At 40.9% G+C, this 143808-nt stretch overlaps 11 protein-coding genes across 14 annotated transcripts; 8 read left to right on the forward strand and 3 right to left on the reverse strand.

The window, feature by feature from the left end:
* The first annotated feature begins 844 nt into the window (after positions 1–844).
* On the forward strand, positions 845–4253 carry LOC310994697 (uncharacterized protein). The gene is made up of 3 exons (XM_083983481.1): positions 845–966; positions 1398–1832; positions 3783–4253. Exons 2-3 carry the CDS (start codon positions 1531–1533, stop codon positions 4219–4221), a joined length of 741 nt encoding a protein of 246 aa, XP_083839607.1. The 5' UTR covers positions 845–966; positions 1398–1530; the 3' UTR covers positions 4222–4253.
* A 16850-nt stretch (positions 4254–21103) lies between these two features.
* Positions 21104–22354, reverse strand: htr1ab (5-hydroxytryptamine (serotonin) receptor 1A b; the record flags this gene model as incomplete). The annotated part of the gene is made up of 1 exon (XM_083983146.1): positions 21104–22354. The coding sequence occupies one exon, from the start codon at positions 22352–22354 to the stop codon at positions 21104–21106; it is 1251 nt and encodes a 416-aa protein (XP_083839272.1).
* A 2323-nt stretch (positions 22355–24677) lies between these two features.
* rnf180b (ring finger protein 180b) lies at positions 24678–33620 on the forward strand. Of its 4 annotated transcripts, none has more exons than XM_083984097.1 (8): positions 24678–24781; positions 25568–25687; positions 26189–26287; positions 26687–27430; positions 29472–29600; positions 30569–30782; positions 30878–31003; positions 32158–33620. In XM_083984097.1, the coding sequence occupies exons 2-8, from the start codon at positions 25631–25633 to the stop codon at positions 32343–32345; spliced, it is 1557 nt and encodes a 518-aa protein (XP_083840223.1). In that variant the 5' UTR covers positions 24678–24781; positions 25568–25630; the 3' UTR covers positions 32346–33620. The 4 variants fall into 4 exon arrangements, with proteins under 4 accessions (XP_083840223.1, XP_083840225.1, XP_083840222.1 ...); XM_083984099.1 differs by having other exon boundaries at positions 26192–26287; XM_083984096.1 differs by having other exon boundaries at positions 24680–24781; positions 25601–25687.
* Positions 33621–35710: 2090 nt separating this feature from the next.
* Positions 35711–39312, forward strand: LOC310994558 (regulator of G-protein signaling 7-binding protein B-like; the record flags this gene model as incomplete). The annotated part of the gene is made up of 6 exons (XM_083983291.1): positions 35711–35845; positions 36141–36313; positions 36924–37054; positions 37990–38149; positions 38261–38331; positions 39184–39312. The coding sequence occupies 6 exons, from the start codon at positions 35711–35713 to the stop codon at positions 39273–39275; spliced, it is 762 nt and encodes a 253-aa protein (XP_083839417.1). The 3' UTR covers positions 39276–39312.
* A 3305-nt stretch (positions 39313–42617) lies between these two features.
* c6.2 (complement component 6, duplicate 2) lies at positions 42618–54102 on the forward strand. Its single transcript, XM_083984089.1, has 18 exons — positions 42618–42806; positions 43331–43500; positions 43694–43850; positions 44221–44365; positions 44469–44616; positions 45112–45250; positions 46401–46625; positions 46763–47006; positions 47387–47509; positions 47640–47806; positions 47901–48126; positions 48467–48635; positions 49287–49398; positions 49992–50124; positions 50250–50444; positions 50784–50868; positions 51048–51292; positions 52795–54102. The coding sequence occupies exons 1-18, from the start codon at positions 42633–42635 to the stop codon at positions 52974–52976; spliced, it is 3039 nt and encodes a 1012-aa protein (XP_083840215.1). The 5' UTR covers positions 42618–42632; the 3' UTR covers positions 52977–54102.
* An 893-nt stretch (positions 54103–54995) lies between these two features.
* LOC310995134 (complement component C7-like) lies at positions 54996–65085 on the reverse strand. The gene is made up of 18 exons (XM_083984061.1): positions 64837–65085; positions 64688–64749; positions 64503–64578; positions 63790–63931; positions 63491–63635; positions 63216–63354; positions 62100–62228; positions 61734–61977; positions 61451–61567; positions 61143–61309; positions 60215–60443; positions 58365–58536; positions 58076–58163; positions 57825–57957; positions 57356–57615; positions 56101–56261; positions 55809–55990; positions 54996–55692 (listed from the first exon to the last, which is right to left on the reverse strand). Exons 1-18 carry the CDS (start codon positions 64978–64980, stop codon positions 55514–55516), a joined length of 2769 nt encoding a protein of 922 aa, XP_083840187.1. The 5' UTR covers positions 64981–65085; the 3' UTR covers positions 54996–55513.
* Positions 65086–76363: 11278 nt separating this feature from the next.
* Positions 76364–100033, forward strand: LOC310994643 (growth hormone receptor-like). Its single transcript, XM_083983409.1, has 9 exons — positions 76364–77516; positions 81673–81766; positions 87724–87859; positions 88870–89048; positions 89986–90161; positions 90306–90450; positions 90979–91069; positions 91213–91282; positions 97823–100033. Exons 2-9 carry the CDS (start codon positions 81682–81684, stop codon positions 98669–98671), a joined length of 1731 nt encoding a protein of 576 aa, XP_083839535.1. The 5' UTR covers positions 76364–77516; positions 81673–81681; the 3' UTR covers positions 98672–100033.
* A 497-nt stretch (positions 100034–100530) lies between these two features.
* ccdc152 (coiled-coil domain containing 152) lies at positions 100531–105403 on the forward strand (the record flags this gene model as incomplete). The annotated part of the gene is made up of 8 exons (XM_083982929.1): positions 100531–100593; positions 100927–101032; positions 101521–101589; positions 101935–101999; positions 103487–103622; positions 103816–103943; positions 104464–104571; positions 105275–105403. The coding sequence occupies 8 exons, from the start codon at positions 100531–100533 to the stop codon at positions 105401–105403; spliced, it is 804 nt and encodes a 267-aa protein (XP_083839055.1).
* Positions 105404–108867: 3464 nt separating this feature from the next.
* nim1kb (NIM1 serine/threonine protein kinase) lies at positions 108868–112124 on the forward strand (the record flags this gene model as incomplete). Its single annotated transcript, XM_083982849.1, has 3 exons — positions 108868–109141; positions 109666–109934; positions 111225–112124. 3 exons carry the CDS (start codon positions 108868–108870, stop codon positions 111984–111986), a joined length of 1305 nt encoding a protein of 434 aa, XP_083838975.1. The 3' UTR covers positions 111987–112124.
* Positions 112125–114168: 2044 nt separating this feature from the next.
* Positions 114169–114857, reverse strand: LOC310994551 (growth arrest and DNA damage-inducible protein GADD45 gamma-like; the record flags this gene model as incomplete). Its single annotated transcript, XM_083983284.1, has 3 exons — positions 114169–114282; positions 114399–114606; positions 114715–114857. The coding sequence occupies 3 exons, from the start codon at positions 114855–114857 to the stop codon at positions 114169–114171; spliced, it is 465 nt and encodes a 154-aa protein (XP_083839410.1).
* A 4360-nt stretch (positions 114858–119217) lies between these two features.
* Positions 119218–119873, forward strand: LOC310994578 (growth arrest and DNA damage-inducible protein GADD45 gamma-like; the record flags this gene model as incomplete). Its single annotated transcript, XM_083983312.1, has 3 exons — positions 119218–119318; positions 119436–119643; positions 119760–119873. 3 exons carry the CDS (start codon positions 119218–119220, stop codon positions 119871–119873), a joined length of 423 nt encoding a protein of 140 aa, XP_083839438.1.
* Positions 119874–143808: the final 23935 nt, after the last annotated feature.

Consider the following 143808-nt stretch of genomic DNA (forward strand, 5'->3'; position numbering starts at 1 on the left):
ATGATGTCTATCCAGGTAAACAGGTAACAACAGAATATGGGGAATAGACTATAGGACGAGGATTTATCATACTGTAACCAGTTGCTTTTCAAAATTTGAGTTAATCCCAATTAATCGAACATAAAACAACATTAAGAGTGAGTAAACTAATTGACAACATCACAATGAAGATGCTTATTTCTATGATCGTCTTTTTCTTAGAAACGGTGCTGCTCCTGAATCCTGTGCTGAGAAGATGTCTGAGCTGATCACCTCCTCTCAACTACAATTGGGTCTCAGATAACAGATCTTTTAATATTACGCTGTTCTTCAATATCAGAGGATTGTGAGGTTGCCAGGCAGGGATATTGAGTGCGGGCTAAGAGTTTCTCCCTTTCAGCTCGGCCTCGGCATCAAAAACTTATTAGACAGATAAATGAGAACTTGCGTGGAAGCGGGCCACTTTCTGTGACCGCGTGTCATTCATCCATCTCCTGAATACCGGCTCAATCAGATAGTAGCCCACCTTTCACAGCAGCCAGCGTCTCTCTGCATCTTTAGATCCAAACCCCACAGCAGCCGCAGACCAACGTGCTGCTTTGCTGCTGCTTTCAATGTGAAACTGTGCAAAAATATTCATAACCAGCTGTAGACCTTAGTTTGTTTGTGCTCATGTGAGTGATTTGTTCCGACCCACACTGACTCAAACTGAAATCCTAAAAAAAAAAGACGTCCTTGACCAGTTTCCTGTAACCATGGCGATAGGAAGTGCTCTCCAATCATGTCTGTGTATTGTGTGTCAGGGAAATGCTCTGTTTCCTGCTGTTTTCACTGGCTTCCTCCCATTTGGTGTGTGCTCAGGATTCAGTGCCTGGTCCTGGGAAGCTACACAGTTCTTAGCATGAGCTCTTGATTTTTATTTCATTTTTATTTTATTTCATGCTTTTGGATTTACTACCCACAACAACACGTTCAAAGTTAAATGACGTAAGTTCAACATTTGTTTTGTTAAAATATCCAGACAGTTAAGTCTTCTGTAAGAATGCCTTTTCCTTGTCCACATACCGAGTACATTTTGTGTAATGTTCAAGGTGATGCAGTGATCTCACTCTAACACTGTGATCGAGTTGTTTAAAGAAACTGTCTGAAAACTATAATCAAGAATATACTATAAGAATATATAATAGATTATATATGCAATTCAATGCACAGTGGATGTGAAAATTTAGATATTAACATAAAATCGGTGTGGTCTGAAATGTTAAGCACATTTCACTTGCAACCATGTAGTAAACCCTGAAGCAAGGTGAGATGTTAAAAAAGATTAACAGACATTCTGCTAGATTTAAAAGACAGAGAATAAATGATGGAAGTTAACACACAGGCCTTTATTTCGAAAAATGTGGTTTATGTTGCAGAACATCAGACACTTAAAGCCATTTGAAGCCGCCTCATTGAAGACTCCACATCACGCTTCTCAGGATCTGTCCAACATGGGGAAATAATTACATCAAGCAACACTCCTCTACCATTGGACCAAACTTGGCAGCGATGCAGATTGGCCATCACGTCACTGCTAGCACCCCTCTTCAGATCCCTTCACAGCCAAGCTTACACCCAATCCTAGTGGACACCATCCAACCAGTCCTGATCCAGGCCCTTATCAATCCTCAGCGGGTCATGGAGGGGCCCCTCCAGCCTCAGACACCACAGCCACCCAGGACCTGCAGTTCCCCTGGACCTGCTGGGAAATCATGCTGGAGCTTTGACATAAGAGTGGCCGTGCTGCTGTTGACTCTGGCAGGAGTTGTGATCTTAGTGCTGCTGTATAAACTCTTACAGCTGAGACACAGGTGTGTACATATCACAGTGGAATACTTTACGTAGTGTGTAGTGACTTCCAGTCGAGGTGCAAGGTGCATACAGAGATTAAAGGGATAGTTCAACATTTTGCCAAATTGGCCCATTGCCATAATCCCTGTAGTGAGTAGGTCCGTTACCTTTAATTGTTGATGGAAGCTATTTTTAGAACGGCAGAGCAGAGCTGCGAGCTGCTCAGAGCTATACAGTACGCTACGGAGGCTAATGGGATTTCTTGGTTTCCGTCATCAAACTCATCAAATACACAACCGAGCAACTCCAAAACACTCTGGTGGACAAGTTGTGACCTGCACATTCACCACACTATGAGATAATAACAGAACGTTACGAGACGGAGTTGTTTTCGAGTAATAGACTGCTTGCCGAAAAACCGGCCCCGACGGAAACGCGCATCAGCAGTTTTGCATGAATTTACCTCAAAAACAACTCTGCTTGGTAACGTTCTGTTATTATTTCATAGCGTGGTGAATGTGCAGGTCAATTAAAGGTAACGAACCTACTCCTAAAACTATGGGATTATGGCAATTTAATCACAGAGAAATGGTTGTGAACTGCTAGACCAAGATCCATAAAGTTTTACCCTACATGTCTGTCTGGAAGCAGTCCCATGAGATCCAGACAGTCCACAACAGAGGAAGTCAGCCGTAGCTCATTAGCTGTTGAGCCATCCGCCTTTAGGTCATCTCCTCTGGTGTAATATGAGCTGCTTCTTTGGAAGAGGAACTGTTAAATGACAGCTCTGAGGCAGGAGTTTAATGTTTGTTTGCAAATGTTAGCTAAACGTTTTGTATTAATCTTTATGAAATGAATTAATGTATAATTCCAATGAAAATGACCACAAGGGAGCTGAGGGCAGAAGACAAGAAGAACGTTGTCTGAAGAGCACCAGCATGTTCCTAGCTGGCTACTGTAGCATGTTTGGTGTTAGCTTTATACCTGTCAGTAGTTACTGTGTCACTGCTTCAAAACAGATTTATAGTGAAGATGTTTATGAATTCACTGCACCAACATATAATGGGATCAACTGCTCTGCATCTGCCTCTTGCAGGGCTCCAGACTAACTTTTTTTTTTTACTAAGAGCACAGTGGCCCCTGACTAAAAATTAAAAGCAGAACATTTGGGGGCGCACAGTAAATCGACTTGCAAAGCAAATATTCACATTTCCTTTTCACTGTGATCCTCACACACATTGACCTGCCACCTGTATGCTAATGACAGATACCATATTCTTTGAGTCACCCCTTCCATGTTGAACCAGTGTTAAAAAGACCCAGCAAATTTACTGGTTGCACATGCGCAAGAAGATGAAAAATTGACTTGCACTGCCTCATATTTTAGGGGCATAATGCCCCCCTTTAGGGTCAGTCTGGAGCCCTCTGATCTGTGTGCTGACATAGGCTAACATGGCTAACCCTGACTTGAATTGAGCGGGAGTGTACCTGTTCCCCGGGTCCCAAAAAAGATCCTATGTTCCCTGGTCGCAATACTTTTGCAGTTGCAATATATACTTTTTTTGAAAAAGGGTCCTATGTTCCCCACTATTGCCGGTCGATGGACTCTCTCTGTCTATCTGGACTTTCTCCATCTATCTGGCCTGTCAAGCCTCTACCTGGTCTTTTTACTAAAATTAACCAACTCCTTTCTTCATTGCCTAAATCCAACCAATGGGGAAATTCCACTTCTCACTCAAAGTCACAACTCAACTTCTAGGTATGGGTACAAAAATTGCATGTTCCCCGCGTCCTTTTGGGGAAAAGCGGGGAACATAGGGATGACCCCGAATTGAGCTCCTTACAGTATGATGCACAACACAAGATTAATGTAACAAAATTACTTTAACTATGTTGAATTATTTGTTCTTTGACTTTGTAAATTTGAGAAAAAGAAGGGCACACGTTTATTTTGTGTTGTGTTCCTGCAGGCTGAGGCTGGCCGGGGCGAGACACGCTCTGGAGTACTATAGCTTCTACCACACAGGCACCTACACACTCAAACACACTGCACCGTGTCAGGACCTGCCAACCAAGAACGGGACCGTCCCTGAAGCTTCTCTGCCCGTCCAGACCGTGACCGCGGTCACACCTGTTGCCATTGCCCCACTGCCTCCCCCGCCGGTATCCAGCCCACCTCCGCTGCCTCTCCCTCCACCTCCGGTCCTGCCACCGCCCGCTACACCTCCTGTGCTGGCCCTGCCCCTCCCACTGCCCGTGATCCAAACCACCCCACCCAGCCCTCACCTGTCGTGGGGAGCCTGCTCAGACGCAGATGTCTACTCTCGGATCGGAGCCTTCAGGAGCTCCAGACTCTCCAGCCTCTCCACTCACTCAAAGGTTATCTTGTTTGAACACTCATCTCTCTGACCTCTGACCTACTGTAGAACATGACTGGATATAACCACCATACTGTTCTCCTGCTGGACTGTGCTACAACAAACCGCAGATGAGGAGGTGTCCATTCTTTAAAGGGGCACTACATGTATATGTAGGTTATACCTGCAGGACACGGACACATTTGAAGTTTCAGTTCTTTCAGGGATGTTCAAAATTTCAAAAAGAGAAGTTTGGAGCTTTTTGCAGACACTGGATTGATTTATTTACCCATGATTCTTTTGTACTAGACCTGTGCAGGAAAAGTACAGTTAGTGATCAGTGCCTTTTTTGTTTCACTGGAGAGTTGGAGTTGATTTGGATTGACGGACGAGGCCCAAGGATTGTTGTTTTTGTTTTTTTCACAAACTCTCAACTATATTGAAAACTGTTTTGAAGATGGGAGAGATAAGAACGTTTGACTTGAACAAAGACATTCACACAGTGATAAGTACTCATTGTTCATTCAGAGCCTTAGCAGCGTCATTAAAATGTAAACGTGTAAATAGAAACTAAATCTGTCATCTGTCAGTTTTTCTTCTAAATTCATACATATATTGAAAAAGTAAAGATAAAACTCAAAATTTTAAGCCATCAATTTGAGAAAAAGATGGAAGCTGTCGACTGGCCTAAAACGTCAGATCTATTTGAATACTTTTTCATTTATTTCCTGTCCATTTGACATTTTGAAGTTGCTCCATTATCCCAAACCCCTTTCTTCATTTTCTAGATAAGAACAAACAGTACAGAGAGGGGAAGTGCATTTGTTAAGTGATGTGTTCTGAATGGCTCTTTTTGGGACATTTTTAAGTGGTAAAGAGAACTCACATCAGGTGTTCTTGGCTCTGTGATTTTGTTGCAGCACACATTTATGTGGCCATGATGGCGAGGAAGGGATTGATAGGTAGGAAATTGCTCTATTGAAAAGGAAAAGGTGTGAGCAGCAAAACCTGTTCATTTTTAACTTCACATTCAATTATAATCAGGAACTACTTCATTTGTGTAACTAAACTTTAAACTAACTCTTTGCCAAATATAAACTTGCAGAACAGCTTTTATACTGTTCAAACAAAGACAACTGTAGCATCTGTATCTCAAACACACACATTACATCTCCACCTCCATGTAACTGTCTTCAAATAAAAAAGGCAAAGCTCTACATGCAACACACTGCATGTTAGGAAGTTTAAGATACTTACAAAGTTTTATCACCTTTGGTATAAAGAGTTCAATCAAATGTCAGTATAGCTCATCATTTTAAAGAAATAGTTTGTCATTTTGTGAAATGTGTATTTGGTCAAATGTGTCAAAAACTAAATGATAAAAGACATGTTATTATTTATATTATTTAAATGTATAATGGACTTTTACAGTGCCACTCGAGTAAAGTCAGAATGTTTGTTTTATAGTAATGAAAAGGATGAGTTATGTGAACTCTGTCATTTGTAATGAACTATTTGTAAAATCATCAGGTCTAACCTCTTTGTAATCCTTTTCCATACCACAAAATATAGACTGCCATTTTTACAGTGAGTTAGTTTAGTAGCTGAGTTCATTGTTTCTTCAGACGGAGGCATTTCCTGAGCGGGGTTTCCATGTCAGGGTCCCTCCCTGTTTCACACCATTCTCTTGTGTTTCCTCTGGCTCCCAGTCTTACCTTGCATTTTGTTCACTTGCAGTCTTAAATTATCATTGTGAGGATTTCTTCGATCCAAAGGCTATACATTTCAGGCAAGAATCTGTAAATATTATTTTGTCTCTTAATACAGTCAACAAACAAACAAAGGTGCAGGTGCAGCTTTTAAATATTTAGTGTGGTTAACAGCTAAACTGGCATTTACACGTGAGCATGACTAATCATCTAATCATTGTCTAAAGTTGTAGCGTTAACAAACTGAACTGTCTCCTCCACATATACTTCAATGTCCATCTGGGTACTAACAAATTTCATTTTGTTGAATAGGACTTAATACATTTGGGAAGCCATGAGTTAAATGATGGCAGTTTGATGCCTTCTGTTCTGCTTTCTGAAGTTGAAAACTGAAACCCTGTGTGACATGTCTCTTTAGTTTTCTCTGTGCCTGAGTCTGCTGTGGTGAGGCAACTGTCCCCATACTAAAAGCTTTCTAATTTAATCTATGCATGTACTGAGAGTTATCTCTTAATTGGTAAGATGAGCAGGAAAGAGTTCTGTAACTCTATACTGAAGGAGAGATTAAATGAAGTGAGAGGTTAGGGTTAGGGCTAGGATGAATATATTTATGTGCTGGATTTTATTCATATTAGTTATAGGTTTTTATTTCAAAAGTGTATTATCCATTTTGAACTGTAATTGAAAATTCATATGGAAAATCATTCACATATTTTTTTCATACAGAAAGACAGTATTAGTAAAATGTTTTATCTTTGATCTATCAACCAGAGTCAGTTTGTTTCCGTTCTTCTAAGAGCAACTAATTCATGCAAACATGCTGCCTATTATCTTTTTTATGTAAAGGTCCTCATAGAGCTGCTGTGTAACTCTGACAAAATCACTCATTCACAATACGCAGGCAGCTGAATGTCCACCACAAGAGGCACCAAACACAAGCAACGTCTGAAAAATTAACTCTTTTGCTGAATGGACTCATTGCGTACGTTCCGCCCGACTATGTGGGGGCCTAAAGTGGGGTTGCGCCGTCTGCAACTGCACTGTAAACTTTCCCGTTCGGCTAGGAACACAGCGCCCCCGCGGTCCTGGTACACTGCAGTTCTGCTAAGCTCCAGATTCTGCGCATCCCCGCTCAGGCTGCAGCAGTGGTACGATTCATTCAATTAACTGTTTCTCTATCACTTAAATGAGTTTAGAAACATTGTTTTAGGGCTGAGAAACTTTATAGTGTTGCTTTAAATCAAAACAGTATGTCTTTGTGTTTGTATCACTCATTGTCAGCAAGTAGCACAAGTGCAAACCCTGCAGAAGCCGTTGCAGTCTCCACCTGTAGGTGGTTATATCACTGCGTACATCTTGCGTAAAGCTAAATGTGCAAATGTTAGCCACGTCTGGATTCAGGTGTTCTTACAGTGTCCTTGTTGCTGAGATGAGGATACAGTAAAGAGAGATCATGTGGAACAGACTTGATAGATAGTTGACCACCTGCTGGATCATAAATCTGATCAATCAGCACCTGATCGCGTGTTGACCGTCTAAATTACTGTTTGTCCCAGAAGCCCTTCACTCAAAGTGCAGATTCTCAGTAATTGCATCAGCACCTCTTCTCGTATTCTAATCTCTGCTGTCAAAGTGAAAGAAAATGACCACTCTTTGCAATGTCCTTGGTATTGTCACCTCTGTACAATACTAAAACACCTCGTTTACATGGAAAATTGAGGGACTAAATTGTGCATTTGCCATTTTGATTTGGAGTTTTACAAAAGATTAAAAATTAAAGAAAAAAAGATGAAAAGAAAATGTCAGGTTATTCTCTGTAAGGACATAACGCCTTAGCTGCAGGATGGAGGCCAAGTATCTCCAGTTTACTTATATGAAGGTTCCTTTAAAGCAGATATCAGTGGAATGTTTTTGTTAATATAAGTCCTAAATAGTCCTATTTTCCGTCAGCAATCACTTACATGAAGTATTTCAGCCTAAACACGAGTCTCTCCGTCACTCTGCTCTGCTGTAACCCGAGGAGAAAATTTTCCTTGTGGGATACAAGTGTTATCCAATGAGGAGAGAGAACGGCATGAAGGGCTGTGTGTGCAGCCAAGGGATGCGCGTGAATGTGGTGACGTAGCACGAGGACCAATTGATGCCTGACAAGGGCGGGGGCTGCTAACTCATGGTGCGTTCAAAGAAACTCGTACTTTGTGTTTTTCCTTCCTGTGAAGTCATACCAGTTCGATCTGGTACGAGTTCACGGGTCGGAAGTTACGAGTGGCCGTTATAGGGAACTTTCACAGACAACAGGATGGTAAAAACACAAGCTACGGGTTACCTGGAACGCTACCAAGTCGTAGTTGTGACTTGAAGCTGTAACTTACGGTTTCAAAAGCCTGCCTTGAACGCAGCATTAGCCGAAACTGCCGTGAAGCTGATATCTGCTTTAACTGTGCTCGAAGCAAAACATACAGTAACCTTTCTGACATATCTGCCTATATTGGAGGTTAATGCAATTTTAATGTACATTTTAAAGTTATTTTCATGTTTCTGTTTAAGTACTGAATTGATGGATTTTTCCATGTCAGTGAATCCACTTGTTTCAAATACAAAAGCTCAGACAAAATATTTTGTAATTATGACCTTTCTTAAGCAGGAATGGTGCAACCCAATTTAGAAACAAATGATGAGTGACAAACAAAGAAACTGGTACAACCCAGTCCAGGATTACTTGAGGCCACAAAGCCACACGGTCAGTCACCAGTCTGGCCTCAAACAGCAGTAATGTCTGGCATAGCTTTAATAGCAGAGCACCTGAGCACAAGTTCACAGGTGTTGTGTTGTGTAGACCTTTCTAGACTTTGTGGAGGAACACCACTGTCATCCAGAAAAAGAAGCAACATTGTTCCTCCTCTCCTCGTCCTCCTGCTCCTCGCTGTCATCTGAGATTCAAAAGGACATGGAACACATCAGCCGTGTGCACAATACGACAAGAACGTGGGTCGTCTCAATAATTCTGAATGAACAAAAGCGAAGATGAACTTCTCACAAGAGGTGGTGGAAGAGCGCGGGGCGCCGCAGCAGCGCCACCACCAGCAGCACTGTTGGCACTAACCATAAACATGCAGACTGAGTTAGCATATTTTAATCCTATAGAGCGCAATGCCTTGGTCATGGCACAAATGTCAGGATCAGAGAATTTTAATACCCTGTAACCGCAGTTTCTTTCTTCATTAACGGTCTCCTCCAGGTCGAATCTGTTCATACAGGGTGCAGGCTGAACCACAGTGGCACCTGCTTCACTTAAATGAAAACAGACAGACACAGTATACTGTTAAGCTAGGTTAACATTGACAGTTGTGTCATTGACAACGTTAACACTGAGGCTAATGTTAATTCTGCCAATGCTAACACTAATGCTAATGCTATCTACGGGTGTGTTCACACCTTTGTTAGTTGTTCCGAAACAGGAAGCGTTTTGCCCCTCAGATCAGTTCATTTGGTCATATGTGAACACAGCAATCGCGTTTGGATGCGTAATAAAACAAGCGGGCTGAGATCGCTTAGAAGAGGTTCGTTCGTATTCAGGTTGGATCCGGGCTTCAACCACAGTTCGTACCTGGTCGGATTTAAATTTTCAGGCCCATTAAGACCTCTATTCCATGTTTTTTTCAGCTAACTTCCTTCTCCTGCAGGTAAGATTTCTGACCGATGAGAGAACAGTTGGTTTGTGCATGGCATTTTCTTTTTTTTTTTTTTTTTTTACAACTTTGGACCACTTTGGACTGTTACCATGTGAACAAAAACAACCCAAAAGAAAAATGCAACAATTGTATTGGTTTAGCCGCTGAATTGGAACAAAGCAAACGACCTACAGGTCTGAAAACACAGTCAACTCAACACAACACAACACAGTCCTATCAGCCTCTTCAAGAGAATTGCATGACCACTTGGCTATGTACAACCTAGAACCTAGAGATGGGTGGGTATGCCCAAACATTTTTCTTTAAAAAGGTAAAAAATATATATATATTTTCTCGTTAATAAAACCAGACATAAACACACACTCACGAGGAGCTCAGATGGGGGCTCGTGTTGAGGTTACCCCTGGTAATGAATGGGTGGTTGAGAATACCAGAAGCAGTAATCCTCTCTTTGTTATCCCAACTGAGCATCTCCTTCAACAGCTCAATACTCTCACTCCACTCTTCATTGTCTTCCATGTCGCTCAGCCTCAGCTGGTTTTGAGACAATTGAAAAGCAACATTACACAGTGTCTAATCTCATAATCATGAAAAGATAATGACTGGACGTCACTCTACCCAACCACCTACCGCTTTGGCTTCATCAAATGAGCAGAACTTGTAGGTCCTGCTGTCCCTTCTGGGATGGGATGAATGGTAAAACTCATCAGATGTCTTAAAGAAGGGAGTATTTAAATTACATTTCACAAACTGTATTTACTAAAAGTGAAGTAGTGATTGATGAAGTTCAAAAGGGTGAATTGTACCTTGAGTATCCACTGGCCAGAGCCATTTTTTTTATAGAACAAACGGGATTTCCGCCCATTCTTGATGAGATGGTCCGGTGGTGGACCAATGAGGCTGATCATGTATTGGAGCTGAAGACAAAGCAGCACAGCACCACAATCACAATCATCATAAAGCTTTGATCTGGTCAAGATCATTATCACAGCTGCTAACTCCAGCAAGTGTTATACTGCCAACAATTAAGAAACTAAAATTAAAATCTGATCTCCTTAGAGATAACAAAAAAGATTTCAAATGTGACACTAATGTGACACCAGACTGTCATTCAACCACTGACAGTTTGGCAGGAGATTTAGATGTGTTGCTCTAACAACTGGAAGATGAGTTCTGGCAAGATCACTTCTGTTCAACTCCACACACAGTAGCCAACTTTTTTTTCAGACTCACCACACAACAGGCTTTTTTTCAATTTTCTATATGCAACATCACTCCCCATGACCCATAAATGGGGTCAAATGTGTAATATCAGTGGTATTGTGGTGAATTGGTGTTTTTTTTTTTTTGCTATTTCAAGGGTATGTCAAGGAAGAAACTGAACTTTTAGAACTTACTGTAAAAACTTTTCAGGATAAAAGCTGACAATAGCTTGGGAATAAAGCATAACAGAAAAACGTTTCAAAATTCTCTTTATTTTGAAGGATAAGTTGCTGAAGCAGATGTGACTGTGCTTTTTGCCATGGCCTGATGCATGACTATGTGTCTCTCATTTAAAGGAGAAGTGCCGTCTTTTACAACCTGGACCTTATTTCCATTCGAGAACCGTGTATATCCATATAATGGGAGTGATCGGGGCACCAAAATGCAGCCACTAAATAACGCATAATTTGCCGTGAAACTCGCTCATTTCACCAATATTTTGTTACGATTCGCTAGTGCTGTTCCACAAGAACACCACCAGTTACCATCTATTCGTGGACATGCAGTGATTTGTTGTTCTCTAGCCAGCTGTTTCTCTCTCTGCCTCTGTATCCTCCTTTCAAAGAGCTCCTCATCCGTATAGGCTACTCTGGCTCAAAACGGTAAGGACATCCAACATATTCAAAGATGTCGTCCACAACCTGAAAATCTGACAGATATTCAGCCATGTTGCACAAAACTCGAATTCCAGGTAAACAAGCTGACCGTCGCAAGAAAAAAAAGAAAAAGCCAACCGTTGCAGAGTGAATAAGCCTTTTTTTTTTTAATTGCTTTATTAACAGTTATATACAGGACAACACTGTTTAGCCAGGGGTATAAAAAATGATACAAAGAGACAGAATGAATGAGCCGTGCTCATGGATCGATACATCCATGGCCGTGCTGTGGCTACGCGCGGCACTCAGAGATGACATCATCCAGTTCAGAGGTTAGTAGGTCAACCTACAGACCTCGGATGAAGATGACAGGCAAATCCAGACTCAAAGGGGAATAGGATATATGGATATGCGTCTCTCGAATAGATCTAAATATTGTCCGAAGGAATAATGATAAACGACCGTATTTGTAAAAAACAGCACTTCTCCTTTCATATTCAGTATTGAAGAAGAAAAAAAACACACAAATATAATCAGGCCAAATATTATTCCCAGATTTGGCTCACAACATACAAGTTCCCAATCACTGAATCTAAAATCTGTCCAGATGTTAGTGTCTGTTTGTGTATTATAGTGGAATCCTCCTGATCACCAATCTTTTAAAAAGGGAATAAGACCCAGCTGAGTCTGACCAATCACTGAGTTCACTGATGTAGAAGCTCTTCAAGAAAAGATGAGCAAACAGAGTCTTTCTATATAAACTGACTTACTGCCTCATACTCGACTCTTGCTGGGAAGAGCATAACACCAAACATCATGACAGCCATCACGCAGCCCAGTGACCAGATATCTATGGCTCCTGAAAACGGTAGGCCCAGCAGGATTTCTGGTGCTCTGAATGGAGATAGCAAACTATGCAGCACCAATTTTAAGATTTCTTGGTTTCATTATTGATCACTATTTACCTTACCTATACTCTGGTGTTTGGTGTGTGCTGCCTTGCTTGGCTTGAAATTGGAAAATAGCCAAGCCAAAGTCAATCAGTTTGACTCTGATGGGCTTTCTGAGGCGATCCACCAACAGGATGTTGTCTATTTTTATATCAGCGTGGATCACACCGACTCTTTCCAGGGCTTCGAAAGCTGTTGATATCTGCAAGAGATAAAAACTGCAATAATAAGGATGATAACATAAAAACAGAAGTAAAAGTTACAAAAGGTTCTTCAGTCTGTATATGTTGCTATTTTAAATTTAAGTTGTCTTGCTTCCCAGCTGATATCAGCCCACCTGCTGAATAACAGACTTGATTTCCCCCATAGTTATGAAGTCATCCAAAGTCAGCAGGTAATCCTGCAGCGTGATGTCCAGTAATTCAAACACCAGTCCTGTCTGACCGCTCACTGTGACCTTGCAATCATACTTGATGATGTTAAACTTGTCCAGGTTGTGGTCCATGAGGAATCTCAGCATTAATGCCTGAGGAGACACAACCTGCTGATTCAGCTAGAGCTAGACATGACACACAGACCACAGTGGGCTTCCACAGTCCGTGCTGCCAGTTCATTATAGAAACACACTTTCTTGCTATTTGCAACATATTTAAGTTTGATTATGCAACTTATATATAGTCAATTAAATTATGACATTGGTTAGCAGGGTATGTCATTCTACCTCATTTTGGAAATTTCTACATAATAACTCAAAATCAACAGTATGGTTCACCTCCCTGCGGAGGTCCTGGTCAGGGACAGGGACCTTCATGGCCACCATCTCTCCAGTGTCCTTTTTTAAACATTTGACCACTATTCCAAATCCACCTTCTCCCAGATACTGCAGGACCTTGTAGTTGCTGGAGATGTGGATATGGTGAGAGTTCTCAGGAAGTGAAGATGAACTTGAATTTCCCATCACTGAACAACTCTATTTCACAGACAGGTAGAAGAGGAGAGGAACAGGTTAGTTTGGTGTATACATTAATATTAATATTAATGTACAAAGTAATTTAAAGTCAAGTTATAAACATATATATTTAAAATATGTTGTTTCAATAAAGTTGCCTCTTCACAACATATGGCTACCGTAAAAAAAGATGTTCTTTAAGTAAGGATCTACACATTCACACATTATAAGACAGCTTTGACATTGAATATAGGTACTTACCTCACCCAGTTGTTTCAGATTATAAAAGTGGATGTATTGATGGTGATTCAGCAGAAGTTGAATATTTGAACATTCTCTGTGAATTCAAGAACACACTTATGATGTCATCAACTGTTCTAACACTGTTTTTTTCCAGGACTTCACTGTGTGCAGCAACTTAACAAGCTTTTATTAAAACATATTCATCAGTATATCAAAGTGTAAACCAAGCAGAGTGGGTGTGTTGTGGCTGTAGTTGCAGAAATTGTTTGGCCATTGTAAACTGGATGTGACAAACAGGCTTAAAAGTTGATAACTGGTAGCCTAATTTGCTAACTGGACTATCTGTTCACAAGTTTTTGATATTGAACTACTTATACTGAGTTGCTAAGGCCACTCTGAAAAATATGTCCAAAGATGGAAAAAAAAGAAGAAAGAATTAAAGGACTTCTTACATGTTTCATTGTCCTTCAAGGTCCATTCTTCTCATGTAGTCATACAAGTCAGTCTTCCAAAGTTTATAATTATGTTAAAAAGTTGTCGGCACTTATGAAGAAATCAGTTTAATCAAATGAATACGACACAAAATCAGAAGTAAGTGGAATGTTTGTGTTAATATAAGTCTTAAATAGCTATATCTTCCGACAGCAATCACTTATATAGAGTGTTTGGTCTGAAACACGGGTCTGTCAGTCACTCTGCTCTGCTGTAAGCAGAGGAGAACACTTTCCTTGTATTCCTTGTATCCTACAACCTTTATCCAATGAGGAGAGAGAACAGCATAAAGGGGCGGTCCTCTCTGTGTGTGCAGCCAAGGGATGCGCGTGAATGTGGTGACGTAGGGACGAGGGCGGGGACTGCTAACTCCATCAGCTGACAGAAAGTTAGCCAAAACGACCGGATCGCTTACTTCTGCTTTAAACAGGGAAGACCTAATGAAAAGTATTTGCTGTGAGCTCCCTGTGCGTTTAAAAATGACCAATTCCACACTTTTACACACTTTCAAGGTCAGATGGTCTTTGAGAACTCGCCAAAGGTCTTCTGTGGATTTTAGTTGTGTCTCCATGTGATCCCAGACAGACTGTATGCTGTTAACATCAGGTCTCTGTAGGGGCCCGACTCCCTGTTGACTCCTTATCCTTCTTGTCTGTAGTTATTTGTGATATTCTGGCTGGTGCTGTGTATGTGATGTATGTGTATGTATGCATACTAAATGTATAAAGAATTTAGAAATAAAATTACCATTCTTATTGACCCCAGATATTTAGAGATACAGTATATGAAACACAACAGTAGTCTGAACATATTCAGAAGACGTCTATGAATAAATCCATGGTGTGACACAGCAAAGAAAAAGGCAAACAGAGAAAGCGTGTGTGTGTTTGTGCATGTGTGACATGTTTCAGGATACAACTGGTGCACCCTGCAGCATCTTTGAAATGCAACCCCATCTCTGTCATCTGTAGCACTGCTGGATTCATTCCTTTGTTAACGGTGCTCTGGTATTCAAACACTGTACTCTCTGACATAAATGCTCTGTAAAGGCACTTTCACTGCTATATCCAACAGTGTTAGTGGCATGTTCATCTGTGATTCGTTTTTCAAGAAAGCTTTGGAGAGGCATATTCCAAGTCAGCCAACAACAGTGGGTTTGTATAAAGATGTAGGATTTTTGAGAAACAATCATGATCCAACAGATTTGCACCAAGGAAAATCCAAGTCATCACTTGAAAAAAAAGGGGAAATCTCTCAGATAATTGTGGTATCATGAAGTTAAAATATTCAGTCAGTGCTGAACAATAACATCAGACATTTCCAATAGATTTCAAGTCATGTGCAGAAATAACGACAGACAGGATTTAAGAAGCAAGAATACAACATGGAGCCTGGAGACACTTCATTTACTATGTTGAAAATGACCTCTCTGAATGAATGAATTTTTAACATTAGTCCTTTGTATGCATACCTCTACACAAGCACAATACATTAGATTAACAGAATAATAACTAGAATAACTTTATTAATAAATGAAATTTGAACAAGGCCAACACTTTAAAGCCCTGCTAGCACCCCTTGGAGGCTGAAATATTCATTACACTCAGCAAAGTGACATGCAGGTGATTTTGTTTAATTATTCTGTTTATAAAGTCACTTCAGATCACTCAGTCTGCCTCTAAGATTTGAATTAAGACTTTATGACTCGGTGGAAGAAAAAAAAGAAAACTCACTCAGCATGGTGAATTATTGAAGGGAGAACAAATCCATGAACACTGAAGATGTTTCATCTTCATGAAAAAAAGGTAAAGAAAAAGAAAAGAAAAGCTTCCCATGTATACATTGCTATAGCATAGTGAGTTTGACTGTTTTGGGAGAAGGAAACACACTGTACAAACAGTCCAAATGGTCAAGTTTATGCAAATAACATTAGGTGAAATTTTTGATTGTATTTTAATGCAGAACCTTAAAAATGTAAAATTTGGATGCGGATGTTTCTCTAGGTGCAAAATGTTTTTAGATCATTAGACTGGATTAATACATTTTATGACATCATCTTTCTCACAAAAAAAAATATGATTTAAAGTCCTTTACAGATGGATTTTTCATTCAAGAAATACAAAATGCAACGTCACGTAGCATAACGTAACGTAATGTAACGTAACGTAACGTAACAAAAATAAATAATATTTAGAAAGCTGATACAACTTTACCAAGTTTGCATTTGTCTTTTCGTATGTATTTCTCTAAGTTAGGCTACAGTTAATGTAGCCTAATAGCTGATGCATTCAGACGCGATGAGGAATATGTTCAGTTATCCACTTGAGAAAGACATGAACACCTGCAGAAAGTATCAAAAAGCAACACAACAAACAAAAAGTCTGTGTTTGATGTGTGAGTGTGAAATCAAACATTGACAGTGGTGACACCTGCTCGGTTCAGGAGGTGGGAGGGGTCAGGGTCGGGGAGCCAGAACACATCCAGACTTTAAGGGGCCTTTTGCTTCAGGCCTGGATCCAAGTACACTTGACCCCAAAGTTCATTTTCTTTGATTAGCGTGGACACTGTACCGTACCCAGGCACAGATCAACAGTCCACTCGTGTTCTGGAGCATGATTCCCATCAGGTGTAGAAACTACTTAAGATCTGAGAAAGAAGTGGACAGAGGAGGAGGAGGGGGAGGGGGAGGAGGAGGAGGGGACATCACTGAACAGTTGTTCACCAGAAAGTGAAATGTCTTTGTGAGACTTCAGCTCTTCACATGCTGGACCGGCCTGGGAAACGTTGGCCTAAGTTTTTTCAGGCTAAGTTAATTAATAAAGATGTAGCTCGTAATCAGTCGTGACTTCACTATATTTGGAGGAGTCCTGTGAAGCATTTCCACCTCACACTGGAGGCTTCATTTGTTTGCTCATAGCTCCAGGAGAGACACTCATACGTGACCTGAAAGTCACGTTGTCTATGATCCCATCAGCAAAAGTCTCAGCACCACAGACACTCACACAGAATACGTCAGTAAGATTCCCTGTAGATCTTAAACATATAGAATAAAGGGAAAAAAAGATTTAGCAGTGTTAATTCTATGACTGAGATTTTAGCTAAAAGGGGAAATGCAAGTCCGGTTGCTTTCGTTGTTTTGCTAACCCTCCTCCCGGCCATGTGCATTTGTTTTTAACGAAGCCCGTGAGAAAGCAATCCATGGAGCAGTGGATAGCTTTATTCATCATGTTACAACGTGTATATTTGTGTAGTCTTTGCGTGTTGCGGTGCCGCTGAGACGAGAGCTGGAACACCGGGCCAGAGGCTCTGATCTTACAAGGTTGGTTTTCAGCCAAGAGACGCTAATTGGAAGGCAGAGAACCCTCCAACAAGTTACAAGTCATTTATTCAACCATCACAATTACTCCAAAGCTGTTGAATTAAGGTAAAAATGTGGCATAGTTCAGGTAAAAATCCTGCATCCTCTTTAAACATCAACGTTCAAAACGTTTCATAAAACATTACGCACAAGTTCAGTATCTTGGACTAGGATAATCATTTTGCTTTATTTTATTTGACAGTAAGCTATATGGAAATATAGAAAACTAAATCAAATTAAGCTTTTGAGATAAAGAACATGTCAAAGCCCCTATATGAAGGGGCTTTGACATATAAAAGCTTTGAATTTTCCAGTGTGGAAAAGAAAGAACCGTAGACTGCAGCTAATTTCATTTGTTGAGTCATTTCCCTACAAACAAAAACTGGAGCCTCTGAATGATCTGAAAGACTGTGTGATCACACAGGAATTCAAATGTAGCCTATTCAATTTTTTTTAAACCGTGAATCAGAACCGCTGCTTTTAATGACAACATACAGCAAATTTCTGTTTTCCCCTTCCAAACGAGAACCAGATACAGCTCCGGTTCTGCCGTTTCCCTTGAAGCTTGTTGACAACAGCTCAAAGAGAATATCCCAAAAAAAGACAAATACAGGGTTTATTGTGTCTTTGGGTCCGTGACCGTGCGTAACGTAATTCCTTTGACAGCACGGTGCCGTTGGTGCTCCTGCAGGGGAATCATGACTGAACAGTTCAAGAGCGTATGGACAAAATTTAATCCACACTCTTCACCTCCTCCAATACACAGGCTGATTTACAGCCAAGTGCACTTGGTGGCAGGCTCTGAGGACGCTCACACAACAGAGCCTCAGAATACACAAGTATCCACAGTGACGCATTCAAGCAGCGTTTCAACTGCTTCGGCCTCGTCCTGCACATTTCCAAGTGACTGCTTGGAGTTTGACTCTTCTCGGTTTAACACTTTAGTCAGATAGTTGAAGCCTTTTTTTCTTTAAGTTGTAGAAGAGATCTTTTGAAATGTCTATTGTCAAAAACACAATGGCAGAGATGACTGACAAACGCTGTTGTTTGAAGGTAGTGACACTTCAGGCACTTGCCACAGAACAGACAGCATAACAATTGTGTTGTGGAAGGAATTGTATCAATACAGATTTTGGTGTTGTTATTTTTCTTCTTTCTGGTTTGACAGCTTGCAACAAGTTGGTGACACGTTGCAAAATAAAGTTTAGATTACAGATTTGTCTGCAATGTGTGGATTTACATATGGTTAGAGGTGTGAGCTGGCAGTGGTTATTTCAAGGTAAACTAGTACTTTATTACACAACTGTAGGCTAACCATAGCAAAGTGTGAGAGTGATATAAAAAGAATTAAAATCAGTAGTTCTAGAGACAGATGCTTCTCGCATGTGTCCTGTATACTTCCTATTATGCAACTGAACCCTGACTGACTCCTTTGGTTTATTTTTATTTATTTATGTAAGTCTACTATGTAGCTTGATGAACACATGGAACAAACAAAAAACATTATGTGACAATAGACAGTGTGGACAATATTTCTCTTTAACCTTTGGGTGAAGGGGAAATAAAAGATTTAAAAAAGGGAAATACAATGAGGGAAATCATTGAAACTGATGTTAGAATGTAAATGTTCTGGTGTTATTGTTGAGAGAGGAATCAGTGAAATCGTGTTGACTATGTAGAAAACTGTAAGAAGAAAAACCTGTGAAATGAAATGAATAATAAAAAGTAAATAAATGACAAAAAAATGAAGGAAAGTAAAATAAAAACACCACCTGTTTATTGTCTGAGATGGCTGACAGCTGTTGGCCCCTCATACACACCTCTGTATTCCTGTGTCGCAGCAGGCCTTTGATCAGGTAATTGCCCCTCGGCCCCCGGAGTTTGGATCCCCCATATGTCGCTATGGCGACCACCTCTCCAACCTCCATCTGTGTGCCCCCTTCACAGGCTTTTTAAGATGGACTTATACGTTATGAGGCTGTGAGTGACGGAGGAAAAGGGCAGCGAGGCGCTGTAAGAGGCACCCAAACCACTTTAACAGCAACCTTTACACTGCTGCTCATGTATGGTGATGAATGTGTGTGTGTTTCCTTTTTGGCTCCCTCTCTGCAAGTCTGTCCATCTGTCCATCTTCTGTCTACCCGCCTACCACATCTGAGACACACTCCATGTCAGTGTCACCAGACTTGAGTAAATCCACATGTTGTCAGAGGATCAGAGTGAAGCTGCAGCTCAGGGACACGGCTTGGAGACACACCGTGCTGTTAAAGACACTCTGACACATTTTCTGTGTCAAATCTCACTGTTACAAAGTTTAACTCACAAATGTTCAGTCTAACAACCCACTGACTGCCTTTCTTTCTTTCAAATGAACCCAATCCCTTACAGGACGACATCCTGTCCTGTACATGTTCAGTTTCAGCAGAAATATGTATCAGAAATATTCAAATAACTCTCCATCATTTTTATTTTTGTACATTTTCATGAAATAATAATATTCCCAGTTCTCTGAGCAGTTTCAGACACATCTCCCTACAAGTTTGATGTGTTTGGTTGATTTGGGATACAAATTTAAAACATATTGAGCTGTGGATTAAAATAATGTTTCCCTCCCTGTCAGAGCGCTCTAATGACTGATCATGTGGTTGACAAGTTTATTTAGCCAATAAGATTTTTATATTTCACATTAACACAGGAAGAAAACGTCTTGGAAGCTACTCAATGTCAGATCAGTTTCCTCAGGGGGAGAAAGTGTCTCATTATGTGCCTTGCTTGAGGGCACTGCAGCAGTGTGGAGGACAGATGTTTAATGACGTAATTTCCATGCACGTGAAGAGTTTGCAGGTGCTGGGTGGCAATGATGTACATTCACTCTGAGACACTAAACAATGGCGCAAAGATCTAAGCGAGCGTCTTCAGGCACTGACTGTAAAATAAAAATGAAAGCAGTGTCAGTGCAGACATTAAATGAGAATATTTAGAGTTTATTTTCTTTACATGCAATTAAGTCGTTGAATGTCTATGGAAGTAAAATACCTGTGACTCACTGCAACCTACCCTTAAGCACTAAATACATATTTCAAGATGACTGACTAATGGTTCATTCTTTTAAATATCAGAATAAAAAATAGCCTAAATAAAAACCATCATAATTTCCAACAGTTCAAGGTGACACCTGTTGATGTTTAAAGCAGAGAGAAGCAGCAGGCTCACAGAACTGAGAAGATGAAATCTGAGAATTTTTTTCATAAATGAATAATTGATTCATTAAACACCAGAAACCTCATGAGGTGCAGATTTGCCTCTTTCAGAATTGCTTCTTAAATTATTTAGTTTGTGGATATTGAATTAAAAAAAAAAAAAAGCCTGGGTCTCTACACAAACTGTGAATCACGACTTCAGAGCAGTTATTAAAAATGATATCTTTATTGAACATTACAGAACATGATGAGCAACATGGAGCTTCAATGGAACAATCACAGCTTCATCTATGCATAGGCTACAGACATCTCTGGGAATATTTAAGGATGATTATCAACAGTTATCAAGAAGAGCTCTTTTTTTTTTTAAACCATCAGTCTTTGTTCAGAACAATCTGCTCCTCTCTTCACCTGGATGTCTTTAACAACTCAAACCTCAATGATCCTTTGAGTTTTATCCACACTAAATAAAACTCAACCCGTCACGGTCTGCAGAAGTGACACTTGATGATTTTCTTGAAAGCGCTCTGGAAGTCTTTGTTGAAGTACGCGTAAATGATGGGGTTGAGTAAAGAGTTGGAGTATCCCAGCCAGTTTATGACATCCTCCAGCCAGCGGGGAATGTTGCACGACTCCTGGCAGAAAGGCTTGACCAGGGCGGCGATGAAGAAGGGCAGCCAGCACAGGATGAAGGTGCCCATGATGATGCCCAGAGTCTTCACCGTTTTGCGCTCCCGTGCCATCGCGATCTTCCGCTTCGCCTCGGTCGCCTTCTCGTGCCTGCTCTCGAACAGCGGCACGGAGCTCGGGGTGTTGGGCAGCGGCAGGTTACCTTTGGAGTTGCTGTGAACCTCGATGATCTCCAGGGACTCGCCGTCCTCCGCGTGTTTCACCGCGCCGTTGACGCTGGGCAGCGGCCGGGGCTCCACGCTCCTCTTCCAGCTCTTCCCCTGCGCGTCTGCCGGAGTCTTTTTGTGGAAGAGCGCCGGGGACAGCGCCAAGCACGAGTCGGACACTTTCTTTTTCTCCGTTTTACGCACCGTCCTTCTGATCCGAAACCTGGCAGCTTTGAATATCCGCCCGTACAGAACCAGCATCAGCGTCAGTGGGATGTAAAAAGCCCCAAACGTGGAGTATATTGTGTACCAGGGGTCTTGCCTGATCTGGCACTGCGACAGGTTCTCCTTGTCCTCCTCCATGCTGTTGGGCTGGGAGCGCATGATCAGCATGGGTGGCACCGAGATGGAGAACCCGACGAGCCAGGTGACGCTGATGAGGACCGCGGCTCTCCTCGGTGTCCTCTTCTTCATGTACTCTATGGGCTCGGTGATGGCCCAGTATCTGTCCAGAGCGATGGCGCACAGGTGCAGGATGGACGAGGTGCAGCACAGCATGTCCAGAGAGATGAAGATGTCGCACGGAACCGGCCCGAGAGTCCACCGGTTTAACACCTGGTAAAGCGCCGCCATGGGCAGCACGAGCACCGACACCATCAGGTCGGTGACAGCCAGAGAGCCGATCAGGTAGTTGCCCACATTCTGGAGGGAGCGCTCCAAGGCGATGGCCGCGACGACGCACGCGTTTCCAAATATTGCGCACAGGATGAGCGCGGCGAGCAGGAAGGATGTGACCACCTGATAGCTCAGCTTCACCTCTTCGTCCTCAGGTGTGGGGGTTTTGTTGGAAAGGCTGTCAAACTGTGTCCAGGTTGTCGTGTTGTTTGTGACCTCCATTGTTGGTGAGCTCGGTGTGTTTTTTGGAGAGCTGCGGTTACTTGCTGGACAGCCCGGTGCGCGCGACACCGTCGCTCTTTGCAGAGCGCATAGTGTGGTGGTGTGGTGTGTTGGATGCAGAGAGGGTCTGAACTGTGAGCCTCGGCTGCTGCCAGAGAATGATGCTGAGTATTTATACCGATGATGGAAAATGCGTCACTTAACCGTGAGGATGTAACACAGTCTGAGTTAGTGTCTGTTTAGTCGGCAGCTCAGACACTGAAGATTACGGAAGCGTATTGCATTCACTTCACAAACTTGTTTTTTCTGAGTAATTTATTTCCTTTTTTATTTTTCGGGGTATATTTTTTCTGTTTTTTTTTTTTTTTTAGAAACTAATTCGGTAACAGTTTTCTGTTTTGGGAAGTAGCCCAGCTTTTTCCCCTCCTGTTTTTGAAGTTTTTGGGGGGTTTTTTGCCTTCGGAGATTTTTTTTCTGACAAGATAGGCCTTCTTCAAAATCCTGTGAGAACCTGCACCTGCGAGTAATGTCAAGCCAGCCTCCACTTTGTTTTGCGTTGTCACTAAAAAATAGATCAGAGCATCTAGTAGCATATCAGAATAAAAGCCCTACAAATATGTAGAAGCCTTAAATGGCATTCCCTGTAAATTCTGATTGATTAAACTCTGTGTTATTACTGCACAACTCCACTTCAGACTGATAGTAGCTACTCCACCTCGGTGTGTCGCTCAGAGAGAAGGCCAGGGCAATCTGATGTGATGATAGACCAACAAGGTCAGATAGTTTCCTTTTAATATGAATCTGAATCAACATTTTATTCTGAAATGCTGCTGAGTGACACTGAGGTGGCCTGAGGCTGTAGCCTAATAGCCTGTTCGTCTCTTTTCAAATCAATCTGAATTTACAGGGAACACATTAAAAATAAAGAACAATTAGTGGGTTTTTACTTTATCTACCTACCTTGTAAATTATGCAATTGAATCGTTTTGGAAGATCACCTTTATTTAACCAGCCCTTAGCATGTAGCAGAAAACAATGCCAGGGATAGTTTGACTGTAGGCTATTTTTACTGGAGAATAACTTGCAGGGATCTAGTGGAGGCTGGCTTGACCGCAGCGGTTAAACGTTACTTGCAGGTTGGAGCTTCTCGCGGGATTTTGAAATCTCGTCAGATCAAGTTAGAAAAAAAAGCTACTGCAAAAAAATGAAAAAAAAAAAAAAAAAAATCGGCTACTCAGAAAGAAAGAAAAAAAAATAGGCCTAACAGAGCTTTTTCCTTTTTCAAGTGAATGCAATAAGCCTCCGTAGAAGACATCCAACCTTGCCTATAGGCCTGTTGCTTCATGCTTTTCAAACTGGCTTCCAAAATAATTTGAAAGCCTTTTGTTTTCCTTTTCAAATACTAATTGAAGTGGATTTTAGCCTACCATTCCGGTGAGAAAAAAAGTGAATTGTTTCCAATGCAGCCATCAAAAGTTTCCTGCTACACTAATAAAGAATGAATGAAACTTCATAATAAAAAGGAGAGGGAACTTTACACAACAGCTTCAGAGTTCAGAAATGTAGGCCTATTATGAAGTTATTTTTAAATAGCCTATTTTTTTATGATCAGCGTGAGGTAGTTTATCAGGGAATTTAAAACGCACCACAGTTAAAGAAGCAACTGTTTTATATGTATTGCATTTGCATTTCTACTTGTAGGTTTATTAGGTTATTGGGATGGCTGTAGGCTATTATATTCAGGTCTGCAATTCTCTAGATAGAGCTGTTATCTTTATTTATTGATGCAACATGTTAATGCTGCTGCTGTAACTACCATAATTTCCTGTGAAGGATTATTAAAGTATCTATGTTCCACATTAGGCCTATTGTAACTTTTATTGAGGCTCCTCTCCTTTCACATGACCCGGTCGGCACTGGGGCATCAGGTGGGATACTGCCACCTGGTGTTAGTCCGTTTGCATAGCCTACCAGTTAAATTCTGATCTTTATTAGCCTATTTAGTAAGTAATTAAACAACGTAAACAAGCACACAAAGTTGGGACACTATGATGAGGTTATGCAAAAAAAAAAAAAAAAAAAAAAAGGCTATAAAAAGAAGCTTAGGCTATACTCTTTAACATGTCATCCAAACATCACCAGTGTTCATTTTGTATTAATGACGTGATTTAATATTTTCACCGGCGTAGGCCTGTATCAATTATATATTTCATTTGCTGTCAATGCTCACAGAAAAGATGGAAGATATTATGGACGGACCTCGCGCGTAGGATTTTTGGTCCCTACCGCTGTCCGTAATCCCCCCCACATTCCATGACGTCACAGCCCCGTTTAAAGCGGAAAGCTAATGTAACTTTTTGTTGTTTTGCACCGTGTTTCCATGGTTTTCATCTTTCCCGCAGCTCCATAACAATGCAGAACTGTCAGGTAAGCACACTGTCACTATAAAATATATTCACATTAATAAGAGGATCTTTGTCGCGGTGTGCAGTGTGTTATTTTCCAGCGAAAACGTCGCGAGAGAGGCTGTCTGTAAGGTAACAGCTAACAGTAAATAGTTTCACACTGTTTAACTTATATCGATAACACAGTGCTTTAACGCGACTTTATAAAATGTCGCTGCTGGAGTTTGACGAGTGTGAACGAGGAGGGAAATCCTGTCAACCTGCTGGAGTCGACACCTGAGTGACACATCTATTTTCTCCTCAGCCTCAGCCTTCACATTTGAAATTCCTGTACCTAAATACAGACTATAGCTTAAGTTACATTTTTTATAGTCGTGTATTTCCAACTTTGTAGCAGTGGTTTCAGCATGAACGTAACGTTACCCAGGACCTCAGGCCTTCTCCCAGGATCAGAGCTGGACCATGCTAATACTGTCATGGTTAGATGAGAGCAAACCCCAGGTTGTGTAGCAAACGGATCTGCTACAGAGATTCAGGGCTCCACAGCCTTTCTAAAACATGACCAGTGCATTGTATTGTCTTTATGAACTTGTTTGGTTATGTGTCTGGTGTATAAGTGGCCTTTCTTGTTTGAACTATTTGGTTATGTTCCACATGCAGACAGATTGGGCAACACAATTGCAACAGATTACAGTATGGGGTGTACCAGTTTTTTTTCCTTCTTTTTAATATAAAGTTCTTTTTGTGAGGTCTGTAACACAGACAAGGTCACTCAACACTGTGTGTGCATGTGCACATGGGTTTACAGTTTACAGTTGCTGACTGTTATCACCATCACCAGAGCTGGACCACAGCCTGAGGACAGGGAGCCATGCTGCGCTGCAGGAGGTGTCGGAAAGGCGTCATAGACTCAACATGTTTGTCCAGGGTGGGTCAACATTTTAGTGTTTAGCAAGTTTGGTTTAAAGTTGCTAATCTGTAAACTCAATGTTGCATATTTTCCTGGGCCATTCTTTGGTCAGTAAGGTGTCACTGTGCTTCTTGTTTCCTGTTGCTGAGACATAAAATCAGTTTTCTTAAATGCTCAAAACTAATTTTTAAAAATGATTATTGTAAACTATTGAACGTCAATACAACATTCAGTCTCTCCAGTATCTGTTTTTCTTCATGTAGGCCTACAGTTAAGTTTTGCGGTGTTGTTAAAACAAAACGAGAGATTTGAAGGCATAATCTATCTGGGCTCTCAGGAAAATCGGCACGTTTTATATTTTGACATCTCTACGTTAAGTGTATGAGGTTGTCATGGTGTTGGTAAAAGTTAGAGATAACAGCTTATGCTTCAGTCATAAACACAGTTCAGTATCTGCCTCAGAGAAACTGGGTCTTATGGGAAATGTCCTTATCACCTTTCTTTTTTCTTACGCTGAAGCAGGTTGAGGCCACAGGTGAAAGCTCGTGTGCTGTCTGCAGCATTTGGCACGTGAATGTTGACACGCTGCCAGAGTGGATACTGACCTCAGTTCACCAGGTAAGTATGTCAGCTTAGGAGTGAAGTGCGTGTCGTGTTACATGGTTGAGTTTGCGGCTATCAGGGGAAGTTTGGCAAACGTGAAGGAATCTGAATACTTTCTGAAACCACTGTGTTAACTGTAAACATTTTAATGTTTGTCTCATGTTGTAGATGCTTTTTCATAAATCTTAATTGAAAACTTAAAGTAAAAACCTATACAAAAAAGTCATTTATGAAGCAGAAATTTGAGTTATTTTTTTTTTTATGGCATTTTTCAATATTTCATTATATTTTTAAGAAACAATAAAATTAAGGAAATACATTTTCAACCCTATATTTTATGACACAAAACTTTGAATGGATGTTACCTTTTATTTTGAAAATGTTGTGATTTACATATCTGTGGTTCCTGTCTAGGCTCAGTGGACTGTAGGAAAACTCAACTGCCAGAACTGTGGTGCTCGTTTGGGCGGCTTCAATTTCATCGACCGCAGTAAGTGTCCCTGCGGCCAGGACATCACTGTTCACCTCAACAAAAGCCGCGTGGACCGGGACCATAGGCACAATGTTCTCATCGTCCAGCCGAAGAGGACGAGGTCTGAGAAGGGACCAGCTGGTCTGTCAGCAGACAGCAATCAGAACGGTGAAGACAGACACGAGTCAAACAGAACTGCGCTTAATCGTGCTTCTGTCATGTCCCACATCAGCCCCGCAGAGGTGTCCAGTCCACTGACTGACAGCGGCAGCACCCAGTCGTTCCCCTTCAGTCCTCTCTACTGCATCTCTCATAGGAGAAGGTGCAGTTTGGAAGACGACGCCACCTTCAGGCCTTCCTGTTTTTGCCCTTCAGGTCTTATGGACAAATCTGCTCTTAATTTGAGGAGTACAGGGACAGATGAGTCCACACGCTCATCCGCCTCACATCCCACAAGTCAGCAGCCCGACACGGATGGCGAAGCCTCGGTCGAGGCCGTTGCCTTCCGTTCATTCGCTCCTGTGGGGAGAAGACTGCCTCTGGACCAACAGCTGTTGCAGACGGTGGAAAGTGTGGAGTCTTCTGCGGAGACCACAGCTGTCCATGAGGAGGTCTCCGATTCAACCCTGTTCCTGAGAGGAAGGACCGTCTCAGACAGTGTAGCTGAGCAGGAAGAGGAAATGGTGGTATGTTACCGCACTTTTAACCTCTGTTGTCATCTGTTGTTGTCATTCAGTCAGTGGTGGCAATCACAATTTCCACACCGTCACGTCACAGCCAGCGTTAACATTAGGAGCTGTTCACTTACCAGCCTGAATAAATATTGTGAATTCAGCATCAGATTTTATTCCTTTACTCACCAAGAGCTTGTCTCTTGTGGTGGAAACAAATACCAATGTCAACTCTTACATTAGCATGCTAACAAAGTAGTTCCAGCCCAGCTGACTGTCGCTGTATAGGCTCCAACCTGCCCTGATGAAGCAGCACTGTTATATGTAACCTCTTGTCTCATAAATACAACGATGGCCGACACTCACTAAACGCTGTGTTTGGTGTTGGAGCATCTGTACAAATTGCTCCTTTAATTTCAAGATATTAAAGGGATAGTTCAACATTTTAGCAAATTGGCACATTTGCCATAATTTTAGGAGAAGGTTTGTTACCTTTAATTGTCGGTGCAAGCTGTTTTTAGAACGGCGGAGCAGAGCCGCAAGCTGCTCAGAGCTATGCTACAGAGGCTAATGGGATTTACATTACGATCTTATCTCATAGCGTGGTGAATGTGCAGGTCACAACTTGTCCACGAGAGCGTTTTGGAGTTGTTGGATTGTGTATTTGATGAGTTTGATGAGGGAAACCAGGAAATCCCATTAGCCTCCGTAGCATAGCTCAGAGCAGCTCTGTTCTAAAAACAGCTTGCACCGACAATTAAAGGTAACAAACCTTCTCCTAAAACTATAGGGTTTAGGGCAAATGTGCCAATTTGCCAAAATGTTGAACTATCCCTTTAACATAATTCTACAGTTTCTTTTATAACTAATTCTACCAGTATATTGAATTATTTTAATGGATTAATTTCCCCTGTGGGAGATAAAGGAAGAGTATACAAGGGTAGGTTTCCTGCATTGTTTGATAGCAAATGAGGGTCATTTTGCTTGCAACAATGACCACTTTCAAAATCAGAATACAAAAATATAGAATAGGTATAGAAATAGATATAGACATAGATTTAAGTACAATTTAATTGTAATTAGTGTGACTTTTGCAAGTGATTGTATTTCACACAGTCTCTTAAAGCAGAAGTAAGCGGAATATTTGTGTTAATATAAGTCTTAAATAGTTCTATCTTCCGACAGCAATCACTTATATAGAGTGTTTGGTCTGAAACACGGGTCTGTCAGTCACTCTGCTCTGCTGTAAGCCGAGGAGAAAACTTTCCTTGTATCCTACAACCTTTATCCAATGAGGAGAGAGAACGGCATAAAGGGGCGGTCCTCTCTGTGTGTGCAGCCAGGGATGCGCGTGAATGTGGTGACGTAGGGACGAGGACGGGGGCTGCTAACTCCATCGGCTGACAGGAAGTTAGCCAAAATGACCAGATCGCTTACTTCTGCTTTAAGGAAACTCCTGACATCTGAAAATAGATGGAACAATGGCAGCATGTTACAGAACCCCTAGAAAGATCACTTTCTTTCCCAGGCTGCAGAAGTAGTGATGCTACAGAAGATCAGTAAAAATAAATATACACACATATTATAGTCTGAAGAAAGAGAACAAAATGTGTTTCTTTCATGATGGAGTAAATCGAGTCATGGAAATCGAGACCTGATTTCCATGACGTTCATGATCCCCAGAGGATGGATGTTGTTGTCTACAATGACCTCCTGACCTTTTTTAGTGAGACATTAGGTCAACTTGTCTTTATGTCAAAAATAAGTGGGCACATTCCCATCACATTTACTGATGACTCTGTTCCCCAGAGGCTAAACCTTTAGATGTCAATTACCCCGTGACCTTTCCTCTCCCTCTCCTCCATCCTCGGGTCAAACTCAATCGTTTTAGCTTCACTAACAATGGAGCTCCGACCGTCAGTGTCCGGTCCAATTTGTTTATTCAGTGTTGTGAGAAGAAAATGCATGTTTTGCAATAAAGCTGCTGTGGTTAAATCATTGCTGTTTTATGCTGATGACGATTCCTCGTGTGTGTATGTGTGTGCTACCTTCACAGCCTCAGGCCTCTGCGACCCCCCCGGCCTCAAACAGCCTGAGCAAAAGGGAGAAGAACCGTCTGAAGAGTCTGAGGAGGAAACAGCGGAGGAGAGAGCGGTGGCTGCACAGTCAGCTGAAGCAGGAGCAGGTCAGAGTTCACCCTTCACCCTGATGTTGTGGATACATGCAGATGTGTCAAACTCAAAACTGCTGCATACTACTTATCCCGCTAGTTTATACACTCACACATACAAGTTTTGAAAATAATAGAACAATATTTCTGTTCTTAAGAGTCAGTACATTGCGTTGAGAGAAACAAGCTATTTTATTTAAGAAACTGAAAGATGATGTAATTATGATATTTGAGTTTTATTTATTTTCACATGCAAATGCAGGAATATATCTCTGTGTAAACATAATGGTATATTATGATTTAAAAACATTTAGTGACATTCATTTTTTAATATAATTAGTAGAGTAGGATCATGACACAGTTCATGAACATGAAAGAATGAAATAATTTACAATACAATTTTTAAATAACAAAAAACTGAAACTAAAAAATATATATAAACAATAACACACAAGAAAAACACATAGTTCCATAATTAAAACAGCCATTTTTCCAGATAGGAAAAACTCTATAAGGGAATGTTTAAAGCCTTGTTTTAAAAGGTGGATCACATAAGACTAAACATTTCTAAAGTGCTCTGTAGCTTCTTCCACTGATGCACCACCTGTATACTAACTGATCTGTGTCATTTACCCAGAGGAGCTTTCTAAATAAATGGGTACGAGTAGATGTCAGAGAGATGATGAGTTCAAAGATTTAAAGGGATAGTTCAACATTTTGGCAAATTGGCCCATTGCCATAATCGCTATAATCATAGCAGTAGGTTTGTTACCTTTATTTGTCGGTGTAAGCTATTTTTTGAACGGCGGAGCAGAGCCGCGAGCTGCTCAGAGCTACGCTACGGATGCTATAATGGGATTTCTTGGTTTCCCTCATCAAACTCATCAAATAATCCAACGACTCCAAAACGCTCTTTTTAATTTAACTCCATTGTGGAAAATATTCAAAGTTTTATCTTTCTGCTGTGTGTCATTTGTTTGCAGGCTGAGAGTGTGACCCTGTTGGACAGTGAGGAGGAGGACAGAGAGGGTCTGACCTGCGCCGTGTGCCTCGATGTTTACTTCAGCCCGTACAGCTGTAAGCCCTGCGGACACGTCTTCTGCGAGCCGTGTCTCCGCACGCTTGCCAAGAACCGACCCACCAACACGCCCTGCCCCCTCTGCCGCACCCTCATCTCGCACACCAACATCCACAAAGGTCCAGCGTCCTCTCTCTGTAATAACAGATGCCATGTCAAACGTTTTGCTAGTGTCGGTTTCTCACCGCGCTGTACGGTTCTCGTTCCTCCTCAGACCTCAACCAGACCGCCAAGACCTTCTTCCCAAAAATCTACAACAACCGCAAGCAGCAATTCCAGAACGCCCCCTGTGCGAAATGGCCTCTGCCGAGCTGCCGCAAACATTTCAGAAGCTTTTGGGGTGAGAAACGGTGAAAATGTTGTGTGCAGGATGTGAGCGTGTTTGTGTCTTGTGTGTACATTGATGGTAGTTCCATTGTCAGTGAAGTCTGTGGACATGTGTAAGGGAAGAAGTGTTTTTTCCATGCTAAGTGTGTTTCCTTGTCCTGACTAGGGCATTGTTTGCAGGGAACGAAAGATAGGTTATTGGTTTTTACCTCAATACTACATTTACAAGTGATTTACAATGACAACCCTCAGGCTTTAGTTGGTGCAATGATTTACTCAAAGCTGTTAAAAGACAAACAAGTGATGAACAAGACCTGAGGCAGAGCTGTGTCCTGTTAATTCTGTTACTCCCTACATAAGGAAGACCTCATCAAACGTTAGGCAGTAGAACTGATTGATAACAGTGGTGTGGCTAAGTATTCAAGTTAGCGTTATCACTAACAGCTATTTACTGACCAGTTTGGATAAACATTGCAAGTTCAATGTTGAACTTCACTCCTTAACTCTGCTGTAGCTGTTTCCAGAGGTGGAGAGACAACACCATTATTGTCTATATCACTCACAATAACCTCCAGTCTGTCCTGGGGGTGTGTAATAATAATAATAATAATAATAATAATAATAATAATAATAATAATAATAATAATAAAAGTAATAATAATAATAACTTGAATTTGTAAAGCTCCTTTCAAGAAGTCCAAGGCTGCTTAACAAACAATACCAACGTAGACACAATTAGTGGGCGAAGGCCTGCAGGAACAAGTGCCTCTTCAGCATAGATTTAAAAGAGTGGGTGGGTGCTCAGCGAATTGTCAGAGGGAGCGAGTTCCACAGAGTGGGAGCTGCCACACTGAAGGCCCTGCTCCCAAAGGTGCTCGTGCGGGGGGGATGGAGAGGAGACGCCGGTCTGCAGACCACAGGTTCCGTAAGGGACGGTGAGCATGAACGAGGTCCTTTTAAATACTGAGGGGCGAGCGCGTGAAGAGGTCTGTAGGTAATAACCTCTCGTTAACACAACAATGGATCAAGCCCCTTTTCAGTCGACAGTCAAAGCCACCTCCCGAACCGAGCACATGTTCAGCAGCTATAGGGAAATTCACAAAAAGTCCCTTTAATGGTACAAGTAGCTAAATCATACTGAGTAATACGTACTGTGTTTCTCTTCAGGGTATCAGAGACAGGCAGCAACAGCAAGGAGACGCTGGCACTTTCCTCACGGAGGCGACGCTGTAGACATCACCGACATCCGCGGCTGGCTCTTCTACATCGGCCTGGTCATCGTCTACATCCACTCAGTCAACTGGATCCTGGTTTTCTTGATTCTTTGTTTCCTCATGTACTACTTTTTCTTTTGAAAACACTTCTGAATTTGCTCCGGCAGATTTAGGCGTCTTTTCTGTCACTTTAAAGCAGTTTTCATGTGTTAACATATCTCACAAATAGCAGTGTTTGAGAAACACATAGAGGAGCCTGTTTATTTGTTTTTTTTTCCCTGTGTTAAGTGCAATGATTTACTTAAAGCTGTTAAAAGACACACAAGTCATGAACAAGACCTGAGGCAGAGCTGTGTCCTGTTAACTCTGTTACTCCCTACATAAGGAAGACCTCATCAAACGTTAGGCAGTAGAACAGTTTGATAATAACTGTGTTTATTAGACAAAAAAATGATACCGTTATTCATATTTTCAGAAATAGCTCAACATTTCTTTCTTCTCCGAGTTACATGAGCAGGTCAATATGATCTCAAGCCTGTGTTAAGATGGGAGCTGGAGCTGAGACATATGAATCTCAGTTGAGACTGAGTTTAGACTGGAATCAAAGAGAAACAGAAAAACACACCAACCAACACCTCCACAGATTAAACAAGTGTAAGTGAGCTGTTTAAAGGTGTTGGTTAATGTATGTGGGTTTAGTTTAAAGCAGACCTGTTTCCTCCTGCTTTCAATCTGACTCATAAAGCACAGATATGATTAATCATGATCAGCTTCTCATCTAACTTTGTTAAATAAAGCAGATGTGTTTACTTTCCAGTGATGAGCTATCCCTTTAATGTAGCTGCAACAGGAAGCACTTTACTAAAAAAAAAAAAAAAAAAAAAGGCGATCCAGCAATAAAAACACAAATCTGTGAAAACTCAATGTGATACTAATTAACCTCTTATAGCATCAGTGTGAAAGAAGTTCAGTGTGTGCTGTACAATGGACTGATGTAAAATTCAGATATTTTGAAGTGAGAGAATCTGATGAGAAAGTTGTTTATTTTATGTGCATGTTTACAACGTGAAGGATTACTCAGGAACTGGCTGAGTGGTGGATAGAACAGGGAGCAGGAAGAGCGGACACATATGTAAATGTGTAGAATACTCACTTCAGTATGGTGGCCCTCCTCAGTCTGTGTCCTCTGTCTACAACAGGTGTGTCATTTGAGTATGCACCTGTGCATTCTTTATCTCAACATACTGTCAGATGTAGTATTTTAGCTCAATGAGAAAAAAATCAACAGTAATAATAATTAAAAAAAGTTTATTTTGTTGAAAAAAGAGTAACTAATGTTAATGTGGCTTCTTTTTCAAACTTTTCATCCAATCCAATAATGATATGAAGTAAGAGGAGACGGGACCAGAGTATTGAATCATTGCAAATAAAGATCTGTCTGAATAGACTATTTAAAAGTGATAAAACCCTATTTTTTTTTCACTTTACATTTCTGACACAACTCATGACTGTGGTCCAGTGTTATGAAATGACAGGAGGTGTGTGTCCCCTGTGTGCTGGATGTCAGAAAAACGAAACAACAACAAAAAAAAAGCAGAATTTGTTCCAACAGGTAAAGTGTGTGATGTGTGGTAGTCGGTGATGTTCTCATAATCATGGAGAGGTCGTCCCATCTGCCTCTTAACTTAAGATTTCTGTTGTGATGAAATGACTCTACGCACTCTCACACTCTGGTCACGCTGTTGTTTTCGAGGTAAATTTGTGCAAAACCGCTGATGCGAGTTCTCGTCAGGGGCAGTTTACAAGCAGTCTCTGCATTTGCCTCAAAAACAACTCTGTCTCATAACGTTCCGTTATTATCTCATAGCGTGGTGAATGTGCAGGTCACAACTTGTCCACCAGAGCGTTTTGGAGTTGTTGGATTGTGTATTTTTTTTTTTGGGGGGGGGGCTTTTTTTGCCTTTAATGAACAGGAGAGTTGAGAGAGAGACAGGAAATGGGAGGCAGGGAGAGGGGTAATGACCCGCAGGAAAGGGCCGCTCGACGCAGGATTCGAACCGGGGCCGCCTGCAGTGAGGACTATAGCCTCAACACATGGGGCAGGTGCTCTACCGAGCTAAACACCGCCCGTTGGATTGTGTATTTGATGAGGTTGATGAGGGAGACAAAGAAATTCCATGAGCCTCCGTAGTGTAGCTCTGAACAACTCACGGCTCTGCTCCACCGTTCTAAAAATATCTTGCACTGACAATTAAAGGTAACAAACCTACTCCTAAAACTATAGGGATTATGGCAATGGGCCAATTTGCCAACATTTTGAGCTATCCCTTTAAAGTGGCAAAACATACTTTTTGGGGGGGATGGTGGAGACCAAACCACAGCTAATAGATTTACAGGTATATCTCATATCCACACCAAATGGCCCCATAGAACACTTTCAGGTGAACTGTAACCTTTATCTTTAGTGCCAGCCTACTGTTGTCTCAACCTCTGAGACAACAGTAGGTTTTTCCTACAAGCAAGTCTGCATTGTATTTGGCCAGCTGAGTGAATCAGATAGAGCTGAAATCTGCATTTAGACACATAATACACACTGTTTTCTGCTGGTCCAGACACAGCAGCACTCAGCTCTGTCTCTGTACCAGTGTATGCTGCTAACTGGGCAAAAAGTTAATCTGGACCCACTGCAGGTCAGACCCTGACTAAACCTGACACCACGTCAAATAACACAAACATGTAGCCTAGTAAAATAATATCTGGGCTGCTGCCTGTCTGCTTGTCTTGGAGTTTCTCTGCCCCCTAGTGACCAAACGAGTAACTGCAGCTTGAATCAAAGGTTTCCACACAGCAGCAGCAGCAGCATCCAAACTCCGGCCCCACACTGATGCTCAATGTGTTCACATCTGCAGCACAGCACGGAGAGCCTTTATGCAGCTCTCTACCCTACTATCATAAGGTCTTAGCAGCAAATGCACCGACGTGTCTTCTATATTTGTCCTGCCCCACAGAGGAGGAGAGAGGACAGCCTTGCATGTCTGTTGTTGTCTCTGGACCTCCGGTTGCTCTTAAACAGTTAATCGCCAGTCGGGAGGGTGACGACTTGTTTTGCTGTTGGCTCTCTCTGAATCCTCCTCACACGTGAGCGCGCGGCGGAAGACGGAGGAGCCTCCCTCTCGGCCTTCAGGAGGGGCTGAAGGTGACTCTCCTCTCGGCTGGGATGCAGAGGGAGCTGCTGGGGGTCCGTCCGGCCCACTACACGGTCCTGCTCCGGGGAATAACCACACACTGTCACCGCGGTGCGCTTTAGATATATATATTAAGAAGAAAAAAAAAGAGCGTGCAGCGTCCGAGAGGCTCTTTTATTTTCCTCCTCACCTCGGCGATCAGAAAAGAGGGGGGGTCGAATCTCCTTCTCTTTTCTTTCTCTCTCTCTCTCTTTCTTTCTCTCCCCTGTCTCCTCCTCTCTGTCTGCGTCGGACTGGGCTCCGGTGGTTGGGTGTGCATGAATGTGTTCTGCACCGTACGGGCGGAAAAAGCGCCCAAGATCTGCAGGGAGCAGCATCTTCCCCGTCAGTAGAGGCGCGCAGACGGAGCCCGAGCGCAGGGAGAGCACGGAGGAAGCTGTGGACGGCAGCAGGATGGTGAGTAGCAGCCTATACTGAAAACACCGAGAGTGGATATATAATGTCGCTGTGCACCAGAGGACAGGCTTATGCACCCACCAGATTCTTATCATGATGCAGCAGTGGCGCAAAAGGGACAGTAAACAGGTGCAGAGTATCCTATCCGGCTTGGTAATGTTTTTTTTCTTCTTTTTAATTTTTTTTTTATTATGGCAATCTGTCCTTCGATTGAGGCTGCATTGTTGGGCTGTGATGGTGTGTTCAGGCTCATGCCAGGAGAGTCGGTGTTGACGGGGTTTTTTCTTCTCCCTAGACTGTCCAGGAATTTAACACCCTGGTGGCACTGTACCGGGAGCAAGTCATATCCATCGGGGAGATCTCGGCCGACTGTCCGTCTCTGCGCGCTCAGATGCACCACACGCGCTCCAAAGGCTGCTCCATGGCCCGGGCGGCGCACCAGGACCTCGCCGTCATCGCGGTTTCAGGGTAAGAAAAGGACCCCAAGTGTGCAGTCCGAGCTCCATCAGTTTTGATGAGAACATGGCAGCTGTCCATCACTGATATTATTAGGAGCCATGATTTTCCCACTTCAGTAGAGAAACGTCCCTGCAGGCTGATTGACAGCAGTGAGCTACATCTCCATCTCTGTGTGGCACTTTGCTATACAAAGTTACACAGAGACTGACACGAAAACAACAAATCAGATTGCAGAAGAGAAATTACACATTGGTATTCTATGTCAATGAGATAAGAAGAGAGAAGACTGCATTCCCACACAAGCTCTGAAAGGAGACACTGTCTGAGAAATAATTTGTCTTTATGGGAAATAGTTTAATCAGCAGTGTTTTAGAATGACATTGGTGCAAGTGAATGTCAAATTATTGAAATCCCAGGGCAAGGGTAGGTAGCAGCTCCACTCTGGGTTCGTGAAGTTGCAAGTGTTTTTGAGTTGATTTTTCTGATCAGTATAATGAAAACTATTGGAAAAATATCTGCAGCGTATTTCAGAACTTCACCTCCCTGATGTTTTTTTTTTCTTTCTCTGTTTTCCTTCCTCGCCTCCTTCCTCTCACCCCTCCTCTCTGTGCTGCTGCAGACCGGAGGACGGAGAAATCCACCCTGAGATCTGTCGGCTCTTCATCCAGCTGCAGTGCTGCCTGGAGATGTTCATAACAGAGATGCTCAAATCCATGTGCCTGCTGGGGGTGCTGCAGCTACACAGAAAAAGTACCATCACAATATCATTGTGCCGCCATATTTAGAGAGAAGAGTGAATGAAAAGCAATTTCAAAGTATTAACCCAGATAAACTAATTTTCAGTCAAGTGTAATATTGTTAACTGGTTCATTCTGTCGTCACATGTGTAATCATTGTGTAATTTGTAAAGTAAGTGTTACTGGAAATATCCGTCCATTAGTCCATCAGTAAGATAAGAAAAAAAAGAGCAATTTAAAAGCCTGATTTAAGAAAAAGGGTTTTACGACTTGACATTTTTGTGCAAGACAAGAGGTTGGCCAGGGTTCTCTGATGTGAGAAATCTGATTAATGCTGTGACATTGAATTAGCAGACTGTCTCAAATGCATTAATAGATTCAAAGTGCAGTTACAAATGCATTTTAGATCTATTTCCCTGACTATTTTCCTGCTTGAAGTCCAATCAATACAACTTTTGTTAATGAAGTGTCATAGGCCTACGTACATTGCATAAAGCATTTGTTTAACCTAATTTTAGACACAGGCTCTAATTTAAAATGTATAAAAGAAATGGAGAAGAATATATATAGAGAGATAAATTAATGAGTAAAATAAAATATTATCATTATAAATGACATTGGATCAAGCCAAAATTCAAAGACAACTGTATTTAACCACACAGTGGAGGGCAGCAGAGAGCTGTCACCAGAGCCAACATTTACAGAGTTGCTACAATTCATTTTCTTTCTTTCTTTTGAATAATATAAGATTAAGAAAAACATCATAAGATTGTTACTTGTAAATTAAATTAATCATCATCAAAAAAAATAATCTCCTTTTTAAAGTTCAATTCTCAAACTCAGCCAATGTAGGCCTATGATAACATTTTGACGCGCCCCACCGTTCCCATTTTCATAAGGCTTTATAGATGTGGTTCGTTGTATTGATCGAGTTGTTGGTATTGACAGCAAATCTGTTCGGCCCTGAAGGAACAGATTCAGAGCCGAGGGTGGACTTCAGGATGGATGAGAGCTCTGACGTTCCCATCTTGGAGGACCGATCCTCTTCTCCCATAGACTTCCCTCAGGAGCAGTGGTTGGTGGGAAATGATATTGAAAACATAGAGAGGTACAGTGACTTGCTTTTTGTCAGCTTACACTGTTTCGGATGGAACTTAAACTGTGTTGTCAACTCATGAGTGAACCAGACTGCTGAATCATTGTTTCTCCGTCTTCACAGAGATATGCGAGAGATGAGAAACTTACTCAGCAAACTCAGGGACACAATGCCATTACCACTGAAAAACCAAGGTATGATATGTTAGTGGCAGATGATATTCATAATATCATTAATGTGAAATAAATATTGTTCAAGACAATAAAATCAGAAAATCATTCAGTTGAATAGTAGCTGATACCATTCAAGTTAGGTGTGGGTGTTGAGTAAATTGAAAATAAATGTTACTGTGTAGCCAAATAATATTTTTTTTGTTATTGATATAGTATCAGAAGTTAATCTTAGCTTTTTTTGTTCAATCTATGGTAGGCCTACCTCTAAAATGATTAAAGTAGCAGTTTTGGGGAGATTAGCTTATTCATTGTTTATATTATTTTTAATTGAGCTGCTTCCAGGGTTTGTTGTTGCTACATAGCCACTATGTCATAGCTTTGTGCCGTTCACAATACACAAGGTTTTAATACATTCTCTGCGCAGCACTGCTTCCTCAGAGCAGCCTGGACGCTAATGTGACTCGGTATCGGAAAGTGCTAAGTCTAGCCAAACTGGGGCTAGCTGGTTAGCATGCTAACTTGAGTAGCCTAGAGGAAATGGTAAAAAAAAAAAGAAGTAAAAACTAGAGTCTAAATTAGCATTGCTACCCACATTACGTTACGTCAGTTACGTTACATTCGATGCGTTGCTTCCGTTACGTTACCACCTTCTTTATCTCACTACCAAATAAAAATAATTGGGGTAGGCCTATGTGTTGGCACGCACAGAGGGTGTCTTTTACGTTTGCACAGAGCCAAGACTATGTCCCTATTTACAATCCTTAGACTAAGATGCTAAATGAAGTAGCCTTTTCCAGACAAAACAAAATCAGTATTTGTGTTGTGATGGAAAGACATACCAGGATGACATGACCATATTGTTGTTTGTTTCAGATGACAGCAGCTTGTTGAATCTAACTCCACATCCATTGGTCAGTCAGAGGAAGAGACGTTTCCCTGGACTCTGCTGCATGGTGTCAGGCTGAAACAGCAGCACTGCAGTGAACACACATGCAACTGGACATTAATTTTAATTCAGTAATTCATTTTTTTGTTTAATATATACAGTATATATATTTATTAAGACATTATTTAATCTTATCTAATTTTATTCTCCATGTATTTACTTTTTTTCCTCATCTGACCTGAAATTGTAATTCTGTAGTATCTATCTATCTATCGCTTATTCTTTCCCATGCCTTTCTCTTGAGTTTGGCATATTCACTTGTTTGGAACGTTTTGTTGTTTAAAGTCCCAGCTCTGGTTCAAAATAACATGCACAGTGCCCCGAAGAAGGACATAGTGGCAGCATTGTGTTGTGTTAGCCTGGTGTGTTACTGGTCAGTAGGCTAATTGATGAGATAAAGCAAAATTGTTGACCATGGCTAAAGATATATCGCTATGTGCACCAGGGTTGGGCTTCATTTCCGGGGTGCTTTTTAACCACAGACACTCTTGCATTATTCTCTTTTTTTTCTTGCACATTCTCTCTCTTCACTCTAAAACATTCAGTTTAATGTTATTTTATATATTTAAAGATAATAAATGTATATATCCAGGCTATGCACAGGCATTCTTAGTCTCCAGGTGTACCACTGTACTTGTGTCACACCTCCATGTCTGAATACTTTACAGTGTGAAATGTTTTAGTCTGAACAACTCTCTGATGTGTTTCCTTTGAGCATCATTCAGTAGAAGCTCCCACCAGGTAATCTCAAACTTACCTGTGTGGTTTGACACTGTGTAGACAAAGCAATTCATCCACAGTATTATGGAGCACACACATAACTGGCTCCTACATTTCTCTACAGAAAAAGTGTGTAAAATAAAGTGTATGCCAGATGAGAAAAAGTTTCAAAGTGTTGGCAAAACTTAAACTTAGATGTCATCAGTCTCTTGGTTTGGTCAGTGACACATGATGATCTTGGTCAGTTAGTCTGTTGAGTGATTTACCTCTAAGTAAAGTACCAGACAAAGAAAAGTAAGAAAGTACTGACCATAAACCTTTTTTGGTCCAGAGGATGAATACTCACGACTACATTGACCTCAGCATCACCAGTAGTATACATATCCCCCCCCAAAAAAGGAAAGAAATAGATTCATTCATTAATCCCAAGCCTGCTCCCCAGATGATGAACCCTTCTTATCTGAATGACCTCTTGACCTTCCCTCTTAACACTATCATCAGGGTTAGGTTTACTTTTTTTTTTAGCTCGCTCTAACTCCCCATGCAGCTAAATCATCAGTATGTTGATTGTTGAGTATTTTTGAGGGTGTAACCGGCCTTGCGGGCTCTAGGGGAAACTGGGTGTTCACTGTTCTGCCCATCAGTAGCAGTCTTCCCGGAAAAAAGCTTAGTTCAACTTAGTTTCTTTTGTTTTTCCATCACAAGGGCTTTGCAGATGTTCCACATACAGAAACAGCACAAGTGAAAAAGCCACACACTCAAAAAAAAAAAACGAGCAGAGATCCACTCACAGGGGTTCGTCATTCGAATCACTCTACTAGAGCCATTTTCACATTGAATGTAAATTGTGCAATGTAGATTAATTCGTGTTGGTGAAGATTTTTTTTTTTTTTTGAATTACTGTAATCTAATGTTGTGATGTCTAAATTGCTAAATTCTTTCTTCAGGCATGGATATGACTCAGACTAGACCATGTGTAGTTAGTGTGTCATGAAATGTAGAAAATCCACAGCTATAACTAGAATGTACAGCTTAGGACATTTTATAATGTGAATAAAGTTTTATATGCAAATAAGATGATGTCTCATTGTTTGTTATCTTGAACTTGTCTTTCATGGAACAGGTCAACTCTGAAAAAAATGAACTTCTTTCTTTATTTTTTATTGTGTTGGATAGGTGATTAACAGACAACACATAACACAGGACAGTAGAGACAAGAGGAGCGACATAACCAGACAATATAAAACAACATGGACAAAACGTTCATGAATTTATGCATTTTACATTCAGTATTTATTATATATAGGTTATTCAGACATTCTGTAAATAAATGCACCACTTTACCCTATTACACTAGCCAGTCCTCATAGAAAACAACATAATATTAATCATTTATTGATTATCATAATTGATAAATAAATGGATGCATTAACTAAACTACAACCACAGAGAATTATGTCTTTTGAGTTGGTGATGGTAGGAGAGAATTATGGATATTTATATAATAGGCTGGACAAATAATTATTATACTAGGAGATTTGCTTAGTATATAATGCTCTATTTCAACATCATACCCAATCATGAGCATTGTTGAGACCGGCCCACTGTGAGCTGCTGGAGCTGGAGACCATTTCAGGGGTGTTACCCATCTTCACTCTTGTATCCCCTTGGAGGAAAGAGGAGTTTTCCATGGAGCTCACTCTGAAGTCAACCTATTAACTCACACATCTGTCTTCCACTATGACCGCAAAATATCAACGACATATAGAAGTCTAATAGCATTAATTATCACATTAAGGGATAGTACAAATACAAATGTCGGTTTTAAAATACATCTTTTAAGACCTCACTTTGAGCACTGAAGTAATTAATTGATGAAAAAACATGATAAGCATCATGAATTCCTTGTTTCTAACATGTGGTCAATGGTCAATTTTCTCTGCCTGGTTTTTCCATGTGTTGACCCTCTGAGACCATTTGACCCGATCTGGAAGGACACTTCAACATGTCTGTGAGAGAATGTTCGTTTGGTCCCTGTTTCCCATCATTTTGACAGACTGATGACAGGATGAGTAACAAAGTGTCCATTACTCTGCATGCCTGTGCTACAAACTTCTTTAGTGGTTGGTGGATGAAGCTGGACCTGGCAGGCCTTGTCTGCTATGTGGGGATGGTTGGTAACCACTCATCTAGACTTGAATATTAGATATTTGTTGTATTTACATATTTATTTGAATCACAAATTTGTACTAGTTTTTAAATATATCCTCAGTCTTGCCCAGTTTTGAAACAAAGAGATTTATGAGGCATCAAACCGATGAATAGAACTTTAGACACCCGGAAACTTAGCAAATGTTGACAGCTTTTAAACATTTAAACAGTTAGGCTGGATTCACTCCTGCTGTTTCACCATGGACCTGGAAGTGTGCAGACCGTGTTTATTGCCAGATTGCACAAATACTTGGACAGCTGGAGAAGCTGTCAAGTCTCAAACACACCACATCTGGTTTATGTTTCTGTACCCAGGAAAGTCCAGAGCGCTTTTACTTCCCGTAACAATGGGCGATAAGAGGGTTATGTAAGAATATGATTTATTACTATGTGCTGTTATTATTGTTATTAATGACTTAAAGCCTTTTTTAATACAGATTGGGAAATGCAAGTCCAAACTAGAAACTATGGGGGAGGTTTTATACTCCTGCACAAACACAGACACAAACCTCAGGGTCGGATTCAACTCTTCCTCACTGTGCAGGCTCAGCAGCCCAAAGACACCAACACAGCAGAGGGGCTGCTAAGTTATCTGCTGAAGAAGACCTCGGTACCTGTGGTGAGTCAGATCGAGCTATTTATTTTTTATATCAAAGCAAATGTGGAAAATTTGATTTTAAACCACAAATGATGCATGCTTAGTTTCATGCTATTTTATTATTTTTCTTCGTTCTTCTTCGTTTGCCTTTTTCTTATTAATTTATGCCCTTTTGTGCCTCATGTAAACAAATCAGTCCTCACTCTGTTTATGAAATGTGTGACATAAAGAGGAACTCCTACAAAATCAATTTAACATCTTTAAGGACTGTTTTAATAGGAGGATATCTGAACGCTGCACTGCAATGAATAGAACAGTGCAGTAATGGTAGTTATAGGTTTGGGTTAATATCATGTTGACATGATGGGGTTTTTAAGGATGTTCCTATATGTGAGAATTAGTGTTGTTGCTATTTTGTGTGTGTTTTTTAATGTTGTTTCATAATCTAATTCTTGTGAAATGATCAGTATGGAAATATCCAAAACAGATTTAAAAATCTAAAAACAAAACTGATATAAAAGAACAGCTGCTGTCTCTCAGAGTAGGTCAGTCCAGTCTGGGCTCTCCTGATGGCTCCTTCCAGCCAGCTGCTCCTGCTGCTGCAGCTCCTCAGCTGCATATCAGCTGGTCTGGCCTGTTTTTGTCAGCGCTACTCCTGGGGTCCCTGGTCTGCCTGCAGCAGGACCTGTAACGGTGGTCAACAAAAGAGAGAGAGGTGAGCCATAGCACACATACCGCAGACGCAGGTGAGAGACACAGCACAGACACAGCACTGACAAACTCCAATTTGGTGTAAACCGCAATTAAACCTTAAAATCAACAGCTAGCAACTGTTGTGAAATACAAGCCTCATACAGATGTTGCCAGCTGCTCTATTTGTAAGGGATTTTCTCTTTTTTTTTTGACAGGAACTTTATAAAGGATAATTATTTCTGGATAAGCAGCTGCTACCAGCTGTGCAGTGACTCCGAATGGAGAGCCTGTAATCAGCAAGTCTGTCCAATCAACTGCTTGCTGACAGAGTTTGGGCCGTGGTCTGACTGCTCACCCTGTGCCAAGAAACAGGCAAGAAGCAAAAGATACTAACAGATTCCTTCTCTCTGTCGTTCTGTCTGAGTCTCAGGTCTGTGCTACAAACTCATTTTCTGAAGTCTCATTGATAGAGCTGGTGCTGAGGCAGCTCCAGGGGAAATCCCAGCAAATACAAACTGTGTTTAACCTGTCGAGAAAATATCTTTCCTCGGGATGAAATAATCTGAGCATAAAGGTCCACTTTCTTCATTTCGTAGCTTTCGATCCTACGTAATGTCATTGTCCTCACTGAGTGTGAATGAAGCGTTATTCATAGTTTGGTGGTTTCATTTGTCAGCAATGGAGGATGGACATCCGTTTTATTGACTGATAACATTGTCTCCCTATCATGCTGTTGCTATAGTATCGAACCAGGGGAGTCCAGAGGCCGAACCAGTTTGGTGGGTCGCCCTGCAGCCCAGAACTGACAGATGAGAGGCCCTGTATCCCTGCCAAAGAATGCATAATGCCACCCGTCAAGTGCAAAGACAAATTCAAGTGTGATAATGGTAAGCAGTTTTCTTTTCTTTTCTCCTTTTTTTTTTAACACATATACAGTCGCATACATACACACACACACACACACATCTGAAACCACTGTCTCTGCTGCAGGACGCTGCCTTGACTCGGCGCTAAGATGCAACGGACAAAATGACTGTCTGGATAACTCTGATGAGAGGGGCTGCCCCGACATTCAAAGTGTGTGTCCGACAGTCACAGACAGGAACCCGGCGCCTGGGTCTGACCTGCCGGGCAATGGGTGAGCTACCAGGTGTACAACTTTAGTTTGACTGCGCACTGGCTCACATTTCTTAATGGTGTGGTCATAAATTATATTCTCCTCTGGCAAGTGATCTAATATCATGTTTCTCCTCTTAGAAATAAAGTTCATTATCAGAATGATTCACACTGATGTTCTTCTAGCTCTGAATGCTTGTGTACTACTGCTACAAACATTAAAAGCAGCCTGCCTGGTATACTTTTGATCCCAAAATTGATCATTGAAAACAATAATAATCAGATGACAAATATCCACCATTGAAGATCCACATGCTTAAGATCTCACACTTGACCAGTAAACAGTTTTAAAGTTAACAGTTAAAGTAACAGCAAATCAATTGCTGCTACCAATATGTCCGTTGCTGCAGTTAACCGTTGTGCAACTTGATTTTGCACATCAGTGATCATATTACATTCGATCAGTGTGGCTGTGATGTGCAACGGATTTTCTTTTTTTTTTTAATTCTCTCTGAAGGTTTGATGCCCTGTCAGGGGAGCAGAGGGCAGCTGTGCTGGACAACACATTCATGGGAGGAGACTGCACTATCATAAGACCTCGGGACCTTCTAATATACTTTAGAGTCCCTTACAACTTTCACAGCTTTTCCATTAAGGTGGTGTTACTATTTTGAATATTTGATTACACACTACCTTCACCAACAGAACAAAATAACCCAACTATCTCTAACCGGAGATGGGCACTCTGACTCTGGTGACCTAAGTCGCAAATGCAGAAACTTCAGACTTAACTTGAGACTCGAGGCGAAAGACTTGAGACACTTAACTTGAGACTTGAGACACTTAACTTGAGACTCGAGGTCAAAGACTTAAGACTTGAGGTCAAAGACTTGAGACTTAAAGCAGAAGTAAGTGATACATTTGTGTTAATATAAGTCTTAAATAGTTATATCTTCCGACAGCAATCACTTACATAGAGTGTTTGGACCGAAACACGGGTCTGTCAGTCCCTCTGCTCTGCTCTGAGCCGAAGAGAAAACATTTATCGTATCCTACAGTTTTTATCCAATGAGGAGAGAGAACGGCATGCAGGGCTGTGTGTGCAGCCAAGGGACGCCGTGAATGTGGTGACGTAGGGGCGAGGACTGTTATGGTGCGTTCAAGGAAACTCGTAACTCGTGTTTTTCCGACCTGTGAAGTCGTACCAGTTTGATCTGGTACGAGTTCACGGGTCGGAAGTTACGAGTGGCCGTTATAGTGACTTTCACAGGTAAAACAGGTCGGAAAAACACGAGTGGGTTGCCTGGAACGCTACAAAGTCGTAAGTTGTGACTTGAAGCTGTAATTTACGGTTTCAAAAGCCTACCTGGAACGCAGCATTAGCCAAAACGACCGGACCACTTACTTCTGCTTTAACTTGAGACTTGAGGTCAAAGACTTGAGACACTTTACTTGGGACTCAAGTCAAAGACTTGAGACACTTTACTTGAGACTCAAGGTCAAAGACTTGAGACACTTGACTTGAGCCCAAAGACTAGAGACTTGACTTGAGACTCAAGGTCAAAGACTTGAGGTCACAATCTTGTGCCCATCGCTGTCTCTAACCCAACAGAAATCAGCTGTCAGGACTAACATGTCAGGATGAAAGAAAGTAGTGAATTGTAAATTGTTAAAAAAAGAATCATTGTTTGCTGTTGGACATTACTATGGTCATCTATGGTTAGAGATTTCATCCTATACTCTTAAATCTATAATAATTCAAAAATACGTGTAAATCTTGGTTGACACATGTATTTGTGGTTGTAGGTTGGAGCAGTAGATGACTTCAACATTCAGCCCCGTGTTGTACAGACACACTCTGTCACCCTGAAGCCGAGCAGGTCGAAACATGGCGGACCATCTGAGAAACTGCCATATGACACTCCTACTCTGGGAGACATCCTTGCCAGGATGTTCACCATTTACTTAGGTAGTGTTTCTAGCAGTGGGTCTCAGTCTTACAAGGATATGTTTGAAGCTTCAAAGTCATTGGTGAGTCACTCAGTAAGCACATTCATACTGGTGGGGATACAGTGTAGCGTTGTGAGGATATTCATACACATAATGAATTCTCCAGTTGTTCACGTCTTAGTACTGTTCTGTTTTTGTTTTGTTTTTCACCTCTGCAGGACTCCAAGTTTTTCCGGGTACACCAGGTTCTGCCTGTGTCCACTTTCAGGATCAAGGAACCGGGGGATCTTGTCCTGTCTCTGCCTTTCCTCCAGTTTCTTCACGCTCTTCCTCTTGATTACAACTACGCTCTCTACAGGGAAATCTTCCAGCGCTTTGGGACACATTACTACAGCTCAGGGACACTGGGGGGCCACTATGACATGTTGTACCAGTATGACCGACAGGAGCTCACCAGTTCAGGTACAATAGCACCACCAAGTGGGCAAAGTTCAAAATGACATCAACTGCAGTGATACTTTTGGTGGCAACCTCAGACTGTTTATGGTTTCATAACACTGCCTCAGTGTTAAAGTAGTAATTCCTTCTTACATACTCTAGTGCCCAGAATGAAAACATTCTCACTGGTGTTTAAACCACGATTGTGATGAAAGTCACAGTTGAATATCAGTAGCATGTTATGAGAACATTTTTGGAGGGTCAGTTGAACATCTCGGCCCTTGTTCTGATTGTCATGTCAAATGAAACTGAAGGGACCTCAACACGCTGAAAGAGGAAAATGTACTGTAGTTTAACTGTAATATTTAAATCATTTGTTTAACTTCAGTGTTTCTCTCTGACAGGTGAAACAGATGAGCACACCAGCGGCTGCCTAAACAAAGACAGTACCTTTACCGTCATCCTCTACACTCAACAAAAAAGTGTAAACCGATGCACGGACACCAAGATCACCCAGAAGTATCGAGGTTACTAAAAAAAAAAAAATCTCCCAACTTAATTCCTGTTCATAATTTACTGATGGTGTAAAAAATGATAAGACTATCTTTTTTTTTTTTTTAAATCACCATGGTCTCTTCCACCTCTTGCCTTTTAAAGGCTCGTACATTCAGGCATCAAAAAAGACTTTCTCTAAGGTGAGAGGAGGAGGAGCCATGCAGGCGGAAGCTCTGGCCATCGAGAGGCACGAAACTGCTCCAAACAAAGAAGCCTACAAGAACTGGGCCAAGACTGTCATTGAAAACCCAGTTGTGGTTGAAAACAAGGTGTGATTTTAAGTCACCCTGAAGGAAATAATAAAAAAAAAAAAAGATACATGCTGAGCTAACATTGTGTCTATGTGTGTGCGTCTTTTTCCAGGTGCTGCCTCTCATAGACCTGGTTCGGGGAATCCCCTGTGCTGCCACAAAGAGGAGAAACCTGATGAAGGCCCTCAGGCAATACCTGGAGGAATTCGATCCCTGCAAGTGTAACCCATGTCCCAACAACGGCAGGCCTATTCTCTCTGGCACAGAGTGCAAGTGTGTTTGCCCTACTGGCACATTTGGCACCAACTGTGAGATACGAGCTTCTGACTACACTTCAGGTACATTGAATCTAGATCTTTATCAACCAATGGCCACACCTGTGACATTCCCACATGTGTGAATCTGCTGTTAATTTTTCTAGTCTCCATCAGATGAAGCTTTATAATGAAGAATTGAATGAGCATAATTAAATTCATTGATCTCGTTGATGGTCTCCAGTTGGTGAACCTTTTGATTTCAATGACCCAATAACTCATCATATTATAGGACATTCAATCAACTCAACTGCAGCCATGAGGGCTGCTTTACAGGTCTTCAGACTTTGACCTTTGATCATAAAACTCACTAGGTTTGGTTATGTTCACACTGGAAATGTGGTCCTGTGTCTAATTTCCACAGAGGCGGTGGATGGTTACTGGAGCTGCTGGGGGTCATGGAGCAGCTGTGGGGCCTCCATGAAGAGACGGCGGACACGACAGTGTAATAACCCTAACCCCATCAGTGGAGGCCAACCATGCGATGGTCCTTCCACGGAGGAGGAGCCATGTCACATCTCCATTTTTGAGGAGTAGGCTGCACTCTTTTATTTAAAAAAAAAAAGAATCAACTTTTAACCCCTGATTAGTTCCTGGACTTTACCAAACCAGCAGCCTAACTTACCCTGTATGTGGAGAAAAGAAGGATGCATGTTTTGCTGTTGCAGAGCTAGCAATAGCATTAACAGCTGATTATTATTATTATTAAGTCTATGAGAGATGTGGTGAGTCCAGCATCAAACTTCATTTCTTTACTCACCAAGAGCTGTCTCCAGTGAAGGAAAACAAATTCTTGACACTAGCCACCTAGTATAGCTCCAACTGAAGTCTTATCACTTCCCCATAGTGTCTGCCTGGGCCTGAGGACGTAGTGCTACAACAACAGCTTGTCCCGTAAATGTTTGATGACCAAAGTTACACCGTTCCTGAGAGCTGGGGATGCATTTGAATGGTTGTATTATACGTGAATGCGTTTAAAATACATTCATGTGCACTTCTTGCTCAGTGCTTTAAACTTTAGAATTTGCAAAGCACTGAAGTGCAAGTTCTGAAGGTTGAAGAAGCAGTTGCTCTTGCAAGTGGGAAGAAACCATGTTTTGCCTGTGTCCTTACAAATTTAAATATTCAGTATTCTAGCTCTTATTTAGTGTGTTTGATATTGCGGTTCATGTTTTCTTGTATAGACAGGATACGTGTGAGAATGATGATGACATCACCATAGGCTGGATCGACGAGCTGCCTCCTGGTGTGCAGGGTTGTCTGAGGCCAAAGAGGCCGGTCAACAGCTTCCTCAGGGTAAACACACAATGACCTGCAATTAGTGGTTGAAATGTGGAAGTTATAAGTGTAACTTATAAGTTACATATTAGTCAATTAAAATAGTTAAAAATATTTATTATAAAATGCTAAATTAAATTCAGCATTAATATCATACAGTATCGGAATACAAAAAATGAGAAAAAAAACAGCTTTGAACTTCAAAAACTGTAAGCAATAACTATGTACAAAATAAAAGTAATAAATTATAAATAAAAATAAATGTAAATGCATTTTTTTAAACATGTAATTGACAAATTCATGTTTAATACATTTTATGTTATTCATTTACTTATATGACGGCCTGTCATATTCCATCTAACGTTTTATTTATCAAATTATGTTGTTAGGTTTATTTCTGATTGGAACTGAGACAATTACCAAGCAGATAGGACCTAAGAAAAGACACTTCAAGTACAATATGGGAAATGAAGCATTCAAAGTTTTCTGGATCTTGGCTAAAACTAGAGAGTGAATGAGATGATATCTTACAAAAAGGATCATGCCCAGGCGGGTTTATATGTAGAGAATGTCTAACTTGTCTTCTTCATATGAATCCCCTCCTCTGACAGAAATCAAAGCAGTATTATAACTTAGGTGAGGATGAGGAGTTCCAGTGCTTCACTGGATTTCACATGGAGGGATTTCAGTACATCAACTGTCTTCCTGATGGATCCTGGAGTCTGCCAGCTGGAAAATGCACCAGTAAGCTTTGTTTTCTCATTAGACCACTGAACAATGATGAATGATGAAACTGTTAAGATTAAGTTGCATATCTCTGTACCTTATATACTTATATGTTCACTTAAGGCTTAAATCTGTACCTTTAGGAAACATCTGTCTTCCCCCTGAGCTCCCTGCTGGGGTTTCCATGTTGCCTGCCAAAGAAGAGTACAGTGTGGGGGAAACAGTGCGTTTGAACTGTAACAGCGTGGGCCAATGGGTGACACCACACAGCACCTTCACGTGCAGTGAGAGCCTGGCCTGGGAGCCTGCACTACTCACTGGCCTGCGCTGCACTAGAGGTACACTGGAAAGACAGTACTAAAATAGTATTAGGAAATAAACAGTTGATGAAGCTCATTCAATTTAACGCCATTTATTGCAAGCATTAAAGAAGATGTCACTCACTCAAAAGAATGAAAAACAGGATGTGATGATGTTTCCGTTTGTTTCATGTATTCATCTGAGGCAGATTGTAGTCTAGTCATCAGTTTACATGGATCTGATGTTTCTGACTTTCTCCATGTCCTTCTTCATATAGCTACCCTTAAACAGGAGCAACATTTATATTCTATATGAAAAACACTCAATATATAGGAGCCTCAGAATTGATTTGTTTGCTTACATCTTTTTGTACGTAGGAGAAACTGTTGTTCCAAGTCAGTGTGGTCCAGGACAGAGACTGGAGGGCACTCAGTGTGTCTGCGTCCCGAGGGAGAGCTGCTTGTAAGTCTTTGCGGATTTCTTTATCTTATTTTATTGTAGTTTTTCATGTTTGTCTCATCTTATGATCATGTGGACAATCCTTCCACATATATTCTAATATGAAGCACTTTTAGATCAACTAGAATAAGAATAAAATATAAAATTTGTGTGTGTGTGTGTGTGTGTTTGTGCGTATGCAGGTCAGAACCAGCAGACGCCTGCGTCCTGAATGTAAACGTCGGTGCCATGGTGTCGATGTCCCTCTGCTCCTACCACACTGGTCGTTGCCATAACGATCCGCTCTTCTTCGTCAGCGAGGGCGTGTGCGATCCGGACGACGAAAAGAAACTGGAGTGGGCAAAGTTCAGAGCCAAGATGTCCACCAAGAGCTCTGTTCAGGTGCCCTGTGGTCCGGACACCTGTTATGACTGGGAGACCTGCAGTGGTGAGTTGAAATGAAACCATTCTTACCTTAATCTTTGTCTTTTGGTGGTTTATTACAAAGTATAACACACGCTCAAACTAAACAGCTAATAATGCTATGCAGTGTAATATAAAAAGCATAGTTATGAATTGTATTCAACTATCATCATTTCAGTGATACATCATATGTGGGTGAGGGTTAAGAACAGGATAAGAGTCCACAGACAAGTGGATTCATCAAATTTGAGTTTATGGGAGTTTATTTGCTGAGACTAGAGAGATTCCAAATAGTAAAATAAAAAAAAATGTCCTCACTCATGTGAAAACTCTTTTATTTTTACAAAAACTTTGATTTTCCCGGAAATTATTATTAGCCTATCCTAAACCTTGGAGGGGTTCTGATGACAGGATCAATATCCTTCCACTTGAATCCATCCCAAGTGGAACTTGAATCCATCACAAGCAGCTTATTGGCTAATTGGCTGGAAACAAGCCAATAAACAATGGAAATGTGAAAAACAAGCAAGAAGAGACTGGTGTTGTACAGTGTCCAAGTAGAGGAGTGGAACTAAAATTTGATAAAATAATTTGGTAACACTTTATTTGATGCCTATCTCTATAATGTATAACCATACTTATAATGAGTTATAATGCAGTTATATAGCACTGTAGTTATAAACACCTATAAATGATCATAATGCTTTATAACAATAATCATAACACACTATAAAACATTTTATCATGACTTATAAGGTCAGGTATTATAATACGTTATAATTGTTAGTAACTCGCTGACAATGCCCACATCAATAATGCATTATAAATATAGTTATAATGTGTTATAATTGGCTTATACATGTGTATAACTATCATTATAAACACTCATAAATTATCATAAGGCTCTATAACAATAAGCACAACACATTATAGAGCATCATAATTCTATTATAATACTTGACCTTATAAGTCATTATAAAATGTTCTATAATGTGTTGTGCTTATTGTTATAAAGCCTTATGATAATTTATGAGTGTTTATAATGATAGTTACACAAATTTATAAGCCAATTATAACACATAACTATATAATGCATTATCTATGTGGGTATTGTCAGTGAGTTACTAACAATTATAACGTATTATAACACCTGACCTTATAAGTCATGATAAAATGCTTTATAGTGTGTTATGATTATTGTTATAAAGCATTATGATCATCATTATGAATGTCTATAACTATAGTTATAAAGTGCTATAACTGCATTAGAAGTCATTATAAGTATGGTTATAATGTGTTATAGAGATAGGCGTCAAAGTGTTACCTAGGTGGTTTTATTTTGAATCACTCAAAACTTGTCGATCCAAATTCCTCATTCCTCCACCAGATTCACCCTGTATAAGTGTTGACACTTCATCCGGCATACAGTATTTATGAATGAAATCAAGTGTGAATGTTTGAAGACCTCACAGTTACACAAACTGATTTCCAAACATGAACTCATCTCATGAACACATCTCTCCTCAGTACTGAAGACGTGTGTGTGCAAAGCTGCTCGTGCCTGCCCCAGAGACGGACAGAGCATATCCTGTGTGAGGATGACCAGGACGCAGAGTACTCGCAGTCTGACCGTTTGTTCCATGGCTGCTCTCAAATGTTCCAGCTATGACTTTGAGATCCTCTACGACGAGCCGTGTCTGTCCAGATGATCTGTGCCGTTACACTCAGCCTCTGAATTCATTTAACAGTGGTGTGCCACTACTGGAAAAACACATACAGTATGATTTCACTGAAGCTCAACTGCTCTGCAATGCGCTGTGTGCTTGAACCGCTAGTACACCTTGCACCATGTTACTCTCTTAAGAATTACGTTATGAAAGCTAACTGTAATGGCCAGCAGGTATACCAAAGTCCAAGCACCTGACACTACTCAGACCCAAAAGCAGACATGATGTCGGGACATGAGACACATGATAGGAGATGAGAAAGCTGAGGCATACAGTAGGTGGTTTAGGATGCACTCACACTATGGGCTGTGCAACTGGTCTACATTCATGAAAAGGCATTGGATGACATCAAATCACATGACATATTCACTTCTTTTCAAAACATTGCATCATTGGAATGGATATTCATCAGATTTTATATGACTGGATTATTACCAGATCTGACCTGAAATGTGAATATAGTGGGTAAATTGTCTAACTGGTCTGTTGACCTGAACCGAGCCGTCTAATTACAGGCACATTTACTCTGCTCAATAATAATAATAAAAAATAACATTGAATTTCTTTTATTTTCTTCCAGCACTGTATGTAGGCTATCTCACAGCTTTTGCTCTCAAAATCTGAGCATGTAATTAGGCTACTGTTTGATTTCACCTCTGGATATTTTTTAAACCACACATTTGATACGACCAAGCTATGCTCAGTTACTCAAAATATAATCTGAGTAACAGTGCTTGAATTGAGACAGGAGAGATTGCATGAAACTAACATTCACTACAGGTAGGTCTGTACAAGTAATTGAAATGTGATTAAAAACTTCAATATTGACAATTATCCAAATCACAGGGAGTGCAATTTCCTGATATAAGAAACATTTGTCACAACTTAATTTTAGGTTGTTAACATTGCTGCGTATGGCCTTCAAGACCATAATTGTCCATGTAGAGAAAATGCTTGTTTGGTACAAAACAAAAAACTCAGCATTGTAATTCTGTATAAATTGTTTAATAAATAATGTATTAAGACACTGATCTTGGATTATTGTGAAATTGTCAAGTGTAGTTTTGGCAAAATTTCCAATGTACATAATAAAATCTAAACACACAATAAACACAACAGAACGTGTTATGTGACTGTATAAAAAATTTGAATGGTTTCAAAACAAATGTCCTTGGTAACTTGAATTCAAGATGTATAAGCTCAGATCTATGAGGCGTAAAGGTCATAAATAACAAATAAAAATGTAAAAGTTGTGATGCTCATAAGAAGTTGATCAAAACATGTAATAGGCTACAACAAGTAGTGATAATACACATATTATTACAAGTTGGGTTTTCTTTTATGACTCTTAAAGCAGAAGTAAGCGGAATGTTTGTGTTAATATAAATCTTAAATAGTTATATCTTCTGACAGCAATCACTTATATAGAGTGTTTGGTCTGAAACACGGGTCTGTCAGTCACTCTGCTCTGCTGTAAGCCGAGGAGAAAACGTTCCTTGTATCCTACAATCTTTATCCAATGAGGAGAGAGCACAGCATGAAGGGCTGTGTGTGCAGCCAAGAGATGCGCGTGAATGTGGTGACGTAGGGACGAGGACCAATCGATCCATGACGAGGGCTGACAAGAAGTTAGCTAAAACGACCGGATCGCTTACTTCTGCTTTAATGGAACGGCCATTTTTGACGGGGAACACAAAATGGTTTAACATGAATTGAACACAACATAAATGTGAAAATAATGACATAGTGACTCATTGTTATAGAATTCTTTTTTGGCGTATTGCTTAATGTGTCCTCAAATGCAAGTTTTGACTTCTCAGTAGTAGGCTAGTAAAAAAAAATGTAGGGTATTTCAAAAATAGAATTTGAACTCATTACTGGTGATGAGCTTAATTATCCAGGGCATAATTTAAAAGGGTGATTAAGTAGAAGAAAAAAACTCTTTCAAATATTTTTTAACAAAACCAAGAGAACAAAGGGAGTCACACGTATTTCATTCACTTCCATCAGCAAAAGCAAAAGCATTTATTGTAATAAACCTTTAGAACAGAAATCATTCCACCAAAAAAATTCAGTCAAGTCAAAAACTTTTCACTTTCCACAGGAAGTAATAGGAAACAAACAATCTAACCTATTAAATGCCTAGGTTACCTAACACCACCAGCCTTATACATTTTGAGATTAATACTGATGCATCACTGGATCAGAATTTTACAGTTAAATGTGAAATCAAAGAAAAGGACAGCACCACTGGCAGACTTACTGATCCGAAAACACAGCGGATTACTTTCTTTAAGTCTTTGGTCCGTTACTGTGTTTTTATGTAAATTTAAATCCAGATCATGTGTGTTAATAAACCATTTAGCTGACAACATGTGGTTTCTGGGCAGTGGGTCCAGCAGGTCGACAGAGTCTATTTACATCATTCAAGAGTAAGAAAAGATATTAACTTCTAGGCTATTTACAATAAAGTAAAAACCTGAGAGTGATACTTCAAAGTCAATTTACAACCGCCATCTTTATACTGGACAAGCCTCAATACTGATCACGTTCAGCTGCTCCCCAGCACACCGCTTGGCCCCCACCTCGCATTCGGTCATCGTCGTGGCAACGCTGCCATCAGCAGAGCGAACGCACAGGGGAGTGGAGTCTGTAGGGCACTCTGATGGATTCTGGCATATGCATTTACTTGCTGACTCTAGAAATAAAAGAATAATGATACCGATGCAGTGACATATACATACCCATGTTAAAATAATCATTAATTACAAATAATATTTATAAAAAAGTTTGAATTACACCCATCAGACTCACCCTGACAGACTGTCCCTGGACTGCAGGCCGCACAGGATGTGAATGTCTCCTCTGGCTGGTTACAGTCACTGTCACCGACCAACGTGAAGGAGCGTCCGATACAACGCAGAGCTCCAAGCATACAGACGCTAGTTAAACGAGGTTGTGGCAAGCGAAGTCTGGCGCACAGCTGCAGAGAAGTCCTGCATGAAGACAATACATAACTAAATCAGTATCTCATTTTTTGTTGTGCTTTTAGACCAGTCACTTCCATGTTAATAATGTTGGAATAATTTTCAAATGTCATACTCACGAGCACTCAAATGGCATTTTGCACACACACCCAGTCTTTCCTAATTTCTCCCACAATTTGCACTTGATGTCAGACGGAGGAGAAGGTGTAGGAGCTGAGAATAATGAATAAAGAAGATGAAAAGTGGCTATCATTTGACCCATTAGATGTGAAAGGGTTAACTTTTAATAAAAGGTCATCAACTAATACTGCAGTTGCTCAGCACCAAAAGACAGACAGAGCTAGCAATTAGCTAAGAGTAGAACAAAGAGCATCACTTAGCAGCTAAAGAGTCTGATATTTCCTGCAGCAGAAGGTGGAGACCAAAAACTGAGCTAAAAGAGAAGTGAGTTCTGGAGTTACTCTCAGAAGATGGACAGTAGAAAGATAACACCAAATAAATGCTAAATACCTCTAGGTATCTGCTGAATGTGCAGAAGACAACTCTTTCCCAAAACACCACGTCAACTTTAAATATAATACTATGTTACCACAGTGTACACAAATGGCCAAAAGAGATCTGCTACTAAATTTAATTCATATCTCATAGATATGAAACAGAGGAGTGTGATTTATTCATGTCCTCAATTGTAACATTATGAAAAATTGGTTGTTCAATTATTTTCGGTTCAGTTCCATAGGTGGAGTAACAATTGGGTAAAGGTCTTTTCACTGAAGCTGTGGTAATATACACTGCCTGTCCCAAAAAAAAGTCACACACTCTAATATTCCATTGGACCGCCTTTAGCTTTGGTTTCGACACGCATTCGCTGTGGCATCGTTTCAGTAAGCTGCAGTGTCACAACATTTATTTCCATTCAGAGTTGCATTATTTTTCAAAGATTCTCAATGTGGTTAAGGTCTGGACTCTACAGGTATGTTCACATTGGACCACATTTCTTCCTTGAAGATGATGGTTCCCCATTATCCTTCCAGTGTTTAATAATGCATGGGACAGTTCTTAACCCAATTTTAGTCTCAGCAATCTCATTGGATGTTTGCTTGATGCATGTCAATAATTTGTCCTTTCTCAAACAGATTAACATCTTCTCCATGATCACAGTAGGCCTATGTGTCTTCTGACGTGGTTGTTGAAGAAATGAGAAGCTACTGACTGCATCAGTTAGGGTTAAATAAGTTGTTGCCAGCTGAACCATTATCATCCATGCAGTAATTATCCAATGGGAGGCTCTTACCTATTAGTTTAGTTAAATCCGAGTAGTGACTTTTATTTTTTGAATGGGTAGTGTATATATTTTCTTTATAATCAGGAGACTAAAAGAGATTTTGATATGTTCCTGTTCTCTGAGTAAAATATGCGGCTGATTCTGAGAATAAACGTACCTGCTTTACAATGAATGCTTTCTGGAGAGGGAGACCATATCAGGCTGGGATTGCACATGATCTCTGACTCCTCTCCATTTAGCACCGAATGCGCAGGACAGGAGAGGGACAATCTGTCTCCAATCTGATAGGCTGCTTTGGTGGGCGTGGCAATGACGTCTCTGTTGAGAGGGGGATCCCCACATGTGGCCCCTAGGACATGAAGAGAGGGATTATGAGCAAGAGGAACTGAGAAAAGATGAAGAAAATACTATGATTCTTTTGAATGCAAAGGAGTGTACATTCTACAAAAATGGATAACCGGCATCTGGACCCGAATTTGCATAAAAAAAAGTAATATCCTATCACCTGTTTATGTGTTATAGTGACATGTCCTGCTAGAAAAAGAACACAACACTTACGTCTACAAACTCTAGTTTCTGTTGTCCACCTCTGGTTTCCGGTGCACTGAGTTACAGCATTTCCAGTGAGGTAATAGCCACTTATGCAGGCATACTGCACCCTGTTTCCAACCAGGTAATAATCTTTAGGATCCTGAGAAAACAACAACAACAGCAACAGTGCAGCCTTTAATCACTTGTGGTCACAGAAATAGAAAAGCCCAAAAGTCTGCACAATGAAAAATAAAAGAAATATCACGTTGCAGGCTCACCTCAACATATCCGTTGTGGAGGTTTGGAGGAGAACCACATTTCTGTGGTGGAGTCAAAGAAAGACCGAAGCACTGAGGCTCCATCGTCCTGCACACAAACAGTTTACAATGAGAAAAGTGAATTACAAGTGTTTGGATTAGATTAGAGTCAAAATGATCAGATCATGAAGGATTTCACAACAGTGTTCAGAAACATGCATATGTAAAAGAAGTGTACTGTAGGGTTACTGAAAGTGTGTGTGTGTGTGTCCTACGACTATGACAGACAAGTGTGTGTTTGTTTCCGTACTTTAAATACTGGATCTCCGGCTCCTCACAAGGACTGTGATCCTCTGGTGGTCCTATGCAGGAGAGGCCTCCTCTCCTGGGAGCAGGGTTGTTGCAGCTTCGTGTCCTCCTCTTCTGGCCACCAGTACAAGACCTCCAGGATGACCAGCAGCTCCAGCTGCCATGGATCACCCCTGACAGAAAGATACAAAGATTCTCTTACTTGCTCCGCCCATTGGCCCATTGTTTGTGAGGGAATTTATCATGCTAACATCATGACATAAAATGTTAAAAAAAAAAAAATAGATAGAGAACTTTTCTCTCAGTTTTGTTGCACCATGAATAAATGTAACTTATGCCATAACTTGGCATAAGTCTATCTATCTATCTATCTATCTATCTATCTATCTATCTATCTATCTATCTATCTATCTATCTATCTATCTATCTATCTATCTATCTATCTATCTATCTATCTATCTATCTATCTATCTATCTATCTATCTATCTATCTATCTTCGACCACCACATCAACCACATCACCAGGACCGCCTTCTTTCACCTCAAAAACATTGCCCGTGTCCGCCCCGCACTCACCAACTCTGCTGCTGAAACCCTGATTCATGCTTTTATCACATCCAGACTGGACTACTGCAATAGCATCCTATACGGTTCATCATCCAAACTCCTCAATAAACTGCAATACATCCAGAACTCTGCCGCCCGCCTGCTCACCCACACCCGCTCCCGAGAACACATCACCCCTGTCCTCCAGAAACTGCACTGGCTCCCCATCGCACACCGTATACAATTCAAAATCCTCCTGCTCACCTACAAATCACTTAACAACCTGGCCCCCACCTACCTCACAGACCTTCTTCACCACTACAACCCCCCCCCGTGCCCTCCGATCCTCAGCAGGAAATCTCCTGACCCTACCCCCCCGGACCAAGCACCAAACCTGGGGGGACAGAGCCTTCTCCGTTGCCGCCCCCACCCTCTGGAATTCACTCCCCCAACCCATCAGAGACTGTACAGACCCCCACACCTTCAAATCACTTTTAAAAACCCACCTTTTTAAACTGGCTTTTAATCCATAAATTAAATTTGTGTATCTTGTTCTTGTATTTTAACTGTGATAATTTACTGCATTGTATTTTAAATTGTGTTTTTATGTAAGCGTCTTTGAGCACTTGGAAAAGCGCGTTACAAATAAAATTTATTATTATTTATTTATTATCTATCTATCTATCTATCTATCTATCTATCTATCTATCTATCTATCTATCTATCTATCTATCTATCTATCTATCTATCTATCTATCTATCTATCTATCTATCTATCTATCTATCTATCTATCTATCTATCTATCTATCTATCTATCTCCATCTATCTAAACTAAGAATGGATTGCATGTTGGCTCATGTGGATATACTGTTACAGTGTTGGAACAATACAGGCTTTTTAGAACCTTTTCTTTAATTATTTTTAAACATTCTAACATCAATTTAAAAGCCAATCAGTCCAGTGTGTAAAATGAGGGGAAAACAGTGACATCTAGCATTCAGATTCTATTATTTATCTATTACTGTAAATAATTCTATTCTATAATGAATGTGAAACTCTTGAAACGTGTTCTCTGGTTGGCTGGATTTTCCATTCTGTACAAACATGCTCTGTGTATATATAAAATATGAATTATAAGGCTATGAAAACCAAACAGATTTTATTTTATAGCGATTATACACTCATACGAATATATTCATTGGTAGTATATTCAGATTTTGCCAATAAACCTTGACAAATATTACACACTGGACCTTTAACTTATTACTGTAATAAATAACAGACTAAATACAAGTGCTGTTTACCTGGTTGCTCTCCAATCACAGCTCCATTCTCACAGGCTTGTCCTGAGGTTCCCGGGCGGCAGACGCAGCTACACTCGGAGCCCGTCAGCAGTGGCTGCCCGTTGTTCTGGCAGGGCTGGCAGTGACAGGGATGCTCCTCTGCCAGGTATTCCTCTGTTGCTCTTTTCAGGAGGAGCTTTTTCAAACCTGCACACTGGACTTCCTTCACCAGCTCATAGAGAGGACGCAGCTGGAAAAACAAATGACAGTGTACAACTTAGAAATGAGCAGAAAACAAAGAAATACACTGAATATTAAACAAGAAATTTAAAGGTCCTATATGGTTACGTCCTCATATTTTATTTTCTGTGTTTTATTAGAAATGTTGATCCATAAGAAGATATATTTGTCATTTTAAGACCCAAAACTCTTTTTAATGTATTTTTAAATCTCTAAGAGTATAATATTTGAGAGCCAATTAGCGTTGATGCTCTTGTGTACTGTAGCCCCACATCCTGGCTTGTTAAGTATGCTGGTGCACAACAGATCACCACACATAACAACATGTCAGCCATGTATGTGTCTGATATGCAATGCACATCAAAAATGATGAGCATCATGGATTGGCCGCTATCGACAACAAAAAAAACTGACGTCTCTAACTGACAGCTGAGAATTTACAGTGACAAGAGACTGTGATTAAATTGCTATATTGGAATATTTCAAGTGTCACTTTTGACCAAGTTAAGAGTGTTTTCAACCACTTCACAAAGTCAGTGTTAAGATGATTAACCAGCAATCAAAAGCTATTACGGTCTGTCAGCTTTACATGTTATTTCTTCAAAACCGTTTGTCTGCTTCTTGTCTGAAAACAAGGAGGTTGGATGATCTATATCAACACGTGTCACAACAGCATAAGGAATAATCTGATGTATCAGCTCTCACACACCTTCTGGTCTATGACTTGAGGGAAGTCTCTGACGGATGACGCCCAGTTCTGGTAGACCTCTGCATTAGCTTCTGGGTTTTCCAGATCCAGAACAGACAAAGCGCTTATGAAGGCTCCACTTCCGCCAATAACGTTGACCTTAATTGGCTTCTTGCTCCTATCGTATCCTGTGGACGAATGACAACAGAATCTAGTGTGCATGGTTGTCACGTTTGATATCATCTATTCAAATGAAATTGAAATTAATCATTTCTTTGATCCTACAAACTGTACGGTCAGAAAGTCTCAATGCAAAGGTTTTCACTCACTTTCGCCGGAGGACATGGATCGTGTCAGTTTTTCACAGGTGATTGTCGTTTTCTTAAAAAAAAAAAAACGGCGTTTCACCTTTCTCCAACACCTCTGGTACTCGATATCTGTTATTTCTTTACACAAGCAACACAGGGACAACAGATTTAAAACAGATCAAAATGCTCAAATTGACACCACATTTTGTCCAATAAAAATGTTCATTATGAGTGAGCTATAATTAGCCTACATATTTAAAAACTTTTGTTCTTTCAAGTTAATCAACAAATCTAAAGCTCTTACCGGAATCAGCAAGTGCCGTTCGGTCAAATTCCAGCAAGGCTTGGTATTCGCCTCCGAGTGAGCCCTCAGAGAGGTAGTGTGTGCCGTACGCCTCCAGCAGCTGGCGGTAGGCAGAGTAGTCGTACGTGAGCGGCAGAGAGGACAGGGCCTTCCAGAAACCTTCGGCCAGTGTAAGATACCGAGGGGCAGAGTTTTGGAACTGGGCCAGTTCCACTCTGTTCTTCAGGATTATCAACCTGTGGGCCTGGACAAAAGAGACCATGTCATTTTCCTTTAACCCAACCAGTGACTGAGCCAAACGACAGCAAGTCACTCTCAAAGACTGTCAGACACAAACCATTAAGACGCGTGAGGTCATATCATTACCTTAGTTTTGGTGAGGTCTTTGTGGAAGGTGCGGCGGTCATGTTCGAATAAGGCGTTGGATTGGATGTGTTGCATGTAGGTCCAGGAGTTGTCATAGGATTCATCGCTCTCATCATTGTTCACTGTCACCTGCAGCACAAACAACCAAAGCTGTGTTAAACACATTTAGTTTCAGTCCACATCAGTAGGTTCAACAACTGTTTGATGGATTGGCATCATTTTCTCCTCAGGATGAACTCTTAACAGTTGTGCTCTCTGGAGTCAAACTACCAACATCATCATTTAAAACTGTTAATTTGTCCAATACATAGTTTAAGACAAAATAGGCTACATGCAAATGTGATGTTCTCATCACAGCTGGACATTATGTTCAACACAACACCAGCATTGTCATTTTGCTAATGTTAGCATGTTGACATTAGCCTTACAGAGCTACATATTAGCATGGCTCTAGACTCTATACTGTTTTTCATTTATTGTTTTTCAATTACAGGAAAGATCTTTCTAAAACTTTTTTAAATAGATGAATTAAGTCTCCCAGTAATACTAAATAATAAAAATAGTAGTATAAATAGGTACTGCTTTATTTAAGCATGTAGCTTACCATCCAAGTTTGGAACACTTTTTCTCTTTGAAAACAAAAGTATGAGGATGGAGATGAATGATGACAGAATAACTTTTATTTTATTTTATTTTGCACTCTAACTCATATGTCATTAAACTGACCAATTAGAGGAAAGAAAGGGTGTGTTAGAATAAAGCTACGAAGATTGAATTCCGGAGGATATGAAAGCTGTTTTCTTTTTTAGATGCACGTTAAGACATTTGAACTTGTAAATTTGTGAATAATAGTTGTAAATATGTAAATAGCGAATCACATTAACACTGTAGGAGGTAAATTAGCTCAAATACAGTTTCTAAATTAATCCTACTTCACAGGAAGAGCACAGGTCTCTGTTTATTTGGTGCCTCAGTGAGTCGTCGCTGTGACGCAGCAACTAACTTGACTACATGGAATGCCGTCGTTCTTTATGTTAATTCAGATCAGATTCACCGTAGTCAGAGAAGTCAGGGCTGTGACTAACATGAAAACCAACTGTACAGTGACTGACTCACCTCAAAGCTGTACCTGAGGGCGCTCTGTGGCAGTCTGTAATAGACTCTGTCGGTACCACTGAACACCTTCCTGCACTGGCCTCCAAAGCTCTTAGTGTTGATCACACTTCCTCTCAGTTTCCCTGTTAACACGTCATACCTGTAAAACATGATACAGCAGACAGACTTAGGGATGTGTATCCAACAGCTGACAACATACTGAGTTTTAAATATGGTTATCCAAACGTCCTATAGTTTGTCCTTGTCCCCAATATCATGGCGGTGGAGTGACTCACCCTTGGCCTGTGAAGTCAGAGTTGGGAGGCGTCTTTTCGAGGTCACATACGTACGGGCTGTTGTCTTGGTCACAGCCTCTCTCATCCAGTCCATCTTCACAGTCCTGGTCTCCGTTACACACCAAAGTCTGGCTGATACACTGACCTGAGATCAGGGTTTCAATAATACATTTTTATTGCACATTAAAACAGACACAATTTAGTGAGAGAAAAATAAGTAGATCGCCTTTCTCTTATTATTTTAGCTGTAAAGTTTGTTTAAATCTTCTTTTTTGGGGGGTCTCTATAATGTATCTTACCTGAGGTGCAGCGGAACCTGTCTCCACATCCTGTTTGCAGTGGACATGCTTTCTGTGGGACGCATGGTTGTGTTTGTGTTGCTTGTCCTGAACATGGTGTTCCACCAAACTGGGCATACACTTCAACGTGGCGAGTACGCACCTGAAAGGGAAGCGGGCACGAATGGATGTACACAAATGAATTAAATAACGCAGGCCAAACGCAATGATGATAAGAACCCCCCTTGACTTTTACTTTTACAAATGCAGGCAAATGCTACTACAGTAGATATTGGAGAGATGAATTAAAGTATCCCAAATTACAACTAATTTCACTTGATTTTCACAAAAGCAACAAAGACATTTACTCCAAAAGTCTCTAGTGAGCCTGGATGTACGTATATGAAGGACCCCACAATACATCCAGCATGATTCATGATCTGCTTTGTGGATTTATCTAAAAAGTCTGACCAACAATCATTGGATATCTCACTATAATTGTGAAATATCAGACTGTTCTCTGTTTACTCTACTGCAGTGTGGAGGAAACAGAACGGTTCACACACTTGCATTGTGGGGGCTCACATCTGTGCACATAACGTTGGTCCCAACCAGGTTAGTTAGTATCTTACAGTGCAGACCATTTAATAAGGGAAGTGAACATGTAGGATTAAGTTTTGGCCACATTTTCAAGCAACCAATGCACATTATTAGTATGTGATCCTTTAAAGTACCTTTGTCCTGGTGCAGCCATCACACTCAGACCAGTCTCCGTAAGCCGCCCATCTGCAGTTCACACGCTGCTGACCACTGAGGCAAATACACATTAACATCATTAAAAACATGTGTGTCATATTCTTCTCTTGAGTGCATGTACCATACAGCGCAAGTGATGTAGCCTTCATCTATCTATACCTACCTAGCTGTAGACACACAGCTGAGCAGGAACGCCAAAGACGGCAGGGCAACTGCTACATCCAGCTGTGAACAAAAATCAAGTAAAGTAATTCAAAGATAAGAATATTTATGATCAAACCAAACTATATCTAGTTGTTGATATTAGAGCACCTTCATGATGTGCTCCACAGAGTCCAGGCTTCTCTTCTGGACCTGCACCCAAACACTCAGCGTCTTATATCCAGTTAGCTTACGGACATTGCACAACTGAACCCCAAGTTCAGGAATTCCCACAATGGAGAAACTCTTATTCATCAAATCAGAATCAGATTTGTGCTGCCTCTGTTCACACGATGAGTCAACAACAGAGAGTCCCTGTTCAGAACAACAAGTTCAGTCATGCTTGTCACACACACACACACACACACACACACACACACACACACACACACACACACACACACACACACACACACACACACACACACACACACACACACACACACAAAACCAGATTCAACTTTGAGTGCTAAAGCTCCTGAAGCCTGACGGGATAAATTGCGACACAGCTGTTTGTCTTCAGTGAGGCAGAAGCTCAGTCTGCATAGTCAAAGGTCATAAAAATCCACATTTACCCACATTTAAATGTGTTTGACTCTCGTTGTGCAAACATGAAATACACACAGAAGCACTCACATCGTCATCTGTACAAAACCATATAACTTAATCCACATTTCATTCTTAGTTTAACATGTTTTTTTTTGTTTTTTTGTTTTTTTTACATTTGAAAATAACAACTTAAATCCTTATGGATGAATCAAATATGTTCAGTCAGAGTGTAGATAGATATTCCCTTACCTCTCACCCCATTGTTTCTAGCTATTTACTTTTTTATTCTCACTTCTATCTCAAATCTGCTTTAAAATGTCTTTCTACAATATTGATCTTCAAACACTGTTAATATTATTTCTCATCCAGCTCTGCAAAGGCCTCTCATCAATTTTCAATCTGGTGGAGGAGATGCAGCACAAATTTAGCAATAATACTGTAATACAAATGTATCTCACATTTCGCACAAACTGCCTTTAAAGAGTGCAGAAATAACTCAAGTGAAAAAAAATAAAGTTGTTGATCAAGTAGGAAGAACTCAAGACAAAATACAGGACCAAATACCAATTTGTCTTCTGTAATCCATGCTGAGTGTTTACTGTAATTACTGTCAGCCCTTCATGTGTCTAATTTTATTGAGAGGGAAATCCAATAAAACACAACAAAAGAAAAGAGGACAGATACATTTCAAAGGATGAAAGTAAAGAAAAGCCTCCTCACCAGATCTGGAGCTCATCCTGGCTGCTGTCAGAGAACCAACACCTGATGAATGAGGAGGTTTAATTGGTTTACAGTAAATGACTTGTGTCCTCAGTGGCCCTATGGTGGCTGCCATCTAGTGGTGACTTCATTCCTCCTGCACAACAACACTGATGTAGGGGCGACCGGTAATGTCTCAGCTCCCATAACTTGCAGAGTGTTCGTGGTAGGGCTCCCGAATGTTGATACAGAGTAGGCTACCCTCATTTGTTCTCTACAAATAGCAGTGCCTTAAACTCCTCAAACTATATCACAGAATTCACTATCTGATGTCAAATGCAAGGAGTGCCACTGTTACAACCAACCCCATAGATTGTAACACAACCTGGGGTCAATTGTAACAGTGAGATTAAAAACTAAAAACTGAGAACAAACCAAAAAAAACATGCATCTATGTATGCATGTTACAACACTAAAGCATCTATCTGTGAACAAAAATAACTCATCGTATCAGTGGTGTGGATCTTAACATTAGAAAGCTATCTTAAAGGACATATTCTGATAATACCAGTGAATGTTGTACATGAATGAATGGAAACCTTCAGCAGGAGGTCAGAAGCAGCTCGTAGTCCATGTATAATTCCAGGAAAGATGGTGACACTTACAATAATAAAACAACAAAGATAAAAGGTGTTAGAACCATCCCCACCCCTGTCAGCCATTGTTTAGCTGTACCAGCATGGTGGTTTGAAATAAACATTGATGAAATGACTCATATTTTACCTAAGAACCTGCTCTTTCATCTTATACAAGTTTATTCAAACTTCAACGGTAGTTTAGGCTTGGTCCAAAATATCAGTTTCTGTAAAACCTACAGTACACACTTATTGACACAGCCATGCAAATTCACATGCAATGTCAGGGAGTGAGGTCTACACATGATATTTATCACATTATTGGTGAAAGCGATGCTGTTACAACCGTCCCCGGTCCCCCCTACTGCGGTTTCCCAGTGTCAGCATGTTTTAGGCAATGTGTGTGTGTGACGTGTGTGGTTGGAAAAGCTGTATAATTTCTATGATCTCTTTCTTCACTTTTTATTTGCCTCGACATATTTATTTCTTCATTCTCATACTGACGCATATACCCACCAAAATTATATACCCAGCCGCGGACTTCATTCAGTTAAGGAAAAATAAAAGTGATTTTTTTTTTTTTTCAACACAGTTGCTGAGCAGTCCTTGTCGGGAAATTCTAGATTGGTTCTCAATAAAATCCAGGCTATGACCTTATTGCCTCCCGTAACAAGAGGAGAGAACAATATGATGAGGAGCAGATATTGGCATCAACTTACAGTATGACCGGTATTTTGTTTCATTGCTTTTGAAAAACAGTTGATTGAGCTCATGCAAATACATCATCACAGCTGATTCTGTTTTTTCTTTTTACAGTAACAGTAATTTCTTCTGCTCCTTTTTCTTTTTGTATATTTGACATTAGTGAATTACAGCTACTGTAAATGCAGATTTTTTTTCTCTTTACTCTAAGTAATTTCCATTAGCAAATGCACGTGTTTACTGCAAATCCTGTCATTTACTGTCTTCTTCTTTCACACAGTAAACTCTGCATTCTGCAAAGCTGCTCTGAGATGGGTCGTTCACTTTTTGTACTTTAGAGTGTTACAAAAAAAAGGAACAAAATTCATGCCGAACAAATGAAAAATGAAGAGGGGTTCAAAATCAAATTCAGTATAGCATGAACATCAATTTATGATCAATACAATAATCTGCCTATTGTAAAACATTAGATCCGACACATGTAAAGTAATTCAGTTTGTGTTATTCCATCAGTTGTTAGTGTTTTTTGACACTGTGCTGTGACTGACTACATGTTTCTGTTAGAAGACAACATGTGTCAGTGTTTTGGTAGATTTGGTGAGTTGTGTTTGTGTATTACAGTATTGTATTTTGGAAATGTGTGTCTGTGGTTAGTTACACTGTGTGATTTTGAGCATGAAATTAACTGTTTTGGGAATTGTGTGTTTTAGGTGTGATGTGTGTTAAGAGTTTTGAAAAAGTGTTTTAAGGGTCATAGCGATCGTAAAAAAAAACTGTAATGAGGATCATGACAACAAACATGTGTGTGCCCTGTCAAACCTGTTACATAACCATATGAACAATAATATTAATGTGACTTCGACATCAACATTTAAAGCAGAAGTAAGTGGTCCGGTCGTTTTCGCTAATGCTGCGTTCCAGGCAGGCTTTTGAAATCGTAAATTACAGCTTCAAGTCACAACTTACGACTTTGTAGCGTTCCAGGCAACCCACTCGTGTTTTTCCGACCTGTTTTACCTGTGAAAGTCACTATAACGGCCACTCGTAACTTCCGACCGGTGAACTCGTACCAGATCGAACTGGTACGACTTCACAGGTCGGAAAAAATAAGAGTTTCCTTGAACGCACCATAACAGTCCTCGTCCCTACGTCGCCACATTCACGGCGTCCCTTGGCTGCACACACAGCCCTGCATGCCGTTCTCTCTCCTCATTGGATAAAAACTGTAGGATACGATAAATGTTTTCTCCTCGGCTCAGAGCAGAGCAGAGTGACTGACAGACCCGTGTTTCAGTCCAAACACTCTATGTAAGTGATTGCTGTCGGAAGATATAACTATTTAAGACTTATATTAAAGCAGAAGTGAGTGATATATTTGTGTTAATATAAGTCTTAAATAGTTATATCTTCCGACAGCAATCACTTACATAGAGTGTTTGGACTGAAACACGGGTCTCTCAGTCCCTCTGCTCTGCTCTGAGCCGAAGAGAAAACATTTATCGTATCCTACAGTTTTTATCCAATGAGGAGAGAGAACGGCATGCAGGGCTGTGTGTGCAGCCAAGGAACGCCGTGAATGTGGTGACGTAGCGACAAGGACTGTTATGGTGCGTTCAAGGAAACTCGTATTTTTCCGACCGTGAAGTGGTACCAGTTCGATCTGGTACGAGTTCACCGGTCGGAAGTTACGAGTGGCCGTTATAGTGACTTTCACCGGTAAAACAGGTCGGAAAAACACGAGTGGGTTGCCTGGAACGCTACAAAGTCGTAAGTTGTGACTTGAAGCTGTAATTTACGATTTCAAAAGCCTGCCTGGAACGCAGCATTAGCGAAAACGACCGGATCACTCACTTCTGCTTTAACACAAATATATCACTTACTTCTGCTTTAAATAACAGTTGTTCTTCTGTTCGGCCATTTTCTTCCGCCTTTTTACGGTCTTCTTCTAGTCCTTCATACTTTGTGCTATTTCAACAATTCATATATCAAAACGTGCAGCTTTTTTTTAACTTTATCGGCATTACTTTTCTCTTTTTAACTATTTATACTTTTTTAAAATATTTAACTTTTTCTGCAAATTAAACTCTAGACAAATTATTTTCTCCAGTTTTGTAGCCACACTTGTCTTCTGGCTAAAATTCTGGTCAAAAATGCAAAGAGACTTAGATAATAATTTAAAATATTTTTTAAATGCAGCCAGGGAGCTCTCTGCTCTCATTCAGCCCAATGCATTTTTTTCACAGCAGCAGGAGAAGGAGCTCAACAGCTCTGTCTGTAGTCCAGTTGGTAAGGTGGCCGCTTGCCAACCCCAAGGTCACTAGTTTGAATCTAGGCTGAGCAATCTTGTTATGTGATGTTGAATTCTGCTCCCCTCCCCCACCCTCAATTGGTTACAGGTGTTTGTTAAGAGACGCATTGATTGCTACTGCCACCGTTTGCAGCACATCATCACATTACAATGGCAACATGCCAATGTGTGTGCTCTCTGTGGCGAAGCGGCAGAGTAAAGGTTTAGTGATCATGAGGTTGTGGGTTCGATTCCTGGTTCAAATCTTGCCTTTCCCAGTCGTCCTCTGTTGACTTCTGATAACTTGCTTAGTTGCTTCATGTTGAAACTGCTGCTCTCAGCCTGAAATTCACAGAAATTTTCATTCTAAGTCATTCAAGCTTGACTCTCAAGCTTTCTTGGTGTTGACACAGTGTGTTTCCAACAGGTGCAGCTTTGGGCTCGTTAACTTCAGAGTGAGACAGAGTGCAGCTCATCAACAGACAACAGTCTCTGTAACTGTGTGTACACTGTGGCTTTGAGGCAGAGTGAAAGGCTACTGACCTTGAGGTTGTGGGTTCGATTCCTACCTTGGTCAAACATTTGTATGGTGATCACTGCTTGCACTATTTGCTGATTCTGCAACAGCGTTCAGCTGCTTTCAGCATTCACACCATTTCCATTCTTGGAAATGCTTTTTCTAGTTAGTGTGAATGCTGAAAGCATTCGCACTATTGTTCTTCTGTTCGGCCATTTTCTTCCGCCTTTTTACGGTCTTCTTCTAGTCCTTCATACTTTGTGCTATTTCAACAATTCATATATCAAAACGTGCAGCTTTTTTTGAACTTTATCGGCATTACTTTTCTCTTTTTAACTATTTATACTTTTTAAAATATTTAACTTTTTCTGCAAATTAAACTCTAGACAAATTATTTTCTCCAGTTTTGTAGCCACACTTTTCTTCTGGCTAAAGTTCTGGTCAAAAATGCAAAGAGACTTAGATAATAATTTAAAATATTTTTTAAATGCAGCCAGGGAGCTCTCTGCTCTCGTTCAGCCCAATGCATTCTTTTCACAGCAGCAGGAGAAGGAGCTCAACTTTGTAACTTCTCCACATCTCTGTCTGTAGTCCAGTTGGTAAGGTGGCCGCTTGCCATCCCCAAGGTCACTATTTCGAATCCAGGCTGAGCAATCTTGTTATGTGATGTTGAATTCTGCTCCCCTCCCCCACCCTCAATTGGTTACAGGTGTTCGTTAAGAGACGCATTAATTGCTTCTGCCACCGTTTGCAGCACATCATCACATTACAATGGCAACATGCTTATGTCTGTGCTCTCTGTGGCGAAGTGGCAGAGTAAAGGTTTATTGATCATGAGGTCATGGGTTCGATTCCTGCCTCATTCATGTCGTACTTTCTGCTAGAGACTTCATTCAAATTCTGATTTGTAGACAAACTTCTAATGGCTCATTTATAAAATCTCACATTCATCAAAGTCTCAACCTCTACCTCATCGGAAGTGTTGGAATGGCCTAGTGGATAAGGTTCCTGCCATCCAACCACAAGGTCACAGGTTCAAATCCCACCTGAGCAGTCTTGTTAGTGTGTCAGCCACTTTGAACTTTAACCAATACCACTTGGTCTGGTCACATGATCAAACTTGATAATGCATATGCGCCCCCACCTATTCTCTTTACCTCTTTCAATCTTGGTTTGTGTTAACATGTTTCTTGTTTATACCACTGCACTAAGATTGATTTGCACTGGAACTACAGCTTTGGGCTCGTTAACTTCAGAGTGAGACAGAGTGCAGTTCATCAACAGACAACAGTCTCTGCAACTGTGTGTACACTGTGGCCTAGAGGCAGAGTGAAAGTCTGCATACCATGAGGTTGTGGGTTCGATACCTACCTTGGTCAACCATTTGAATGGTGATCACTGCTTGCACTATTTGCTAATTCTGCAACAGCGTTCAGCTGCTTTCAGCATTCACACGCATTTCCATCAGGAAATGCTACTTTATCTAGTTTGGTTTACTGTTAAGTGTCATTTTCTGCACAACATGAAAAGCAGACACAAAGTTACACTCTAGATTGGTTTTGCGTCAATGACCTGTTGGTGAATAAGGTGGAGAAATTATAATAATACTAATACTAATAATAATTTTATTTATATAGTATTTTTCAAGCAAATGCACAAAGTGCTTTACAGATAAAACATCACAGAATAAGAACTAAAACAGAAAAAAAGAAAAACCCATGCAAACCCCCCTCCCTCTGAGGTCACATGACCCACAATTAATCAATCAAAAATGAGGTCACATGACCCACAATCAATCAAAAATAGCCCATAGTCAACAGCAGTGCACCCACCAAAACAGTAAAAGCACAGATTCACAAAGGTACAATACAAATGATTTTATAAATAAGTAAGTAAAATGCGCTTGCAGTACCTACAGATAAAATGTTAGAATAATTAAACAAGAACAGGAAACAGTTATGCCAACCTATAAAAGTGGGTGTAGTGGAAAACGTAGATTTTAATTCAAAAGCCACTCGATTTATTAGCAGTAGGCTGGTACAGCTGGCTCGACTCGTATATTACTGTCTTGTGTTCCTTAAAGCAGAAGTAAGTGGTCCGGTCTTGAAAAATACAAAGAGGTGATATGCTATATTTAAGAATAAATTATATGTTCATTGAATATTTTCTGTTAAAAAAAAAAAAAAGCTCAAATCATTAACTGTTTGATGTTCTGTGTACGTGTTATCTAGCCTTAAATGCCCTGTTTTAGTGTTATACATGCAAATATATGCATGCATATACATGCTATCTTCTTAAATTTGAAAATATTAGAATTAAATTTCCAATTTATTATTATATTGGTTGCTTCATCCATTCATTTTTACATTGTGCCAACCAACCCCACGAAGTGTGCCAACCAACCCCGTGTCGGGGCTGGTTGGCACAAGTGCGCGGTATGATTTTATTCATAAATAAATTGATTTTAGAATATAACTGTGGACAATGAAATGTGTTTAGTTAAAGCTGACACCTTAACCTTTCATTTAATGCTGGTTTGAATATTCTCACATAAATGATGCCAGAGTGCTATGGCAAAGAGTGAAAAGTGTGCCAACCAACCCCGGTCTCCCCTACGACTTCACGGTCGGAAAAATACGAGTTTCCTTGAACGCACCATAACAGTCCTCGTCCCTACGTCGCCACATTCACGGCGTCCCTTGGCTGCACACACAGCCCTTCATGCCGTTCTCTCTCCTCATTGGATAAAAACTGTAGGATACGATAAATGTTTTCTCCTCGGCTCAGAGCAGAGCAGAGGGACTGACAGACCCGTGTTTCAGACCAAACACTCTATGTAAGTGATTGCTGTCAGAAGATATAACTATTTAAGACTTATATTAACACAAATATATCACTTACTTCTGCTTTAACTACTCACAAACCACCGGAGAGTCAGGTCGTAGTTTCGTTGTTTTATGTCTCGTTGCAGAATCCAGGTATACCCATTAATACACACCATTCCAAGCTTCTCTTGGTTTTCACAACGGTCCACAACATCTTAACATAACGGTAACATCTGAAAGTGACGGTCAAAAAACCTTTTTTCCCTGTACCTACTCTGCTAATCCACGTCACAAGTTCTTCAAAACAAAACAATGCGCATGTGCAGCGCCTAACGCAGTATGCATGAGCAGCGCCTACTTCAGGTGCTGTGGTAAATTTGACATGCAACAGTGCAATAAAAGGCAATAATGTATAACACAACCAAAACTAATATAAAACACGCTGTAATCTACAGTAAAACTCTCAACTTTCTTTAACATAATATTCAGGTTCAGGTTCAGGTTACTTTATTGATACCCAAGGGTAAACTGGTTTTGCAGTCGAGAGTTAAACAAGCAACAGAAAAACGAACAATCAAATCAGAAACAGGACATTTAAAAAGAACACATACACATAAAACAAGAGACAGCTTCGGCTCGACAGAAAGTGCTGCAGTTCGTGAAATAAATATAAGAAGTAAAAAAAACATGAAGCTAAAAAATAATTAAAACACCAAGAGCAAAATTTCCTCCAAGTTAAGAATGAATAAGAGCAATAAGATAAATAAAAAAAAAAGGGGGATACATCGTGCTCCGAAAAGTGACTTGTGCAGCTTTTGTGCAAACTACAGTTTGTTTACCAGTGTTACTGCAGCTGGGACAAAGCTGTTTTTGTAACGTTTTGTTCTACAAAATGGGACTGACAACCTCTGTCCAGAGGGAAGAAACTGAAATTCACTGTGCAAAGGGTGTAAACTATCATTTAAAATGGTCGTGGCTATCCGCTGTAACTGCCTGGTATACAGGGAAGAGGGGTTCAGCTGTGGCTCACCTACAGTATCAGCTTACTTGACCATTTCACAATTTGATTCAATGCATTCTTGTTTTTAGTAGAAAGGCTTCCAAACCATGACACCAAAGAAAAAGATAAAATAGACTCAATAAAAGCACGATAAAAAAGAATCATCATGGTTCTGTCAACATTCCAGTAAGACAGTTTTCTCAGACAGTGCAGACGCTGTTGTCCTTTTTTACACACAGTTTCACAGTTCTCTTGAAAGTTCAATTTAAAATCAATGATAGTCCCAAGATATTTGTAGGATTCCACACATTCCACTAACTGACCTCTTATGGTTGTGGCATCATATGTGTGGATTTGTTTGCTAAAATCAATTAACATGTCCTTTGTTTTCGATATGTTAATTTGAAGATGTGACTCTTCACACCACTGCACAAAGTCATCAACTATAGGGCCATGGCCTCTTTCATTCTTTTGGAGCAGACTAACAATAACGGAATCATCTGCATACTTAATAATAGTCCTGTATAATATATAATATTGGCTCCTACAGTGGGTTTTAAGACGTTGTTTAAAAACTGCAGTGGAGTCAGCTGATCTAACATTAAAAGGAAGGCTGTTCCAAAGCCGGGGAGCCAGAGCTGAAAACGCGCGGTCACCCTTTGTTTTCAGTTTGGTTTGAGGAACAACTAAAATATTCGGATCAGCTGATCTAAGAGGCCTGGTTGGGATATAGGGGGTTAAAAGTTCAGTAATGTATTCAGGTGCCAGGCCATGAGTGACTATATATGTGAGTAATAAAATTTTAAAATTAATTCTAAAAGTAACAGGCAACCAGTGAAGTTCTGCTAAAATCGGGGTGATATGGCAGGACCTTCTGGATTGAGGAGGAGTTTAAGCAGGTAAAAAGAGAGTTACAGTAATCCAGGCGTGAAGATATAAAAGCATGAATAACTTTCTCTGTGTCATTGACATTGAGCATGTGTCTTATCTTGGAGATATTTCTTAACTGATAAAAACAAGTGCGTGTGATATTTTTGATGTGATCCGACATCCAGTCCTTGACATGTGATATACAGGAGTGCAGTGTAGTGATGTTGCTTATTTCATGGGGTTTAAGTGAAAGATACAACTGTACATCATCAGCATAACAATGAAAAGACATGTTGTGTTGGTGGATGATGTGTCCAAGAGCTGCTGAAGAGCATAAAAATGTGTGGGGACCAAAACAGAGCTAAAGGAGTGAATGGAGCTACATTCATCAAGTTGTGAATAGGTTAAAAAAGGTGGGGTTAGAGTGAGGCAAGTGGCCTTTATGGCTAAGATTAGAGTAATAGGAAATCACTGAGGCATGACTATGTGTGTGTGTGTGTGTGTGTGTGTCTGTGTGTGTATACTATGCAGAGTATGTGAGAAGTGTGAGTGGTCCTCAGAGCCTGTGTGTGGTGTTGTCCGACGACACAGGGCCAAAAACAACTTGTTGCTGACATGTGAGTGGGTGACACTCACATGTAGCAATGACTGAACACGTACTGAAATGTGAGCCCACAGACTGGGAACCAGGCCGAGCGCTCTGAGAGTGGAGGAGCGGTGTCATTGGTCACATGTGGAGCAATGATATATAGTTTCACAACTGGGGAAATAAATACACAAGCTGAACTGATTTTTTTTGTGACTTCAAGCGTGATTTTCAGACCCTGTGAGGTCAGCACTGTGGCATAACAACAAAACAAACAAACCAAAAAAAAAAGGTTAACCTGCTACTGACACTTAATAGACCTGCAGTAATACAATGTATAATGTAAAAATTAGGTCCTCCAGTGTATTTCACCGGGAGTCTTGCTCATTGAGTGAAACTTATAAAATGTTTACTTTTCCTTGTAAAGAGGAATATGATCATTTATTATCATATTGCAGTTTGTTCATGTCAGGAATTTTGAATGCTTCTTTACAACATATATTGTTTAGCATGTCCAGCAACAGTGCACTACTAAAATAGACATACACGTGTGTATTTATGTGTTACATGTTCTTCCACTATGGTGTTTGAGCTTTCATTTGTGGAGAGGGTTACATTTAAGAAAGAAAATACAAGATTAAAAAAAAAAAACTCACATATGATGATTATTATATAAATAGATTGTATATTTCTACAAATTGTAATTATATTCTGAATTTGCCTACTTTTTCCATATTGTGGCAGTGGGTCAGATACCTTTACACCAGAGAAAATAGCCTCACTCTAGGAAAAAGAAGGTAATAATATTAGAAATACACAAACAAAAACAAATATGTATTAAAGACATTTTTATTATTGTGGGACTTAAGTCGTGCCTCAGGTCTTATGATGTCAGTCTGTCTTGTTTTTCTTCTTTTTTTATACCTTTATTATAACTCTGTTTGCAGAGCTTTAGTAAAATGTTAACAGTTTTGATCGCTTTTTGGTTTTAAGAAAAATCTAATGGAATCGATGTACTGCTTGGGCACATTGTAAAAACAAACAAGTGCTTTCTCTGTGTAAACTTATATTTATGAAATTTTGCCATCAGTATGTTGATAATAGATGTTTCGCAGGGCTTTTCCTTATTTTTGTTAAAGTCAAAGAGTCCAAACAGCCCATCCCTCCAAAACAACTTAAATTCTTTATCAGCATTGTTAGCAGGGCCGGCCAAAGCCTCCATGGGGCCCTAAGCAAAATCTTTATTTTGGTGCTCTTTATTCTGCCAATAATACAATTTCATTTTTCTAATCTGTCATTATGAATCATCATATCCTGGCAGGGTTTTACCCATCTATGGTTTTTATTCTGAAATGGCACCAAATTCAGCTAAAAGTGCAGCCTGTGGTTGATTTACATTTAGTAGGCTATTTAAATCGATATAACTGGTATACTGAATGTCACCTACAGTAGGTCGACTAAAGTAACAAAATAATCCAACAGACAATGCATTTACTGTAAACACATCTGCTCTTTAAATTTTTTGGTTTTGCAACAGCAAAGTGCAACAACAATTTGAAATGTAGGCTAACAACAATTAAAGTTTTTTGTAACTACGCAGAGTTTCTCCAAGGGTCGACAGAAGTTACGCACTACAATTTAAAAAAGTTAGCCTACTTGCCTTTTGGTGGCCCCCCCAATGGTCACTTAATTGCTTATGCCTTGGGCCAGCTCTGATTGTTAGCAATAAAGTTACAAATGTAAATCCATAGACTTTGGACAATGGGGATATATCAGTCTGTCTTGTTTGAGCTGTGCTGGCTGTTCCCGCCGGCAGGTGGCGCCTCCTCTGAGCCTCACTACAACAACACGCTGCAGCAGCTCCATGATGAGAGAGGAGGCTGCAGCTGTGCCGCCGCTGCCCCGGGGCGCGCGCTCACACACCGTCAGCCAGTCGGACAGGGTTTCTTCGACAGCGTCAGTAGGTCGGCACGGCTCGGCTCGGCTCGGCTCGGCACTCAGCTGTACGCATTCCTGGCGGGTTATTAGAAGGTGTCCGGCGGAGGGTTCAACCGTGTTACTTTGCATTAACCGAGGAGCAGGTTGGCGGAGGGAGCTCGGGCTGTCCACTGCTCCACAGCGGTGAGTTACTTCTCTGTCCTGGCTGCATGTTCAGTGCGTGTTTACGTTGTTCCATGTAAACTAACCATGTGTAACCGAGAGCGACAGGTTTAACGCAAACACCTAAACTCAACGCTTACACACACACACACACTGACTCGCACTTGTTATGTGCCATAGTAACAGAGTTGGGTGTTTACATTTTTCTCCCACCGTTCTTGCACAATAATCCTGAAGAGCATAACACAACACTCTGCGAGGAGGGAAAACTCTGCACGGTGGGGTTAGTTAAGAATGAAGCTGGGATTAACATGTTGACAGAAAGGTCTGCTCAGTGTGGTAGGCTGGAGGTGGTAAAAGGTGGAAAACAGCCAGTGACATGTGATGGTAAAAGGTGGAAAACAGCCAGTGACATGTGATGTTCAGTTGTGAAACACCTTCAGATACTTTGCTGGAGTTTTTTTTTATAGCTTCACTATTCAAGCTGCTATTTTATAAAAGTATATTCAATTCAAACAATATTGTGAAATATTCCCCTGTATCAGCTTCTGTATGGTGAGGATTTGTTCCTTCTTTTGATTTAAGAACAACGTAAACGTGAATATCTCTGAGTTTAGACAGCAAACAGGGCTCTCTCCTCATGTTTTTGACAAGACTTATCAGATAAGTGAGAAAAATGAATGTTGAAAATAACTGACTGACCCTAATAGTGTAATAATACAGAGACCCTGATACAGAAGCAAACAATCACAGGATGAATCATTGGAGTGCTGCCAAGTGTAGAAGGGGTTCCCGGTTCAGAGGTTGGGAAAATCTTAGATAATGCTCTCCCCAACTCTCTCTCCTGACCTTAAATGCATCAGAGCCCACAGCTGTTCTCTTTAGGAGATGTGTTATTTGCAGCTAAGAGGGTAGTTTAGTCTGTCAGTGTGTCTTATCGACGTGAGAATAAGTGTGTGTGTTTCCAGCTGTGTGTGCTGTAGACTTTCAGTGGTGAACAGACAGTAATAAAGCAGCCATGAGTCACTCTCATCTCATGCACAGCCATACCCTCTACAATAGCCTACACGTAATCACAGCAAACTGCCCTCTGCAAAGTGTTTTTACTGTAGTCTCCACTTAAATACACCAGAATACATTATGCAACATGCTGTGAGTTAAAAAAGAAAAACACATTATATAATAAATAAATCATTTTTATCAAGTTGCCTTAGTATTTGGCAATTAATGTCGGTCACAGGAACACGTCATGAAGGATCAATATTTCCTCTTCAAGTCTATTTTAAGATTGTTCATTGGATAATAAGTTAATGCCAGTGAGACAAATTACAAATATTGGGTTAAACCAAATTAAACAAGTGTAAGAAATCTCATGTAAGATGTGGTGATGCACGTCATCCACCTTCAGCACTGACACTAGAGGGAAGATTCTAAACAAGCAGGACAAAGCCTCAGACCATGAGTCAGCATCAGAAGGAGTAAGAGGAGATAATGCGACTGGGTGCATCAAGTTCAAGAGGTTTTCATTATAGAACATTAACATGTTACCTTACCAACATCATAAGACCTTGGGTTTTGCATTGGCTTCTTTTCATTTTTGTTCATTTGTTGACCACTTTTTAAAGATAAATATTTAATTTACAATCATGTAAAATTGAGAAAAGCAACAACATATCCTCACATTTAAGCAAATTAACTTTTTAGTAATTCCCTCTCTTTCCAATCAGTTTATTTGCTAATGATTTCAAGAATTCTGTCCGTTGTTTTATGAGAATTGTTTATAAGGTGGGAGGGATCAAATGCACATCTGAACTAATCATTTCTCTATGCTTTGGGATACTCCCTCTTTAACAAAACAGATTCATTAACCAATGTTTTGTGCAGTTTGACATTGTGAACTAATAAAACAAGTAATGGAAACACAGAAACACATTAATTTTGTAAGAAAAAAAAAACTGCATGACTTTTATTTCCCAAAAATCCCTGGCACATGGTCACTGCCTTTTCCCCTCAGTCATTTCGTGATGCTCTCGTCAGCTTTGATCCAAATGCCACAACTGCTTCTCGCGGTGGATGCAGTCATCACAACAATTAGCAGATGTTGGTAATCTGGCCACGCCCCTTTTCATTTCTTACTGGACCTTTGCAAATTTCTAACTCAGGAAATTTTCAGGATGCGTAGCTGGTAAGTTGCCATAGAAATCTGGAAAACAACATTGCTATTTTTATCTTACTCACAGAGCAGCTACAAATATATCACAAAGACATAGTGTATTATTTTTAAAAAACAGTTTATCAGGCCTGTCACATGAGGCCCGGTCTGGATTGAAAAATTCTGCATTAGAGGGTAAATGAATATAAATTCCATACAAGGATAAGTAAACAAGGTCTAAATGAGGCCCAGAGCTGAGAAGGGATGGATTTCACAAGTGTTGACAGAAACCCAGCAGTGCTGGCAAGGGATGCATGTCATGTTCAGAACAAAACTGTTTACTGTTTCAAAACGTGCCTCTCCAGGAAGGATAAAGAGTGTGAATACCACGAAGAAGCTAATGAATAAAACATGCTGATGCTGTGATTTAGACCTGCTGCTCCTCCCTGCTGTCCAATAAATGTGCTGCACCCTGATTTATAACTTCAGCTTGTCAGATTACATGAAACATATATAAACACTAGATAAGTCTAAAATTTCTGGAGCAAATGTGCTGAAAATTTCAGCTGAAATCCTTTAGCATCTTGAATTGAAGCACTCAAACAAGTTGAAGCGTTATTGAGAAAGATTAAAGTGGTGGTTTAAAATGCAAGTGCCAATCATTGAAATGCATGAGAAATTAATTAATTTCAAGTTTTCAGAGCTAAAGGCTGAAGGATCGGTAGAAGTTGTGTCAGTTTAAGTTTAAAGTGTGCTCGCTGAATGATGCTGAATTTGTAGGTATAAGTGCAACAACTGGGTGAACTTAAAATGAGTACCAGTTGAAGTCCAGGTGCTGAAAAGATTTGAAAGCTGAAGATAGAAGAAGGTGAAACGTCCCCAAATGTGAAGGATAATTCTAAAAAAGTCTGGTAGTGTCATTGTGAAGGGAAGGGAATTTTTATTATGTGGAAGAACTGAAGTCAAGTCGGAGTCGACTTTATTGTCAATTCCTGGAAGGAAAAGGAGCTTGAGTTTCAGTTTAAGTGTAGGCCACACATCAAAAGATGGAGATGAAGGAAAACAGCTGGATGCAATTGAAGTTTTATTTTTTCGCTGAAATGAAGTTCCTGGAAAGTGAAATTGAGAGTCCAGATTCCTGGAAGAAATTTGAATTGCAGTCGCAGTCAAAGAGGTAAAAGGAATCGAAGTATCAGTTTAAGTGTACGCCGTGTGAAGCTGAGGTTACAGGTTAAGTGCAAGCAGTGAGTGAAGATTAAGTACAAAATTAATTCAAGTGAAAGTGGTGAAAGGTGTTGAAATGTTTGTTAAAATGACTAAGTAATGAAAGGGAGTGGAGACAGACAACAGGAGCTGGTAGAGTAATGATAAGAATCTGTGTTCATTAAAGTTTGAAGAATAAAAGACAGGTACTAAAGGTAGTTCCAGTTAAAAAAGAAAATAAGAGTGAAAGTTTCACTTTTAAGTCAACATGCTGAGTTTTAATTAGTGATGTGTTGGTCTCAGTTTAAGTTTAAACCCAAAGACATCCGTTTTAATATACTGAAATCACTTGAATGAAAACATCAAAAAATCTTTAAGAATGGGAGTGTGGATAATACTTTACAACTTTACATATTTTTTTCATTTAATCTCTGTTATCAAGAAAACATCATTTTCTAGAAGAGTTTTCTGTCCCATCAGACTTCAAGTAGTGGGATTATCAATCATTAAGGTTAGAATTAAGACCCATGAGACAGAAACTGCTTTATGCACTGAGAAGTGCTTATAAAGTAAAGAAATAAGTCCTCTTTTGATGTTTTTTTTTTTTTTTTAATCTACAGCACTTCACAGTTCTCTGACTCTGTACAGTTTGATCATGGGTGTGTCCAAGCTCTCCTCCTCCTCCTCTTCCTAAAAAAAGTTAAGGAGTGGGAAAAGTCTCCCTGTTTAATTGTGGTGGTGGGCAGGGCCTCTATGGGTTGTGGAGCTGAACTGGGTGGACTGCACCAAGAAACTAACACTCACCACATGTTTCACCCACAGCTCAACACCATGCCTGCCGCTCTCACCATGGCCTTCTTCTTCTTCTTCCTCCAAATCTTCACGGCTTTAGCACTGGAGTCGACGTCAGAGCAAGGTAAGTCCAAGAATATCTAGGTAACCACTGTTGCATCATTTGAGAGTTGAGATGTTCATTATACGACATACGGTAAGTTATTATGTTTAGTGGTGATTATAATTTCCCTTGGCATTAATGATGCTTTCTTTCTTTCTTTCTTTTTTAAAAATTTACCTTTTAATTGACATTCTGCAACAAATGTGACATGCACACCCATTTCAATTATTAGTCATAGAGTATCAGCAATGATGCTTTCTTTTAAAAGATCAGTTTTCTTTTGATGGCCAGATTCTCACCTCTTGTTGATCTGTTTGGTTTGGAATCAAAAATGACCAGATGGAACAATTTTTTTTTGTCATAAACCTCCTTTTTAATGGGCCACAGGACAATGACAGCCTGGAATAAAATAAGACATTAATAGTTGTCTAGTTGCGTAGTCACTGTGCAGCTTTGGCCTTCAAACAAATATAACATGTGCTGCACAACAGCGAAGCCCTCCACTGAGAGCCACAGGGAACATCCAGCAGATTTCTAGTGAAGTGGCTTCCCAGGAATTCAGGAGAGCAGAGTGCACTCCACTGCAGAACAATGAGGAGCTGTTTATGTGCAGAGCCCCCTCTCCTTGTCTACCAACTGTGCCCCGGTGCCAGTGGAAAGCCTATGTATTTGCATACATGAGCCGTGTTTTATCCACAGATATAAACAGGGGTCTGCATTCACCATTTAAGTCACGCACGGACATCCTGTGCTTTGTCCTGTTACATAACACTGTCAGTAAGTTTAGCGGGGGAGTGGACAGAGGACATGTTCCCTCTCTGCTCCCGCTCTCCTGCTTCTTAATTTTATTCTCCTTCTTGTTTCGTGTCATTAGGACATTAGGAATTGAGCAAAGCAGGTGTGTTTTCCTCCCCGGAGCAAAATACGCCAGCAGCGCGTTCTTAGAAATCAGTCGTGCCTCGGTGAAGTGTAATCTCTCCAGCTGCTTCGCCAACTTTTAATGTCCTGCAGATTTCTGAATCGCTGCCTGCATCTCAAATTTTGTTGAGTGATTCGGATCGCTCTGGTGTCACCGTGGTGATTGGCAGCTTGGAGAAACAACTGCATGTAACTGAAAAACAAATATTAATTAAACCCGTGCAGGATCTCTGTGTTTTCTAATAGATGTGGCCGACTTTATGCAGACAGTGGCAACAACAGGTTTTAGTCGACAGGCCGCTGAACTTTGCTATTATGTGCTACCTAGATACACCACAATAACGACATGTAATTATATGGTCTAATCTTTATAGTGGCTTTACTTGTACTATGTTTATGACAAGAATGTGTACATAGTTGTAAAAAAAGAAAAGAAAAAGAGTGACGTTGTGAATGTGGTTTTCTTGCAGCGATGAAACCAGAGCTCAGTATTGATACTATTTCCCAAATAGATTCTATTTGAATCTACAAGGTCCTGATTCGATGCCATTCAGTTCAATATTGATTCAGTTTGAGATCTGTCTATTACGAATTTTGCTTATTGAAAATGTTAATGTTTGCATCATGAATGGAGCCCAAAGCAGCAACTATAATGTATGTTATACATTATGTTATAGGTACTAATACATAATAATGTGACCAATTTATATGGATAATTAATGTGTTGCTAATGTACTCAAGTGTGTATGGCTCCTTCTGACACATGTCAGAAGTCCATTGTCCCACTCTTCAATGACTTCAAAGTTTTTAAATCAGAAAAACAAGCACACGCACACAAGTTTCACACAAACATGGGATACTATAAAAAGTGAGAGTGTTCTCAATAAAGTTGACTATGTTTTTATTCTTGTAACCATGCCAACAAAGATAAACTACAGTACATACATTTTTTGTTTTAAATCTAACCAAGTACTTGCCTTAAAGGGATAGTTGAATACTTTGGCAAATTTGCCTATTGCCATAATCCCTTTTAATTATCGGTGCATGTTGTTTTGAGATCCGTGGGGCAGAGACACGAGCTGCTCAGCGAACACAATGTAGGTGAACGATACAGGTCCCCTGCCCCTCAAATATCATCAAATACACAATCCAACAACTCCAAAACGCTCTCATGGATGATAATTATGTAACATTACGACACATAAAGCAAATACTTGCACATTTGCGAAGATAAATCCTCCATTGTTGGTACAATAGAGAGCCTAATTGGAAGCAGGAAGTAACGCTCGCCATGGGACCTCAATTCGGAAAAAATCTCTGTGTACGTGAACAGGAGTCAAAATTTTATTTCGTGATCCGATTGAATTGTGCCATGAGAAAAATATGTGACCTCTACCTATTTAGAACACCATGTTTCATGCCAAGAAATCAGCAGTTTGTTGTAAAACTATTGTAACATAAAATTCCGAAAATCCGTAACCAGAAAGACTACAGGTCGCGTAGGTGACGTCACACACCACATGCCGCCCTTTCCCGTGTCAGCTACTCTGCCTGTTACTGTAGTCTGCAGAGCGGTCTTCACACAAAATAAATTATTCCGTTGTCGTTTTACGACAAACTGCAGATTTTTTGGTATGAGATGCAATGTTTTAAATAGGTTAAGGTCATATATCTTTCTCATGACACAATTCAATCCTATTACGAAATAAAAATTTGACTCCCATCCCAGCTTCTCTTCCGCTTCCGCTTAGGCTCTCTATTCCCATGTTATTGTGACCATGACAACTGAGGTTCACCTACTGCTGCAGGGACGTTAGTTCAGGAGACACCCTTATGGGTTCTATCACAGCCCTAATGACCTGTACTTAGCATAAGCCCGACCTCAGACTTTAATTAATGAAGTCGGATGATTCAAATGAAGATTTAATCTTTTCTTCAACCCATCCCATGATGAAACTGCAGAGAATTCATACCCGAATCCCTCAGGTTTGTATCTGTGCAGACCACAACTTCAAAAATCTGTTCTCATATCGTCACTTCAGCAGCAGCAGCTGTTTTCAGAGAAGATGCTCTAAAAACCCACTGTACACCACCTGCTCTCTGGAGCAGCACCATTAATGTCCCCCAGGGATCAGGACATTGGTTCTTAATGTGATTAGGTTTCTACACTGGATAAACCTTTTCTTTTTTTTTCTAACCACATTTTGCCAATAAGGCTTGTTAGGTTAGTAAAGAACTGTAATCAGCGATGAGAGCATCGTGGCCCTCAGCCAGAGGAGGAAATGGCTTTTCTAAATGCACAGGATGAGGTGTTTTCCCCTGAGAGAGCAGTGATTGATGTCTGAGCATGTGACTCTGTAAATAACCATTTGCCCTCTGTGCTCATCCGCAAGACATCAACAATAGCTTCCCACCAACACATTGTACAGATGTTAATAGATGCTATAAAAGGAAAGACACAGATTCATTATCATCAAGAGGTTGCATAAACAAAACAAAACAATACACTGAGTACCTACTAGTTTAAGCAATCTGCTGTGCTGTGAGTTAATCCTTTAAAGGAAATTAACACAAACTGCTATTTCCTGCTTTTCTACCAAAAAAGGGGAGGGGAGGGGGGTTAAAAGGAAACGCATCTGGGCTTATAAAAACAGATTGAGCGAGGATGTTTTTCTTTCGCTCTGAAATAGACGGTGTCGGCAGCGCGCAGACAAAAATCACACTGTCAACATGTTTACGCCGCAGAGCTGTGATAGTTTGGCCCAGAAGGAGGGGCGCTGTAATGAGAATATGTTGTAAATTGATATTACCGACCGTGTGGGTAATATTGTCTGTGTGTTTTGTGTTCAGAAAGCACTCTCCATCCACTGCTCACATTGTTTACTTACACCAGACGTGAACCCGGCCTGGCAGCTGCTGAGCAAACGCAGCCGCACTCGCATTGACGTATAAGCACAAAAACTAAGCCTGTCAGTTTGCACAACACACAGTGAATATGTTAGGTACTACATGGATGTGAGAGTTGATTCTTCTATTGTTCTTTTCCACCCACTCAGCACTGGGAGATTTCAGAACACTTTAGCAGCAGCAGCTTTAAAAAAAATACTGACAAGTAAAAATCTTGCATTGAATATGTTACTTGAAAGTAGACAAATTGCTAAAAGGGCTCAGTGGGAAACTAATTATGACTCTTTTATACGCTGTTTGATTTGACAGTGTATGTCTAAAAGTGCATATTTAAAGGGTTAAATCTGTAATCAAATAGTCAGTGGTATATAATTGTAGTGGAAGCTACAGTAAGGTAGATAGATGAAATCTTCTTTAACAGCATGTGTGATTTTATGTCCTACTTTTGCTCTATTATCTAATACAGTGAATTTTCTGGAAATTCATTTTAGAAACTGAATTACCCAGATGTGAAAGTCTGTATTTGGCTAATCCAATAAAGTCATTTTTATAACTCAGAAGTAGCGGACCCTCGAGGTAAAATGATTCCACTTGAGTCGCTGCTCCCTCCAAGGTTAGGGATTAATTTCCATCCTCAAGCTGTTTTCATTACTTTGATGCAACAGTCCTGTAAATCCAGCATGGCAGTAAATCAGCCCTGCTTGGCCCACACTGGTCTGTAACACCAGTGATGTCTCGCGCAGGTTGATTGATAAAAAAGTGAAATCCAGCCCAACACTCTCACATTACTCAAACAGACTCGTCCTTTTAACATATTGTCTCCGTCTTACACTCACACACTGTTTAAAAACCACCCACGCATCCTCATTCATCATGATAAAGTGAGCCGCAAAAATACTCGGCATAACTGAGCGTCAAATTGATTTTACTCGTAATCCTGAGCTCAGCACAGTTCTGAGGAGGAGTCGGGGATCTGGTAAACAGGTTATTTTTAACCTGTGACTCCCCCTTCCCTGAAGCACCCTAAGCAGGCCAGAGGTATTCATCATCCGCTCCCGGCGCTGCCTCTCAGCTGTGAAGGAGCCATCTTGTCCTGACACTTCTCGGTACTCAGCCAGCCCGGGCTTGTGTTGTTGTTGCTCCCTGAAGTGCCGATGTCCTCAGTCGAGCGCCACTGCCGCTGAACACGGAGCCTCATGCAAACACAATGTTTACTTAACAAAATGTTAAGCAAACGCTGAAAAAAACTCCCCGGCTCCTCGTTAAAAGGGCCAAGTGCATTAATCCACACAAACCTTCCTCAGGTCTGTGATTCAGGGCTCCAGAAAAAAGTTGTTTTACTAATATTATCAGTAAATGTTATTTTCTCCGTTAAGTTTTGACCTGGTTTTGAGATGAGCATTTGACACTGAAACCTTAAACGCTGAAAACACTATGGATTTGTTATGTATGTACAACATAGCCATAGATGGTGGATTTTAAGTTAACATGCAGTGTGAGATAATCCCCAGTGTTTTCTCTGAATAACCCAGAATAACCAGAACAGTGTTTCGCAAGAGTGATGTATTTTTCAGTGCCGTGACCATCACAAAAGAAACTGTAAAGACCTCTGTCTTACCAGAGGGATATCTTAAAACCTTGGCAAATAAAAGCAATATTTGAACAGAGAAGAGAAAAGCCATCTATCACCAACACATTGGATCATGAAGTCATTTTTAATTTTGCTTACTGACTGCTTGCGGTGTGTTCAGTTTTGCAGAAGTTGAAGGAACTGAAGTCAGCTGGAAGGGAGCTATATAGAGAAGCTGTGTGCACACATTGTTTGAGTTTATGGAGCCAGTAAAACAGGATCCATGCTGTCTTTTCCATGCACAGTTATTCCACGACAGCCGCCGCAGTGAACTCGTTGGCTGCAGCTTTTCACATGAAGCAAAACGACTTCCAGGAAAAAGCCGATGTTTGCCTTGTGGCTGAGCTGCTCGTTGGAGTTAGTTCACAGTTATTATCCTGCCCCCGGCGCAGCTCAGTCATCACTCAATAGCAACCTGACTCATAACAGCTGCAACACAGAAGAAAGAAAAGCCGAATTTTTTTTTTAACGCAATAAACAAGGATTAGATGTGTAATTATTGTCCCTCTGTGTCTCCCTGCAGTCGTCCCCCAGAGACACCCACACCTCACCGGCTGCGTCTCCACCAACATGGACACTTTCCGCTGCAGATGGAATGTGGGCTCTTTCCAGAACCTCTCCGAGCCCGGAGACCTGCGCTTATTCTACAAGAACAAAAAGTGAGGGAGGGGTGAAAACACTGTCGTCACTCAGAAATATGTGGTCTCTCTGTACTTTCAAGGAAATCAGGCCCAGCAGGTTTTCTTTAAAAATATGTGCAGGAAAGCAACAAAATAATAACTCCAATGAGAGAAAAATTTGATAATGCGAAAAAAAAAGACTTTATAGAATGAAAAGTGGGGAATGTGTAATGCATAAATGTGATCCAACTTTTCATCTTTTCCCTTTTTGAGTTTCCAGTTGTCTCCACACAAAAAAAGTGGGTTATATGTGAAGTTTGTTCATGGAGATGTATAACAAGGAAAGAAAAAGAAGCATCAGATGTTAAACACACTTAAGTTTGAAGAAAACTATTACAGTATAGTTTTAAATAATAAAAAAAAACACACATCTCTTAATTTTTACTCTATTAAGTGGTGTTCGAGGTCTTGTGGTAGTGGGTCACTGCTTTTAGAAACGAATTGTGTACATTGGTGTGTCTTAGACTTTGCTCACTCCTGGCACAGCTGTCCACACTGCTGATAAGGCAAAAGTCCAGTTCAGGGTCACACTCGGCTGCAAGTGTATAATTTGGGTCATGGTGAGGTTTTATTCTCTGAATGGTCAACACTAAATTCTTGAAAATGCACAGCAAAGTCTGATAAGAAAGTTTCTGTCGCTGGAATCATTCAGTGTTTTTATTTCAACATATCCTGCGACAAGAACAAATGTCACTTGCATCAGTGTGGCTCACTCATGAGTTCTTAATTTATGATCCAGATGAATAATTCACAGTGTTTATTATAGACTCAATCCACTGGTCATTTTGGTGTCTTCACCAACCTTCATCAAACCAGCAGTTATTCTTATGTTTATCCAGTTATATATCTACAGCTATAAAAAATACTACAGGGAGTTCTTGTTGTGTCAAAATATTTGGATTTGTTGAGTAGATTAGATAGATCAGGATAAAGACCTGCTTCCTGTTGCCTCCTTCTTGACCGCTTGTTGTTTGTCCCCCACGACACAGACCCACTCTGGCCTCTTCCAATGAGTGGAGGGAGTGTCCTCACTACAGCACCAATCAGCCACACGAGTGCTTCTTCAATGAGAACCACACGTCCGTCTGGACCTGTTACAGCGTCCAACTCCGCTCGAGGGATGAGGCCACCCTCTATGATGAGAGCGTCTTCTACGTTCAAGACATTGGTGAGTTTAGAGCCAGGATTATAATTTACTTTATTGATCCCAGGAGGGGAAATTCTTTTGGTACAAAGCTCCTGAATAGAAAATGAAAGCATTTAAGCAGATGAAGCAGACACAGCATACATGGTTAACGGCCTTACTGCTCAGCCATCATAATCCAGAACGTAGAGTAATCCTTAAAAATCTGAATCAAAACCTGACGTATGGTCAATTGAGAACATAGTTTAGAACTGTTGTGAAACCACTGTAAACACCTTTTGACATTATATATGTCGTATTCCACCTAATGTCAGTGGCCTTCAGCCCTTTTCTCCATTAGCTTCTCTCCTCCTCTCTGTCCTCACATGTACAGTGTTTGAATATTGCTGAATATACCAAAAAAAAAAAGTTGTCACTGACATCTGTTTCAGTTTGAAATAGCGATCGAAACACAGCACATCAATGCAACACCATGTCATTGTGTTTCATAACCACAGAGCGATCTAACAAAGGCACAAAACACACAAACTGAAACTGTGAATTCAACTATATTTACTCTCAAATGATTACTCGAAAGTTAGGAGCAACATATTATCTTTGTTATTTAGTTTCTCACAGTGCTGACACAAGAAAGAAGCAAGGCAATTACAGGCAAACCTCCTCCAAGTATCCAGGATTTTCATACACCACCACCACAAATTCTAGGTACAAATGCATGGGGTTTGTAAATACTGCAGCCTGGAAATGGTCCCACAATAGAATGTGTTGACGCCAATTCAGAAATAGCTACGGCCGGTGGGATACTCCAGCCGAGTCATGTGGTATTCCACAGACCAGTGGTGGACTTCTGGTCACTCAACTCAGTCAGTCAGTCAGACGTGTGAATCTTTGCAGCTCTGATCACTGTAAATATCTTATTTCTGCTAATGGATGAACCCCCAAATTGTTCTGTTTTCTGCAGTGCAACCAGATCCACCAGTGAACCTGAACTGGACGCTGAATGTGAGCATGACAGGCAATTACTATGACATCATGCTGAGCTGGAAACCCCCTCAGTCCGCAGACGTGGAGATGGGATGGATGACACTGCAATACGAAGTCCACTACCGCGACGTAAAGTCCGACCACTGGGTAGCGGTGAGTCTCCTCTAAATTTTATGCCATTGTGCTAAATGCCCGTTTTCAGTCAACTTGAATCTCAGCGTTTCGTTTACATACTTTCATGTGCACAGCAACTGCCTGACTCTGACTAGTGTCTGAACCTCATTTTCTCCACCACAGGCCGACCTTGTTAAAAGCACACATCGCTCCCTCTTCGGCCTTCAAACTAACGTCAACTATGAGGTCCGGGTGCGGTGCAAAATGCTCGGTTCGAAAGACTTCGGAGAATTCAGTGACTCGGTATTCGTCTACTTCCCATCTAAAGGTAAACACTCACTGCTATGTTTAGAAGGCAGCTGGAACATAAATGTTACAAGTGCTGTTTCCTCTCTTGAGGCTGCAGCTGAATATGTTTGTCATATGAATAAACCTTTTAACATTGTAGCTGACAGTTCACCCCCCAGCTCTCTGCACTGAGCATCATTAGCTCAATACAGAAAAAGGAACAGCTCTGCAATTATATGTTTGACCTACTTGAGCAGATGATATAATGAAAACAGAATAAAGAATACGGCATTGACAAGCCATAGAAATGAGTCATTGTACTTGTGTCTCAAAGTTTTACTTGTCTTGTGCAGAACAACATTTTATGGGAATTCTGTAGCTTAGATTTAATATTTGATAATTTCATAATATTCGATGATTTGAAATTGATTTAGAAAATTATTTAGTATTTAATTTCTGGAAAGGGGCGACAGTAGGTCTTGTGTTACACTTAAACATAGCCTAATGTCAATTACGTTTCTATGATTGCATTAAATATGTATGTGGATTGGTGTTTTTCCTTCCCCAGTGTCAAGATTTCCTGTGGTGGCTTTGCTCATCTTCGGTGCCTTGTGTTTATTGGCCATCCTGATGTTGGTCATCATATCTCAACAGCAAAGGTGAGTACATCATTAAAGTCAAAGCTCATAGAAATGAAGAGATGCAGGAAACTTGTGTTGGCTGTTTGACCTGGAAAACTGAAAATCAGAGGTTCTTACTTCATATGTGTCAAATTAACATTTTCCTGTATCTCTTCCCTAAGGTTGATGGTTATTCTGTTGCCTCCTGTACCTGGACCTAAGATAAAAGGAATTGACCCTGAACTACTTAAGGTAAACAACTTGCTTACCTACATTAAGGTTTGGTTTGTCCAGGTCTTTAAAACATATTTAACCTCGTCAGACCCATAGAAAATTTGCTTTTGACTGTACATTTAAAGAGTTTAACACAGGTCATAATCCAACCTTCTAACTTTAAGAATCAGTTCTCTACAAGGGCGTAGAATTGGGTAGGGACGCTAGGGACACGTGCCTACCAATATTCAGCCGCTGTGTCCGCTGTCCATAGTGTTTAATCAAATGATATATATATATGGCACATGAAGGGTTAACAGTCGGTCTCTGCAAGAAGTCCCGCCTCTAACCTGAATATCGCTCTTTGATTGGCTGTCCCCGCTGTCACTCCGTCTGCTTGTAAAAGTTACCTGCTCGTTGGTCGGACGGGACAGGAGGTCACGGTGCTTGAATCTGCAACCACGAATGTTGTCAACATGTTCGGCTTTAGTTCTGCCTGGGTCACGTTAGGTAGACGGATTAAGTAAGCGATCCGGTCGTTTTGGCTAATGGTGCGTTCCAGGCAGGCTTTTGAAACCGTAAATTACAGCTTCAAGTCACAACTTACGACTTTGTAGCGTTCCAGGCAACCCACTCGTGTTTTTCCGACCTGTTTTACCGGTGAAAGTCACTATAACGGCCACTCGTAACTTCTGACCCGTGAACACGTACCAGATCGAACTGGTACGACTTCACAGGACGGAAAAACACGAGTTACGGGCTGCCTTGAACGCACCATAACAGTCCTCGTCCCTACGTCACCACATTCACGGCGTCCCTTGGCTGCACACACAGCCCTTCATGCCGTTCTCTCTCCTCATTGGATAAAAACTGTAGGATACGAGAAATGTTTTCTCCTCGGCTCAGAGCAGAGCAGAGTGACTGACAGACCCGTGTTTCGGTCCAAACACTCTATGTAAGTGATTGCTGTCGGAAGATATAACTATTTAAGACTTATATTAACACAAATATATCACTTACTTCTGCTTTGACATCAGTGGTGTCATTTACATGAACATTTGTGTTTCTGTCTGTCTGTCTGTCTGTCTGTCTGTCTGTCTGCGCGGGTGCGTGTGTGCGCGCGCTCTGCCTGTGGGTCTGTGCTTGGTAATAAGGATGTCAAAGAAAAGGAAAATGGACATAAGACACTTCTTTATAAGTCAAAGTGTAAGTTACTTCAAGGGTATCTAACTGTAGAGCCTTGGTATCTGGAGGTTTAATAATTCTCTTATTTTGGAAAAGGAATTTAAAACAAAGATAAGAAGTGTGCTACAAGAATATATTAGACACAATGATACAGAGGATGTAAATCCATTAATATTATGGGAAGCAGCAAAAGTTGTCTTACGGGGGTAAATAATAGCATACGCCTCATTTAGAAAGAAACACAAAGAAAAGGAAAGGGTTTCACTTGAGAAGAAAATTGAGGAGTTAGAAAGAATACACAAAGCCTCTGGGGAAACATCAGTTTTGGAGAAACTTAAAGAAGCCAAAGGGGCAATGAATGATTTTTTAAATATGGAGATAGAAAAATCATTGTCCTTTCTGAGACAAAGGACATATGATGGAAGTCCCAGAGCAGCCAAAGTGTTAGCCTATAAACTTAAAAAAACAGCAAAAGAGAGTATCAGTAATGCAACTTAATTGCAAAAATACAAAAACAGTAATTAGAGGTCGAAATGAGATAGGGAATCAATTTGCAAAATATTATCAAGAATTGTATGATGCTGCCCAAAATCCGGTACATACAACAAATCTAAATATTTTTTTTCAGAAACTGAATTTACCTAAAGTGACCGAAGAACAGAATTCTACACTTGTAAAACCAATAACAGAGGAGGAAATTTATAATCATATTAAAAAATTTAAACTATATAAGTCACCTGGGAGTGACGGTTATACAAATGAGTTTTATAAAGAATTTCAGATGGAACTTGTCCCTCTGTTGTGCAAAGCATATAACTGGGCACTCGATAAAGAAACATGGGCAACAACATGGAATTCTGCTATTATAACCGTGTTGCATAAGACAGGGAAAAATCCGGCAGAATGCTCATTTTATAGGCCAATTAGGTTGCTTTCACACCTAACCAAGTGGACTGGAGTTCGCTTGGGGGGCTGAAAGTTGCAACATTGTTGCATTATCACTTGGTTCGGTTCCGCGTTCACACTGCAACTTCTGAACCGCACCAAACTTGCGCCCCAAGCGCACCAAACTTTCTGAGCGTCAAAAGTCGACGTCACTCCGCTCGCGACTGACAGACCTGCTGGGTAACAGTAAACATGGAGCAGCATGTGAAGTTGGCTGTTTTGGGGATGTTGTTTCTTTTTTTTATGTACCAATTGCACTTGGCTCAGCAAGCCGTGCAGTACGACCACCATGTAAGGCAGCGAAGCAGAGCGCATTTCGCTCTTACTACTGCACTGAGGACGGAGAAATGGTACCAGAGGAAAAGACTGATGAGAGATGTCGAGTTGTTGGCGTTGTTGCTGCATTACGTATGTGTTTAGTCCGCTGAGCTTTCACACTGCATACGAACCGAACCAGGGTTCACTTGCAAACGGACCGAGACCCCCGTTTTCAAGCGGACCAGAGTTCGTTTGTTTGATCCGCACCAGAGTTCGTATGAGCTTTCACACCTGCCCAAACGAACCGGACTATCCGAGCAAACGAACTCTGGCCCGTTTAAAGCGGACCAAAGGAGGACAGTGTGAATGCGCCCTTAGTCTATTAAATACAGACCATAAACTTCTATCTTCAATACTAGCTACAAGATTAACACAAATTATTCCTCATCTTATAAATCCAGATCAGACTGGGTTCATCAGTCAAAGGCAGCTTGTCGATAACGTGAGGAGAACATTAAACCTCATCGAGATCGCACAGAAAAATAATTTACATGTGGCATTAGTTACCTTAGACGCCGAAAAAGCTTTTGATAAGGTTCTATGGCCATATCTTTTTGAAACACTAAATAAGTTTGGTATACACAACATGTTTATAAGATGGTTGAAAGCTATGTACAAAGAGCCAAATGCCAGAGTTAAGGTTAATGGGGTAATTTCTAACTCGTTTAATATCCTTAAAGGTACGAGACGGGGAGATCCCTTATCCCCATTGATTTTTGCATTATGTATAGAACCACTGGCAGAACGCATTAGATTAGAGCAGAAAATAAAAGGTATAGCGATAGGAGGAGTTGTCCATAAATTGTCAATGTACGCAGACGATATAATAGTCTATCTGTCAGATCCTGAACAGTCAATTGAAGTATTGATGAATGTAATTGGGGAATTTGGAGCCATCTCGGGCTATGTATTGAATGTTAATAAATCAGAAGTAATGACCATGGGTGGCATAATTAGCAAGAAACTCAAACATAAGTATGCATTTCATTGGGAGGTGGAAAGGATAAAATATTTAGGGATTAATATAACAAAGAACCTTGATAATCTGTTTGCAAAGAATTTTGATGAATTAATAAACCAAATTAAGCAAGACCTAAACAGATGGTCTGTAATCCCATTCTCCTTATGGGAAAGAGTAAAAATTATACAGATGAATATTCTGCCAAGATTTTTGTTTCTTTTTAAAGCACTACCCATATATATTGTCTCTAGCATTTTCAAACAGTGGGATTCTATTATAAGGAAGTTTATATGGAATGGCAGGAAACCAAGAATTAAAATGAATTATCTCAAATTGTCAAAAGAAATGGGGGGCTTAGACCTTCCAAATCTGCAAGCTTATTACCAAGCAGCGCAAATTAGAAATGTCAAAATTTGGATGGGAGAATCTTCACTTACAAAATGGAGAGAGATGGAAATAAACTGTGGAGGTATACCATTAACAGTCCTCCCCTTTTCTAAATACAAAAAATCCTATGTTGATAATGTAGACAATAGGTGGGTAGTAGCTACACTCAAGGTTTGGAGGGAAGTCTGCCACAACTTAAAAATAAACGAGGATGTAATTTTTTTGAAAGAAATGGGGAGTGATCCAGACTTCTCTCCCAACAAAATGGACCAAACATTCAATATATGGGCATCCAAAGGTTTATGTAAATTTGGACAAATGTTTGGGGATAAAGAAATTAAATCCTTTGAACAGCTATCGGGGCAATATGGTTTACCAAAATCTCATTTATTTCGATTCTTCCAAGTGAGAAGTTATCTTTTTGATGTTGTGAAAAAGAAATCTATTCATGAAATAAATCCCCTCATAAAATGTATGCTTAAAATGTATGACTGTGGTACTGAAATAAAACTGTTAACAAAACTAGTCAAAATAATACAAGCTGAATATCAAGATAAACAAATGGATTACAATGTAAAAACCAAATGGGAAAATGAAATTCCTTGCAATATCCCACCAGTGGAATGGGAACAAATGTGCAAAAACATACATGAAACAACTAACTCAAACTACTGGAAAGAATTTGCTTGGAAGATCATAAATCGATATTTTAGGACACCCCAAATCCAAAGTAAATATAACAAGAATATAGATCCGGGTTGCTGGAGGAAATGTGGGGAGAAAAAAGCACACCACAGTCACATATTTTGGTCTTGTAAAATTTTAGATGATTTTTGGTTGGATTCTGTTACAGAACTATCAAACGTTTTCGGTATATCTGTGAGTAGTGACCCTTTGGTTTTATTACTTGGAAAACTACCAGAAAATATTAAGAAGAACGATAGATATTTATTTTTGATAATAAGAGTGGCACTAATTAAACAAATTACAAGAAATTGGTTAAAAGAGGACGGTTTGAATGGTTCTGGATGGAAGGATTTGGTTGATGAGATATATGTAATGGAGAAAATAATAATGAGAATCAGACATCAAGTCTCTGTTTTTGAAAAAAGATGGGAGAAATGGACAAGGTACACAACAAAAAAATCTGAAAATTTACGTATTTTTTTTTGTATTGTATTTTTCTTTCTTTCTTTTCCCCTGCCATGTATAACTATAAAAGTGCATCCTGACTGAAACCTGTATGCAATTATTAGAATTTCTCTGTTTATTTATTATTATAATTTTTTTTTTCTTTTTTCTTTGATTTACTTTTTTGTTGTTGTTTGTTGTACCCTCTTTTTTTTCTTTTTCTTTTTATTATTATTATTATTATTATTATTTTTTTTTTTTCTTTTTTTTTTTAAATTATGATTATTGTTACTGTCTGTTTGTTCGTTTATTAAAAGAAAAAGACAATTCAAAAAAAAAATAACTGTAGAGCCTCAACAATAATGAATAAAAGCCAATACTTAATGGAAAACAGGTACACTTTTTTAAAGTTATGTTTTACTTTTTACTAGCTTATTATTTCCATGTATCCTTTGTGTGAAAGGGAGCAACTAAAAAACAAAAATAAAGAACATCGGTCGGGAAAATAGGCCTACAAAAAAAAAAAACAGATTCCAGATGTCATTTTATACATCCATATTTTCGGGGATTAAATTAAAGGGACAACGAGGAGTTTTGGAAAAGCGAAGCGTTTTCACACTACATTTATGAGCCTCCGCGCGCACCGTAAAATTATTTTGACCGGCGCAAGACGGACTCATGTTTTCATTCATCAAGAATTAAAGTCAGAGGTTCAAAGAGGTTCACATACCGTCATAGTTCCGACCATAAACGGCGATTCGGCGGCGTTATTCTCATGACTCGTTGCGAAACCAAAAGTAAAAAACGCTGGTCGGCTCGACCAGCATCTCCGCCACCACTAATAATAACAAAATAACGATAGAGACAGAACGATATATTTATCGAAAATGGGCCCATTAACAAGTGTGGGTAGCGGAGATTCATCCACATTAACGTGAGACTTTTTTATAACCAAATAGAAACTCCTTGTTGTCCCTTTAAGTGTGTGAAAGTAAAAGCCTTTTTTCCTCTGGCAATAACTGTCATCAAGATCTATGATCATTGTATCCCTAATGTATCTGTTGATATGTCATGCATCAACATATTTTTGTCAGGTGAGTAGAGAGGCTGGAGGAGATGGAGAAGGATGGAGAGACCAGGAGGTAGAGGAGGAGAGGCTAGAACAAATGAATGAGGAGAATGAGGAAGTGGTATAGAAGGAGGAGATGGAGGAGATGGAGGAGAGGCTGGAAATTCACAGGTGAGGTTGTTAGTCATGATGATGCACAGTTCACTTCAGCCAGAGCAACTGAGAACTCTTCTAAATTGCCTTCTTGTCTTTCATTAGTTGCTCATTAGTTACCCCTACATAACATGGAATTATGATTGCAAATGCAAAAAACATCAACTTTCAGGAGCGATGCCTCGCAGCACTTTTGTGTCCCCACCAATGTCAAAATCAAACCTACTCCCTCCACGGTGAGATCTATGTATGGGGCTGTCTTTCTAATGAGAGGTTGGAGTTTATTTCCCAAAAAAGGTAAATGTGATGCGTTTAGTGCCCCAAACTACAGCAACAGGTGTTCTCAGTTTCAATGTGCGTTAGTCATAGTTCGGTCCCATTTAAACTAGTAACTGTTGTTGGTCATGGGTGTGTTTTCTTTCTCTCACAGAAAGGGAAGCTGAGGGAGTTGACCTCCATCCTGGGTAGTCCTCCGGATCTGAGGCCAGAGCTGTACAACAGCGACCCCTGGGTGGAGTTCATCGAGCTGGACATGGAGGAGCAGAGCGAGAGACTGACGGAGCTGGACACAGACTGTCTCATGGAGCGCTCCCTGTCCTCCAACTGCTCTCCCCTGTCCATCGGCTTCAGAGACGACGACTCAGGCCGCGCCAGCTGCTGCGACCCAGATCTCCCCATCGACCCAGAAATCTCACCTTTTCATCCTCTCGTCCCAAACCAAAGCCTCAGTAAAGAACCGTCATGCCCCGCAGCCTCAGAGCCAAACTCCCCAGTCCAGAGCCCGGCTGCCGATGAGCCTCCTTTTGCAGCTCCAGGCAAGGAAAGTTTGTACACCCAGGTGAGCGAGGTGAAGGCATCTGGCAAGGTGCTGCTGTCACCTGAGGAACAGACGGAGGTGGAGAAAGCCACCGAGAAAGAGAAAGAGAAGAAGGAATTTCAGCTCTTTATGATGAATGCAGATCTCGGAGGTTACACCTCAGAGCTCAGTGCAGGAAAAACAAGCCCAAGATTGTCCACAGGGGATTCGAGCGAGCCCTTCTCGGCAGGTGGCGGCTTGGCGTCTTCACCGTCCTCAACACCTTGTTACAAATCAGAAACCACCACCTTGTCCCCATTAGCCCCTCCTCCTGTCTACACCATGGTCGAGGGTGTCGACAGACAGAACAGCCTCTTACTGACACCAAACTCGACACCCACTCCACAATTGATAATCCCAAAGGCCGCGCCCACACCAGACGGCTACCTGACCCCTGAACTTTTGGGAAGCGTCACGCCGTAGATCAGCAGCGGGGCTGTGCAAAATTAAGACTATTCAATCAAAGGCAGAGATATGCTTCGGCACAGTCCCGGGGATTGATTTTCCCAAGGTTGCGTTTCAATGTGAGCTTGCCTAAAATAGTTGGGGGGCCATCTGTGCCTGTCTTGCTACCAGCTCTACCACTTCTGACCTTCTGCTCCACCCTGTAAAGACGATGGGTATGAACGGTGAGGGCACAGGAGTGTGTTTTAACTGCAGTTGTGGAAAAGGAACCAAAGGGAAACAACACAAGCTGGGGCTGGACATTGCCTAAATGGTTCAGAACTCTCAGACCTAAAACAGGCTTACAACACAGTTTATTAAACAAATATATTTGTAAGCCTGCATTGATCAATTTAGGCCATTCTGGCAGGATATTCTCCAAACAGACTAAGAGGCCCAGTAGTTTTACACATCCAGCAGATAAAGATCAATTATTTCATCTATGAGGACTTGCCAACTGTCCAACTAATAAATATAAATCCAATATGTTTAGCTCTGGTTGGGTCATCATCAATTTACTTTGAAAACTATCTGTGTCTTTAGCTGCTAAATTTTCCATTATCATCAGCAGCTACTCTGTAATCTCTGTCTGATATTTGCCACTATGAACAGAAGGAGAGTAAAAAGCTCTGTACACCTGCAGAGTTGCTGTTATTTTTTCCATTGTGTTATCACTATCAGAGACGCATATTACGTTAAGTCATTACGGTAATTATGTTTGGATGCAAAAATGCATCTTTAAATGAGAGTGTAATATTTACGTGTTCTCTTATTCCTGACATTTTGTACATATTAAAACTTTCTTATGTGATGAAATCATGTTATGTACATTCACATGTGAAATGTATGCATTCTGCTTTCATTAATCAAAAATACTGCTTTTCATAATGCTTTCATTTATTTTCAGTCTTTCATTGTTGCCTCAATGAAAATGTTACTTAACCAATAGTAAAAAAAAAATGATCTGTCTTATTGGGGGTCATATAGCCTATCATCTGTTGCCAACAGAGGAACCCTTAGCATAATAAAGCATTGGTTGTATATAAAATGATCGACTGGAGCAAAAACATATGCTTACCTTACAATGCCGTTGTTGTGTTCTGTTGTCTAAACTGTGAAATGTTTTCTAAACTGACTGCAAAAAGCATTTGGTTGCCTGTTTCTGCAAGTCATATCACTAAGTTGAGTCAGTATGTGAGCTGTTGAGGGTTTTTTTTTTTATTTGGTGTCTTAACAGTGCACGATGTGTATTGAAAAGTTTGGGTACATGGTCATTGATGTAACATTTTGCAGTTACCACAACTTAACTGTTCGTATGTGTTTGTTACAAATAAAACATTTTTCATATTTTTGCTCTTCTGTGTCCTGCTAAATATGAGTTTGGTTATAATTAATTTTTCACAACACCACAGACGGGACTAAATTTGATGTGTTTATTAACAAGGACATTCACACTAAAAGGTAAAAACAAACAAACAAAAACAAATTAGAAGATAATATTCTACATATAAACAAATAAATATATCCTTTAGTTACACAGGAAATCAGAGAGTTTAAGTAAAAACCTCCTATTCATAACCTCTGCTCTCGCTTTTTTTTCAATCAGTCCGTTTCTGCGCAGGTGCAACAGTGTTCGCACCATGGATGTATTATATTAACGTTCGCACCAGCTCGTGCAGCAGCCAAACTAATCTGAACGGTTGTTACTGTAGCTAGCACGCAGCTAATGTTTATCGAGCTAAATGCTTCTGTAGCTTTTTTTTGGAAGAAACAGAAGCAGCAATACCACAGTTAATTTACTCTTCAAGATTTTTTTCCCTCTCTTCCGGACCTGAACCATGAAAAAGTTTAACTGTGTAAATCTTGAGAAGTTTATGGCGGAGTTTTCTCTACTGGAGCAGGTGAGATGCCGAGCTAAGGTAGCTACTAGCTAGCTCCTGGCTGGCTAATTGTGATCTAGACAGGTGAGACAGAAGGAGGAGTCCATAGTCTGAGGAGGGAAAAACAAACAAAATGTAAGGTAGAGGTATACAGAGAGGTAATTACAGGGTGTCCTGAGGAATGTTTAGTATCATGATGAGACAAGTTTAAAGGTGTTGGCAGTTGGCACCTATAAACATAATGTCATTTATTTTTTCTCTGTATTGATTTCTTTACATTGCTTGCTTTGGACAAGCAAGCTTGGGGCATTTCCACTCACCTTCATTTATTTTTCTTTTTATTATGTCCAACAGAAAATTACAGAGGTTAATGGCATAAACAACTCGTTGGGGATCATGCTGGAAGATGCCAACACACTCATTAAATTCTATCTGACCAAGGAGAAAAGTCTGACAGAGGGTGAGTTTTGTCTTTATGTTTAAAAGCTACAGTAAGAGTTTACATTTGTCTTTTTTTTTTGTTTGCTTTCCAAGATGCACAGGCCATCATGGGCAGATGTGGTGTTTGTTTGGCTCCCTCTGCTGGGACGGCACAGCAGGGAGTTGAAGCAGAACTTCACTAATTACACCAGGGAATCTAAATTCTCATACATTATCATTTATGTCAGCATGAAAAAACAGATTAACTTCATAGCAGCAGCAGCAGCAGCAGCAGCAGAGATATGATGCAGATAAGGGTTAAATTGTATTCACAGAAATGTCATTGAAAGGGTGACTTTTATTTTCAGCTACTCTTACAGAAGGTTTTAACAATAGCAAATTAAGCAATAGGCTACATTGAAAAAATACATTTAATTGGATGTATAGACTCCCTGTCCCTCACTGAATTGTTGTTGCCTAAAAATAACCCATACACTTGTAAGAATATTCAAATTCAACCTGTTGCAGAGAGAGACAGCCTTCTTGTCACAGTGAACAGACTGCAGCAGACTATACAGGAGCAGTGCAACCTCAGAGGTAACCGGCTGAATACATACAGTATATTAAAGGGATAGTTCAAAATTTTGGCAAATTCGCCCATTGCCATAATCCCATTAGTTTTAGGTGTAGGTTCGTTACCTTTACTTGTCGTTGCAAGTTGTTTTTAGAATGGCGGAGCAGAGCCGCGAGCTGCTCAGAGCTACGCTAAATGGAGTTTTTACAAAAGTTACAAGATAATTAAGCCCACAATAAATAGATAATCTATTGTTAATAGATAAAATGATGAAGATGATCTTTGTATTTTGACATAAAGTACATTTTGTTAAGGTCTTTAAGAGTTTTCATGTTTCACAATTGTAACTGTGTTCATGTTGCATGTAGTGGAGAACAAGAGATTGAAGAACAATATGGATGATCTGAAACGACAGAAAGATAGAGCCGCAGAGGTAAGTGGCAGTACAGAAACAATATATGAAATGTATCGTAACAGGTGACATTTGACTTGTAGTAGTAAAAGCGTATGACTAATTCACCAGTGCCAGTAAATAATGGCAGTGTGTCAGCATGAGTAGCATTCCTCTATATGATGAAGTAGATCAACAGGTTTTAACCGTCATTCATGTAATTGTTTACACATCTACTTCTCCAGCTGTGGCAAAAGGTCTTCTGTGTGTTTTCATAAGTCAAGACTTTTTGTGGAAAGTTGTGTGTTCGCTATTTCCTTTGAGCTGGGTCAAAGTTATATTGTCAATATGGCATGATATAAATGTTGATTATGTACTGAGACATTTGTCTACAATATTGTAGGATATAATCAGAATTAGAGTGGCTTTATTGTCATTGTAACAGCTGTACAATGCAATTCCTCTGTGTGATACAGAAATAAATAAAAGTGCAAGATAAAAAAAAAAGACAGAAAAATGAGTAACCTGACAACTCACACTGTATATACAACACAAACGGTAACAACAGTAAAAAAAAAAAAAAAGATATTTCACAGTGTGTTGTTCAGGGGTCTAGTGGTGCAGGTCTTAGTGGACCTATAGCGCCTCCCAGAGGATATCAGAGTGAACTGGTGGTTATCCAGGTGAGATGAGTCCTGCATTATGTTTGTAGCACTGTATATATCAGTGACAGATGGTAGCTGTGTGTTATGATCTCCTGTGAAGGTGTGATGACTGTAGTCTGCTGTGCAGCTAGTGAACCACACCGGGATGTGACAGAAGAGGATTATTTCAACAGAGCAGCTGTGAAAGGACAGCAGCAGGTGCTGGGACTGGACAGGTTCACTCACTGTCCTTATAAAGCAGAGCTTCCCCCCCCCCCCCCCCCCCCTTTTTTTTTTTTTTTTTTCCTTACTGCACACTGATACTCTGATCTATATTACCATGCACTCAGTAACATAAAGCTTAATGAGAAACCCTTATGGCTGTGGGATTTTCAGCTGACAGGCTGCCGCAACCTTGTGAGTGGTGGAAGCTGGTGGGGCTGACAGGAGGCTCTGCAGTTCCTACACAATTCTTCACTATTTTTTTAAAATTAAAAAATAGAAAATACGATTATAGTATTTCATTAGACATTTGTTTACTTTTTATACTTTAGAAAAGTCTGCCAGCAATTACTTTTTGAGGACTAAAAGTATTTTATAAGGATGATTGGCTTGGTTGATATATAAAAATACACAGCACTCACATATTTGTTTTGCTAGGCTGAGGATAAAGTAATAGATGTACACAGCTTCGTCTGGTTTTAAATGTACAGCTACAGAGCTGCAGTTAGAAATTTACAGTAAGAAGTCATTCGACTGTTTCCCTTATTACCAATATTTTCAAACACTTTAATGACTTCCTTTCATATTTAAATAGGTAGAATTGTCCAGTATTTTCCCAGCACCAGCATCAGTCAGTTGTGTTGTGCTGTGTGTCGTTGTCAGGACGGAGAGGCCGAGGTGCAGCAGCTGATCCGTGAGGTGAAAGCAGAGGAGGAGAGACACAAGAGGGAGCTAGAGACTGTGAGACAGCAGTGCAGGAGAGAGGTGGAGCAGGCTCAGAGGGAGCGTTTCAATCAGTGTACGACACAGTGCATCCACTCACGGGCCTAACATGTCTGATAGTGGTCTTTTTTTTAAACTGTGAATTTAACCATAGTCTTCCAACATCAGAGCTGCAGGACAGAGAATAAGCCCAAGTCGAGAAAAGTAAAACAAATGTTTAAGACAAGCTTGTATTTAGCTGGTGCCTGTTGTTTTCTCTTTCCTGACAGTGGAAGCCAAAGATGCTGAAGTAAAGAAGCTGCTGGAGGGAAAGGATGTGGAAGTGGAGGAGATGAAGAAGAGGCTGAAGGATCAGGAGAGAGAGAGGCAGAGCGAGCTCCTCAAGTTACAGATGGAGGTAAATGAGCCTCACCTTACCTCCAACAGTGGTCCTCCTGTCACTTACCACTAATATGAATACAGTCAGGAGGAAACTTGAGGATTATAGTCTACACAGTATATGACTGCGAGTTACATTTTCATGTATAAAATACTAAAATTACTCTGTTAAATATTTGTTTTTGTGCAAAAACATTTCAGCTGAGGAATTCTTTAATTACTTCCTCATGAAAACACAAGAGTTTCTGAGAGTTTGAAGTCTGAGTCTGTAACTGTTTTTTCATCTTCCTAATGCATTAAATATAATAACTTAGATAATCTGCAGGGTTAAAGAGGCCCGGAATCTGTTTGCAGGTTTCATGTATGGGCGGCATCACTAATCCACACCAGTCTTAAGTATTATCAGAAAAGCTCCATGAAATTAGCAGAAGTCCTCCTGGGGAATGATCTCAGCATGAACCCAGCTCTGCTTTTGTTGCGAGTGGCCGGTTTCGGCTTAACAAAAGTTTATTGGTGCTTTGCTCTGTGTGTTTTGGCAGTTTGGTGCGAAGTTAACCAGAGTTGAGAACACAGCTCAGTGGAGTCTGCAGCAGCAGCAGCAACAACAGCAGAGCTCCAGCCTTCTTCCTCAGAGCGTCTTCAAGAGGGTGAGCAGGCCACACACAATCCTCAGTGTCCTCACTCAGCAACAAAACACAATGAAGTGGTAACTAATCTCTAAGTCTTACTGTGTAGAAACAACGCATCAGTGCCAGTTTCTGCAGGAGTGATGACAACATCTTGAGTGTAACTGATATTTGATCCTGCATTATGTTTTGTCTTTTGTAAATATGTGTGTTTTGGATGAAAAATTCATCTGAGAGGTGATAAAATCCTGTTAGTCCCATTCTTCGGAGCAATATCAGGCTACTTCCTAACATGCTCCCTGCCACAGGATTTTCATTTGTCTGTAAGAGAAAAGTGTGAACAAAATAAATATTCAGATATAAACAGACATATCAGTCATAACTGTGAATTCAATTCCAGTTTCAATACATCACCTTTGTGTTTGGAGAAAATGTGATGTATGTTTTTTCTACATTTTGTATTGTGTAATCAAAAAAATGAAAATCATTTGCTCCAGCTGCAGGGGAAATTTGAATAGCAGTTATTACATAGAAAGCACATCACGTTAGAAGAGGAAAGTATTTACTGGCCGCTGTCAATCACAACAATCACTGAATAGTATATTGAAAATCAGAGGGTGGTGTTTTTATAGGTCATCACCATGCTTTGTTCTGAGAAATCCAGTGCATGCCTTGTTTATATCGCCTCCCTCTAAATTAAGTGTGTGCGTGCGTGTGTCCATAGAAGCTGCAGTTCTTCCAGGAGGAAAAGAACAAGGAGATTGGGGCCCTGCGTCAGAGAATCAAAGAGCTGGAAGAGAGCCAGCGTGCCGGCGGTTTCAGTGACAACCGCCTGAAGAGGAGGAAGATCTAGTTTGTGTCGAGGCTAACGAGCTGTTGACCTGTTAGCTCTGCAGGCGCACCCGGCTCCTGACCCCGAGGTAGCACCCGGATCTACAGGGTTTTTGAAATGTATAGGTCTGTATTTCAGATCTCATTTCAAAGCAAACGTTGTCACTGTTCACTCACTTGCCTCTTGTGCACTGTCACGCCAGACTAGATTTGCAGTTTCACTCCCCACCACGCAGGTGACCGGTGTGCAGAGAGTACATGTAAACACAGGCTGTATTCCTGTCTAAGGCTTTAATCCAATCAGACGCCTGCAGGGAGGGGGAGGCGGGGAGGCGGAGGTGTCGACGTAGAAGAAGTAATAGATAGCTCGAAGGCCGGTCTCCTTCAAGGAATTAAGCCTGTTTATCTCCTTTCATTCAGAGATAAAAGAAATCATTCAGGTCTGACTCACCAACCCCTCAGGTTCTCTTAAGTCAGACTTGTTCTATTAATCTTAATGTTTTGAAGTCTGCTTCCTGTCATTTCTGTTCAATGACTTCCTGCTGTTTAGGAAAGCAGAGGTGTGCAGTGAAATGCTCTCCTCTGTTGCATAGATATTTTGATAACAACATAATAGCAAAGTAATAAGAATAATTTGTTTGTATATGTATTCAATGAGAAAATGTAAAGTAAATTCTGGACAAAATGATTCTTCTCAATACAACACTATTTAGGATGTTGGCATTTATTCATCCATCTGATGTCTATTCTGCTTTTCTGCAGCACAGGGTCATGTGGGGTGGAGGCAGTCCCAGCTGACATAGGGCCAGGGTGGGCACACCTTAGACAGGTCAGAATATGTTTATGTTGACATATAAGAACCCAAGGAGTGAGAGTTTAAAACTTTTAAATGAGTAGTTCACCCAAAATTCAAATTTCTAATTTGACTCATTATCTACTCACCCTCATGTCGACTAAGGGCTGGGAGAAGTTTCAGAGTCCTCCGTGCCTTCTCGGAGTTACAGCGGGGCTCGGCGCAGCACTGCATGTCCATATGACGGTTGCGAACGGAGCTCACTTTTTCGTCCAAACAGACACACCAAAAAACATCCAAATACCTCCATAGTGCTCGTCTGTAATGTCCCTCTTGTATTGAAGCCCCAACATGAGAAATTGTTTCCAAAAAAATTAAGTATATGTTTTAAGCTTGTTTGTAGCGGAAGCTCCCAGCACTGCTCTTCCTGGTCCGTCCAAATCTTGCGCGATTTGCATTCACACCCAATCGCGCGAGATTCCGGCAGAGCAACACTGGGAGCTTCCGCTACAAACAAGTTTAAAACATATTCTTATTAAATTTTTTCCGGAACAGTTTCTCACTTTTCTTCTTCAATACAAGAGGGACATTACAGACGAGCACTATGGAGGTATTTGGATGTTTTTTGGTGTGTCTTTTTGGACAAAGAAAAGTGAGCCCCGTTCGCAACCATCATATGGACATGCAGTGCTGCACGGAGCCCCGCTGTAACTCAGAGAAGGCACGGAGGACTCAGAAACTTCTCCCAGCCCTTAGTCGACATGAGGGTGAATAGATAATGAGTGAAATTTGAATTTTGGGTGAACTATCCCTTTAAAGAGACCCAGAGGAGTTTGCTTTTGGTTATAAAAGAGTCTTGCTTTACGAAACTCCTCGTAGTCCCTTTAAGGCTCACATTTGGCGTTAGGAATCACCATTCCTGGCTCTGTTTCCAGTGTTAAACAGAGGGTTGATGTCTGAATGCTGAATATGAAGCTGTTGTCAGCTGTTGGTTAGCTTAGCTTAGCATAAAGAGTGAGACTGACTCCCGCCAAAGTCAGCTACTGTAAATCCACGTACTATGATGCATCCCTGCTCATTAATTCTCTAATGTTGTATCTTATTTAATTTTGATGAAGAAAGAAATGCATGAAAAACAAACATTAGATTTGATAGGGGTTTATGTACTAGACTAATTTTTTGACTTGGGTGCAGTCTCTTCCCGGAGACTGTCAAAGAATACATAAACATGTGGTCGACTATACAGAAATAGACATTTCAAATCCACCTGTGGTAAAATGAAACTATCTTTAAGTATAAATTATACTGATGTATTAGTGAGGCTGTAACACAAACTGCATCTGCATTACGTAAAAGACAGCAGGTCCAGTGCTGCTGTGTGTTGATCTCTCACATTGTCTCCCTGCTGTTCCCTCCACTGCTGCTCACAGGGACAGCACACCTGAATGAAGACGCTCCGCCTGCTGAAGGACTGACCTCATGCTCTGTAATCCTTTTATCTGTTCTGGTCAGCCAGCGTCTAACAGGGACAGAGAGCTTATCTCTATAGGAACATTGGGTAACGCTGTTGCATAACATTTCATCTTCACAAAGGCTAGGAGATCAACCTTGGCTGCACAACACAGTCATTTCTCTCACACAGGTATGCGTGCAGTAAACATGCAACCCAATGCATCCTTATCACATATAGGCCTGCTGTAGTGCAGCAGTGCATGCACACATTTGTCCGCTATGATGTAGCCTCATTTTTGCTTCCCTGAACTGTTGTTAACCATTTGAAGGGATTGGGGTAGACCTAAAGCAAAACAGGATTAGAGTTCATGACACCACCTTAATCCTTCGTTCTTCATTGAAACCGACAGAGGTGGGAGGTGAGGGGTGTGGCCAGGGAAGCCTGGACTGGCTGTTCATTTAAGTTATATCTCAAACGCACATGCCCCTTCCCCTCCTGTGTCTCAGGCCGTCAGTGTACAGTAGTCTGCCACAGAGGAGAGGGAGGGATCGCAGCGTTCTGCACAGTGGACTAAGAACTTGGGATGATGTTTCGCCACAAACTGAATCAGACTTCAGCATGTGTGAAGGAAATTAATTTTACCGGCTCCTGTTGGGTCAAAGAAAGCTGCTTTTTTATTCTTTTTTTTACAATGGACTCCGTGGTTGGATGTTGATGCAGCGCACCAATCTGGAAACTAGGTAAGAAGATGAGAATCTTGTTTCCTATTTAGATTTCTCCTGAGTTATCCAACCATCCCATAGATAGATAGATAGATAGATAGATAGATAGATAGATAGATAGATAGATAGATAGATAGATAGATAGATAGATAGATAGATAGATAGATAGATAGATAGATAACTGTTGAAAAGATAGCAATGATAACTTTTGTGCACCAAATAATTGAGGTAGTAGTGAGTATCTGTCACGTGTAAACTCTGCTTTACTTGAACTCTTTGTTTCCTCATTTAAAGTGATTCAGAAAAGTTTGATTGTGGCATCAGATAGCTCCCAGTTCTTGTCAAAAGCAGCTGCAAACACATTATCGGTATCCATTAAAATTCTGTTTTCATGTGTTTACTGGAAAGTATTTCCTGCACAGCTGGTTCACCTCTGTGTTTACACCACGAGCTTGTACTGAAACAAAGCCACTGTCAATGTTCCTGAGGATGATCTCATTTCTGACCCGCTGACAGAAATGCCAGGAGGCCGGTATCAGGTCACAAGCATCAGGCTCCGCCACAGCCTCTACAGTCTGACGGACAGCTCCGACGCCGGCCCTGAGGATGAGGAGGCTGAGGGCCCGCCGCGCCTCACCCCTCTGCAGAAGCTCACCACCGACATGTGCAAGGACGAGAAGACCATCAAGGACCTGATCATAGGACGCAGGGTGGGCTTCTACAAGGTCCGGGGGGAGATCGGTTATGGGACCTTCTCCAGGGTCAAACTGGCCTTCCACGCTCTGACTAAAGGTACATGTGTAGACGTTCACACTATGTGACTGTACTAGGGAAGTAAACTCATCTAGTAGCTAAACCTCTGACCATCTGACCATCACACCTTTAGGATCTATTTGGTAAAAGGAACACACTTTTTAGGCTCTGATTTTGTCATATCAACCTCTCATCTCAGCGCTTTTTAATGGAAACATTCACCTATGCACTCACTAGTGACACATCAGTGTTACAAGGGAGCTTTGTAATGTGGGCACGAGCAGTGGTTCTCAAAGTGGGGTCCTTGAAAGGGTTCAAGGGGTTCCCCAATTTTTTCTCAAAATTTTACCACATTTTTTCCCCAGAAATTTCTTGAAATTTTTTCCAAAAATTCATGCCAATACCTGTAATTTGAACCTACAGTGACAAAAAAAGTATAATTGATTCAGTATCTGCTCCACTCACAGCTTCTGATGTGCACAGGTCGTGTAGCAGCTTCTTCTGTTGGGATGTTTGTTTTTTACCACAACCCATTGTTGACCAATCATCTCTCCCCCCTGTAGACAAAGTTGCCCTGAAGATCCTGGACAAGACGAGGCTGGACATACAGGCCCAGCGTCTGATCTCCAGGGAGATCAGCAGCATGGAGTCCCTGCAGCACACTAACGTGGTCCGCCTGTATGAGGTGGTGGAGACGCCGAGCCGCCTCTACCTGGTGCTGGAGTACGCAGGAGGAGGAGACCTGCACAACAGGATCTGCAACGAGGGAAAGTTTTCTGACATCGACAGCAAGATCATCTTCGCCCAGATCCTCTCTGCCATCAAATACATGGTCAGTGATTTTCCATCATGGAGTTATTTTAAATTTCACTAGGGTTAAAAAAAAATATAAATCATGGATGTAAGACTGCGACAGAAGTGAGACAGAAATTAATTTCCGTAAGCACAAGTAACATTTTTTTTATTTACATGAAAGTAGGGCTGAGCCATTTGAGAAAAAATCCCATCACAATAATTGTTTTCATATCATTTGATATCAATATATATCGCAATATAATTCAAATCACTATTTTTGTCAAGCTTTATATGTTCCCTTTTACTTAAGAGTGAGATTTGAAGATATCTGAAGGTTATTTTTGATTCCAATATTTATTTTCTGTGAGATGTACTGAAGAACATTATACAACTGTTTCACAAAACTCAATCAGGTATTATACCACCCGTTCTTGTTCACATTTTCTTTCAACGTGCGCGGTAGTCCAAACAGTAGCACATGTTGACGTGTTGTGTCTGGCTGCTGCTCCACCGTGTCTTGGTGTTCTGTGTGCGTCAACCTAACCTGGCCCGGCTTTATTCCAGCCACATGATTGGTTCGACTTTCTATCGACCACATCTCATATTTCTATGGAGGAAAAATAGCGTGTACATAATACATTTATGTATACACATTTAGTGCAATATTAGACACACATCTGCATGTGCAATCGTGTGCCATGGGCAATCCTGCACTTTATTGGGGCATTGTGCAATCAGATTAAAGTTAATCTTGTACTCGTCACTTTAGCAAATAGCACTTTAGCACATAGCACTTTAATTAGCACTGTAGCACTTTATAACTGTTCTGTAATCTCTTGGTCCCCTTAATACTTTTTGGCCAATTAATATACGTATGTTGTTTAAGATGTCAAGGTGTTATCATGATGCATTGTCTATTGTTGTAGTCCTGCCTCTTGTGCTTTTATCTTCATTGTTTTTATGTTTAACATCAACCTGCCAATGGGACTGAGGATGGAAATTAGCCACTTGGCTACAATCCCACATATTTACACAGGTGTTCATTAATATGTACTGTTCCCATTTAAATGTTAATCAAATTTATCCAAAATCAATTGTACTGTAATGTATGGTGGCTTGGCTATTCGGTTATAGTTATAGTGCAGAGGAGTGCTGATGTGTGACATCAATTTAATTTGCATCAGCAATTTAATTATTATTCACTTTAGTACATCAAAATGATAGGGCAGTGTAGTCCTGACAAACACACACATGTTGCTCAGTTACAGTTTGAAATGTGACTTCAACATGAACCACCTTTAAACTGAACGTGTCTTCTGCTTTGCAGCACAACGTCAACATCATCCACCGCGACCTGAAGGCCGAGAACGTCCTGTTCACCAGCGGCGGCTGTGTGAAGGTGGCCGACTTTGGCTTCAGCACGCAGGTCTCGAACCGCAACGACGCCCTCGACACCTTCTGCGGCTCCCCGCCCTACGCCGCCCCGGAGCTCTTCAGGGACGAGTCCTACCTGGGGCCCCAGGTGGACGTGTGGGCCATGGGGGTCCTGCTTTTCTTCATGGTGACCGGCACCATGCCGTTCCGCGCCGAAACCATGGGCAAGCTGCGGCGCTCCATCATAGAGGGCTCCTACGCCATCCCCCCCTGGGTGCCCGGGCCCTGCCAGAAGCTCATCAGGGGCATCCTGAAAACGGTCCCCGCCGAGCGCTACGCCGTCGACCAGATGATGGGCTGTGACTGGCTCTTAGCTGTGGAGTTCCCCTGGTCTTTTTTGCCCCCTGAGCCAGTCAGCCCTCTGCAGAGCCTCCTGGACTCGGAGGACGGGGATCTGGAGGAGGAGGTGGTGGAGGAGGTCAGGGGCTCGCTGGAGGAGCTCGGCTTTACCACGGAGCACCTACGCAACAATCAGCCCAAAGACAGCCGCAACCCCCTCACCGGGGTTTACCGAATCCTGCTGCACGAAGCTCAGAAGAGGAGGGGCTGCGACTGCCCGCCTGTGGTCCGAGGGATGGTGAGGGACCCCAAGAGAGAGGGGCTCCGGGCCTACAGGGGCCTCAGACACACATCCAAGTTCTGTGTGCTTTCATAACACAGACGTTTGAGCACAGTTTTTATACAGACTTTTATACTAACACAGAATAACAGCTGTTGTGTTTTTTTTTATTTACATTGTATCGTTTTTGACAAATGATTTTTGATATATTTATTTTACTCTTTCAATGCAGCATATCAACGTAGCCATAACTTATAAGTGGAAGTGCCTGATTAAAGAAACAAAAGTAATAGCTGTTAATGCTTCCAGAAACAGTGCATTTAGATTCATTGTGTTAAATAGCAGAAAGGCAAGTATCATGCAGTTTCTGCAGCTGTTTGTCTGCTCACTCTGATTATCTGGTTGACTGACTGATTTGGTCCAGTGTTTTCAAGCCTTTTTGACATGTGTTCCATTGAAATGAAGCAGTGCTGCTGAGTGTGGACATGAGTTGTCAACAGATGAACTAAAGACTGATTTTCCATCTCAGGCCTGAAGAGGTGAACGTTTATTCCTTTTCTATAGGATCCTAAAGGGTTAGTGTTGGATACCAGCCCCTATGATGAGATGAGAACTACTTTATAATAATAATAATAAAGAATAATAATAATAATAATGCTCTTGTGTAAGATTTTGGCCTTTCCTTTTGATTGCAGTTTGGGGGAAATCTCCAAATGAATGTGTAAGTCTTTTAAAGCTACGTTCTCTAAACCAGTTCTGTCTTGTATTGTTTATGAAAAGAGAAATAAAGTGATTAAAGAAGTTGACGTGTCACGCAGGTTTCATTGTTTGGGATGCAGAGCAGGTGCAGCAGCAGCAGCAGCAGCCAGACAGAGCTGATCTGTCGTCTTTGTGGCCTGTTTACCAAAGTTTCACTAAGTGCCTGCGAGTAAATAATAGTCCCGACAGCAGCTGGCAGGACACCAGATGATACTCAGGACCCCCGAAACCGGCCCAAACCAGTCAGACCCAACCCAACTGCCCCCTCCGGCAATGGAAACCGACTAACCCCCCCACCCCCATACCCCCCTGACTCCTCCCAGCCCTGCCCTGCTCGACCCCCACCTGCAGGAAGCGGCAGATGGCGCGGCGTGGCTGCAGAGACATCTGCAGGACAGACAATAGGCGCTCTGTGCGGACCGCTGGAGCTGACAGGCCCGGAGCTCCGCTATTGTGCGAGGCGCCATACACATGCAGATGAGGTCTGCAGGGGGAGGGACCAGCCTTTTTTTTCCTTTTTTTTTTTACTACAGGGACAACAGTGAGCAGATGACAGGCCTTAGCGCCTTCCACGCAAATTTTGCTGAGTATAAACTTTTGTTAGTTCCAACAACTCCCTCCCCTCCTCCTCCACCAAAACACACCCAAACACACACACACTTGCAAAACATAAAGTTCAGGCTTGCCAGGAAAAAGTGAAAACATAACACCAGAGATAGCATCTTTAGTTTTTTTATTGAACATTTTCCACTTACAATTTCTAATGTGAAACTGCTATAAATTAGTTTGTTTCGAACAGGATCAATCTCCATTCTTTAACATTTCACTCTTCATAACATAGTGAACAGTTTAACAGGATAATTGGCTTTAGGATCATTTCATTTTCTTCTCATATTTTTTTAAACATTAATTTTGCCATTTTCTAAAGTGAAACCTTTAGAGAGAAGCCATTTTTTTATTATTATTTTTTATAAACTTTTTTTTTGTTTAAGAATATTTTTGTCATCGTTAAATTTCTAAAGTGAAACCTTTAGAGAATTAAGACAATTCTGGAAAGTGGGAAACATTTCCGCTGACTGCAACTGATGTCGTGTTGCTCAGCAAAGAGGACACCTTTAAAAAGTCTCTTTTTAACAAGGCCTCTTTCTCAGCACCGCTTCTTCTCCTGCTGCGCGTGCTTCAACGTGCGACATTTGCTCTGTGTGGACCACAGGACGCAGAACGCGCTTCTCCTTCCTCTCCAAACCTCATCCGCACAAAGAATGAGGGTCGATGTGTCGCTCTTGTGGCATACCTGACCTCATTCACATAAAGAATGAGAGTCATCTTGGCATGGACGGGACAAGAGGCGACGGTTCACGGGGGCCCTCCTCGGGCCGGCGCCGTGCTGCCTGGACGGGAATCCTCCTCAGGAGTATCCAGGGATGAGCAGAAACAGGGTCATCCTGTTCATCAGGATGAGTATTTCCAGATAAGAAGCTTTACAGCATCTGAGCAGACAGAGGAGCCGAGGCCGGGATCAACGCTCGGGCAGGCTGATCTCAGGAACCCAGTCGTTCAGACGCCGGCTCTCCTCGCAGAACAGGTGCAGCTTCTCCAGAGCAGGGTCCTCCCAAGACCCATCAGCTGGGTTCTGTTCAGACAGGAGGAGGAGAGGGGGTTTAGTCACGTGCATCTTTCATAACAACACCACATGGAAACATCAGAAACATAAAGTCAAACATCCTGATGTCACTGAGGCCAACGTACCGTGATGAGGACGCAGTGAGCATCTTCAAGCTGCTCCGCTTTGTCACCAACGATCTCAGCCAGACGCTGCATGTCGCTCACTCTGACGATGCTGATGTCGTTGTCGAAGCAGAAGGACTGGATGAGGGTGAAGTGGATCTGCAGAGCGATGTCACACTCAAACTCCTCATCCACGGCCAGGACGCAGAAAGACACGCTGTCCGGGTCACTGTAGAAACACAATAAAGAAGAAAAGCTCGTTAGGTTTCATCCAGTACAGAAGCCAAAGTATCTGAAAATGTGAACTTTTCTCTCCACAGCTGAGTTTCATACTTACAGATTCATAACTTTTGCGCTCTCGTAGACACCAACGGTGAGGGAGTCGTTGTCTTTAGCGGACACCAGGACCTCCTCCAGGGCTTGGCCGGTGCACTGAGCACGCTCGGTGGGTTTCTGGATGAGAACCTCCTCAAGAGTCATGATGATGATGGTGGTGGTGGTGAAGGTATTCCGAAAAGGAAAAGCGTTTAAGAGAGTTTGATCAGGGAGTAAATCCGCAGTGAGAGCAGAGTGCTTTCAAACTTGCAGCCTCCCTCTTTTATACTCTCCAGCTCGTGCGGCGCAGTGAAAGCGCTGCGCTCTGATTGGCTGAAGCTGAATGGTGTATTGGTATGATAATGCCATTGTCACACCCCGGCTCGTGGCAGATTGATGGGGGTCATCGAGCCACGCACGCTCCCCCTCTGAGCGCTGCAGCCTGGCCCCCGAAACTAAAAATAGCTTCTTTAAAAACAAAGTTTGATCAGTCTGCAACACTTTGTTGATGCAAATGAAAGAAATCGCAGCGATTGACTACTCTCCTTGCAGAGTTGCACGCTGAACACCAACTGCATGCATCCATGCATTTATACGAACTGTAAAAGTTCTTTCAAATTATACCTGCAGTAATATGAGCTGTAAAAGTGCACAGAAGCTTCTTATTGTTCTTTTTGGAAACGCAAAAACAAAGTTCAGACCATTTTAAACCCAATATGCACAAACCCTAAATATATCAGCCCAAATACAAACTCTGGAAGAAGAGAAAAGAAAGGAAAAAAATGAAGTTTTCTTGCTTATTAGACTTTTGCTGATAGTATTTCAGTAACAACATGGAGAAAGTGTGAGGGCCCCTCCCCCCGCTGTCCTCTCTCCCCGAGCAGCAGAGAGAAAGGGCAGGTGGATGATGCCATCTGTGGACTAGAGGCTGGCCATAAAACGGCCTCATTGTGCGCACAGAAGCCCTCTATTATCACGGTGCTCCATACAAATGCAAATGAACAGCGCGTGCCAGAACGCAGTGCGTGCTGCGCAATCTGCATTGCTGGCCCATGCGGACCACGTGGCCATCAGCTGTCCAGAAAACCCTGCCTGGTTTTTATTTATTTACTCTGGGGAGTTCAGGGGCCACACGGACTGAATTCTATAGGACAAACTCTGAAGTTTATTGCACTGTTGTTTAGTATTTGTTGCCTGGGTGTTTTCATCTGTGATTTCTTTTGAAACAGTTTCTGGCAACTTTCTGCCATCACTTTTACGCACGACTAAACTTTTACGCACACATCATGTCCAATCATTTCTCCACAATATTTTATTCTGTTCAGCATTTTATGTGGATGCATTATACGTGTTTATCTCTTAAATAAACCATTATATGACAACTTTCTATTTATTCCTTGGCACTTTTACGCACAACAAAACTTTAACGCAGGGGTGTATTTTATCTCTCCCACTGATACAGCAGTTTCTCCCCTACAGCCCGTGCTTATATTTAGTAATAAGCTGCATGATAATTCAAAACACTTCTTGCATCAGGTCAGGCCTGCTGCCACTGCTGCGTAAATATTGGAAGAGGGGGGCTGGAGTCGAGAGGCGGTGCAGGAGGAGACACAGGTTGGCGGTGATTGATTCAGCGCTATTGTTCTGCGGAAGGCAGAGCGGCAGATGGAGGACTGTCGCTATGAGGGACAGCCCCCCTTTTCTCTCCTAAACCCAGGTCAACCTCGACCCCAGGGCGCGCCGATCTTTTGTCAGCAAGTCTCCACATTCGCCAGTCTGTTGTCTGAGTTTTGATTAAATTTGAATGGCAAAGAGCGCAGAGCTTATGGTCTAAACTTTCACAATGATTTGTGTTATCTCCAAAGTATGGCAGATAACGGCAGATAAAAATCACCCTCAGTTTGATCTGTAAACACGCGCAAGAATGCTGAAAGTGTGTTTTGCTAAACAACAAATCGTTTGTCTGCACATTATTGCAGCAACAGAATCCTGATTATTTTTACTTTTAGTTTCTGTGTCCTGCAGACTCATCAGCACGTCAGCTGGCGGAGGCATTTGGGGCCTTAAGTTTGATATGGATCCAGCTGATAGAGAATCAAACAGTGGACTATTTTAGGAAAGGATCAGCTTGCGTGGCCACAGGGCAGGCGCGTGCAAATCGATACCAGCCCATTGTTGCTGAAGCACATCTGCCAGACGGAGGCCTCCCCAGCAGCGCGCGACAGGTGTTGGTGGTCAAAGCTCTTTTCTGGTGACCTGCGGCGACTCTGCAAAGCCCTAAACCTCTTTGTAAGGATGGAAGTGTCTAAAGCTGCAGGATAAGTCAAAGTTGTTTATATTTGGTTTCCAGTGTGTGCTAATAAAACCTGGGCTTTAGGGAAATGGGTGAATATTTTAGTAGGTATAGCAGAAGGTGCAACAATTAGCCCCATTAGCTTTTTTTTCATCAAAAAATTATTCTGAAAAAAAAATAGGAACAGATACATAAAAAATAAATATGTTTAAAAAGTTTTACATAAGTGCGAGACGTTTCTCCATTTGTTCAAACAGAAGATTAAAAAAAAAAAATCAGATTTGCTGGAGAAAATAAAAACTGCAGCCATCACGCCCAGCAGGTGCTGCCTGACTTCCTTTGTCCACTCTCCCTTCACCTTCCCCTCGGGACAGATGGTATCTCTCGGTTGCTATGGAGAATGATGCAGACAGAGAGATAAAGCATGCAGGCATCTCCAGATGCCACGCGCCTCGAGTGTGGCCCGGCTTTACGCATGCAAAGCAGCGGCGCGTGCCACTGCCCAAAGTACAAAAAAAAACATGCTTGCAGTGCAATTGGTGAAGAGTTATAAAAGTCTCTGACATCCATAGAAAATCAGAGGAAACCATAGGATATCAGAAGTTGAATAATCAGAGTGCAGACTGCTGATCAGCTTTGCATCAATAAAGAACATGATCTTTTTTCTTCTTTTTGTTTTGTTTTAGTATTTCTGATGCAGGATCTGGAAAATAAGGCTTCAAAAATATGCTATGTAACTTCATCAGAGATATTTGATGATGCTACAAACACAGGTCTAACATCCTTTGGCGATTCTCAGCAGTTTTAAATGTTATGATTTTCATCCTTACAGAGACATTCAGAGTTAAAACGTGTCAGTCAATAATAATCTCTAAGAGGTGGAACCAAAAAAGAGAATGTCAGGTGTCCTGGTTTGAGAAGAAAATGTCACATGACTCAGTCTGACTAATCTTTAGTCATTGGAAACTATTGGATTTTACAGGAAACAAGAAAATGCAATGACCATGATCATTCTTTATTTGCATGAATAATACATGAATACCTGCTGAAGTGAACCCCACAAGAAGTGTTACATTTTGTGTTTTGGATTCTTTGCATATTCAAGATTCAAGGCCAGAGTTTCAGCTGCATTCAGCTGTTGACCTCCATTCATTTCTGCACAATACGAAAATCAGCAGACTCACTCCAACTCTGTGTTCAAGCAAGCTCAGTCAAGCGATGCTGAGCTCTCTAATCATCAGTTCAATGTTGACAAAAATTGCAACAGATATGGTGTCCACTGTGACTCGAGACAAACTTTGAGAGTCTGATTTCAAATTTTACAATTTCACACATTTTGAAATGACCTAAATCATGAGAAATGAAACAATATAGAGGGACAATAACAACGTAGAAAATGTCGTACTTGCTTATTTCCACCACTGGTTTTCATTTTCTGTACAGTCTGCAAAACAATAATAGAGTTACGGTATGTGATCCACTAAAGTTAAAATCTAATTGCCCATATAGAAACCATTGATTGTTACAGTATCATAATTAAGAGTTATTGATCACTGATTGGTTATAGTTCAAGCACAGACTTGTTTTTGAAATCTGGACTGAATCAACTTGCAACAATAATGTGACTTGACATAAATGAATGCACCGTGATGAACTGGAGCATTCAACACAAGAAAACATTTTCAGAGAGTTTGTGATAGATTTTAATTGGACAAGGAGATGCATGGAAGTCAATGACCGGTAATAGTGATACAAAATTACATCATAACCCTGTTGCACAGAGGCAGGTGGTTTACAAGATCTGCAGCTGCGATATAAAATACTGTAGATGTTCACATGCAAATCCCAATGTATAGTCCTGTAATAGTTTGAATGGGAGTTATTGGTTGCTTCAACTTTAGAGACTTGGACGGCAGCAGTCTGCTCTTCCTGTGTGGTTTCATTATTCCTGTAAGCTCAAAGAATCATTTAAAGGTCAGAGAGTTTCTACATCTGATCCTTTCAACCAAAGCTGCCCCCGACTTTCTAAGACTTTCTATAGGCACGCGCCCCTGAGGGTGGGGCGGGGGCTGCAGGCCTGTTGTAGCCATTGTGCCCCCGACAGCCAATCAGGGAGTGAGCGTGTGCCGTGTGTGCAGTATAAATGCTGGCAGACCCAAGGAAGCAGCACAAACACTCTCCTTTCTGGACTTTCTAACCACATCAGCTGAACTGTCAGATACAAGTGTGACCATGCAGTCTCCTGGAAAATCTCTGAAGGAAGCTCTGCTCTGTGCTCAGAACGAGGAGCGACTCACTGTTGGAGTGTATGAGAGTGCTAAAATCATGACTGAGTAAGTACACTAAACTAAAACATGATTCACTATCACTCTGCTTTATTCTCTGATGACTCATCTTGATCAGTATTTGAGAGCTTTAACTAACAGGACCTGTCTTTTTCTTGTCCACAGTGACCTGGACAGCGTGTCCTTCTGCGTCCTGGCCGTGGATGAGGAGTTTGAGTGTGACATCGCTCTGCAGATCCACTTCACCCTCATCCAGTCCTTCTGCTTCGACAACGACATCAGCATCGTCAGAGTGAGCGACATGCAGCGTCTGGCTGAGATCGTTGGTGACAAAGCGGAGCAGCTTGAAGATGCTCACTGCGTCCTCATCACGGTACGTTGGCCTCAGTGACATCAGGATCTTTGACTTTGTGTTTCAGATGTTTCCATGTGGTGTTGTTATGAAAGATGCACGTGACTAAACCCCCTCTCCTCCTCCTGTCTGAACAGAACCCAGCTGATGGGTCTTGGGAGGACCCTGCTCTGGAGAAGCTGCACCTGTTCTGCGAGGAGAGCCGGCGTCTGAACGACTGGGTTCCTGAGATCAGCCTGCCCGAGCGTTGATCCCGGCCTCGGCTCCTCTGTCTGCTCAGATGCTGTAAAGCTTCTTATCTGGAAATACTCATCCTGATGAACAGGATGACCCTGTTTCTGCTCATCCCTGGATACTCCTGAGGAGGATTCCCGTCCAGGCAGCACGGCGCCGGCCCGAGGAGGGCCCCCGTGAACCGTCGCCTCTTGTCCCGTCCATGCCAAGATGACTCTCATTCTTTATGTGAATGAGGTCAGGTATGCCACAAGAGCGACACATCGACCCTCATTCTTTGTGCGGATGAGGTTTGGAGAGGAAGGAGAAGCGCGTTCTGCGTCCTGTGGTCCACACAGAGCAAATGTCGCACGTTGAAGCACGCGCAGCAGGAGAAGAAGCGGTGCTGAGAAAGAGGCCTTGTTAAAAAGAGACTTTTTAAAGGTGTCCTCTTTGCTGAGCAACACGACATCAGTTGCAGTCAGCGGAAATGTTTCCCACTTTCCAGAATTGTCTTAATTCTCTAAAGGTTTCACTTTAGAAATTTAACGATGACAAAAACAAAATATCCTTGAAAAAACAATTTGAAGAAGAAATTCTAAAGGTTTCACTTTAGATATTTAACTTTGAGATAAAAAATACAAAATACAAAAATTCTTTAAAGGAAAAAAAATACAACTGTGTGAAACTGAGCTTTGTTTGAAATTTGAAAACTGAAAAAAAAAAAAAAAAACTAAAACTGAAGATAAAGTGCTTACTGAAGGTTTCACTTCAGCTCTATTTTTTTGTCAAATGAAATCTCTTGTTCACTGCACATCTGATGTTTGTGTAGGATGAAACCTTGAAATAAAATATTGAAATCTAGTTTTGCTCTCTGACTGTTTTTCTTTTTTAATTCTTCACAATTTCCATTTCAGGTCAAAGTTTTCTGAAACAAGAAATTAAACCTTCTCTGTCTACTTTTTACTTTGGAAACTTTCTTGAGCTCTTTCTTTAGAACATGAATAGTTTGTCTCTTTCAAATCTGAATGTCATATCTTTACTATCTGTTTGTGTGCACATTCACATTAGCTACTTTATTTACTTTCAAACATGAGATACTGAAAAACAATATTAGCACTTTGTGAGGAGAAAAAACAACACTGATTTTAAAACATTATTTTATTGGTAGATGATCAATGCACTGGCTTCAGTGTGAGTGGTGAGGCAGGGCCTGTGTTGATCGACACTTTTCATTCTGCTCAGCCTCAATATGGCACTTTGTATTGAAGCAGATGTCATCCCAAGGCTGTAGGAAGAAGTGATTGACAGGTCTGACCTTCATGCATCTTTACATCATCACCCTGTGACCTTCATCAGGATCTCTGCAGACCCTGCACCTCACAGGTTGAGCAGGTTGTGAAAACCTTTCGCTGAGTCATTCACAATGAAGCCTTCCTTGATGATTGATGACAAAGTCAACATTTTATACTTTCTTGCCAAGAGTTTAGAAGATTGCTCTCATGTCTGTATAAGGCGAAACTACCACTTAGATTGGTCAAAACAAAAGCTTCATAAAATATTTCCCTCAGTTGATTCTTCATGTGACAGATGTGAACCCGGGTCATATATTCTGGAGTTGCCCAAAGCTATCCAATTACTGGGACAATATCTTTCAGACTCTATCAAATATTTTACACAGACTTATTAACGTAGATCCATTGGTGGCAGTTCTAGGAATTATCGACTCGACTCGAGTATCACGAAAAGCAACATGGAGTATGGTTTTGCGCACGAAGATTGATTTAACTCAATTGGAAACTAAAAGCAGCCCCAACTCATTAAATCTTATGACAGATATTATGAGATATTTAGCTGGAGAAAATAATATTTTTACTGATAAATCAGGAAAGAAAGTTCTATAGAATCTGGCAGGCATTTATTAATTGAAGTAAAGAAACTTGTTTTTTGCTTTGTTTAGGTATTTCTTTGTATGTATTTGGTTATATATATATATATATATACTATAGAGAGAGAGAGAAATATAGAAATATATGTATGTACATAATTCTCTTTCGAATTAATCTCTATTATCATATTCCCTTGTGACCTGTTTATGTTTATTTTTATTTTGAGATATGTAATTTAACTCAACGTGTGAACGTGTACGTGTGAATGTGTATGATGCTTGTATTACACTCTTTCATGTATTATGTTCAAAATGAGAAAAAGTCAGTAAGGAGAGTTGAAAAAAAGAAAAGAAAAGAAAAGGGGAAACTGCAAACATGCTAAGCTACCAATCTGCTGTTAATTTGATGTGTGACAGTGGTAGTTTTCATTTCCATCTGAACAAGAAAGTAAATACACGTATTCCCCTGCTTGTTCAAAGGGTTTGGGGACTGAGATATAGGTGCTAACCATGGTGCTAACCTGCTTCCACCAAAAAATTGCAAAAAGTTGCATGCATGCAACAAGGAGAAAGTACTGCATACTGTAGCATTATGCTAATTCTCCTACATTTCACAGGAAAGCAAATATTCCCTCCAAAATAAGAGTTGAAACTCATAAAATCTTGCGATAAACGGCTGCAGCATCTTGAAATCTGATAGGTCTTTTATTCTGGGTCGTATTTCATCCTCTCTGCTCACCCTCTGTTCTGCACGCTGGTATTGTCTGTCAGCTTCCTGCTCACACTCAACAGATTCACAGGAAGCTTTTTCAAGACTTAAATGTCACAGTGACTCTGAGAGCTGGTGTCACGTTCTCTGACTTCGTGCTGCTCAGTGATTCAGCGATTCATCAGCAAAAAAAAAAAAATGTCAAACTGACTTTGACTACCGTCACTAACAGCAGCGCGAGTTTGACTTCAGCGGCCTGCTCCTTCTCCTTGAAAAGTTGAGAAACAGAGAGTGTGCAGCTTAATGAAGGTGATCTCTTGCTCCTGGCACACGCTGCTTTTTCTTCTCTTTCTCTCATTTGTGATTCAGAAGCTTTAAGAGGCTTTTGTGTCGGTGGAGTCGAACTCTAAAGTCACTCTGACCTGCATGTTGCATGTCACTGCCATCTATTGTGAAGTCAACAGCTGCTGCAGCCCCCATGCCCCACTGTGACACACACACACACACACACTCCTTTTCTTTTCTTTTTTTAACTCTCTTGAAGTGCTTATCACAACTTTATATGATGCGTACACACAGATTGTGACATTTTTACCATTTATGTTTACACCCAAACAGACCAAAGTTTAAATATAGAGAATCTGATCATGTGTCTGCACTGTTTCACTTTGTTGCACACTCACATGTGCACAAACACAAATACACACGATCCATCCCTGTCAAAAAAAAGTAGTACCAGCTGAAACGCAATCAGCCCTTTAAATCTCCACGGCAACCATCCCAGCACTCACTACATCTGCTGTCCAATTTAATGATGAGGAGAAAGGGAGAGAGAGAGAGGGAGGAGTGGATTGAGAGGTGGAGGAGGAGGAGGAGGAGGAGGAGGAGGAGGAGGAGGTAGTCCTGTGCCTGGCACAAGCCGGCTGCCATTCATCCATTCAGAGGCAAATCCTGACTAACAACAACATCCCCCAGCCCAGCAGTCAGCAGAAACACAGTCACAACACAGCAGCAGGATGGAGCTGAATCACTGACTGCTACGTCACCAAACAGAAACAAACATGAGACAAACTGTAAGAATGCATGGGCTTTAAAGGAATCAGCCACCATGTTATAGCATCAGCTGGAGTTAGGACACACTTAACTTAAAGGGATAGTTCAACATTTTTTGCCATAATCCCTATAGTTATAGCAGTATAGGTTCGTTACCTATAATTGTCGGTGCAAGCTATTTTTAGAACGGCGGAGCAGAGTGTGAGCTGCTCAGCGCTACACTACGGAGGCTCATGGGATTTCTTGGTTTCCCTCATCAAACTCATCAAATACACAACCCAACAACTCCAAAACGCTCTCGTGGACAAGTTGTGACCTGCACATTCACCACACAGAACGTTGCGAGACGGAGTTGTTTTCTAGGTAAATTCATGCAAAACCGCTGATGCGCGTTCCCATCGGGGGCAGTTTTTCAGCAAGCAGTCTCTGCATTTACAATTAAAGGTAATAAACCTACTCCTAAAACTATAGGGATTAAGGCAATGGGCCAATTTGCCAAAATGTTGAACTATCCCTTTAACTAACTTAGCATAAAGAAAGTGGCTGACCAAAGTTTGAAATCCAACCTCTAAAGTTACAACTATACATGATCTATGAGGTTGGTTTTACGTCAACACAAATAAGAAAACTCAAAAACCCATGAACGCTCTCTCTCTCTCTCTCTCTGAACTCAGTCACCCTCAGTAACTCTGGCTGCCCTCTGCCTCAACCCCGGTCATAAAGAGCTCTGCTGGTGCAGCCACATGCTGCTTCTCAAGTGTCCCTTCAATATGAAAGCCTCCTCCTCCTCCTCCTCCTCCTCCTCCCAAAATCTTTTCTGTGTGCTGGAGAGCTGCAGCAGATGGTAATGACGGGCTGCAGGCTGAATGCGTGCCCGTGTGTGTGTGCGTGTGTGTTTTTATGTCCTCTAAGTTGATGTTTTGGTTGGGCAGGTTACCTTGGATACAGTCTAAAACACACATCAAGATTATATTTTGTTTATTTATTTGTAGTTTTGATGGACACTTTATTGCCACTGTGTAAAAGTGGCATATTTTATATAATTATATTATTTATTCCATTATATCTAATATAACCATGACACATGAGTGTTAGGTGTGCAGTTGTGGATCCACCACTTCGTTCCATGTCGGCTGCTCTGCTCTATAATTAATATTTTGGAAAAAAACCTTTGGCAGTGACAGTGTGAGTGTGTTAAGATGGATCACAGTGTTTCAGTGTGTCTCAACATCAGCTGACTTGCTCTGTCTGATAACTATGCTAATGTATTTTTTAACTATGCTAATATCGTCCTCCATGATTACCATAAGCCTGCTGCTGCTGCAGGTCAGAGCAGGCGCAGGGTCAATGTGCAGCCCTGCGTGTGTGTGTGTGTGTGTGTGTGTGTGTGTGTGTGCATTCAGTTAGATCTGTGTTGCCTATATGCACACACCCACACACAAACACACAACCATTCCCTTAATCATCAGCTGTTAATGTTAATTTCTGCGACTGATCTCCATCATGATAAATTGAATCACTAATTACATTAACAAACCCGAAGCCCTCCCTGCAGGCTGCTGCTCTCTGATTGGTGGATACAACATTAGCATCCTTTGCATTAACATAAGTCAAAACATTCATGCAGTCATTTCACTTTGTCACCGTGAGCACGAGTTCAGAACTTCAATATAAAAACGTGTGTTTATTAGAAGCTCATTAGATGTTAGAAGTGAAGCAGATGTGAAGTCGTTTGTTTGCATCAGATTTTATCTTCAAAAGTCACTACACTGTAAATAAATAGATTCTGTGTGATGATAACCTATTTTTATCTGTTTACATTCAGTGTTGCAGCTTGTAAAGACAAAGCAGAGTTGACAGTCCACACTCACACACACACACACGCACGCACGCACACGCATGCACAGATGACAGCTGTTGCCACAACACCACTCTGCTTCTCTATTCAGTGCAGGAGCCCTCAAGGGCCTTATTCAGACACTGCAGCAACACTGTGTGTGTGTGTGTGTGTTGTGTTTGAATCATCCAATATGCTGAGCTATGAATCTTTAGCACAAAGATTCACTCTTGAAAATTGTAGTTTGACAGAAGCTCTTGATAAATGCAGCTTGAAGTCACAGATAGATGCTGCTATCTTTGGATTATAGATGAGACCTTCAAGTAAACGGTTGAACTGACACTGATGCCAGAAGAACTTGTGTAAAAATGACCAGACAAGACTTGAGACTAGTTTGCATGACACTTGTATGTCTCTCTGTGTGTGTGTGTGTTGTAGACACAGATCAGATGGCTTAATGTGCTTGTACTGAGCCCACCCGACCCCCCCTCCCCTGTCCGCTGCACACCCTCACCGAAACAAAAAGTCGGACAAAAGCTACAGCCAACACTTCTACACCCTTATCAATGGGCACAAAGAGCAGAAAAACGACAGGAGGGGCCCCGCACAAAGGTGCAGCGAGACCCCGGCCCTCTCTCCTCTTTTGTGCAGAAGAATGGCGAGGTCCAGGAGCAGCTGCTGCTGGCTGCACGGGACATTTGAGACGGTCCCTTTCACCAAAAACAAAGTCTGGAGCTGTGAGTGGTGCAGGCTGCAGGGCTGCAGGGGTGAGGAGGGGGGAGAGGGGGAGGTGGGTTGTATACAAAACGAAAGGCACACTTTGCCAGATCAACGTGGGGCTGACTCCCCATTCATCCTGCAGATCAGCAGCAGCAGCAGCAGCAGAGGGAGGAGTGGTGGTGGTGGTGGTGGTGGTGAGGGGGGGTTAGAGTGAAGGAGGAAGCCTTTAAAGTTGACGTAAGTCACATCAGTCACAGCACAAAGGAGTCCCAGAGGTCTGCCATATGGAGCAGGCACTTCATCTGCTCAGGAATCACTAAGGGAAATCCAGCCAACAGCAGCGCAGGATGAGGCTCTGCTCTACCTAGAGACGACACGGCGCTGCTCTCCGATTGGCTGCTGAGGTGTCATTAGCACAGTGTCTCAATTAGCCAGACACATAGGAGGGCTCTTCAGGATGATCAGTGTGTGTCGGATTGATTAGTGCTGATGAAAAAAGAGGAAAATTAAGGATTTGTGTTAAATATTTCCTCTCTCTGCAACTTGTTTCTGTCATTCTCCAATATTATGTCATCTACAAGTTTCCTGAAAATCATGTGACTTTCCAAGAATCATTTTTGCATCACTGAAATTAAAAGTTTGTTTTGAAGACATTCATCTTTTTTTTTCTCAATCAATACAGGACATTCTGCTCAGATGATATCACTTTTAGCATCCACTGAAAAGTATCAATAATTGATACAGTAGAATGATGAATAAAATATTTTTGCAAAATTGATGCCCACATAAACTCCAGATTAATAACAGATGTTCAATATCTTCCTTTCAAATTAAAAGCATGCAGCCGGTTTGCAAAAAAATTTCATTCAATCTCACCCTGCACTCACCGTCACTACAGTACAGTTCAGTTTAGTTCAGTTCAGTTTATTGTCATTCTATCGTGATAGATAATGCATAGAAATAGATAAATAGACAGATAACAAACATTACACCTTAAACCTTAATTTATAGTTATGAATGTTCTCAATATGCATTGATCTAATGAAAAGAAAAGTATAAATCACACAGCGGAATGATTCTGTGATATAATGAGACAAAGATAAACATTTACTGAAGCACAAATACTGTTATCAGTGACAGCAGGAGAGTGATCATCTGATAGGATGCAGTGGTACAGCGCCCCCTACACCCACATGGAGGAAACTCACAGTATCTTTGATTGGAAGAATTTATCATTGAACACAGAGTTTTCTTGTCTAACCAACCATTAGTATTTATTTCTTCTTTCTATTTTTATCCACATTGAGCACATGACCCCTGCTTTCTTTTTTATAGTTTAAAATGACGTTTTCTCTGAGTTTATCGTTTTTTTATTGTAAAATATAATGACTTATCAGTACACTCTTTGCAACAACATGATGCTGCTCATAAATCTGCACTGTGTTTATTTCCATTTCATCACCAATAACTCTACTATTACAGAGTTCTAAACAAGACAAAGAGAACCAGTTGGTTCAGCATGTTTTCATTCAGTGTGATGGATATCTGTGTGAATTAAACAAACCTTTAGAAAAGGTTATTGTGAAAAGTTACCTTAAGAGGTGAAACTCCATTAGATTTTTAGATTTATCTGACAGGAAACATGGATCAGCTCATGTCGCCTCACATGTATCTTGTACAGAGTGTGCTCACCCTCCTTTTAGGAACCACTGTTTGAGAGGGGACAAGTCCCACATCCAGGTTAGTGTATGAACTTTATGTTGTTGTGCTGTCTGGTGGTGCAACAGTGTCACTACAGGTCATAAAGGCCAGTCCTCACCCATCAACATGCTGCAGCGCTGAGCCTGATGAAAACAGCACAACAGCTCTACCTAGTGGTGAAGAGTCGCTGCTGCACTACAGCTTCTCTTTAATTTAACTGCTGACAACAGTCTGCTTCTGATTAGAATCACAACAGCCATGTAAATCAAATTCAGATGAAGAATCAAGTTTTTCCCCAATAAATTATTTCAAACATACAAAAAACCATGAAATATGACCTGGGATACTTCTTTTTCTAAAGCCATTTTATTTATTATATTTCAGCACTCTTTATTGTGATTCATAATGGTTTTTTATTTGCTTATTTGCCAACAAAAAAATCATTTCAATTACAGATTTAAAATCTGTTCTTAATTTTTCATTTCTGTTTTTAAATTGAACTGGGAAGGAAAAAAACATCTAGAGAAAAATAACTTTATTTCAGTCAAAAGTTGTAGCTAGTTTCCAATCCCCAAATAAGATAACCATGATGATATCATAATGACAGCAATGACACGTACTGTCACAGCCACTGAAGACATATAGTGCTTCTGTTTTCATTAGCATGATGAGTAACATGATAAATGAGTCCCTGTAAACCCTGTTTCCTTTTGTCTGTGTTGAATACATTACCTACTTCATCTTTTTTCCCTCCTCATCTATAATATATATGCACCTCCACCTCCTCACTCACACATGATCTCCAGATGTTTTCCAGCTGCAAACAATCACACTAACAGAAACACTTATTTTTTACTAACTGTCCTTTCAATTTCCACTGATGAGGATGAAGACAAAGACACAAAAAGAAAATAATATAAAAGTGAAATAGTTTCCATGTGGACATGCACTGACCAGAGCACCAACAATGAAATTTTGTATTTGTGTGTTGGGTGTGTGTGTCCTCTTTGTGAGTCCTAAGTTGTCTGAGCCAAGTTTCAATGCGAAAGCAATAAAATTGTGCTTTGAATCAAGAAAAAAAAAAGAGCAGCGGCATCAGCACATATTTCACAAGAGGCGATCAAACATACATCTCAACAGGCTGTTCATGGTTTCATCTCACAGTGAGCTGTTGACTCAGTCAGGAGAGGATCTGTGTGTGTGGTCGGAGCGGTGCGTTAGATATTCATCCATGTTTCCCCCCTGACAGCTCTGCAGCTCTGCGTGGAGTATGGCAACAAACCAGGCATTAACATGTTTCAGCTCTGACGTTCACACACACACTCCATTAAACTGAGGACAGACAGATGAGGGTTTAAAGCAGCGAGACTTCCAGCCACGTCTCACTCCGCTGAAGAAACACAATCCCAGCAGCAGGAAACCAGACGCGCACTTAACAAAAAACAGCTTGATGCTGATGCAATACCTGTTAGCTTAGCTAGTCCTGATGAACATTAAAAAAAAATGAAACCCAGCAGTAAAGTAAGCGACAAACTGGAGAACCAATATGAACATGGGTCGTGTGATAAGATGGGATGTGGAACTGACCTACTCACTGATGTGAAACCAAGTAGCTAAGGACCTCAGGACGGATCTCCACCATGTCCAATAAGCTGCAAGTACAAGGGCACTGACCCAGTCGGACTTACAGCCTTGTTCTCCTGCAGCCTCCACTTCAAACTGATCAAACTGATACATTTCTACAGTCCTGATACATTCAATTTCAGCCAAAGCAAACATCAATTACTAATGTTCATTTTTATTGTTATGAGAATATTAAGACAAACTGTAAATGTCCGCTTGTGTGCGTTCACTGTGGATGATCATTGCTGTTTGTGTCATGTATTCCTTTGTGATTTCCCTCTCACTGCTGCACACAGATGTTTCTGTCTGAAAGCATGATCCACTTCCAAATCATCATGTGACCAGTATTATATTCACAAAATCTGTTTTCCATTGCACTTTTTCTGTTTGCATTTTGTTTTTAACGACACACCAACTTTTCCCCCTCAACCGAAAACTTTTCCTCAGTGTTTCAATGTTTCAGTTCATCAAAGTTCCATTTAAGTTTATTTTTTTTATGTGCAAACTGAAAATGTTCATAAAATCAGGTTGATGGAGACACAGTTATTGCCCAGCTGCTGAAATCCAGATGACAGAAGCTCTGAACTGATAAAAAAAAAACTTTAATATGTTCATCTAAATCACCTTCACTTGTTACTGTGCTCACATTAGAAAGCTTTATTAGCAGCAGCAAGCACTTTGTGAGCTCTCTTCAGCTGTGAGACTGTGGCCAGACTGCAAACACTTTATATACATAATACAAACACCACAATTAATAAAACTAAATGAGATTATAATACAGCAGTTTATAGATTATTTGTAATGCTTTACTTGACAACAAATCTATAATTTGGTGTCATGACAAAGTGTTTTATTTGGTAGATTTTATGTTATGTCTTTGTTTTGGTTGATGAACACTCCTCATTATAGCAGCTTGACTTTTGAAATTAAACATACATCTTTTTTTATTAAAGCCGATTTTGTGTTAATCTGTATTGGCACTAGAATTGATACTTATGTAATGCTACTTAAGTAAACAGCTGGAGTTGTGCCCATCCACTCCTCTGATATTATCTGGTTTTCTCTGATTCTGTCTGTTTTTCCCTTCATCACCCTCTTTTAACCTCTCTCTCTCCCTCAGCTGCTTCCCGGGGAGCGCACAGAACAGACTGGAAGTCATTTCAGAAAGAAATTAACACAGGAGTCTAATACTCTAATGCTCCCACACAGCAAATTGGATTCGTGCGCTTCACTGACTCTGAGTATCAGTGTGTTGCAGGACACAAAGTCTCCTGCAGCAAGTCAGAGTCAGGGGGAGACGCTGCAGCCTCTCAGACTGAGACAGTGCACGTTGAGACTGTTACCTGTTGTTGTATATGAACTTACAAAAGTATGTGGATGTCTGAACGTTGCCCATGTACAGTGTATGATTGTCAAACATCTTATTCTTCCATCTTTCAACAGTGAGGCTTGGTGATAAGGTCTGGACTGGTTCACAGTTCATGTTCCAAATGTGCCGGATGGACTGAGCTCAGGACTCTGTTACCCAAGGCAATTCTTGGGCTGCATGTTCAGAGCCGAAGTTGGAACCAGTATTTTTTCTCCTGGCCCCAAGTTGGGAAAACTGGTTCCAGGTTTCAGCTGGTTAGAACCAAGAGCCGCTTATGGGGGTATCAAATGTGTGGCCCGCGGCAAAGGGTTCAATCCGGCCCTCAGGATGAATCTGCCATGTGTGAAAATACATAGAAGACAGAAGAGGCATAATATTGTTGAGATTTCACATATTTTTATCAAGAAATTTCAGGTTGTTCATAATATGTTTTGTAAAAGGATAGTTAATTACTGTAACTGTAAACATCTTAAAGGGATAGTTCAACATTTTGGCAAATTGGCCAATTGCCATAATCCCTATAGTCATAGAAGTAGGTTTGTTTAATGCCTTTAATTGTCGGTGCAAGCTATTTCTAGAACGGCGGAGCAGAGTCGCGAGCTGCCCAAAGCTATGCTACGGAGGCTAATGGGATTTCTTGGTTTCCCTCATCAAACTCATCAAATACACAATCCAACAACTCCAAAACACTCTGGTGGACAAGTTGTGACCTGCACATTCACCACGCTATGAGATAATAACAGAACGTACGAGACTCAGTTGTTTTCGAGGTAAATTCATGCAAAACCACTGATGAGCGTTCCCGTCGGGGGCAGTTTTTTGGGAAGCAGTCTCTGCATTTACCTCGAAAACAACTCTGTCTCGCAACATTCCAACTACAACTACGACCACAAGTTTTATAGAACAAATGTGAGCCGGACCAGAGACCAGAGGATCATTGACAACTGGAACAGAAGCTCAGTTCAGGTTCCACTTCAACTCACCTGTACCTGACTCTACTGTGGCTAATGCATCTAAAACTCACATCTCATCAAACAGAGGACTAAAATATATTCATATCCTGATAAATAGGCTATAACACCATGTATGAAGCACTCTGCCTCTGTTTATTCTCATTAATTTATTGCTACTGAAATGTGTTGGTGTGTTTGTACAGGAGCTCACAGGCAGAGCTGTGTTGTTACACGGTTGAGTAAATCGCACATAGTCAGCTTCATCTCCTCAGACTAACAAGTATCAACAAATATATTTGAACTCGGATCATATTTAATCTTCCACCTTGTGTAAATTACTTTAGTTCTTCAACAGCAAACTGGGACATTATCATATTAAAATAGGGCCTCTCCAACTGTTACTAAACACTCCAATAGAAACTGTTTGTGCTGATTCATTTTTTGAGAACAACAGCCAATAGGGAAACTAGAGCTCATGACATTTGGATGAACAGTGGTAGAAATATGATCAGTCAGTCAGTAAGAAACATTCACAGTTGCAGTGCTGCTGTTACAGACCAACCAATAACAATAATTAAATGAAATATAAGAAGTGTTGGCCATGATTGTGATTTGTGTTTTATTAGCCGACTAAATTCAATCAATGGACACATACGGTAGCCTATATCAAAAAAATAGTTCACTCCTAGAAAGAGCGAGACTAACAAACTTCCTGTGAGATCTGGCTGCACCAAAACACTTGACACGTGGATAATGGACAACTCTAACTACCAATTCAGCTGGGTTAAACAAACTTTTATAAATTCTCCCTTGAGGCAAAAAACAAAATAAAACAAAACAACAACAACAACAACAACAACAACAACAACAACAACAACAACAAAAACCTTGTTACATCTAAACCAGAATCAGTCCTCATTTCCCACCTCATGTTGCTGTGGTGTTGTAACATGTTTCATGAGCTACTTTGTTGCCCTGCAGCACAAGTCTTAATAAAGTTTGTTCGACACAGATACACAGCACAGCAATAATAGAAGATGTGGATGAGGTGGAGGTCAAGAAGTTTCTGAAAACTACTGTTAATGTTGCACTTTTGTATTGACTATATGCGTATAGTTTATACAGTGGCGTAGATGACGTAGGGTTGGTGGGTTTTGTAAACCCATGGGCCCTGCTGTGGTGAAACCCTGCGGCACCACCACACTGCCGAGGATTTTTATTTTATTTTTTGTTTTGGATGTTTTTTGGTGTGTCTTTTTGTTACGAAGACAGTTGGTATCCATTTGCAACCGTCATATGGACATGCACTGCTACGCCGAGACCCCCTGTAACTCAGAGAAGCCACGGAGGACTCTGAAACTTCTCCCAGCCCTTAGTCGACATGAGGGTGAGTAGATAATGAGTGCAATTTCAATTTTGGGTGAACTATCTCTTTAATATACACTACTCACAAAAAGTTAGGGAAATTCAGTGTTTGGACCTAAAATGCACTATAACCTTTACAGATTAACTTAATTTGACTTCTCTAATAGTTTGAATGTCCAACTTCAGTGTTTCAGTACTTATAATATATCCTGCCGTTCACTAACAAGGTGATTCATTCAGTGTCTGATCCATGAATCCAACACTAAATGTTTTGGTTCAATGATATTTTGTATTAAACCAGTCCTCTTCATTATGCTGTTCACATTCTGACATCATGACACCAAGATGGCACCGAACAGTCCATCAACAGTCGCCTACCTGGCCATGTCGAGGCTTCAGACAGGATGTTGCCAGAGGGAAGGTGTGTCACACTGTGTCATCAGCAGGTTAAACAGAGACACAGAGAGACTGGAAGAGTCACAGAGAGACAGAGAAGTGGACGTCCTTTGGCCACATGACAACTTATTGACACGTTGACATTTTCTGTTGTGGTACACCCACCACTGTTGTTAGCTTTTGTTTCATTACATAGTTTGAGATGAATAAATGACCAGTCCATACTTCTACTTAAATGCCCTGATTCGATGGTATAATATCACTGCAGCATGAACTTTTTATATTTTCCATAAATTTCACCTGAAGGTCGAACTTCCCTAACTTTTTGTGAGAGCGTACATTGATTTTACTGCTCAACATACTGTTTTGTTTTGTTTTTCATAAGTGCTTCCATGCATTGATTGTGTGACACAGTATGAGCCAATATACATGATTTTGTACAATATTCTCCATTGTATAACATGTCAGCTTAATCAAAGCATTATGATAAGTGGATAAACTTCAAACTCTCTAAGTAATTGAATTTAAAGTTAGAATCCTCCTTTAGGAGCTGAACTTTGATCTCAGTGTGAATATAAATGTTTTGCTAAAGCAAAACGCGGTGTCAGCAGTGGTTCACTGATCTAAACTCCAGTGCCAACAGAGACCGTGTTCTCAGTAAAAATGGGTAAAAAAAAGTCTTCAGTAACAACAAGACTCACTGAACCTCAGTAAAAAAGCTTATTCCCAGTTGTGTCTTTGGTCCGACAAATTGGGGCGATGAAAAAGGTAGAGGGAAAAACTAAGCACTAAACTCAAAACAGACTCAAGAGGCATAAAACTGATGTCAAATTCCACGGCTGGACATGACAAACAAAATAAAAATAAAACCCAATTAAAAGGGCACTCTGATTTTGATATGAAAACCTTTTTGGATGCACACAAACCTCTCACTGTATGAATACAGAGCAAAAACTGGCTACCATTATTAACCTAAAGCATGTTGACCTACAGGCTATTTGATATTTTCATCTTTTCGTCCAATTAATATTTTGTAAAATGTCTGTTAACATTAAGAGATCAGTAACCGACACAGAGTTATCTTTAAGCTATAGCTTCCAAGGTATAGCTTTGTATTGTGGACATTTATATTATGTCTGAACATTTAACTGAGTGTAAGCATGATGTAGCTTCAGTTCAAACAGGCTGAGACTGTCAGACAGTGTAAAATCAAGTTAGATGTCCAAAGCTGAATAGTTTCACATTTTGGGAAATACCCCAGTGCATTGGATGTGTTTTGTTATTCTATGATTAGACAACATACATAATAACTTATGGTTATCATCTACTTTAACTAAAAAGCCTGTCTTTTGACAAATAAATCTTTTGATAAATAATGGCTATGTTTTGGGTTTTTCACTGTCACTTTGTTGCTGGACTAGACTGGGACAAAAAATCACTTTAGTCCCAGACCGGCTCAACACAATAGACACCGTTCTTGCAGCATTTGTAATCATGTCATCAAGGTCTCACCATAAAGAAGACCAGAGAATACAGACTAAAATGCTAAATGACTAAATATTGAACCACAAGTCTCTACAGGCCTTTAGGACTGTTCGAAACCTCACTTAAAGGGATAGTTCAACATTTTGTCAAATTAGCCCATTGCCATAATCCCATTAGTTTTAGGAGTAGGTTCGTTACCTTTAATAATTGTCGGTGCAAGCTATTTTTAGAACGGCGGAGCAGAGCCGCGAGCTGCTCAGAGCTATGCTATGGATGCTAATGGGACCTTTTGGTTTCCCTCATCAAATTCATCAAATAAACAATCCAACAACTCCAAAACACTCTGGTGGACAAGTTGTGACCTGCACATTCACCACGCTATGAGATAATAACAGGATGTTACGAGACAGAGTTGTTAGTTATTATCTCAGCTCACGGCTCTGCACCGCCGTTCTAAAAATAGCTTGCACCAACAATTAAAGGTAACAAACCTATAAAACTATAGCGATTACGGCAAGGGGCCAATTTGCCAAAATGTTGAACTACCCCTTCAACAGCAGATGGCACAGACTCAAGGGTGATGACCATATTGTTTTGTCACTCAGATGTTGTTAACATGTGTGTTCTCTTCCACACAACATCAGCCATTGACCTTTGAGAGGCGTTCATGTGGCCGGCAGCTGGAGTTAGACAGTGGGGGAGCGTGTGATCCTTCAGCTGATATTAAACCATGAAAGTCAAAGGTTGGATTTACGAGGTTCCGGCAGGACAGCGGTGATCTGCAGGCATGACGGACACATTATGAACACCGGCTGCATGGCTGCACTTCTGTGGAGCTCCTTAAACAATTTTCCCCCACAGCTCATTTTTAACCTGCCACCCAGCCGTCATCATTTAGCCCGATAATTCCCCAAATTCACGCATAATCAAACAAATTAGCCTTTATGCTAATTTCTTATGACTCAATTATGTTAAAAGCCTGGCTTGAATGACAGTCATAATTACAGTCATAATGCCGGCAGAGATATTACCGGCAAATAATACGGTAATGGATATCAAAGGAGCAGGCTTCATCTGCCGTATAAAGACGCCGCTGAGTGGGTTAGCAGGAGTAAATAAACTCTGATGTGTTTGCTGATGAGCTGTTTTTGTCCTACAGCGCTGCTCTGAATCCACAGAGGTCAGAGCAACAAACACACTGATGGATGAAAGAGACACAGCAGTCTTTAGAGGCCTGAGCTGATTTCACTCCTGTGCCCAGTTACGCTGCCGTCTTTACCTTATTATCTCAGCTGTGTAACCCATCTCTGTTCTAAAACTTTATTTTAATATAGAGAATTGGAAAGAAGACACCAGAAATAATAGCCTGAGGTGAGTCTTCTTCTGTTTGTTGACAGTCATGTGTTGAATCTCCCATATAAAGGACAAAAAAACACTTTGTCCACAACCTCCTGAACATAGAGGCATTTTATTCTTCTTCAAAAGATGTTACACATCACTGATGAAACATGATATGACACCACTATGATTATGGTTTGATTAGGTTGAAGCAAAAACATGGAGGTTGAAGGCAGAACATCATGATTTACTTTTTTTTTCTTTGTTTATTTGATAGGAGCAATGTTAATGGATGACAGTATAAAAAAAATATGTTGCCATGCCACTAATTTCCATCCATGGCCTGTAGGAAGAATAAAATATTACTACGGTATTACAATATACAGATATATAGCAGCATAGTCACAGATCTGATTTGATGTAGCACACTGCTTTACCATTCCTCCATTTATTTGGTTAAATGTGGCTCTTGTTGTCATGGTTACACTGGTCACACTAATCTTGAGTTTACTGTAACATTAGGGATCAATCGGATGCCACTAGTCTCTGCTGTTTAAATCCAGTTGATCCATCCATCCAACCCCATAATCCTCCCTTCTTCCTTTCCTCCTGTCATAATGACTATGGCCACTAGAGGGAACACACACAGAGCTCTGGGCAAGTGGAACTTGAACCCAACATGGAGGTGAGTGAAACTGCAGTTCCTCTAAAGACCACCTGAACCTGGAGTGAGTGAGTCAATCCCCATAGACTCCCATGTTAAATGTCCCACAGTCCAGCAGAAATAAACCTGTTTACAGATGTGGTGTTTGTCTCCATAGATAATTTCCTCCATCATGACAATACATCCACCCTCTTAGCACTGACTGACCTGATGTGTTCCAGATGTGAATACCAATCTTGGGAGGACAGACAACACGGTGAATTGTGTGGAAGAACTCACAGAACAGACTGAACCTCGACGCACTGAAAACAACAGGTCAATGCAAACACTCTCACTGACCTGGGGTGTAATTATTTCACATGATTGTTTTACTCACTCTCTTTCCTAACCTGCAGTTATGAGCATTTCAGCCATCACCTGGTTGTATCTCTTCATGCCTATTTAAAAGCACAATCTGATTGCTGATTGTTTCTATAAACACATGTGACATGTCCAGTTGTTTGCATGAACGCACCTCTGATATACTGTCAAGGTAAATTGCAATGATAATTTCTTTTTTTAATCTATTTATTTCTATGCAGTCATGTCTCACTTAATGAGATCTCGATCTCAGTGTGACTTCTTGATTAAATAAAGAATTTATGTGTATAACAATCAGGGAAAAGTTTTCATATAAGGGCCTTTATAGAATCCTATTAAGACTTAAAGTTATGTTATGTATACTCCAGAGCGTGACTGCTTCCACTGACAGGTGGGTGACCATATGTTTGGCACTGAGAAGTCTTGGCTACGCACACAGCTACACCTCTTTACTCATTTTTGGATTAGCAGAGAGTTAGGTGGAGGAGCAGCTCGCTGACCTTCAGAATCACGTGGGTGACGTCACAGAGGTCATGTCCATTGTTACATAGCATCTGTGGGTTTTGGAGCAATTGCGGTAATGACTTACACTGAAGGTTGGACCACAGATTGACTGTGTAGTGGAGGAAGAAGCAGAGCCGGGGCGGGTGTGACTGTGAGCCTCTGTCTGGCATCGAGGCTAGATAAGAGTTCATAATCCTAAAGGCTTCAGCTCTGAAAGTTGCACCTGAGTCTTAATGTGGTGGTTTGAGGCAGTAGACACATGCTTGCCAGACGGAATCACTTGAGGGCTGATAGGAGAGCTTCCATAATGTGGTCTGCTACAGCCAACCACAGCCGTTTGGTGCTGCCGCTGTGAAACCAGGTGTTTCCATCTGCCCGGATGCTTCCAGCATCAGCAGCAGAGTCTACATTTCCTCAGGTGCTACAGGTGTTGCGACAAGTTCTCTGTGAGATTAATCCCCTGATACGTGTCTCTTGATGTGCTTTGCATGCGATCTAACAGAACTGAACTGATTCTTTCCATAAAGTTGAGCAGGTCAGGGAGAAAAGATAAAATTGTGATGAAGCTTACAGTGTCTTGTCATTCTGTTTGTTTTCTTTTCTCCATTGTGTGTCTAAAAACCATGGAAGCCTGGCGCGAAAGCTGGTTAACAAGACTAGGTTTAATCAGTTTCCTCCATCGTTCACATTTTGCAGGTCCCACTGAGACATAAAGTTGTCCCAATCACAGACTCCCTAACCCTTAATTCTAGGAGAAGAGGAGAGGAAGAGACATTTCTTCTGGCAAACATGTTGATTAATATCTCCCCTTATTACAGCAGGAGTCATCGCTAGGATCTTTTTTCAATCATCTCCGCTCTTTTTTTTTTTTTATCAAAGCCTTTGAATTTTGCTCCAAATTGAGATGTTTGGCATCTTAAACCTGCTGCTGGCCTCATGACAGATAGCAGGAAAAAATCAAATCAAATCATGGTAGTTTGTCAGAGGACGGCAGGAGCCCAGAGTCTGTGTTGACAGAATAATGAGGCATTAAGAAACCTGGACATTAGATTCCTCAGGGGAATTATTTTTCCTTTTTTTTGTTTCCAGATGGATTGATTGTGTTTTGGAAATTGTTCGTTCCCTCCCTGATTCCTCTTTGTCGAGGTCAGAGGTCGGAACAGAACACTTGGCTCTTCACTGTGGGAAAATATCCTCTAACCTCTGATGGGTTTTTATCCTCCGTGTTGTTTTCCTGTTGTGCATCAGATCTACGTCTCAGTCGGCGAGAGCTAACAAACAACAGAAACAACAATCATGTTTTACTCCTCAGCTGTTGTGTTGATAAAAGCGCTGTCTTTTTGCAGGCGAACGGGCGCCGTGATAGATGGATCTGGAGCAACTGCGGAGTAATTGCATATTTTAGGGCCCTCAGATGAATTATCCAGCGCTGATCTGTCATTATAATACTGAAACTCATGGGCCGTCATTTGCAGTGAGGAATGTTGCTTGACACTGGTATTTGCACAGCTGCAGGGGGTCATAAATTATTGCCGAGGACATGCGTGCATTAGTTCAAGTCTTTCATCACAAGTTCTCAAACAAGGTAGCCTCCTCCTCCCCTGCATGTTGTCGGGGAGGATCTCTCTCACGTTCTGCTTTGGTCTTTGTCTAAGGTTCTGCTTGTGTAGATTCAATACACTTTCAGTGCACTTCTTCACTTGAGAGCAGTTCACAGCCATTAATCATCCATCAGGCATCCTGAATAGAGGATATTTACTAAGGCTGAATCCACACTATATTTTACTTTTAAAGCGTAGGCTATCACTATTGCTTTGTTTTAGAGGTTCTAGGACTTTTGGAAACGCTACTCGGCCCATTTTTGTGTGATAACTGGGGTTTTATTATAGTCTGGTTGGACATGAATGGACACCTTTGGAAACAAGGACGTACAGTAGACACCCACAGTGTCTCCCTGGCAGTCAAATTCTGTATTTTAAAGGGATAGTTCACCCAAAATTTAAATTTCATTATCTACTCACCCTCATGTCGACTAAGGCCTGGGAGAAGTTTCAGAGTCATCCGTGGCTTCTCTGAGTTACAGGGGGTCTCGGCGTAGCAGTGCATGTCCATATAACGGTTGCAAATGGATACAGTACCAACTGTCTTCGTAACAAAAAGACACACCAAAAAACATCCAAATACCTCCATGCTGCTCGTATGTAATGTCCGTCTTGTATTCAAGCCCCGAAATGCGAAATTGTCCCGGAAAAATTTAAATACGTCTATTTTTCAAGCTTGTTTGTAGCGGAAGCACCTCTTCCCGGTTCGTCAAATTTGGACGAACCAGGGTCTGTCCTCTTCCCAGTTGGTCCAAATTTGCCGAACCGGGAAGAGGAGGTTCGAGAAGCTACCGCTACAAAACAAGCTTAACTTATTTAATTTTTTTCGGGACAATTTCGCATTTCGGGGCTTCAATACAAGACGGACATTACAGTACATACGAGCAGCATGGAGATTTGGATGTTTTTTGGTGTGTCTTTTTGTTACGAAGACAGTTGGTATCCATTTGCAACAGTTATATGGACATGCACTGCTACGCGTAGACTCAGAGAAGCCACGGAGGACTCTGAAACTTCTCCCGGCCCTTAGTCGACATGAGGGTGAGTAGATTTCAATTTTGGGTGAATTATCCCTTTAACATAGCAACAGCCATTACTGTTCTTCTTTCACTACATTTTCAGCAACTAACTGCAGTGCAGACAATCTGCTTCCTGTTTACATTGGCTCATTCATACCCACTGTACCTGAATGGTTATGTGTGTGTCTCCATTAGTATGAACGGTGATAGTTTTTCTTGTGGTCATGTGAATAATGGCTCATTGTTGCACTCTTATTTTAGGGCTACAATACGTCTTGTATAAGAGGTTGGAGTACAATAGCCCTGTGTGCTTTGGTTTACATTCCCACGACCTGGACTTCTGAGAACCTGTCCAGCTCCAGAAGAGGCTCTGCCTTGTGTTTCTACTGTTTTACAGACATGATGGATGTGCAGTGGGGAAGAGTATTCCTGCACTGTAATGTGATGTTTGGTACGGTGTGGGTGAAAAAGAGTCACCACGCTCAGGATCTTGAACTCTTTATTCAAGTTGTGCACAGAATCTCCCACAACAGAGTCATGAGAGAGGAGAAATTCATCACAATACGCCTAAGACACATCATATTGCTAACGTCAGTATTATGTCTTATGTTGCAAGGAAGATGTTTTTAAATCTTTCTCTCTCAGAGCCGTCTGCATACCTCCATTATCTTCAAGGCCACTTTGCAAACTAAAACTGGATGGATTCTCACAACACTTTACTGCCAGACAGACATATCATCAACAAGGTTAAATGAACACTCACTCAATATCACTTTTCCATCAAGTGATATTGAAGCACATAAGAACAGATGATATTGAAACATTTATACATATTTTGTAATGTCTTCCTATTTTTTTCTACAAGGAACATTTTCATGAGATATTGTTAAACTCAGATTCATAAGTGAGTGTACAGTAAATCATCTGACAGTGCTAATTACAGCCGGATGACAAATTATCCTGAACAAATGGGTGAAGATAACAAATGCAGATGCTTTCATGTGGTTGCACTGCATGGTGAAACTGATCAATTAACATCCAGTCATGCTCTGAGTCATGTATGAAAATGGTGAACAGACCCAGTTTGACTCTGCTTCTTTTCAAGAATAATAATAAAAAAATCATAGAGACTTTGAAAAAAAGTTTCATTAATGAGTTGCTGATCAATGATTTAATCAATGACTCCATCTATCTATCTTGCGCCGGTGATGTAATCTGGAGTCTCAAAGGTCTGTGCAGTAATGATGGAGAATGATCAGAAAAAAGAAGATCAATGTGATAGAAAAAAAGATGACAGAAACTGTCTTTGAAATTTAAAAAAATCATGTCCATGTTCTACACGCTCATGTGGAGAGAACAGGTGTCGTAACACACTGAGACATCTAACAGGGAGTTAATCAAAATGTTTTTAAACCTCAACTCTAGGAAGCTGTCATGTATCCATTTTATGCACATTCATTGTTTTCAAAGGAAACAGTAAGAATCCACATTTAGATCTACGAGACACATGTCAGTAAATAGACTCAGATTGTGGTCAACAGTGCACACCTAATGGTGCTTAGACGTGATCAATGTCAAGGACCACTGTTCGTCCTACTGATGTGTGGTGTGTCAACACTTCACACACTAGGTATTGATTTTTTCCCCCTGCAATGATCAATTCTAGTGTTTTTTTTCATCTTAACAAAAACATATCTTCTGTTTAATCAGAATTTGTCAATGGTGGATTATGATGTGCGTCAGTTGGAATAATTACATTTAACAATATACCAATTCTGGTAGGATTGATTGTGGAAAATGTCTCAAAGTGCTGAAAAAGCTGCTTTTGTGCTTTTTTTTGTTCATTAGTTCACTTGACTTTGTTGTGCTCATTACAATGACATGTTGCTCCTGCTGTGAGTTCAGTGTGAGGAGATGATGAACTCACTGTGTAGGCCTGTAAACCGCTTTTGGCTATACAGCATAATGATGCTAAACCCAACATGATGCGCTGTGTCTGTGTTTGTTATGACCAGTTAATTAGCGATGGCTGGGGACAGCAACCATGTCCTGTGGGTCAGTGGCTTGGTCAGGGTTAGAAGGTCGTGGTTATGTTGAATGTGGAAATTAATGCAAATCTATGAAAAGTGACTTTCCACAACATATGTGTATGTGTTGGTGTGTGTGAATGTGTGTTTACAGGGATGTGTGTATTGATGCATGTGCGCGATGCTCTTAATGTCTCTCTGTCCCTCTTAACGACTCCTCATTCTCGCTGTGAGCAGGATATGGATCACCGCCGCACGCCGCTCCGCTGCCACTGTTCAGCCTCTGATAACTCTGTCCAATTAGATGACAGAAGCTGCTCACACTCACCGCCACAGCTCGCTTCTGAGGGTGACAAATATGACAATTACCCAAAGTACCAGGCGCTGCTGCTCATTCCTTATTAGAGAATCAATCAGCCTCTGCGAGTGCAAGTGGCGGCCCCAAGGCACCGGCACTTCCAGAGCCACAAGGAAGGAAGGCTGGAAGATATTCTGCATGTTGGCTTCACGTTTGCTGAAATGTTGCTGGCGGGTAAAAACTGGTAAATATAGCTGAGGAGTTTCTACTTCCCATACTTTACATCGATATAACTGTAGGGTTCTCTAAAAATCCCTAAAAATGTGTATAAACGTTCATTTTTTTATTTTACTGGGTTTTCGTAATCTCAGGGATGTTAAAAATATACAGATTATCCCTGTTATATTGCTGTTAAGACAAAACAGAGTAGGACTTCATTTCCCAGAATCCTCTGGTCTTTATCGTTTTGCAATAGTCCTATTAAAATAAATATTGTTCATTTATTAACGCTGTAATTCATGTACTATGTTGTTTAAAAATGTACTTCGGTCATTAAGAAAATATAAAAGGTTAACTTTTCCTGTTTAAAAAAAAAAGAGAGACTAGAACATTCTCCGGCAGGAAGTATCCCACAGTTCACCGGGACAGTGAAGGAGCTGGCTGCGTTCTCCTCGGCGGAGGAAAAGAGGTCGATGTTTGGAGACTCGGACTAAAAGTTGGCCCAGATATTGTACGGCTAGAGAGACTTTAAGCGACCAGAACACTCTTTTCACGTATCTTAGTCGAATGTGTGTAGGTTACACGACGGTGAAGTATTTTTCTCAGAGCCGCGACAGCGTGGTCGCCGCCATTAGCTCCGCCGGTAGCTCCGACATTAGCTTAGCAGTGTTGCTAGTTAGCTCCTCGGCAGAGAGACCAGACGGTTTCACAACACAGACACGGACGGAGGAAGTTTCCACGGGACATTCGTGCGCGTGTGAGGACGGACTGGACGAACGGGACGAGCAGACGAGTCGGCGGCCGGAGACGGGGACGTGTCGCAGGACGCCGAAGGACGCTGGTG

The sequence above is a fragment of the Trachurus trachurus genome, assembly GCF_905171665.1.
Source record: "Trachurus trachurus genome assembly, chromosome: 12".
Lineage (NCBI taxonomy): Eukaryota > Metazoa > Chordata > Actinopteri > Carangiformes > Carangidae > Trachurus > Trachurus trachurus.

Excerpts from the sequence above, each read along its gene's own strand:
- LOC310994697 (XM_083983481.1), top strand. The coding sequence starts at position 1,531 with ATGCAGATTGGCCATCACGTCACTGCTAGCACCCCTCTTCAGATCCCT. Across the intron at positions 1,833-3,782 it reads CTCTTACAGCTGAGACACAG|GCTGAGGCTGGCCGGGGCGA; the intron begins GTGTGTACATAT and ends GTGTTCCTGCAG.
- rnf180b (XM_083984097.1), top strand. The coding sequence starts at position 25,631 with ATGCTGCGCTGCAGGAGGTGTCGGAAAGGCGTCATAGACTCAACATGT. Across the intron at positions 29,601-30,568 it reads GTCAGCTGAAGCAGGAGCAG|GCTGAGAGTGTGACCCTGTT; the intron begins GTCAGAGTTCAC and ends ATTTGTTTGCAG. Across the intron at positions 30,783-30,877 it reads GCACACCAACATCCACAAAG|ACCTCAACCAGACCGCCAAG; the intron begins GTCCAGCGTCCT and ends GTTCCTCCTCAG.
- c6.2 (XM_083984089.1), top strand. The coding sequence starts at position 42,633 with ATGCAAGTCCAAACTAGAAACTATGGGGGAGGTTTTATACTCCTGCAC. Across the intron at positions 47,510-47,639 it reads GATCACCCAGAAGTATCGAG|GCTCGTACATTCAGGCATCA; the intron begins GTTACTAAAAAA and ends TGCCTTTTAAAG. Across the intron at positions 48,636-49,286 it reads CACATCTCCATTTTTGAGGA|ACAGGATACGTGTGAGAATG; the intron begins GTAGGCTGCACT and ends TTTCTTGTATAG.
- LOC310995134 (XM_083984061.1), bottom strand. The coding sequence starts at position 64,980 with ATGAATAAGAGTTTCTCCATTGTGGGAATTCCTGAACTTGGGGTTCAG. Across the intron at positions 64,579-64,687 it reads AGCTGTGTGTCTACAGCTAG|TGGTCAGCAGCGTGTGAACT; the intron begins GTAGGTATAGAT and ends TATTTGCCTCAG. Across the intron at positions 61,310-61,450 it reads ATCCATGTCCTCCGGCGAAA|GATACGATAGGAGCAAGAAG; the intron begins GTGAGTGAAAAC and ends ATTCGTCCACAG.
- LOC310994643 (XM_083983409.1), top strand. The coding sequence starts at position 81,682 with ATGCCTGCCGCTCTCACCATGGCCTTCTTCTTCTTCTTCCTCCAAATC. Across the intron at positions 87,860-88,869 it reads TTATTCTACAAGAACAAAAA|ACCCACTCTGGCCTCTTCCA; the intron begins GTGAGGGAGGGG and ends CCCACGACACAG. Across the intron at positions 91,070-91,212 it reads ATCATATCTCAACAGCAAAG|GTTGATGGTTATTCTGTTGC; the intron begins GTGAGTACATCA and ends CTCTTCCCTAAG.